Below are 112,036 nucleotides of genomic sequence, written 5' to 3' on the forward strand. Positions count from 1 at the left end.
AAACATAATTTAATGACCTACCTTTTGGTAATGTGTACTACTGCCAGCGTTGAGTGGTGCATGCAACAGTATCATGCTACCCTTATAAAGGTTTACCATGGTAAAAGTGAAGTAGAGCACAGTGAAAGTGCAGTAAAGCACAAAGAGGTAAATGTATAGGATAAGTATGGGACAAAAATAGGACAGCTGCAAAATTACATTGTAAACTTTAATAGGAGTAGCCTGCTTAATATACATTTGCAATTTGAAATACATGTAGAGCTTGAATGAAAAGAACATGCATCTTACAAAAGCGTGGTCTGTTGTAAAGGTATGGTTTGCACATAGAAAAGACTTGCTTCAGTTATCTTTTTGATTATAGGCAGAGCCTGATAGTGTAATTAAAACGTATTGAATGCAGGTGCTGTGCTAATTAATTGTACATCATATAACCTGTGTGCTGTTGTAATTGGTTGTTTTATAAGCGTTTCCTGGACTTTATATTTATATGAATGTTTTCACTCTACTTGTACTTCTTAGATGAATTTTTATCTCATGATGTATATCCCACAGCAGCACCTCCTTGTTTACTTGTAAGACACTGTTCAACACTGCATCAATTTAAGTGTTGGCAGTGAACGTCATGGACACAACTGGGTTCTGTTTACTTAGCAGTTAATGTATTACCTTAAAAGTACATTTGCACTTTGTCTTGGCAAATAATGTGTTTGTTTTTTTGGTTTTTTTGGTTTTGCTGGTAGGACAGTGCATTGATGAAGGCAAAGGGGAAAGAGAAGCAGCACCAAAATGTAAGTCCAGTGTTTTTATTTATTTAGCGATTCATTTTGATTTAATGTCATTTAAGCTTTTTCAAATTTCATTCAATTTCCAAGTGGTGTTCTTTATTTAAGTGTGTGTAACAAGAACTTGCTCTTGTATTATCCTTTTTTTATTTATACCTTCTCTGTTCTTGGTAATGTATTCTCTATTCATACTACTGTAATAAATGCAGAGTCATCATTATTTATAATGCATTCTTTTGGCAGTGTGACTAGGGTATAAAAAAGTTATTCCACGCTATATCATTCAAGTTATATAAAACACTCCATATTACACTAAACTGAATTCACTTCAAGAGGTAAGCCATTCCAAAGGTTTAATTAAATAATTGCTTTTAGAACTAGCTAGGTTGAGTTGGTTCAACAATTTATAACATGCCTGGGGAAAAAAAAAATCTGTGCTGTAAGGTCAACTTTACTCTGTGCTGATAAGAAAATGTGCTTATTGCCAGAAAACAACCTTGGAATTGAGGAGGTACATAGTATAGAAATTCCTGTGTTCGTATTAAGGGATTTCTCCAATTCTGTGTGCAATCTTTCTGGTATACATGATTTGAAACTTGAAGTTGATTAAACTTGTATAATTTGAAGTTGCTAAAATCCATGCAAAAGAATAAGTAATTTGACTCCAAACTGTACTATCTTTTGTTAATGGTCCCATTATTTAATCATGTCAAAACCATTATTATCCAGCTCTTTGTCTTGACAGAAGAAAACGAGTCAGAATGAAGAGGACACTTGTGTTTTTGGTATGGGTGGCATTGTTTTCCACAGCCTGCAAAACCCAAGACCTGTCCAGTGAAGACAAGCCGACTGTCAATGACCTGGCCAGTAAAAACATAGACTTTGCAATGAACCTCTACAGAAAGATTGCCAGCCAAAATGATGACAATATCTTTTTCTCCCCTTTGTGCATTTCTTCAGCATTCGCCATGCTTTCCCTTGGTGCTAAAGGGAACACTTATGACCAGATCATCAAAGGTCTAAATCTTGATCTCCTTCAAAGCAAAGATAATCCTAATATTATTCCAGCGCTGTTTCGTCAACAGCAGGAGAACATCACCAGCAGCCAGGATCTGGATTTGACTCAGGGAGGTGCCATGTTTGTTCCCCAAGATTTTAATGTCCTGGAAACCTTTCTCAGTCAGACCAAAGAGTATTTCAACACTGACGTCATCCAATTAAACCCTATTTTGACAACCAGCATTAATGAATATGTGGAAAAGAAGACTAACGGCAAAATTAAGGAACTTTTAAAGACCGTTGATCCAAACACCAAACTGATGCTTATAAATTATGTTCTTTTTAAAGGTAAGGACCTGTACTCTTATCCCACACAAGGAAATGCTGTTTGTGCTCCTCTGTATGTAAAATAACAAATTGTCCACTTATTAGTCGTTAGTGTTTTCTGGTGTTTTTTTTTTTTTTTTTTTAACCTTTAGTGAAAGCTACTGCACAGCCTATGGGGAAATATTTGTTCAGTGTTTGTTTAAATCTTTATTTTGACCTTGTGCCCTGTTATTTGTTCCTGTTTTGTTTTTGTGTAGACTTGCATATATGCTCTTTTAACTGCGGTTTCTAGCCTCAGTCTCCTTTTTGACGCTGTCCTGCTACATATGGTGTAGATGTGGTATAGCACCCCCTAGAGATGGAGCAGGAATGCAGCACTCATTTACATAATTGGGGAAAGGCCACACCTGTGATTGTTGGCGGGCAGATTTAACCCCATCCATGACGCGTTTATTGAACACAAGGATTTGCTGCTTGTATCACCTACTTTAATTGCTGACAGATTATTTTTGGAATGGAGCAATTTGAATTAAATGTAGAACGGCTTTTTACTAACTAGTTGTAAACCTTATTCTATATTGTTATTTGTATTGCCTTTCTTTCAGAATATTGATCTAAAAATCCTTTCAGCTGTATTGCTCTCTAGTGGTTGGGTGTTTTTAGAATGGTAACACAGTGCACTGTAAGTATGTAAATAAACAAATGTTGTTTTTCCTAGGCAAATGGGAGGTGCCGTTTGACACTAATTACACCGAGCAAGCCCGCTTCTACGTGAACAATTATAGAATTGTTTCAGTCCCCACGATGTTCAGAAGTGACAAATTTAAATTGGGTTATGATGACAAACTCAAGTTATCCATTCTAAAGCTTCCGTACAGAGGAGATGCCTCCATGATTGTATTGCTTCCAGACAAAGATGCTGACTACAATTCCATTGATGAGGAGATCTCTGCAGAACGCTTCCATCAGTGGCTACGAATGCTGAAGAAAATGTCAGTCCCCACCCCCCACCCCACTATTTTTTTATTTATTTATTTATTTTTTTTTTGAGGAACTTTTTATAGTGTTTAGAGGAGGGGTTACCATGGGCAGCAGGCTTATTTACAAACCAAATGCTGGACATCCACTACAGTGTGTGTGTGTGTGTGTATATATATATATATATATATATATATATATATATATATAATATATATATATATATATAATTTTTTTTTTTCTTAACTAGATGAAGTTCCTGTTCACTCTAAACTACCATTTTATTTTGTTACCAAGTCTTTAGCATGTTTGTAGCATCTGCGTCATTTAACTGTACATGGAACTTTGTCCATTTCAAAGTGATGACTGCGTTTTATATATTTAAATGTGGCTAATTTGAAGTTGCAGTAAATCTGTAGATTCGGGTCCATGTGTGATTTTAAGGATCATAGTTTTAAGATTTGTTTTGACTAGATATGCGGGATACCAGTAATTGTACACCTGTGCCAAACATTAAAGTGGTTATGCAGGTGTGGCATGGAATGGCACTCTAGTGTATGAACATAGAAAATAGTTTTGCTGTTTAATTTATCAATCCTAATTTCAGTTAATACACAAATGATCTCTCTCTCTCTCTCTCTCTCTCTCTCTCTCTCTCTCTCTCTTATTTATATATATATATATATATATATATATATATATATATATATGAATGAATCTCAAATAATTTGTATTTCTCTCATTTTTGACAGCAAAATGGAAGTTTATTTTCCCAAATTTAAATTGGAGCAGTTGTATGAAATGAAGAAAATTCTTCCAGCTCTAGGGATTACAGACCTGTTCAACTACCAGGCAGATCTTTCAGGAATCAACATGGAAACTGGGTTGAAAGTGTCTCAGGTTGGTTTACAGTTGTTTAACCTACTAGCCTATTTGCAGAGCGACTTTGAAGAGCATTTACCTCTTCTAGTGTACAGCCCTGGTTGCAGACACTTTTAGTTATTCATAATGTTTTAGAATACGCATATCTAATTAGGAGCACAAGTTGCTGTTGGTAGTGGATACAGATGTTACAAATCAGTTTAATCACGAACTTAAAGGTCTGCTAATTGCACTGCACAGTATATTATACTGCTGAAGGTCTTTCAGCCAAGAACCTGCCGCACCGCATCACAACAGCAATACTGACATTACTGAAATGTATGGTGTGTTTTTGAGTTTGAGGAAGTGCAGTATACATATGTGGATGTGCATATTCTTTTCATAAACTCTGCTTGTGGACTGAAGCCTTCATGACTTGTTTTTCAGGTTATTCACAAGGCAGTAATTGAAGTAGATGAGAAGGGAACAGAAGCATCGAGTGCCACTGTAGTAGGAATAACCGGATACTCCTTGCCACCCTCCCTCAAAATTAATCGCCCCTTTCTCTTCCTTATTTACCATGAAACAACCAACAGCTTATTGTTCATGGGCAGGGTAGTGGACCCTACCATGTAGATTTAAACTTGTTGGCATACCTAAAGATATAATCCTCATTGTGATATTTACATTTTTATTTCCTATTTCTACTTGTACTGGGGCAACTGGTAGCTAAAGCTGACATTTATTTTAACAGGCAACTAAAAGGTTTTTGCTTCATCAATGGCAGTAGTTTTGACATGAGTATTTAAAATATATTTTATGAATGCCATTCACTTTACTTTTGTTGAAGCAATTTTTTCCCCCCAATAAAAACAGGCTTTGAAAAAACTGTCCTAACTCATGCATTAAAGCTTTGTGAATATGGGACCATATTTACGATGAAACTAACCTATGTCTGTATCGTGGATTACACAATCTTCAAATTCATTAGACCTTTGTGAAAGGCCATTTTGTAAAACTTTACTAACTATACAGTAAATGTCTAATTTGTTTGTGTTGTTGTTGGGGTTTTTTTTTTTTTTTTTAAATCATCTCAAACACCTGCAATGTGGCCAAACAAAACAGATGCATGTACTGTGACTTTTTTCCCAATAAAATGAACAATGATACTAGGAACTTGTTAATCTGATGTCTTATCTCAGTGATGTTTTTTTTTTTTTTTGAGGACTGACAGTCCCCACAAGTGAACATCTGCTACAGTACATAATCAGGTTGCTATTATACCAGAAGTTTTAGGTATACTTCAGGTATAATGATTGGTTTGGCATCCTTTTCTTTTGTTTTGCACAAGATACAAATGAAATTGGAGAAGCTGAAGACCCTTGTATGGTGAAAACAACATCATATTGAATTCAATAAGTAATTCAGAAACATTTTAAACCATTCAATCACACCAGTTCTAAAAAATAAGATATATTTAATGTCTTCTTTTAAAGCACATGACAAAACATTAAATGTATCCAAGTGATCAAAAGCTATGTTGGCTTGGTTCACTGTATAACAACAGGCACAGTTTTATTTGCGTAAGAGTATATAGCAGGCTACATATGGATTTTAAATAACTCAAAATACAATTTAAATATATGCATGAAGACATCCATAGAATATCCCTGGCTTGCAATGTAAATAAAAAGTATGTGCCAAAGAAGACAGTTGCAAAGCATGCTATTTTCTGAAATAAAAAAACAAACATGTATGACAATTCTGACATACACAATTCTTGCGACCTTAGGCAGAAATGTCTTTTTTAAGTGAGAAATGGATAACGTCAATAATATTGACAAAACAGGATCCTGACATTTTGAAGCCAGGATAGAGGAACGCTATTGTTTGTCAAAAGCACACTGACTGACTGAATGAAGAAGAATGTAGATATCAATCTCATTATTCCTTAGCTGGAAAATAAATATTTATAACAAATATATTTCTTCCTTGACAACTTCATATTAAAGATCCATAGTGTTTTTTTTTCCTTTTGTTTCAATAAAACCTTGTGTCAAGCAATCAAGTCTTTGAGAGCTTCAGCATTTGTTGTACAATTCTCTTGATTGTTAAGGTCTGTAGGAAGTTGTGCTAGCTTGTCCTGGGGTCCTGGCCCTTCCCTTGCCATTAAATCTCTAAGGGTTAGACCTTTTTGATCTTCTTCCATTAGAAAAAAAGAAATTACAGATTAGTATTTGTCAGAAATAATGTGTTATAAAATACAGCATGTAAATATTTTCATTGTGTTTAAATATCAAATTGATTTAAAAAACGATAGAATCGGATCAATATACTGTAAGATGTTGTGAAACAACTGGCTGCCTCACCTACTCTCTGTCTATGGCAGTGTTGCCAGGTCACATTTTCACATGATTTGAATAGAATGAAAAAGGCAGTTCAGTGACAGCACTTAGGATTCTTTAGCTTAAAGCAGCTCAAGCCAGGTAAAGGCAGATTGAGGGACACATGGTAAATGCCTTAAAATAATAAAATAAATGAAAAATAACTCTTGAAGTTTCTAATACATTGCAAACTACTGTAATATGCTTTTGTAAGACTTACATGTTTATCTTCCTCGTGTCTTTGTTCCCATTGCTCCCATTGCTGGTTGTGTTGCTGCGGATTAACACTGGCACTGAGGCTGAAGGTGCAGTCGATGTGGATGCCACACTGAAATGATGGCTTCTGAGCAAGTCATCTGAAAGAGAGAGAACGCATGGTTATGATGTAATGCACCAGCGACAACAAAACAAAGCATGACATTTGTAATATTAAAACCTGACACTGCAATAGAAAGAGGTAAGCCATGTGACCGAAATAATAATGCTCATCAGACAAGTCAAAAGTGTTTGGAACACTTGTACTGTATGTTTTCAACTTCCTTTCATTCAGATCTCAAAAAAGGATTCAGAAAAAAAACAAAGTAACATCATTTTCTCCAGTCAAGGATATAAACTAGGCCTCAATATCAAGATAAATAATCTGACATTTACAAAATATACAAATATTGAAAATGAACATGACATTCAATTCAACTTAAATACGGTGCCCTTTTTTTCACAAATCTTTAAGTCAAAAGTCATTTAAAGAATTAGTTTATTAGTTTATTAGTTTATGGAAAAAATAAAGTTTGATATTAATGAGAGCTTTGACAAAGAAGCCAACAGCAATCTAGAATAGGATCATAAATATTAATGTTTTCTGTTGTCCTTCTACATATTTGCAACAGAATCTAAAATTGTTAAAAAGGAAAAAAGAGGTAAAACGATGGTGCGTTCATCATTTTACCATTAATGTGCTGCAGAGAGCTCTTTGTTGTTACCGGGCTGCTGCTAGATGTTGATTTCCTTAAAAGAAAAATATAATTGGATTAGTTGCTTGTAGTTATGTAGTAAAGTGACCTATTGGCTGTAGGTTAAAAACACTTACAGGATCCTTTGGCAGAATCAGGGTTTTCTTTTAGTACCTACATTCCAATTCCCCCCATCCATTTTCTCTCATCTTTATTAACTCCCAGTTTCTCAGATGATTAACTACAAGATTACTTTGTTAACATACAAATAAATGATTGTGTAGGGCTATCACCCTTTAACCCAACCTTGCTCCCAAATCACTATCTATGCTCCCTAGGACCCTCCCTGCATTATACATATGCTTCACTGACACTAAAGAGACTCACTTGCACTGTGAGAATAGATGTTTGATTATCATGATCTTGGGTTATCTAAACCATGCCGCTGTTAAAATCTACTTCCTAAATAGACAGCGCATTTCTTTATATGTAAGGGAGTAGGTCGCTGCTAAATCTTACAAAGATTTTTCTGCTGCACTCAGCTTAGGAGGGGAAGGATTGCAGCTGAGGGATCTGCTGCGACTCAGTTTAGACTTCTTTACTTCTTTACCTAGAAGTGAAAGAACAGCTTCTTTGATTAATGTACACAGGCTTGCATAAACAGTATTAACACACATAATGCTCTATAGTGCTGGTGACAAAGAAGTTGAGGCAGTGCAGTAGCGATAATGTGTATTGGGATGAATTGAGCTTTGTATTTCAGTAACGTTGTTCATTATTAATATTGTCCAGTAGAGATTTGTAATTTTTTGTAATTACCATTACATTTTATATCATCTTTTGACACTCCCCAGAAACAAATACAAATTCCTGAATGGGTTAATTGTTTCTGTAATGGTTTAAACCTCACGCACAATTATAGAATGAGTTGGGCATCCCAGAATCATTATGGAATGGGTCACGGGTGGCGATTCCAGATAGTTACAAAACAATAAGGCGGTACTAAATTATTTTCGTGCCCTTTAGCTGATCTGTGCACATCATTCTGGCTACATGTTTCAATCGCAATAAAATGTAAGGTTTAATCCCTCCTAAATGTTCTTTACAGAAAATTAAAGTATGTGTCCCTTACCAGACGAAGAAGACACAGTACTAGTAGAACCGGAGAAATAATCCAGTTTTTCTGTCTCTACCTCAGATTAAAACATATATCTATATATATATTTTTATTACAACACAATTAATATAAAGCATTTATCGCAACAAAAGTTGTCTTTTAGAGTAAAATGGTTGGGCGACTGCCTTTCTTATATAGTTATGCAATGTTAGGTTTCTAAAAAATATTTTTTTCATAAATCATCACATAAGTCCACTCACGTTTCCTCTCTCCAAGTTTTTCACTGCTTGACTTTCCTTCAGTTTGTTGCTTTTCCAGCTGCTCCTGTTAATGAAAGTTAAGCTAAATAAACTGCATACAAGATAGTCTGCATTCATACTTCAAATATAATTGAAATGAACCAATCTATTTTAGCGCTCTAGTGTTCAAAAGCACATTTCAAATCCAACCCCAATTACATATGGAGGGGCCAAAATTAGAGAATGGTTTTTAGACAGTTTTATTTGCAAGTTCTGACTAAAGAAAACTTTCAAGGTCTGTGTTATCAGGATGATTCAGCAAGCCACAAGAATGCAGCACTTATTGTAACAATAGGAGGTCAATCAATTTCAATTAGCTACCAATTTTGTTGAATTGTGGAATATAATGTACCCTGAGAGCTATGATGAGACACCCAAACTGCAGCTTCAACACATTCAGACGTTTCCATAAGGTTTTTTTTTCTGTTGTTCTAAGAACAAGATACTGAAGAGCAGCACTTTAACAGACAGACAAAGATGCAGGTTAAGGTGTTAAATCCTCAATCTTACCATCTCTAACAGAAGATTCTCCTCTTTCTCTTTCTTCTGATCTAGCAGGTCTTTTTCATGTCTTTTTTGATACTAAACAACGAGAAGACCATGTGTAAAAAATATATATTTTGAAATAAGCTGAAAAACTAAAGTCATACAGCATAAATAAAGATCAGATCATGAACTTACTGGTTCTGTGATATCCATTTTGTCCAACTCCAACACGGTCTAAAAACAATGGAAAGCAAATGAGAATTTATTAAATGTGTGTTTTTATCATGTAAGTTGTACAACTTGATAACTTAAGGAGTTACTTGTTATGGTCGTAAAATATCTGAGTTATCACAAATATTGTATTATTTGTTTTTTAGATTAACTTTATATAATGTTCTGTTTCTTTTTAAAACAGTAGTTTAAAGACCCCGTGGCCTCAATATAGCTCTCAGAATCATGTCTAACCTTAAAGTATAAATGGTACACTAGTGTGCAACCATTAATCTGAGTTCTTCAGTGTATTCATGTGTGTGATGTTTGCCCTTGCAAAGAAGGACAATGGGAAGTGTATCTGGGAATATTATGTAATCAACCCATGGAAATAGTGTAAAGAGAAATACAAAACTAAAACAAGAAGAAAATAAGAGTTGCAGGAGTGCAATTCATTTAAGTACTGTACTACACAATAAACGTGGCATCATCATTTTATATGTATGTATGTAAGTGGGGAGGGGGTGTTGCTAGGGAGATAAACCTACTTTTCTGACTATAGCCATCACGTCCTTGTCTTTCTCACGACAGAGCAGTTTCCTCACACAGAACTCCAACTGCTGAAGCAGGTGTTTATCTGTAGGCAGTTTGATGGCCGACTTCAATTTTGGCAGCATGTTGCACAGCTTAAACCTAAAGAATTACAGAGTAAGTACTGTTTTATTAGATGAAAATAGCATCCCCTGATTAATTATAGGTTTTCACTTTATCATTGTCTATTGTGCCCCCAGCAGCCTACAGTTTCCCTGTTGCTATTTGACAGTAATGGGGGGTATGATGTTTGCTTTTTTTGTGTTATTGCCTATGTGTGTACTAGTGACTTGCTTATATTATGTCACATGTTGGTTTCCTGGTTGTTTGAATAAACTTTGCTTTATTGTACTTGAACCAATAGAGTTATAAGGAATCAGGTCATGAAATGATATTAGAATTATTCTTACCTTACATTTGCAACAGGATCATTTACCAGCTCCAGAGCAGGAACAAGGAAGTATTTACAGAAGTATGACTTTGAAAAAAGCTCTATTACAATTTCACAAATATCGAGGAATCGTAGTCTGTTCCAGTAACTTCTACCCTGCCCTAGTTCTAAAAGGGAAGGAAAGTAATAAACTTGTCAACTGAATTGCATCTTACAAAACACACAAAAGGTAATAGTATAGTAGCTGTATTCTATAATAAACCTATATTATTATATGATACACAAGGGATGTGGAACATAGCATATGAACTAAAGGAGTGTAGTGAAGGAAGACATTAGCTAATGTTTATATAACATAACACTCGCCATCCTATAACTGTACACAACAAAGTCCAAATGTTCCTCATCATAATAAACCATTTTTAAGTCCATCAGCATGCAAATAGACATATTTACCTTTGCTTATGTTTTGAAGGGAATGCCATTGTACTATAGTGATTTCAATCTTTTGAATTTACTACGAAGGGAATTCCAAGAGGTGCCTAAGCTATGATTTTTCAAACAGGTGATGTATGATATTTAGAATAAGATACAGTTTAAACTCAATATGCTCCAGTTGATGTCATGAATTGGGTTTGTTACTGATACATCACGGCAGCACACAAACTTGTGCTCTGGTTGTCTATAATAGGGCTTAAAAACCATGTGGAGTCTTTGGGGAATGATATTAGAAAGAATAGATAGAAATTACTGTGTACTCACGGTCAACCAGTTTATTGATTACCTCCTGTCTCTGCTCCTGTTTACGATTGTAGCGCAGGAAGACACACAGCGTTCTGGCGGACTGTCTTTGCACAGGGAGAACATTCTAAATAACAGAGGAGTGCAAACAGTTGTGATACAAGTTCACAGCCATTTCAGTATTCAACACCATTAACCGCTTCACCCCTATATTATAACAGTTTATTTTCAGTTTCTATTGATTTTTTTTTACATTAAAATTCACTGATTTCAAAGTGATTTTCATTTGTTTTCATCCCAAATTTGGCCACAGAAAATACTGATTTATACTAGTGGTGACCAGCAACTGTGATTGAACATAAAATGACAGGATTACCAGCTAGTATATAAAGCCCCAGCACAAGATGACAGCAGGTGTGCACACAGAATCTCATTGAATTTTACAGTAAAGGTATTTCAAATTAACTTTTGTATTCTTAAACCTGAATAAATAGTTATTTGAACAAGCATGACCAATTGTAAGCCAGCAAACTACCAGCTCTGACCAGGATAGACCAGTGCTGGTCGCTGCTGATATTTTCAGCAGTGAATATTAACTCTTTCATTTATTATGTTCTTTTTGCAATGTTGATAACATGATATTGTAATGTAAGTAACGTTGACTGTAAAACTCACTCTGTCACTGATAAGAATACAAATAATGCAATGTTGCTTACGTTGGTGGTAATTATTGTAAACATCCTTTGCAAGAACCTGAAGTAGATCTGGTCACTCGATATGACTCGAGGCAGACAGGAATACTTCTGTAGCAGCTTCTCATGGATTCTCCATTTCAGAGAGGTGGCAGCTTTCTGCTCAGCTGAATTTAGTGCAGGGATGAGATCTGGGACATTGACTTGCTGAAAAAAATATCTTTGTAAATATTCAAATTATTACACTATACAGTGTAAGCTGATAAAACAAGATTAAAACTTAATCTAATCATTTTTATAAATAATATAAGTGAAAAAAAACAGAATGTAATGCTTTTTTAAAAGGCTACAAAACATTCAGGAAACACCTTTAATATGTAGCAAACACTTGAAAATGGGCTGTCCCTCGCAGTCATGTCCATTGTTATAGCTAGACCTCCGCTAAGAAAACTAATTGTGTGCGTGCTTTCATTAATACCTGGAACAGCTGGTGCAAGTCAGTCATGATGGGCAAGACAGCCAATCTAACATTCTTTAATAGAAAGCACTTGTTGGCAAATGCTTCTGTATACAAGACTGTCAAAACTACTGATGCTTCATAGTGATCATCAAAGGTAACTGACACTCTGGGCCACCCTGGAGACTTACAGTGCATTTCCAAACCAACCTTCATGAAACCAACCCTGTACAGAATTGTTTTGTGGTTGATCTCTCCAGATATTATGCTGAAATGGGGGTGGTTTGGGTGATGTCTGAACAACACATGCTTTGAAAAATGATAAAAAGAGCCAGTAGGAGAGAAAACGTCCTGTCTTTAATGTAAGAATCACCTGGATAATGGAAACACAGCTAACATGACAAGCACTTCTCCTTTAAGAAATGTGTATTACCCTTGAAGTGCAGATTAATGTTTTTTTTAATGTTCATAATATGATTACCTTACTTTCAGATCCAGCACCCTCTCCTTTTGATGTTACAAGTTCTAGGATTTCCTGGAGATTATCCATTAGTGCATCTAATACCTACAAAAAAGGATATTATAATCTGGGAATATTATCATAACCCTCCACTTCTACAACTCAAATGAAAGAAGTCAGTTTTGATTAATAAAACAAAGTGATATTCCTAAAATAGTTTTTGGTTGTTAAAGAAGCCAACACCAGCCTAGAACATACATAACTGTGTGTGTGTGTGTGTATATATATATATATATATAGCTGAATGTTTGAATAAATAAATAAATAAATATATTCAAATGAATACAGAACATACAATTTATAAAATAAATGTTTCTTACCTCTAATGAATCGTCTTGTAACAGTGCTATCAGTTCTTTCTGTATTAGATGAACACTGGAGCCTAACAATTTAACAACCTGCAAAAAAAAAAAAAAAAAAAGACATAGTAAGAGTATGTTTAAGGCAAGACATGTTGTTACTCTTTGGCATGTTCATGTCACGACCTGTTTTATATGCCCTTGCAAAACTACAATTCAGAATGCATGTGACTTGATTAATGTAATATCCCTCGTTTAAAATTGATCTTGAAGATCTAACAGAGATACCAGCAAGTGTAGAGTTTATATGGAGATAGCAGGAGAGCCACACCTTGGGCCCCCCAGAGCAGCTTATGGCCCCCAGACCATAAAAACAAGTCTGCAATTATGACTATTATTCTTTACTACATTTTTTTTTTTTACAGTAAATTATATTTTGTATCAGGGCTTTTACTCTAGATATAATTATAAAGGTGTATTGTTAGCCACATTTAACATGGCCTCTGCTTTGTACAACACTGTCTCTGGTTGTTAATAATACTTACTTCATGGAAGCCATTAGCTGTAGTGCGCCTGACTGAAATCTCAGGGTCATGACACAAGCTTGAAAAGGTAGGATAAAGCTCTGAAAGGAAGTTTTTGGGTTCAGCAAACAATATCATGGCCTGTGTGAAAATAGAGAAAAAGAAAAATAATTGAGCACCACCATACTTCTTAACCTGCCCTAACCATATGCAGGGCAATGACATTGAAAATGTAGAGTAAAAACATGTTAACAATCAAAGCCTGTCAGAGAGGTCAAATGTGCTCATTTATAATGAACATTTGCCATCTATGGTTTTTATTATTATGTCTCAGTAAGATAAAAACTTCATATACTCTTATCACAATGTGTATTTAATGACTAGCTATTCCAGGCGATTGCCACCAGCATCTACTGTGAATGATGGATTAGTCAGCTGGAGAGCTGGGAATGAATAACATTTAAGAAGACAAATGGACACTGTAAATAAAAGCACTTGGACAAGCAGTCTCAAATATTGTTTCACCGAGGGGTAAAAGGCTTTGAAAATCAGGACTACTGGCTGACCGCATGAAAACCTTTCAGTGCTGCTGCTGATTGAGGCCTTTGCCAGGTTTGACAAGTAGTGATAGTCCTTGATCAATGAAACATGGATCTGTAGGCTTGGGTGTTACACATGGTGTAAAAGTGTCAAGTTGGGCTTGCCAGTTTGTTAGTGAGACTTAAGCTTAAGCAAATACAGTAGTGAGCTGCAATGTTTGCTGTTACACTTTTAATATATTTATATCCTAGCAACCAGACTTGAATGGACCTTTAGAACTAGGGTGAAATCTAAACAACAGAGTGAAGTGTAACAGTTAGGAAAGTTATGTTATTGTTTTGAACACCAGTAGTTACTACAACCTATCTATTTACATAGTTCTAATGTAAAGGTTTTCAGCAGTGGATCTTATGGTAAAACGCATATTCAGGCACACCGTAGATGTAACAAACAGACACACATATATACAAATAAATGTGCCTATTTCAAGGAAGATATTATATTGCATCAGAAACTAATATATTGCATCAGAAGTCATGTGCATATCACTGATTATGACTGGTAGTAAAAAAAAGGCACATTTTCTAACAAATTAGTCAACTGATGTTACAGGTGCATGCAGAAACAGTCTGGTAACAGTGGTGCAAGTATATGGTACTTTACAGTATGTTATTGTAATTCGTCTTATTAGTGGTTGTGACTAGCTTGCGTCTGTTAACAGTTATGCACAAGCAGATTCATAATTAATAAATACTCACCGGAAAGTTATAGGCACAGTTTTTTCTAACCGATTCATATTTCCTTTCCAGTTCAAGGGGATAGGTCTCACTGTGACCATTCTCATGCTGAAGGCCCAATACACACAGTTTCTTGTAGAATTCCAAAAACCATACATGTTGATCCTCAGTAAAACTCCCTTTTGGGAGAAGAAAGGGTGCTGTCACTAACATGATATATATATATATATATATATATATATATATATATATATATATATATATATATACAGTGCCTTGCAAAAGTATTCAGACCCCTGACCAATTCTCTCATATTACTGAATTACAAATGGTACATTGAAATTTCGTTCTATTTGATATTTTATTTTAAAACACTGAAACTCAAAATCAATTATTGTAAGGTGACATTGGTTTTATGTTGGGAAATATTTTTAAGAAAAATAAAAAACTGACATATCTTGCTTGCATAAGTATTCTACCCCCACACATTAATATTTGGTAGAACCACCTTTCGCTGCAATAACAGCTTTAAGTCTTTTGGGGTAAGTATGTACCAGCTTTGCACAAAGTGTCGGAGTGATTTTGGCCCATTCTTCTTGGCAGATTTGCTCCAGGTTGTTCAGGTTGGTTCGACGACGCTTGTGGACTGCAATTTTCAAATAGTGCCACAGATTCTCAATGGGATTGAGATCAGGACTTTGACTGGGCACTGTAGGACATTCACCTTTTTGTTCTTGAGCCACTCCAATGTTGCTTTGGCCTTGTGCTTGGGATCATTGTCCTGCTGAAAGGTAAATTTCCTCCCAAGCTTCAGTTTTTTAGCGGACTGAAGCAGGTTCTCTTGCAGTATTTCCCTGTATTTTGCTCCATCCATTCTTCCTTCAATTTTAACAAGATGCCCAGTCCCTGCTGATGAGAAGCATCCCCACAGCATGATGCTGCCACCACCATACTTCACTGTAGGGATGGTGTGTCTTGAGGCATGGGCAGTGTTAGGTTTGCGCCACACATAGCGCTTTGAGTTTTGGCCAAAAAGCTCTATCTTGGTCTCATCTGACCACAAAACCTTTTCCCACATCGCAGCTGGATCACTCTCATGCTTTCTGGCAAACTCCAGACGTGCTTTCAGATGGTACTTTTTGAGTAACGGCTTCTTTCTTGCCACCCTCCCATACAGACCAGTGTTATGCAGAGCTCTTGATATGGTTGACTGGTGCACCATTTCTCCACTCCTAGCCACTGAACTCTGTAGCTCCTTCAAAGTGATTGTTGGCCTCTCTGTGGCTTCTCTCACAAGCCTCCTTCTTGTTTGAGCGCTGAGTTTTGAGGGACGGCCTTTTCTTGGCAGTGCCTGGGTGGTGTGATGCAGCTTCCACTTCCTGATTATTGATCCAACTGTGCTCACTGGGATATCCAAACACTTGGATATTATTTTGTACCCTTTCCCTAATCTATGCATTTGTATTACTTTATCTCTAACTTCTATAGAATGCTCTTTGGTCTTCATTTTCCTTCAGATTCACAGCCTGACCAATGATCCTTCAACAGTGGGGTTTTTATGCAGAAAATGTGACAGCAACTTTAATGGTTCACAGGTGGAGGCCAATGGTAAGGTAATTGTGTCCTCGTTTAGGCAATTTCTTTCATCGGTGTAAACTGGGAGCTTCCACAGCACAGGGGTTGAATACTTATGCAAGCAAGATATTTCAGTTTTTTATTTTTCTTAAAAATATTTCCCAACATAAAACCAATGTCACCTTACAATAATTGATTTTGAGTTTCAGTGTTTTAAAATAAAATATCAAACAGAACAAAATTTCAATGTACCATTTGAAATTCAGTAATATGAGAGAATTGGTCAGGGGTCTGAATACTTTTGCAAGGCACTGTATATATATATATATATATATATATATATATATATATATATATATATATATATATATATATATACATACACACACACACACTTTTTAATACAATTAGTTTTCAAGTGAGATACCAAAAATACCCTTATTATCAGGACATCTCATTGTAACAAATAACCACAGAATGTGCTGCAGCTCTATTGCTTTCACTGCACTGACATTGATTTGTAACCTCTCAGTATATGCATTAACAATATGGATGTAGTACAGAAGAACTTCACTTAATGGACTGAGATATATAGTTGCATCGGAAAATAATGACAAATATCCATGTAACTGTTTAGATTGTTAATTACTTTTTAACAACAGTCTAGAAATGTTTCATGCACTTTTTTTTTTTTTTTTAAATAACATTCTTTAATACTTTCAACAGGAAACCCCTCTAAAGCCAACACAGCAGACCAGTTAAATGGCATGTTTTGGGTATGCATCTACTGTATATACTGTAATTAATGAGAGTCTATTTAAAGGTTAAGGTTATGTTTTAAGGTTATGTAGTGCTGAAATAATTGGCTTTGCTTGGCATATCTGTGTTTACGTTGAGGAGATTACTGCAATGAATTATTAAACACTCCATTCAGTCACCCAGTACATACAAGGAGCATCTTACCTGAGAGGCCATGACAGAGCTTTCCATACTGAAAGGTTAGAGAAGCCAGCACAGCTTCATCTGCTTTGAAACATTTTTCACAGAACGTCTTCACTAATGGAAATACAATGCAAGTCCTGTCATCTACAAGTGAGGGAAAAAAAAGATCCTTTCAAAGAGCTATCATCATGTATTTGGCACTGTCGTGCAAGCAGTAAAATGTGATTCGAAATGTCATGTAAGCCAGATGTTTAAAAAAACAAACAGTATATTGTTCCCCAGGTTTTAATTTCCATTAAACTCTGTGACTCGGGTGAACAATGTAGGTGTTGAAATAAATGTAAACTTTATACTTGTAATGTAATTTAATACATGTCCCTTCACTGCAGCTATTTTTTCCCATATCACATGAATAAGTCATAAACTGGAGTATATCTGTTGAGGAACTGCCTCAGTGTCACTACATTTTGCAGTTTGAAGAACAAGCCAGTCTATTTCTCTTCAGCCTTAGATGTTAGATGTAAACAAAAAAAAAGGTAATTTAAGGCGGTATTGATAGGTTACAATTTAATGTATTAACGATTACTTATTTAAGTTAAACAGAATATGCACAAACATTTGCTTTACATTTGCACTGAAACTGGCATATTGTTCAACATTGATAATGATAGGGTTGGTTAATATTCCTTTAGGTTTTTGGAATTTGAATTGTACATAACAATTTGTTGTACACGCTTAAGTTTATTTATTTATTTATTTATTTTTTATTGTACTGTATACTGTGGATTTTTTTCAGTTTGAACAAACATTGTTCAAAGACAGACACAAAGGCCCCCAGAGGAAGCTCCATTGTTTCTAGAAGTATATGTTTTGCCTGCTAAACATTTTCTGAACAATCCATTCAGTAGGCTTCACAACAGCCTGAGGTGTGCAGTAATACTCACCATTGTCAAACATTTCCAGAAGATTAACTATTGTGTCAAATGCAGCTAGTCGCACACTGCTGCCTTCATCTCTAGCTAACTCTACTAACTCAGGTAGGATCACTCCCTTAGTGTGTTCAGCCCTACAGAGAAGAAAACATGTAAGTTTATAGGGTGCTCTGAAGCTGGTTGGTTAGAGCTTAGAACTTCTGAAGATCCAAGCTTCCATTCTCAATGCATGGTAGATTACTCAGTTGGAGCAAAATGCATGTGCTTCAATTCTTTACTACAGCCAGGCAATCCACTACACAAAGTAATCACATCTTTGCCAGCATCTCTGAAAACTTGGTGGACAAATTAACCAATAATAGCAGCTCATTTAGATTACAACACAATTTCCTTACTTTACTTATCATTAAATAAAAGGTCAGCAGTCAGTAGGCACACATATAATGGCTTCAACTGTTTCAACTGATTAAATTCTGGAAGAACAGCTGAGTGGAACCCCTGAGGAAATGGATAAATAATGTTTCTTTTTTTCTCTCAGTATGTCCTCAAGGTGCAGAATTTAATCTGAAAAATGATTTAAGCAGACTTTGAATGCAGATATTCTGTCTGCATTCAAAGTCTTTTTCATATGGAGTTTTTACTAGAAGAGATGTTTTTGGGGTGCATAGGAAGTTCTGTTTATCATATATTTGTAAACTAATTCTTAACCCATGACAGATATTTTCAGGAATCTCATATTCGGTAGGATTTTTTTTTCTTCTGCTTAAGTTGAGAGGAACTGCAGCAAAAAGAGGTCAAGTAACTATCCCAAGGATCTTCTGCAGTATCTGCATGACTTACTTATTCTGACTTTCATTTAGAATTCTTGATATACTTCCCGTATGGACTCACTAACTTTGTTAATGAGAAACATTACCCAACATATTAAAAGGTGAAAATGAGATAATAAGTATAGATAAATATAGTAAATATTGATACATAGATCAATATAGTGTGGTATAAACAGACCAGGTGATAAAAGGGTATAATGTTTTATACCCACTCATTCATATTTGTTTGTTTTCAATTTGTTTTTCACATCCAAGTTGGGTTTTTTTCTAAACAATTTAAAATGTCCAATTTGAAACCTCACTGCTGTAACCCATTTACCGATCAAGAGGACTGAAGATCAACTCTTTATACCCACTGATCCTAAACAACAGATGTCACCAAGCTACTTCATACTGAATTTGTTTAATAAATCAATAAAAAGAGCTAATATTTACCCTATTCCCTTTGCTATGTACTCCAGCTGCCGACACATGCAGGAACGGACTTCATATTCTACATCTTGACAAAGGGACCTGACTAGGGGAAGTACATCTTTTTTCACTCTGTAAGGGAAGAACATTTAGATCTGGTTTAATCCTGAAAACACATAATACTAAAGAGTGCATATTCAGATTTATTTATGTCATTTTATAAGAAAAACACTGATTCAGGTGTTACAGAATACCTAGAATACAAATACAGAGTTGACTCATTTACAGTGCATTAAATTGATTACTTTTATATTATCACCAGTAAATGTTTTTTTTTAAAAGGTAATACCTGAAACATCTCATTCCTAATAAGATAACAGACCAGGGGGTCGATTTGATCCGCCTATACCTGGCTGGGATAAGCCACAGCTCGATTCTTGTACAACATTTTAAAATACAACCTGTTCAGAGCAAAGATATTTATCCATATCCAATCAATACAGTGCTGCTGACCAAAAATAGGAAATGTTATGAATATAAAATTACAATTTAGATGCTGTAAATAATTTGCAATTCTGTCATTCAGATTCCAACTCCAAGGTCCAAAATACATATTATGGTTATCTTCTTTCTACTTTTTGTTACTCACATATGAGATTCAAATTTCCCAGCAACTTTTCCAAGTACTCTGCAGCTGGCCAAACGAGACTGAAGTGACTGAGAAAGCTGTGCTTTTGGTACCAGCGGGTTCAAGATCTATACAAACAGAAGAATCAATGACCAATATCAATAACCTTCTCCAAACACTGAGCTAATGTAATACCTACAATTATATTTCCAAGGCCTTCAATGTTATATATAAAGAAAAACAATTGAAGACAACTGTATATTTTATCCGTTTGTTGTGAACATCAAATACAGAAATACAAATAAGTACAGAATGTTAGCACTGTACAAGACTATCAGTGTCATTCAAAATGTAGATACCCTACATTCACCATATGCGCAGGGCATGTAACAATGAAAGTGTGAAACGTGGACAGGCAGAATCCACCTTATATTTTCATAACCAAGTTTCATCACCATTGGATAAGCACTTCCTTTTTTGAAAGACAAAGAGGATGTAACAGCAAATAGTTTACATTACCTCTTGCCTAATGGTTTCCTTTGGCAAGACATCAATTGCTGATAATAGTGTTTCTAGCCATGCAGTGCTGACCACTGCTGAGAGGGAAACAGAGATTTAAAAAAAAAAATACATATTCATTTGGCAGCATATTAAAAAGAAGTTCCTAACTTTAACTAGACCTTGTCTGGTCAGGTTAATTCCAATGGCTTGTGTCCAGTCTAGTTTATTGTAAATAGCTTGTAACAGCTGGAAATCACCAGCAGGTGATGCTGTTTCCAACAGAACTGTTGGTTTTCCTCCCTGTGAATTAAACTGCTTTTTTCCCTTTAAATTGTCTTTGGCAGGGTCACCAATTCACATGCTTATAATTTAAAGAACAGAGAATGTGATGCTCTGGAGGGACCTCTTTTTTGGAAATCATACAGTATCCTCTGGGTTTCTTTAGTATTGGAAACCTATTTTTTAGTAGTGAAAACAAATTTTAACAAACTCTGCATCAGAAATGAAAGGACAGAAAGATGACAAGTCTGGCACAATTGGCTGTTTAGTAGTTAAAAGTTAATGGTGTACTGCTGGTTTTGCTTATACTTATTCTGGTGCTTCACCATGTACAATTGAAATGTTCTTTATTTGTCATAAACAGCTACAATCACAGACTGAATGTAGGCAGTACCACATAATACAATCAGCTGGCATGACTCATCAATTTTCTCTTTAGACTGACCTGCATCCCTGTGATATAGGTTTAGCAGTATAATCTGCAAAATTGAGTGGGTGTGAGTTTGGATCAATATAAGCTCATCTTGTAGGATGGTTAGAAAGGAGGCAGCAGCCGCTAATTGCATCTCCACCCCTGCAACATGTAAAACCTCCTGTGGGGAAAACAACATTTCTGTCAGGATTAAGTGGAACTACCTGTGTGGAAAAACAACTGTCGTGAAAATGCATTCAAACCAGGGTATTGGACCATCATTCAACATGATTTACAGCAGATTCCACAATTATCAGGACTTCAGTGATTTCTGGACACTGGTAAAGTGGTAAATGCCTGGAAGTTGGAATGGGTTGGTCTAAATTGATATTGAAACAGGCAAATAGAGGGAATCTAAATAAAGCAATGGCTAATCCCAGATATATTTTATGCTCATTATGAGGAATGGTTTTCATCTATCATCAAGATAAAATAGGTGCCACTGGAAGCATAGAAATATACAATCTGTTTACTTACTCTGACTTTTGGCACCACCCTTCGAAATGTCTCTGCTGGGTTCTGTCGAACCAGGTTTGGCAGATTCACAACCACACTCGCTCTCTGTACATCTTGACCTGAGCTGCAAAATAATTAAAATAAATCACATAAAAGGGTTTGGAACCAGGTTCATTAGATTCCCACAATGCACATCTTGTTTCTAACATGACAGCCATTATTATGGAATACAGAGATAAGTACATACTTAGTGGTAGTATGTATACACCTACCTACTGGTATCTGGCAATTAATACATAGTAGAAGCCAAAATCAGATGACAACATCTGACAGCCCATGAAAAAACACACCAGTTTCACTTTTTCAAATTCACAGCAGCACCCAACGAGCACTGCTGGCAGCTGATTGCTGTTATGTAACTAATTGCAGTAGTTATTTCAAAGGGGAGTCTTCTTCTGATTTCAGCAGTTTCTAATACTTGTTTGTACAAGTGATTCAGCTCTAGTTCACATTTTCCATCTGCTGGGATGGTATTATATTGCAGTGCAGCAGCTGGTAAGCACAGATGTAGTATATTATAACAAGTTGAGGTTGTTTTCTGATTTCTCAAAACTTGTGTTGAGTTGTCAGTTTGCTTATATCCCATATGTAACTAACAATTAAACCAATATGGATCATGAAAAGACTACAGTACTTCAACAATATGTCAGTAATATACATATTCTCTACCTGACAGACAGACATGCTGTTCCATGAATCAACACATTCTGATGTCAATCTGCTGCTAAATCCTGCCCTTACCCAGTTATGTATATTATAAATCATCAGGAACAACGAGTTTGACAGTCAGGCTCCTGTTAAATAAATGTTTGCTAGGCCTATCTTTATTTGCATAGTCCTAGTAAATCTATAGACCATGGGGTCCAATTACTCAAATTCCTAGCAACTGGTCATTTCAATAGACTGAATCAATCAGAGTATTGTTACCTCGGTTTTGATGCAATGGTGCCAGATAGGGTTGCCAACTGGCCCCATAATTCCAGGACACTAAGATAGGTCAGGTTTTTTAGCTCCCCTCTAAACCACAAATGAACAATTTTAAATCAACAAGTAAAGTGAGGTTTAGAGAGTTGAATTGAAAAACCTGACCTGTCTTAAAGTGTCCAGGACTTAAGGGCCAGCTGGCAACCCTAATGCCAGAGTTTCGAACCTTGTCAATCTGTATGTTCATTCAGTGTCTGGTTTTTGAAGAGACTGCTAGAATCAATATGGCAGTTCTACACACTGCAATAACTCCTCTTATTCAGTTGGATATTAATTTCAAAGGTGAAGGCTCAGATTAGAATCACGGGGGACAGGGTGGGGAGGGCTGCCATACACATCAGATTGCAATTACAATCATCTATTTATTTGACTTGATTAATCTGTTAACTTTTGTATACTATTCCAGTGTTTCATTGTCCTGTCAAACACTAATTACTTTTCAGGGGTAGGTTTTCCTACTTGAGTCATTGTTGCTTAGGGTTAGTTAATAACTAAGAAGAAATTTGGGTCAACTCCAAGTTTGTCTGGCAAAGAGCCCAAGGAAATGAGGTCAAGGCTGTTGAGAACGATACCTTACCATGTTGCTGAAAATAACCCAAACAATTTAAAGTCTGAATGAACAATCATATTAACTGAACCAGATTGAACCAGAGGTGAAGTTTGACTAAACAGAATTCAAAAAAGGTACCTGTATAGAAAGATTCGGATCCAATCTAATGGAAATCCTTGGCATTGTAAAGCAAGCTGTAATGGCCTTATAATCAAGGAGAACCATTTGATAGTCTATGAAAACGCAATGAGATGTCAGTGCACAGGTTTTAATCACGTTAATTGCACTGTTGGCCTAGTGTGTAGAACTTGCACTGTCAATTGGTTCAAATACTTCTTTGGGATAGCTTGGTAGTATAAAACAACCCATTGGAAAATATTAGCTTGGGCTACAGATTTAGAGTTATTCCATCCAGACCATAACAAAAGTGAACAGGGCACTGTAATCAAATTCTAATCTACAACTGATACAAACACTTGTCCATAAAGAAAAATTAATTATGTCTTGTTTCTTATTTCAAATCCAGTAGAATACACAAATCATCTACACACACAAGCGCAACATATTTGAAATATTTCATTAAAAAAGAAGCATAGTATTTAAAATAAGTTAACGTATTGCAAAGAAGTAGTTCTTACAAATATATTACACTTGATGTTGAACAGCCTTTTCAGAATCTCAATCATGCAAATTCCTATCTCCTGAAATGAGAATTGATAGCTTTGTTCATGTTTTTAAGCACGCTAAAGGACCTTGTCAATGCACTTATATTTAATTGTCGTTACTATGGTATGTTATCGCCATTGGTCTCATTTTAGTGCAAAACACAATAAGGAGGCTGTAATAAGTATCATAACAATGCTGTATAGTAGCTAGGGACACTCCCACAAAACGTGGTGTACATTAGATTTTACACATATGTGTTTACTTCTTGTTTGCCCTCAAGAGTTTTAAGTTAATGATTTGTCAGTGGGATTAGTTCCATTTAGATAAAGCTAGACTGCTTTTCAGGAACAAACTGCCCTGGTTACCTAGGAGAATTAAAAACGCTGATAAGGCATGTCAACAATAGCTAGTGTAAGCAACAGCCACTGTTTATAAGGCTACTGCATAAACAGGCACAGCAAACAGACAACATGCTACTTTTAAATATTTCTCTTCTCAGGCAATGGTTCTGCAGCTTTAAGGGTCCTGCAGAACTTCAGTGATTTTTTTTTTTTTTGCACAGGCTTAAGCACACTATCGGGAGGTCAGTGTGAGACCAGCATGAATTGCACACTGTTCTAATGCACATCCAATTCATTTAATTCTAGAGAAAGTTCCACACCAATGCAGCTGAAACCTTACCCCAATTCATACAAAGTGACTATTTTTTGTCCAGTTTAATACAATAATACAATACTAATTATTACATTTTAGATAACCAATGTCTTGGAGTTCAGGGACGTCACCAATACACCAAAAATGGATGACGTGTTCTTATTAATATGAATTAATATTTTTAAATACAGTTGCTGTGGGATGCTCTGAATTGAAAGCTTGGCAAAGCAGTTATTGAGAAGTAACTGCTACAAGCTGGCAATTAAAATATGAAAAACACAGCACCCAAATGTGTACACAATTAAAACGGGGTACACGCTGGTTTAATTTGCCAACCATGTTCTTAATGGTTTCATTGAACCTATTAAGCCACCAAACAGGTCCAAAAGCAATTCTTATTTCATTAAACTTGCTAGAACCTGGTGTAGACTGGCTCTCCAGCACTACAGTATATTATACACCTCAATGGCCAATCTGCTTGCCAATAGTATTGCTGTTACCTGGCATGATAAAGCTTGATTTATTGAAAACACGAGATCGCAAACAAATGCATTGGTTTCTTATGACATGGCCATTGCAACAAGCGCACAAGGCTTGACTGCCTAGCAACCATGTAAACACACTATAGAAGAAACCTGGATCTCATGCAATGAGATGGTGAGGGATATTTATGATACAACCTAATATATGTTTAATCTACATTAGAATAATAAATGAATGAAATGTTAATATTATTTTGTACCATGCTTGCCTTTATTCTGAATTCATCTGAGGGGTTGACTCTGAGATGAGAACTGGCACTAAAATAAAAAAAGGCAATATATCTGCATCTATTTATGACTGAATCATGTACTGTGGCATTGCTGTTGGAATGTGCATAAGATTGTTGTTTGCTTAGCCATGCACCTTGCCTTGTAATTCACTGTAAATCCTTTGATTGGGGATGTTGCATTGAAAAGCAATTGTGTAAATAATGCCTTTGTTCATGTGCAATAGAAATGAACAGATATAAAGCACACTCAGAGGCACTGAGACAAAGAGAAGTTGCCTACTTTAACAACCACACACAGCAATCAACTCCTTTTAATACGGTAGTACTGCATAGCATACAGTAGTAGAGTAAAACCTAAACAAAAGCATTGCAGCAAAAGTATATCAAGGCATACAGCTCCTATTTATCAAATGGTGCAACTGAATCCCAGATAGGGGTATAGTGGAGGCATATGCATTCTGTACATATGTATTCTACAGTTTTCATCTTCTGCATCTAAAGAAAAACAGGTTCACAGACACAGGCACCTACATATACTGTACTGGGGCCCTAATGCAAGTCTGGCCTGCAGCAAATAATACAAAATTAAGCATACCAATGATTTATCAGCACTTTCTAGTATTAAAATAGAGTAATATTTTTCAATCAAATTTTACTAAAACTCCCACACCTCTTTTAATATTTTCCTCAACCCACAGTACTATACATCTGTCATTTTTACAGGTTTATTGTGACAGACGTTTCTGTATGGTCACATATTCTAGACTTAGTTCAGTCATCTTCCTGTTTTCATTTTATTATGGCATCTCTCTATTAACATTCTCCTCTGTTGATCTTTTTTTTTTAACACAGGAATATTCCACAACATATTTTCAATATACAAAAATGAATATTAAAAATCAAACAAAACAAACAACCACTGTTGTTTTGTAACACAATATTATTAATAAATAATAGCACATTACCATAGCCACTAAGTTAAATAACCATTTACTTAATGACAATTACCAGCAGAGCTGCCCAAATCTATTATCCGATTATTCGGATAAGCTCACCTCATGTGAGGCTCATTTACAGAACCATTCCAATTGAAACAAGTGAAGAAACAGCTGCTTGAAGTTGTGATGAATGCTGTTCTCCACAGAGTCTAAGAAAGCAACAATCATCAACAATTGCAGTTTTGTGCAGCACTAATTACAGGTATTAAATAATAACTCAATCAACCAAGGTATTGAAATAAGTTCATTTTGAATATTTATGCAGAACTTTGTAGCTGCAAAGTCAAAGCAACTCCATCCTTAATTTGCCTGGGGAACTAAAAGTATAGGAACCCATCAAAAATAAAGAAGAAACTATTTGTTTGTAAGGAAACAAATACAGTTTCAATGTTGAAAGTCCCTACATTGTGAAAAGAGCTTTGAAACAGACTTTAAAGTTATAAATGTAAAAAGTTGTCAGGATGTCTTACCATACGTTATTTAAACAGTTGTAGCAACATGTGGGGATGTATAACGCTAGATTTTTCAGAACCCCGCTACTTACTCTTTAAGTCATTACTGTTTCTGCTATGAATTCAAATTCAAGATGCCTGTTTTCAATAAGCACCCTTTCCCAGTATGTTTTAATGCCTGTTTTTCTCATTTTACCACCTGTACCAGCTCCCTGACTAGGAAACCTTACTTTACAACCTTCTACCAGACTGACTATTGTATACAGTTGTCCTGAGCATGTTCCAGGAAAATCTGTTGTCCTGAGAAAATGATCGGTGAATAAAACAATACCTCCTGAAGCAAAACCTGTCTTTTAAAATACATTATGATTCTAAAATCCGAAGTGCAATCTTTGAGATTCTGAAGCAGCTCACACTGTGGGTTCCTCATTTCTATCAAACAGTTAAACTGTAAGTGACTAATAAATATTTTTGATTTGGGTCAGAAGGCAAGAAAAAAAACTAACAATTACTTAGCTGGGTTTGGCTATAATATGAACGCTGGACTTACCTGATATATGGAAATAACTGATCAAAACTTATTTAGAATCAAAGAATATATCAAACCAATCATGATTATGTTGAAAATAATATTTTGGAAATATATACTTTACAACACAGAATGCAAAGTGCCAATATTACACGTGCATTATACTGTCATATACCTCTGCTGTACTATGACATTTCTGTTTCAGACTCACATGGTACTGCATTATCTAAGAGCTATCATTAGTCAAAGTCAGTGATAAACAACACCGGTTAATCTTGAACACACAGTTTCAAGTATCAGTATCTTAAGCAATCATAAGATACTGCTTTATTTACGAATTGAGCAGTCAACCACATTGAAGACCTTGTTAGTACTGTAGATATACTTGTATTTTCTCAGGATTTATTATCCAGCTACAGGGAAATACAGTAGCGGAGGCATCTAGAGAACTGCATGTCCAATTACGATGAAATTTGCTAGACATCCTTTAGCACAGACAACTGATCATACCAGATACTGTAAACAGCAGTGGACCCTACTCGCTAAGCCACCCAGCAGAATGATTAATGGCCACAAGGCAAGCCTCGGTTTGGGTGAATATGTTCACTAAATCGGAGATTGAGTAAAGGTTAATCTGGCTTTCCTTTTACATCTACTAATAGATTCATACAGCAGAGCTTTCATTATCTTAATGGAGATCAAGCATCATGGGGTTCAGTTCATAGGCAAATGTAAATCGTAAATTTAAAATCCCATCTTGCATAGCACTGCCACTTTTAACAAATATATGCTGTACGAATAAAACAAAGTGAAATTGTTTGTTTTTGAGGCAAACAACCTTTCATAATCAGGTTAATGCACATGTCCTTTTTAGAATTAATGATAAGTGATAGTTTAGAAGAAACTAGCTTCATTCATTTTCAGGTGTCAACAGCTTAATAATGAAGGATTTGTTTCATTAAATAGCTTCACAAAAGTGTTTTATAAGATTTAAAAAGCAGGTAATCGTGACCTGAATTACAACTCATGAGGAGTGATGGGCAAACTGTTAACCCAATACCATCTGCTCCCCATGACAAGATGTCTGCTTATATCCCCAGATATTCAAGACAGGTTTAAGGCACAAAAAATGACTGTGTATACTGACAAGTTACAGTATTTGCTTGTTTGGAGCTTTTAAAGGTGTATTGTCTCTTCTAACGCACTTAAAAGCCAATAAAATAATTAAAGGGCCCTCCCTGTTGATTTCCATACTTTAAGAAACAAAAATACACCAGTGGCACATGCCTTTGACACTGTTGATCACTCTATTCTACTATCATCTCTCGCTGACCTGGGGATCTCTGGCACTGCTCTGGCCTGGTTCTCCTCCTACCTCTCCAACCGCACTTACCAGGTAACCTGGCGTGGAGCAACCTCCACACCTCACCCTCTCTTAACTGGAGTCCCCCAAGGGTCAGTCTTGGGTCCTCTCCTATTCTCTCTCTACACCCGCTCCCTGGGCCCCCTCATCGCATCCTATGGTTTCTCATACCATTTCTATGCTGATGATGCTCAGATTTTCCTCTCCTTCCCCACCTCTGACTCCACCATCTCCTCCCGTATCTCTACCTGTCTGTCTGCTATTTCCTCCTGGATGCACTTGCATCACCTCAAACTCAACCTCTCTAAATCTGACCTCCTTTTCTTTCCCTCCTCCTCCCCCTCCTCTGATCTCTCTATCTCTGTTCCTCTGGAATCTACCACACTCTCTCCCTCTTCCTCCGCTAAGAACCTTGGAGTCACCCTGGACCCCTGCCTCTCTTATTCCCAGCACATCTCCACTCTGGCACGCACTTGCTGATTCTTCCTGAGCAACATCCGAAGAATCCAACCCTTCCTCACCAACTACGCTACCCAGCTCCTGGTCCAGGCCCTGGTACTCTCCCGCCTAGACTACTGCAACTCCCTCCTGGCTGGCCTCCCTGCGTCCGCCACCCGTCCGCTCCAGCTCATCCAGAACTCTGCTGCCCGCCTGGTGTTCTCTCTGCCTCGCTTCGCCCACACTACTCCACTACTCCGCTCACTCCACTGGCTCCCGATCACCGCACGCATCCAGTTCAAGACTCTTGTACTAGCCTACAGATGCCTTGACCAGACTGCACCCAGCTACCTCCAGACCCTCATCTCTCCCTACACCCCCACTCGACCTCTCCGCTCCGCCTGCACTAGAAGACTGGCTCTACCTCCGCTACGCTCCCCTGCCTCCAGAGCCCGCTCCTTCTCCACCCTTGCTCCGCAGTGGTGGAATGACCTTCCTACAGATGTCAGGACTGCCCAGTCCCTGACCACATTCCGGTGCCTCCTTAAGACTCACCTCTTCAATCAGCACCTGTAGAACTCCTCTGTTTGTATCCTGGGACACTATCACCCTTCATTTAAATGTGCATTATTTTGCTCTTATCTGCCCCCTATTTTACTGCATTTAATCCTGTACTTCAGAATACTGTAATCTGCCAAGTGTTTAACCTGTAGTATTTTGTATTTAATCATATCCTGATGTAACTATCACTATTATCTGCTGTATTATTGAATTGTGGTTTGTCACACTTGTACTTTGCTTGAACAAAAGTTATTGTATTTTTTGCTCTTATTGTATTACTTGTATTGTAACACTTAATGTATTTGCTTACGATTGTAAGTCGTCCTGGATAAGGGCGTCTGCTAAGAAATAAATAATAATAATGCTCACGTGCTTTTAACTTTGGCATTGGTCCCATTTGATCGACTACATAGATACCTATATTCGGTAATATAAAGATTGTTGGAAGGCTTATTTTAAGCCTAATCAGTGACAGCATTGGTAGCAGGTTCACGGAGCACACAGACTGAAACTCTACACCTGCATCCTACAGTATAGTCAGTAATAATGACTGACAGCAAACAAATCATGCCACAATGAAATACTATTTTTTCCACTAGATCAACTGCCAAAAAAAAGAAAGCATGAAAGAATAATCATTCTGTGAAATGCCTAGGGTCAAGCACACACATTTCTAAATGCAGGTAAAGCTGAAATTGGCCTACACTGATGCCTGATGTTGAAACTAGGATCTAGTCACAACCTTTATAGCTATCTTGTTCTTTTCCACTTGATTGTAACAGTACAGTATAAGGTTATACAATGGATATACAACTGAGTTTTAAAATGGAAGTATGAAGTACTTATCATTAACGGTTCTGAGATAAGGCAGGAGGTAACCACAAATGTGCCCACAAAATGGTTAGCTATGGAACAAATGTCAGCCTATGTACTCCAGTCAAGACTTGATAAAATGATGTGGCTCTAATATCCATGCAGCTCTTCTAGGCCATTGTTCAAGAAACCTGCTTAAATATGCAACTTTCTTTTCTAATTCATCAAAATGATTTTTAAAAAGTCATTAAATAATTCATGAGTTAAAGTTGAATTGTTTCCCACAATCTTTCTTTCCCCTTCTCTCTAAAGCGTTCAAGCATCTGTTAGTAAATGTCAGGATACCTGAGAAGATAAACAGCTCTTTCAATATCATTAAGGCCTTCATCCACAGTCAGTTTTTCTATCTCTTCTGCAGTCTGTAAAATAAGAAATAATAATATAATAAAACATTTGTAATTATTGATCTCAGTTACTAAAAGAATAAGATTTATTAGCAACTATATGGTTTACATTATTGATAACCAAGGCTATTAGCTCAGATGAGGCATTACCATTTCCCCCCTTTCCTTTGTTTGTTTTTTACATTAATGCAGATTAATTCAAATACAAACACATTGGTACCTAATAACTTCCTGTGCTATAGTACTGTCTTAATACAATGGTCATGCTGAAATCAGATCATGTGACCTACAGCACAAGAACTGATAAGGTACCAGGAAGATTTAAATAAAATGCAAATGATGTACCTAAATCAGAAAACCTTGGATATTTTCCAAATAGAACATCAAGATCTTAAATGGCTGAATTACATTTATGTTAGGAATGAAATGTGTCATTAAACTATTCATGCATATTTTAAAATGATCCGTTCAACGCGTCTTTAAAAACGACCTTTAACGAAAAATAAAGAGACATTACTGTATGTGGGTGGTGTGGGCTGGGGAGCGGGGGTAGTGTGTGGATGGAGGAAGAGTGGGAGGGCTATAGCTATAGTCTGCGGTCACAAAATAATACAGCACTGGATAACACTGTAACCCGCCCCCTCTTCAATCTTTTCAATTGATTCAATATATTACCCAGGTATTTCCTGGCATTTAAGACATCACTTCAGTTGTACAATACAAGTATTAAAAAAAAAAAAAAAAAAATCACACTGGAAATATTCTGTGGTATATTTTTCAGTGTCGTTGCTTTGGCCATGTTTTGAATAAAACAGTGCTGACCGCTTACTATACATGTAATTGGCGTCTCTTAAGTTTACAATGCATTGGCCTCCTGTACTCTTCAATGACGCAGTATTTGACCCAAATCAAAGGTTGTGAAACCTACAAATTAAATAAAACGTCAGGCTTTGAAAATGTCAGTTATTAGGAAATGAGCAGTGCTTAGGTTATATTTAATAACATGACACCAAGTGCGTTCTGTGCACCGTTTTCAACTAGTTTCTCCTACATTCATTTCTTGCTTGAAGTAATGAATTACCGACATGATATAACGCTCCTTTACAAAATATTATTTTATATAGATTAAACTGATTACTCATGTATTTGTTTATTTATGTTGATTTACTGAATTGCGTTTTTTTTTTTTTTTTTTTTTTTTTTGTAACATTTGTTGCTGGAAAACCGTGAAAAACTCTGAATAGATTTAATTAGAATACATGAAATTATAAATGCACCTGCTTTGCCCTACACAGTGGCCAGTACTACAATATTTGAATTTTCAGCACAAAAGGAAAACTGACTACTGAACACAATGTTGATCTAAGGAAAGGGAAACCCATAGTCCATATACAGTACATAGAAATAACCGCGCAATAAATCAGACACTAGTAAAATACATAATAAAAAAATAAATACCGTAAGACTTCGTCGTACAGGCCTTTCAATGAGTGCGAGGTCGTGCAGATCGTCTATCTGCCCGAACAAACAGGTCTGATTGAAAGTCATTTTGTTCCAACTTATTATTTTTTAATTTTTTATCTGCTGTTATTCCTCCACCATGACCCAATCACTAAAGTATAAAGTAATACTCTGAGTAATGAGATAACTTGGGACTGATAATATCCACCCACGAGCAAGTCTCTCAGATTTAAAAGGCTCTTATTAAAATGTCTGCAATGATGCCAGGCTAAATCTAGAACCAGGTTTAGTCTTTTGTTTTCATTACATGATTGACATATTGCAAATATTAATGTCTGAGACCCAATGATTTTTTTTTTGTCCTGAAAGTTTTTTTTTTTTTAATTCTTCAGCTCATAAATGAAGTCCCGGTGATTTTAAATCAGTTAGTTATGCTGTGGTTCTTACAAAAAAAAAAAAAAAAAAAATCTCCCAAATAATATTTACGACGTCGCCACTGAACAGTTTGAAAAAGCCTCTCCTGGTCTTGATACATCCAGAAATCTGGTTTGAGGGCTTGTTTCTTCCAATATAAACGTCCACAAATGGAAATTGGCTTGTGTTGGTCTATGCATAAAATTAAACACCTTGTTGAGACTGATGCGTTCTTTCCGTTGTAACTTTAGCCAGCTCGGGTGCCTGTTCTTTCCTGTCCGTTTTTGTTATTATTCCATTTTTTGGCCAGGCCGATGTTTCATCTCAAATTTTGTTTAAGTTCCTTCAACAGCAGATTTGAACCCAGCCATTTAAACACATTTAAACGTCGATTCACTTTGCTGAGAAAATGGTCCAACAGTCAAATTGTAGAGCTGTTAGGGGGGGAAAAATCTACATTATGAATGTAGAAATCTATCGTAACACTGTCACTTGTAGTATCACTAACGAAAGCAAGAAAAGGGAGCTCTCTCTGGACTGACTTCCACACACAGCACACTGCAGCTAAACTGGTCTCCATGGAGACGCGGCGCTACAGAAATATCTCACCAGACAAATTTACTGCACTGTAAATCAACACTGCACAGCAGAATGAGGCAAGGGATTACGACAATCCCACACGATTGCGTTCTTAAATGGATACTCAGGAGACGAAATTATATTTTGTTTGTACATTGCGTCTGTCGTGGACGCACTTATGAAGTAACAGTCAGTGTCCACTTATCCATTTTTAATATTATGATGTCAATTTCCCAACCCACCCAGCAGAGCAAACTGCTCAGATTGTATTGCCAAATAGAACAATTCACATGTACATTAGTAATTACAAATATTTACAAAAATATTTCTGTTTTAAGCCTCGATATAGTTAAATTACATTTGTTTTACTTGACAACTGGTAATCCCTATGGAGGAAGATAAACATAAAATCGTGTTTTTGTTTTACTGGTAGTATTTTGCAGGACACATGAACAAGCTGATATTTTTTTAACATAGTATAAATGTTTTCAGCTATAGCATGTAAAAAAAAGAAATAAAAAAGAAATAATAAGGTAAATTGACTTTCTGCGCCCCCTGCTGGACACTGTCCAACAAAGCCATGTAATAATAGTGCAGGCTATTTTCCAGTTAACACTGTACAAGCTGATACGTTCAATCATAGAGCTTGGTAAATATAATGTAAAGCGTTGTAAATTCATGTAGTGTAGTGGACCTGACCCCTATGTTAATTGTAGTATATATTTTAACAGAGATATCTCTTAGCAGTGACATTTGATTTTAAATATCAGGGTCCACATTTTCTTGTTTATTTCTACATGTATTGAGGAGATTGAGTTGGGAATCTTATATAAAGGCATCGGACAAGTAATCAATATATATAGTATGGGAAGTTGGCTCTTTGAGCAAAAACTATTCCACATAAAAACAACTACAAACTCCTCGAGGTTTTAAAAATCTGCATCCTTCCTGTACTGTCAGAATGCACTGCTGGACTTTGCTTGTTGTTTTCATTATTGTCAATAAAGTTATTGACGCTCGCTCCCCTCTGATTGGTTATTTATGAGTGACGTAAGACTGTCATGGCGGCGCCCTCGTGTCATGCGTCAGTTCTGCTCAATTTGCGCATGCGGATATTGGTACAGTCGGGAAAATAACGACGTGAGCGAAGTTGGAGTTAATACTTTATTAGGTAACTGTAATGTATATTTGTGTTTTAAAGATCAATTCGTATTACATTTATTAGACACTATTGGTAAACATTATCAGAATGTAACGTGTTTACAAGTTCAACAGACAGCGTGGCTCACATACTATAGGAATGATCTGTTTATATATTTATGATCGAAAATAAAACCAAAAGATTACTTAATTCAAACCTCTGTATGTCATTAACATGTTGTTGGTACTAGTCGTAGGCATTACCCCACATTGACTTTTGGCATAATTAAGAAATGAAGGTTGTAGAAAGACCATGCCTGTTAAGCAAAGTTACCAGTGGTTCAAGGAGGGTGAACTTTATCGTGTATAAAACTGAAACAATACGCGTCTTTATACGTGTAAACAAAGTCGAATGTTAGCTTAGTCTGTGACATTAATTGATCATGTTTCTGCAGATGTCCTAAAACAAAATATGAATTACATTATTGCTAACTGATCTCTGTACGTAATCAAAGTATACACGTTTGTGCACATTAACTGAATATTTGAGTGGAATATTTGGATTAAAAGAATTAGAAACTAAAATGCTCTAGCTACATGATTTCTGCAATCTTTCATTAATCGAATTCTTGTGTTTATGTATACAGACATACCCCAAGTTATCTTTTTATCTTGGATACCCTTGCTGCTGGAGCTGATCTTATATCTAAAATAAAGATCAGTTTAATCACAGATGCACCAACTGGCCAATACTGAAGTGGTATCCAGGGTAAAACAGTGGATAAGAAGCTGAGGACAGCAATACTGACTTTACTGTCTCTTATTTTTTTTTTTAATTATAGGTAAAATGAAGATAAAGAAATCAAAGCAAAAAACCTTTCGGTCCCCTGCCAAATCCAAGCGGGGGATCCAGGTGAAGGGAACCTGGACGCCAGTGGAGATGGACCCCAGTCTTTTCTCGGAGGAGGACATGGGAGGATTAGTTTGCTTTGAAGAGCTCACAGACTACAGCCTGGTCAGTTCTAACGCTATGGAGAAGGTGACAAAGAAAAGAAAAGCTGACGATGGAGAGGATTCAGAAAATCAAGTGAGTGAAGACGACAACAGGGAATCACAGCAGACGGCTAAGAAGAAAAAAAAGAAGAACGTGAAAAAGAAAAAGCAACTGGCAGAGTCTACAGATGATACCACTTTTGATAGCAATGATGGTGAGCAAGACAGCAAGGTCCTCAATGACACTCAAGAAGAGTCCCTAGGTGAACCAGTGGACAGTGGAGAAGAGGATATTGTGGAACCCGAAAAGGTGACCAAAAAGAAAAAGAAAAGGAATAAAAAGCTGAAGAAAGCAACAACCAATCCCCAGGTTGCTCAGCAGCCAAAAACCAAGAAGAAGGTGGAAAACTGGACGAATGCAGGTCCCTTTAGGTCATCTGGTCAGGACTGTGATGTCTCGGCATGGAAGGATCTGTTTGTTCCAGAGCCTGTCCTTAAGGCGTTGGGCTCTCTAGGTTTTAACGCACCTACACCTATTCAAGCCCTGGCCTTGCCCCCTGCAATCAGAGACAAGATGGACATTTTAGGGGCTGCTGAAACAGGTAAGTGACTCCTAATCTCCTTTGTGAAACTAAACCTCAGTAACCTTGGGGATATCACAGAAGGCAACGGCTGCAACAATATCCATTTTGAATATCTATCCATGTGTTTTTTTGTATAAAATAAGTCTAAATCATGAACTGCAGCTTTCAGAGTATTGAAAGCACTGTGTTTCCTTGGCAACAGCCTGAGTGCCAGCAGGCAGTTTAATATTTATTTGAATGCAAATTACACAATGTTCCTAAGGAATTCATTTTATATTGTAAATTTTCTTTTAGCTCATACAGTAAAATCTGCAACACTTTCTACAGAACCTGCTGTTCCTTGTAAATCTCTTATCCAAGTCTTAACCAGGACTCCTTGACTGCCGCAATTGGATCATAAGCTGCAGGCATGGTCCTGACAACGTATGCAAATGCACCCAGATTTAGAGCGAGTATAGAAAAAAAAATGGAATTAACGCATTGAGACTGGCCTGATATAGAAAGGGGTCATGGCATGATGAGCTGTTTAAAAATAAGAAAACAATGATTGAAACCCCTATCTTCTCTTGTCTCTTTCCCAATCCAGGAAGCGGAAAGACTCTGTCTTTTGGCATTCCGATGATCCACATGATTCTGGAGTGGCGGAAAGCTCGGGATGCTCGGAGCAAAGAGGCACTTGACAGCCAGGATAATCCCACCGAAGAGACTGGTGAAGATGGCCAAGTCATACCATCAGGGCTGAAGGAACCCTCTGATCAGCCTGACGTTGCAGTTTTGACAGAGGAAGAGGATGTGCAGGGGGAGGAAGACAGTGAGGTGGACGAGGACTCCCAGCAGACCGGATGTGTCAAAGTGATCGAAAACGTGGAGTTTGATTTTGAAACAACTGAAACTACTGACAAGAGTGCCAAGACCAAAGATTTGTTTGAAAAGAACCCATTACTGGGGCTTGTCCTGACCCCAACCAGAGAACTGGCTGTCCAGGTTAAACATCACATAGATGCTGTTGCAAAGTTTACAGGTCAGTAAAAGGGTATAAAGAATTCTGTGTGTGCAAGTGTACCCACCAGCATATTGTCATGACAATTCAAATAGAATTTTATACTGTATTTCTGTGTAGAGCTAATCAATACAAAATAGCCAGTTTTATGTATTCTAGTTTTAGAGAAAAATATAGTTATTGTTCTTTTTAATGAAAAAAAGAGGATTATCAAGTTGCAACTCATTTGTACTTTTCAAATAAAAACGGGGCCTTTTTTTCCCTATAATGTATGACTTGTAATGTGTAACAGGAGGTGTCAGGTGTGAATAACCAATGAAAATCACCAGTAAAATGTCTTTAGGTATCAAGACTGCCATTGTGGTGGGGGGAATGGCTCTTCAGAAGCAAGGGAGAGTGTTAAATCGCAGGCCAGAGATAGTGATCGCAACACCCGGACGCCTCTGGGAGCTAATTCGGGAAAGACATCCGCACCTGTCAAATCTCAAACGGCTCAGGTATGTTATCTATGGTTACAAGCACTCTGACCTTATCAAGGAAGCAGCTGGTATCAAATGACCCACAGCGTATAGCTTGTTAATCTTGAGATGGATTCTGTATTGCCCACTGTTCCTTAATTACAATGTCTTGTGTCTCATAACTGATCACTGCATACATGACTCAGTATTTTAAACATTGTTTTACATAAAATATATTACTCCTACTGCCACCCTATGGCCGAAATGTAATTATTCCTCCAGTTTGTTTATGAAAGTTGTAGTGTGAAAAGTTTAGTAGTTTAAATATATTAAACTAGACTAGACCACCTACCTATAAAGACAACGTTTAAAAAGTATAGTGCTAAACAGAAATCTGGACCAATGTGCCTCTTATATCAACCACTTGTCTGTTCGATAACATTTGTTGTAAAGCCCTAGAAACATGCTTTAAAATGAAAATGATAACTTCCCCTAGACAGAACAATATTAGGTCACAGATTCATGAAACTGGGCATTTTTACGACCTTCAGACACTTTCTCACCATGTGGGGCATGAGTTACATAGCTCTTCTTTTACACCGGGCACCATTTTCTCAATCTCATGTGGTTTATAAATAGGAAAAGGAAAAAATTGTCATCAGAAATTGAGCTGGAATGTACCCTTTTCTGTGTATCTTATAATTTAGTGTTAAATGTTATGGATGTATTTTTAGAAGTTTTTCACCCATATTATAAAAAAAAAGTAACTGAAATGGTTATTAAAAATTCATAATTTTTATCAAGCTTGGTTACTGGACCCCCAGGTTGCATTAAAGAATATTTTTCAGGCTGTATGCTTGGTGTGTGTAATCCTATTCTAATCCCCTATTTACCCCTCTAATCCCTAGATGTCTTGTGATCGATGAAGCGGACCGGATGGTTGAGAAGGGACACTTTGCAGAACTGTCCCAGCTCTTGGAGATGTTAAATGACACCGAATTCAACCCCAAGAGGCAGAACTTTGTGTTCTCTGCCACGCTGACCATGATTCACGAGGCCCCGACGAGGATATTGCAGAAAAAGAAGGGGAAGAAGATAGACAAGGAGAGCAAACTGGAGACACTGATGGAGAAAGTGGGCATCAAATCCAAGCCCAAGATTATCGACCTGACCAGGAAGGAAGCCACCGTGGAGAGCCTAACAGAGACACGCATCCACTGCGACACGGACGAGAAGGACTTCTACCTCTACTACTTCCTGCTGCAGTATCCTGGGCGAACTATGGTCTTCGCCAACAGCATTGACTGCATCAAGCGCCTCAACGCGCTGCTCACCATTCTGGACTGCACCCCGCTCCCACTACACGCTAACATGCACCAGAAGCAAAGACTGAAGAACCTGGAGAGATTTGCCGAAAGGGAGACGTTAGTCTTCGCATTCTTGATTTTGATCTAGGTGTAGGGGTGTTAGATGCAGTTACTTTTTCTTAAATATTTAAACTTTAGGATTAAACGTTGACATTTTATTATACTTGGAATATGTGTAACCAATCAGTAAAACCCCAAGAAGCCGTCCAATGCTACATTTGTATAAATCACAGTTCTATAAGTGTACAAGACTCCATGTGCACAGCATTTGGGTACTGTATATATGGAAAGGACTGAATACATACTGAAATAAATTAGCCTACCCTCTACAGTTACTATTATATACACACTAAGATTACCAGATCAACTATGCCTTCTTGAAAACAGCATTAACGTTACTTTTATATTTCCCCCTGCAGTTGTGTTCTGCTCACAACAGATGTGGCTGCTCGTGGACTTGACATTCCAGATGTGCAACATGTTATCCATTACCAGGTATTAAGTCCGATATTATAACTAATCATTTGTAAAATGTATTAAGTGCTGTTTTGACTAAAAGCAAACTTTATGTAGTCTCAAGTTTATCGACAGTTATTTGACATCACTTAGTCATTATATTTGAACAGTTTACTTACAATACAGTACTAATATATAGTATACATAATAACTCAATGTAAAGGATACCTTTAACCTGGGATCAGGCTGTTCCAACACGTTTCCACATTTTAGAGATTGCAATCAAAAATGTTTCTCCCCTCCGTTTCTCTAGGTCCCTAGGACATCCGAGACTTACGTGCACAGAAGTGGCAGAACAGCCCGGGCCACAAAGGAAGGTCTCAGTTTGCTCTTGATTGGACCCGATGATGTGATGAATTTTAGGAAAATATACAGGACATTGGGAAAAGATGAAGAGCTGCCTCTCTTTCCAATACAGACAAAATGTATGGCAGCGATAAAGGTATGTGGTCTATCACTATAGTTAACTGAAAAGTACTATGTGCTCTGCTTCTGCTAGACTATATAACAAATTACTTCCATCAGCCACATTTAAAATAGGGTTGTTGGGAAAACAACAAGTGGACCTTTCTGACATGCATTCTTGTATGAACCCTGCAAACTTACAGCCTACAGATCCCAAAACGCTCTTTCCAAAACTCTTGTGTTTCCTTACAGGAACGTGTGAAGGTGGCAAGAAAAATTGAGAAAATTGAGTATCACAGCGGCCGAGCAAAGCAACACAATTCCTGGTTTCAGAAAGCTGCCGAAGCACTAGAAATAGACCTGGATGATGATGTTTTAATAGGTAAGTGTGTGCTCCACTATAAAAGAGCAGAACAATGCCTAGTATAATGTACCTCCCACCTTTTTATATAGTATTCTGCTTGGTATGAAAGCTTGTAGAATATTTTGTACAGATGTTATGAGTGTATTGCGGTTTCAGTTCAAGCAGAGGAGGTTAATTGGAAATAACAAACCTTTACAGAAAAGTGACATTTAAAGGTTAGCCTAGTGATGCCTCTCAATGTATGTATATATTTTTTGAAAATGGTGACCACCAATTTGTATTCCTCATGTAGGACTGTACTTTCGAACGGCAGATCTCAAATGCGCTTCCTGTCTTTTCAGGGGGAGGCCAGGATGAATACGAGGACAGGCAAAAGCAGATGATGATGAAAGGCATGAAGATGCATTTGAAACACTTGCTTTCACAGCCCGTTTTCAAAAACACCATGAAAACCAAATACCCGACGCAAATGGGCAAGCTGATCCTGCCTGAGCAGCCAGCAAGGGAAGAAACTGCACTGATTACTGTTACCAACCAGAAAAAGAAGGAAAAGAAGCAGCACAAATAACTACTACACAATATTATCAGTTTCTTGTATACATCTGTAATCTCTTGGGGAGAGAATACTGTATGGATTACTACTTCAGTATAAAACTGAAGAGAAACACAAACTTTCTTTTTAATTGATGTACAAAAACAAAAGAAATCAGATACTTGTGGTATGTTTAACAATATAATGTCCAGTTTTTCACTTGTATTAAGATTGATCAGTTGTAATTTAGGATTATTTAACTTACTATGAGTGATTGAGACTGGGGAAAAATGTGATCACTGTGGAAACAAGTCTGTTCAAGAGGAGTTTAAATGAGATTTTTTGTTCTGTTGCAATTTAGTGTAACATAACAGTGCCATACAGAACAATGGGTTAAATACAACAGTGTGTGTAAAAAATAAATCTCTTCAAGAGACTTTACATGAACATCTATAAAATGGATATTGCTACACACAAAACAAGACAATAATTAGATTCATGCAGTTTAACAATGGAATAAGTGTGGTAGACAAGTATAAAAATATATATTTCATGAATATTACTGGGACAAGAAACTTCTGTAATGTACATGGACTGTACATACATAAATAAACACTTTCATTAGCACACAGGTCAGTGTTCAGTCAAATGTCTAATTTACTATTTTCTTCATGGACACCCATTATAAAAAAAGATTAATAGTGTAGAGACACCCATATTACCAGAAGATGGGGTATATATCCAGTTAATCAAAACAGCTGTGGTTCTAAATACCACTGTTACTAAAATGATTAGGATGCTGCCTAGCATTTAACACAGAAATAACACTAAAGAGGCTCATGTTAGATGTTTTAATTTAACAGCCTTTAATTATATAAACATTTTGGATCAGTATAACAGATCACCACATGTTGTTCATGTATTAATGCGAGTCGAGTGCATGCAGTTTTTTTAAGACTAATGATGATTTTTATATTGTATTTCAAAGTGCAATTTACCCATGTTATTCTTGTGGGTTACAGTATCTTTCTGTTGTAACCTTTTTGTCCTAAGGGAGTTTGCACAGAAGTCCATTATGATCTTGGTAACTATTTTGCAGTTTAATAACTACATCCCTACAATAAAGATTTTGCTGTTCTGTATCACCACCCTCCATGAAAATAATGGCTAAAATGCTACTATGAAAACAGAAAAACCATGTCTTAAAATATAAGCAATTTATTCCCTTGTTCATAATTTGTTTATCAAGTTTCTTGAAAATATGCAAAGTAGTTCCTAGAAATTGCACAGCAGTACACGCTAAACGATAGAGGTTGAACAGTTTTTGGTCTACGGTATACAGACATATACACGTATCTAACTGCGTTCGCAGATAGGTCTAAACATGTTCACTTTGGAATGTGCTGATTTAGAGGTATCACTTGAATCTAGTTCAGTTACCTATAAGCTCCTTCTTGGGACTGTCGACAAACTGAACCCTTGTAAAGTATATCATAGTGTGCTGTTTTGTACAGTAGGTGAAGGGAGGGTGTTGATCCGTCAGGTATAATGTGATGGTTAAGACTGCAGTCTGCTCCTTCCATGCATTCAATTTGAATATTTATACCAAGGGCCTGAGAAAGAGCAAGAATCTGAACATGATCGCATTCCAGTCCCATAGTCTCCACATCCTGCGGATTGAAATATAGAACATAAGAAAGTTTACAAACGAGAGGAGGCCATTCAGCCCATCTTGCTCGTTTGGTTGTTAGTAGCTTATTGAAAAACATATTTCTTTTCCGTATGGGGGGATTTGAACCGGGGACCTCAAGGTTAGAAGCTCTTTTCTTTAGCAGTGTGGAGTAGTGGTTAGGGCTCTGGACTCTTGACTGGAAGGTCGTGGGCTCAATTCCTGTTAGGGGACACTGCTGTTGTACCCTTGAGCAAGGTACTTTACCTAGATTGCTCCAGTAAAAACCCAACTGTATAAATGGGTGATTGTATGTAAAAATAATGTGATATCGTGTAACAATTGTAAGTCGCCCTGGATAAGGGCGTCTGCTAAGAAATAAATAATAATAAAAATAATAATAACCACTGGACCACACAGCCTCCTCTTTTTTTGCAATTACATTCTGCTGTGTTTATAGACATAAACACAGCAGAATGTAAATGTAATTTGAATACAGTACATGTTATTTCAATCTTGAAAAAAGTTTACAAACCTTGTTATTTTTGTCTGTTTATGAATTGAGATACTACCAACCCAGATTGATAATATTATCAAGGAGCAGAAGGGCTTGTATGTACAATATTGTATATTAGGTGGTTCTATAGGCTGCTGCTGTGGAATAAGTATATAACTGCATATATGGATGCAATTGCCCATGTATTTCTGCTGTTTTAGGGTCCTGAGATGCACTGAAAGTGTCAGTCTACACAACCTCCTATACACAATATCAGTATTGCAGTTGTTGATATTATACACATTTTAACTTAGATTCTGAAGACCCTATGTATGTGTGTGCACTGGTTTAATGTTATCCAGCATGTAAATCAAGTGAAACTGAAATAACAGTAACTATAAAATTGACTAAAAGAGCAATACTAGAATAAACATAAACACCCTTTTAATGCTTATCTGTAAAAAAAATCTGTGACCACTAGAGGGCAATATTTATCATTAAAACAATGTATTCATGCAAGTGAATGGTAGCTTTTTTGTTTACAGTAGATGAATGTATACGCGTTTAACGTGGGTATCTTCAAAGCTTATTACATTGCCTTATAAACAACCTTACTGACCTGAACACAGAAATCTCTCAGATTAGGTGCTTCAACAAAGTGCTGGAAGAATTCTGCTCGGTTCTGTAGATATGATGAGACTAGAAGTCGAAGATAGTGCACAATGATGTCAGAGGTAGTTGGATCATTGAAGTTTGAAAGCAGGCTGGATGCCTGGTCTTCTGTCTGCTCAATCACACTGACAAACTGAAAGAAAAATGGGTGTAAACAATAGAGACAGCAACAAGCCATGACAGCAGCTACATACAGCAGGAGTTCAGTACCTTTTGTCTATGAATATGGACTTAGTACGTACTCAACAGGAAAATCCATTTAAAACAGAAAAAGGAATAGACTTTAAACAAATTGCTAAATATGAATAAATCAAGAACGTTTTACACATTTCAGTATTATATCATTAAACAACTACCTGTATTTATTTTCTAATTAAAAAATAGAAATTGATTTACACTCACAGTGCTCAACAGATTTCTGAATATGTCCTCATCAAACCCTGCAGACAAGAGCTCTGCCTTGCTCTGTATCACAGCTTCTTTGAACCTTAGATGAAAGAAAATATAATTTGATGGGAATGATCGTCCCTCAATAATTACTCTTAATTCCTTCAGGGTGTAAATCTACAGCAAAGTCTAGTCACCAGCATGGCCCATAGAGGTATCACTCACTTTTCAGTAACTTGTGCCGTCTTGGATATGGAAGCAGTCCAGGGACGACCCTTACAATCAAAGATATTGCAGGTGTGTATATTACTTAAAACTGACTTTTTTTTTCTGCAGGGTATTTTAAGACTAGCCCTAGTTAATAAAACAACCTGCCCTCAGATTGACACATCAGCTGTAGTTGAATACTCACTTCTCCATCTCTCTTTTGTTTCCAAGTAGAGATTCCAGATGTCCATAGCTGATGGCCCGATAAAAACAGTTCCCATCTCCTCGGATCCTTCGTATGAAGGCGTATCTTTTACTAATATCCTTCCGAAAACAGACACATTGAACCGATTTCATGATAGATCTCCACATATATGCAGACTCCTCAGGTTTCCTGCATTTAGCTTTCCAACCCCTTCCGACCCAGACCTTCATGCTGTATATTCTGGTACTGTCAATAACGCACGCAGCAAAGTATGTAGCAAACACCCTTTCTTAGCTTCTTCTGTGCTACAAAAAGTTGAGGTTATTTCGCAAAGCTTGTCAACAAATTTAAAGTAACATCCCATGGTTGAGTACAGGTTTTAATTATAAAATGGTAATGTATGTAGAACAAATGTCAACCTGATTAATTTTGCAGGCAATTATTATTCAAAAGGGATACAGTTTAACCTGGGGAGAACTGCTTTAGGTGACAGTAATGTTATGTACATAAAATAATAATAATAATAATAATAATAATAATAATAATAATTTTGCCATTCACTGATTGATTAGAAATGTAAAGTTTACTCTGCCCATAACATCTACTTGATACATAGTTAGTAATAACAAAGCTACAATGTGGTTTACATGATGTGTATACTGTAAGCGACCTGTTCAGAGAATATACACTACGTCTACTTTGTATTCTACTTGTCCTGCAGCCAGCCCTAGTTTTAAGAACTACCTTGTGTTAACTAAAATGATCATGTGCAAGCGATCTGGGCCATTCTAAACCCCTCCATAGTTGTCTGGATCTTTTCCTGCTTCGATTAATTAATTTTACATGACAATTCCTCATACTTAACACCTCAGTAATGACGATGCACATTTAACTATTGAGGGAAATATCTCAATAATATTTTAGACACTGTATAGAAAAAGTAATGCAATTATTGCTCATCAAATGCAGTACACCACTTTGTAGCTAGCTGGTTACTAAACCCCAGTTTTATTTTAGAATCAGTAGATCTGTATATATATATATTTTCTACCTGGTATTTGGCATCTTCTGGTTGTTCCTGCAATAATGTCAAGATATCCAATTTATCTGAGACCAAACACGCTGTACCAGTCTAAAAAATACAATAAAAACAGACTTTATTAATTAAATACACAATTATATACAGTACGGATATCATAAAGTTGTACTACACTCACTTAAGCAGCAGATACTTGAATCCTGTACAATGATTGATTGCTGCTACATTTTAACTTTTTACTGAAGCAATGGTTCGTCCCACTGGCACAGAACAATATCAAGAGCATACACCCTGGGTTTCTGCTTTGCTTCGTTAATGTTTTGCAAAGTAACAATGCAGCACAGACGAGTAGTGTTTGTGCAGACGAGATGATCAAAATAAATACAATAAGGAATGGATTTACATTTTTAAAGGTTTTAATAAACTGTTCACTGTAAATATTACTACGCCAAACTAGGCCCTGTGTTAATTTTATAAGAACGCTTGAAACTGAAACTAACCATGCTGGAAATTAAATGTTTCTGCACAAAAAAAAAAAGATATCGCGTCTTTCACATTTTAGGACTGTAACTTATTCCAATTCAAATTAAAAAATAAACAAATTATAAACGTCAAGGGTTTTCATGTCTGAAACCGCAGTCTAATAACAAGAAATGCAAGACAACATTCCAACTACTGCAGCGTCCAATCGGAATAAAGCTAGTTGTTACATGCCCCAATCAGAATAGTCTGAACTAACATTTGATTTTTTTTTTTGAATTTTTTTGAGTTTTTTTTTTTTTTAAAGGGACAGTACATGTTAGAGTAAGAAATGGTTGCAGTTGAGGTTTAAAATAGGCAAGTATAATGGATTTAGAATGAACACATATTATTCTTCAGAAATATTTGGTCGATATAACATGATTTTGTGTACTGATGTTGACGGCTGGGTTATACTCAGAATACTTACTACACAAATTAGTTTTAGCCTGATGAACCGATGAATTATTCCTTGTTGACTAAAGCATATATTTTCTTTTCATTACTATTTTAATTGGTTATGTAAAAAATAGAAACACATTCAAAAACAAACATATCAAATACCGATTATTTCTATATTCGTTATAAAATCCAATGCAAACAAAAAGAAAAGGGCAATTATGTACAATTTGACTTTCCATTTAAATAATCTAACTACAATGGCTCTCAAAATGACAATAAATGGTTTTACTCTTAATACAATCTTTTATAAATGGTTAATTGTAATCCAACTGAGTCCTGCTTTTAGACTTGTATTTGTATCTAACAAATGGTTAGGCAATGTCCAAGTGCCATCTGAATAATTCAGGTAGAATGTTGACAAGGCCAAACAATACAGAAACAAACAAAAAATATGTGCTGGCTAAAAATTGCTTTGGGAAAAAAAAAAACTGAAAAACACATTTGACAATACCTTGCTTTAAAATGTAAATACAAGACTAATCATAGGACTGCATTTGCAAAGTTGTAATTAAACACTTCAAAATGACTGTATTAGAAATAAATACTTCAAAATAACCCATATGTCTTTAAAATCATGTTAAAAAGCATATTTAAAACTTTAATTATAAAGAAATATTTAAATGTACTGCATGTGGCTTTCCCAAAGGAAAGACAAGCATTTTGACGTTTTAGGGCATTTTCAGTAATTTTCCTAAACGCAGTGACATTACATACTGTTTTAAAGAATGTTTTGTAAAGCCCATTTTGCACTTTGTGAAACCTTTTAAGAGGGTTTATTAATTTATGTTTTCAGTTTTTTCAAAGCACTGTTTAATCTAGGGAAAAAGTTTTGTGAAAGAGCCCACTTTATTGTATTTCAGGATGACTGGTCCTGCATCATCTGCGTTGTGACTTGATTGCTGCTTCCTTTAAGACTAACGCTTTGCATGCAGTCTTTAAGTTTTCAGGTCTGACACATTTCATTTGCAGCTCCTCAGGTGTGTTTTGCTCTTAGTCCTCTGCAGTCTGGCTCCTCTTTCCTTATTTCCAGGCAGGTCTGTAGTGCTGGCTATTGCTGAGGTAGACTCGGTCTGACAGGTTGCCTTTCTCTGAACATCTGCCTTTTCTAAAATGAATTCCTAAAATACACAATTTAAAACAAGTTTATACACCCTCAAATCGTAGACCGCTAGAAGTGCAAAAACAATTTAAATAACAGTGAAATAAAGCAAGTGTAATAATTCAGTGGGCAACAAAAACATGAATTACTTGATATGTTTCATTGGATGAACATGAATATGTCAGAAAATTGTTGCGATCTGTCTGGTGCCCAGAACTGACTATTTTTCAGCAAAGAGTGACTTTAAAAAACATGCTCAATTAAAGATGATTTCAAATATTATATATGTATTCTCTTATGGAATACGCCAGTACTCTCACTTGTTTTTATGGTTTCATCCAAACTGTAACACCACTGAAACAGAATGTGATCTTACCTTGATCATGTCTAGTTTTGTCAATATGTTAATCTCCTCCAGTGGCCCATAGTGTCGTAAGTAGCACTGATCTGCCAGGTTAGTAATAGCCATGAGCAGGCTGCCAAATTTTTCGCTCTGGGGGGAGAAACGGAAACTATAAAGAACTTATAATAAAGTGATGAACATTCTGTTTCTTTGTGCTTTGCCTTGACCATTATATGGTCCAGTGGTCCTGGTGCGGTAGAACATTGGTCCTTACAAGGTACAACAGGCCTAATGTGTAGTGGTCCATGCATTGCCATACGTTTGGTGTGTCAAAATTAGAAAATGCTATCATTGTGGTACCAAAGGTTCATACCACTGCAGCTGGCATTTCTGCTACTGTTTCCCATTGCATTGTAATGTGCAGAATCAATGAATTTCACTATCAGGAAACAGGCTTGGAGGCTAGTGTGTTGTACAGACTGTATAATACTGACCTGGTTTCTGACAAGTCCTTGGTTCAGGTTCAGCTTCATTTCCAGCTGTTTGGATCTCTCCTTTGCCCTGTCCCATTCCATTTGAAGTTCAGAAAGCTCACCGTTAGCCATCTGTATAAAACAGAACATCATTTTCAATGTCTGCTTTCTAAGGAAGAGTCTCAGTCCCTGGGGTGGGATTGTGCAGAGTAAAATGGATACAGTAAAAAATGGATTCACCTAAAATACAAAACCTCCAGTTTAATGAGATCAAATGAAATGTATACAAACATGATTACATTATGAACTTACTTTTTTTTTTTCTGCACAAAGAGTTATTTCACACAATTTCCTGAGCAAATAATATTTGGCTCTGGGTGGTGATATGTATATGGAAGTCAAATACTGGGATTAATAAATACTTGAAGCGGAGGTCTTTCCCATTTTACCACAATCTTAGTGAATATACATATACACATATACATAGTATCCCTAAATACATAATGATAAAGCCTTCTCACAAGTGCAGAGACACTGCAAATATTGATCAATTTTGCAGGAATTCAGGTCTTATGTTAATCACACCCCCTGTCATGTCTTAATGTCGATTTTGCTACCATTGCAAACCAGCAGGGTGGGGCACTTCTTCTTTTTACTACCTAAAATGAGTAATGACCAAAGCTGGTACAGCATTCATATAGCAGGCCCCACTACGGAGACCCCAGAGCTCTTACCAGATTGGCAGTATCATGCTCCTGTTGCAGAGTCTCAAGCCGGTGCTGGCTGCTCTCCAGCTCATCCGACAGGCTGCTGATCCGGTGAATCAGAGACTCATTGGTGATAGAGAGGGTCTCGTGCCTCCTGATTATAGGCATAACCAGGGAGTCTGCCCCATACTCCAGGTAGTCTGCAAATAGTAAACATGGGATGAAACTTGGCATCCGTTAGCACAAGTTCTTGAGCAGATTCAAATCTATTTATCTTATAGATTTTATAAAAAAAAAAAATTAAAAAGTGTCTGACTGTGATTCCTGGTGTTTTATCATCCTCCCTTAGCTAGTGGGACGCTCCCTATACAAGGTACTTAGGTGTCCGTAATAATTATTTCTCTGCACCTTGTTTCCATCTGTAACTGGGACAGCAACTCTTACAAAATGGTTTGGAAATGTGCAGAATTTGTTCCTGCCCTGTCACTCTGATGGAGGAAGTTACCCAATAATAAGAATCCAAAGCTAAGGATGTGACAGGCAGGTTTTTACACTGCGGATTGCAGATAAAAAAACATTTCAACAGAATGGAAGGCTGCGAATTAATTTATCAGGAACATATTGGAAGTAGATGAAGGAAATTGCACAAAACATGATGCTATTACATATGGTACATTGTCTGGTTTTCTTTTAAATATATTTAACAAGCAATTTAAAAAGTGCAATCAAGTGAGTTTGAGCGACAAAGAAAGTGGCCATTAATACGTACTCTCAGGCAGCTGGTCAATAATCTTCAGTAAGTAATCCTCATAAATTTTGTTATTCGACACCCTCTTCTGTAAACTGTGCTTCCTGAGATACAAAACAAAGACAATGTATTACATTACATTGCATAGTTAATAGTGGCTATAACTGCTTGTGCAAATAAGAACAGTGGTTAAAGGGTTACAGAACAACCTACAGTGTTTACAAGAAACACATGGCTTTACCATTGCTGTATCCCGCGTTGTCTGTTTTGCATCAGTGTTATCCAATGGAAAATTCATCTCAACGTTTTTTTCAAGAACGTTTCCCAGGAGGAAGAGCATTTCTTCTCTTCTGAGTGCATAGTGTATCCAGATCGGGTCTCTAACCTACAGCAATGCTGGCGCTTTGATTAAATTGGATGGTTGTGAGAACAGAAACAGAGCATTGTTACAGGAGGGAGACTGATCTGCACACACTAGGAGGCTCCTGAGACAAATTCTCCCCCACGTACGTTGAGAAATGTCATGGTAATGTAATGCTTTTCTTGTAAACACTGCAGTGTGTTCTGTGGCACTTTAAGACGATTGCTTGGGGAGTGTGTTGTCTCAAACCCAGCATCCTCCAGTTGCTCTTTTAATTTACATCTCATATACACCAGTGCATGTAACTGAACAGTATGAACTCCTGTCTAAACGTTTACAGCCTATACTATATACCTGGCTAGGAGCTTCTCCAGCTGCTGCATCAGGCCCTGTATCTCCTTCTCCTTCTGTTGGTTCTCCTTCACTTCTAACTGGCATTTCTTGAGGGCTCTCCTGCGCTTGGCATCATTGTCTCTGAGGAACTTGTCAAACTTTTGAGCCCTTACTTTGCTCTGGAGAGGAGAAAGACAGATAAGCACACACACACACACACACACACATTAAAACAGGTAATAACCGAGCATTAAAAAAAATCCAAAAAAAACAAAAAACATTAACTTTCAAACTGATCATTGATCACTCCGCTGTAGATATTTCTGCTTTCCATAATTTATTTTTACTTGACTTTTTAAGTCTTAGTTATTATGTTGTTAAGTGCTAAAATGGGTCCCTGGTTCATGAATTGGATCATGCAATTGATCTATAAAAATTAGATTGGGGGAAACCTCACCATATGAAAACTGTACAATAAACCAAATACACATTATATCATGTATTTGTTATTTATTCTTTACATGTTTTATCAGCAGAAAAGTGATTAGTATACCTAAACTTACAGCTTGCTGTTTCTGCTCAAACTCTGCTCTCCTCTGTTCCAGTGCCTTCATGCGATCGCTGAACTCCTGCCGCTTAGCTTCAAGCTGTTTGTTAACCTCGTCCACTTCCACCTCCTTTCTGACCACCAGCGTTCTCTGAAGGGTGTTCACCCCAGTCTCTAAGATCCTGCTGGCAGCCTGCAATATGGACAGGACGGTGTCATCATACTTTCTCTTATAATAATTCACTTGAATAGTTCTTCCATTTTTTATTTTTTATTGATTGTTTGTTAACATTACTCTTTTAACATGTATACACTGTACTGTAGTGGTAGGACTGTGTAGTATTTTGCTGTACATCTTCTGTAGCAACATTTTGAATCCCATAGGAATAGTATGGGACATTTTTTTTTAATACATGCAAATTCACTATATACTATAATTTCTTGTTACAATTACTATCTGCCAATGGGGTAGGAAATGTTCAATACTATAATTAAAAAGTAAGTAGCTAAAGCTGTTATTTTCATTTCTATGTTGCTCTAATGCAGTTATTCTTATTAAGGCACTGCAGGTTAGTGGAATCAAACTGCATCCTATACATTTACCTCTTTGATGACTGGGATATGGTTGATATTTTCCTCATCTGCATCTCTGTATTGGGAAAGAAAATGAAAAAATAAATTTAAATACTAAACATGTCAGTGCTGTTAGAAGGTGGGTGAAGAGCAAAAAGTACAGAAGTAAACAGTTTGATGGCTTGTAAAACAGCCAACTCGCCTTTTTGTCAGGTTATATGTTACATTGAGCCACAAAATGCTCCTCAAAATGTTTTATTATAGTCTTTTTAATGATTAAAAAAATAAGCCAATGATGCTTTCTTTATCTTCAATTTAAACAAACCTATTTCTAACACTCCTTCCTCCAATATAATGCCCAGTTATTGAGGAAATAGATTTGATTTACACTAGAGGTGTAACATCACCTTCCTGTCTCAAAAACAAGCATGTGTAAAACTTTAAAAGACAGAAACAATTGTTATAATGTATAAAAAGCATAACAGAATCATTGATTTATTGAATTAACCACATATTATAATCAGAAATTGCATTCTTCTTGCAGATCACCCAGTACAAACCCTACAACTGTACTGAACTTCATGTAATCAAAATGTATATGAGCATGCCCAAAGGTGCTTTGTTTGTGGCGTCTATATGCTGTAAATATGAATAGGGGTGCAGCGTGTTTGATCTAGTCTTTCTAGTAGCTAAAACTGCAGCTGCACGGCTTTGATTAAACTGCAGGCGTTTTCATATTGGTTACCGTACAATACAAAAACAATATTGCAACAAAGTGGTACTGTACCTGGGTTCTTCTAACTGAGTTACAAAAATGTTTTTGCGTCTATTTTCCAAGTTCAGCATGTACCGGGTGTCCGTTTTTATATGGGGCAAAGTCAGGGTTTCCATATTGTTGACAGTTTGCAATACCGATTTTAGATAACAAACGTGTGTGCTACTTCACATAAAATATGCCTAAATGAATCTTAAGAAGACACTGGAATTATTTCGAAGCTGCTGCTTTTGTTCTTCCAACACCCACTGGAAAGTAGCAGACCGTGTGTATTCATACACAAGCGTTTTGTGTTGCCGGGAAACTACGGGTGTCACGAGGGGTATGCCTGTGGCTCATTGCTCCGTCGTTATAGCAACTGTCAGGGAGCGTTTTATTTCAGGGGCGGGGCGAGAGAACTCACAGCTTGGCTATACTATAATGAAATGCAAAATGTACCTCTTGAAATATTTATAAATATTTAAATCTGTTTAATTCAACATATAAATAACATACAATACGTAAAAAAAGTAATATAACCAGTGACATATTTAAAACGTAATAATATTGCATTTAAAGTGAAAATTTAAAGTCTTAAATTAGATTAAAAATACCAACTGGTCTTCTTTACAAGGTATCATATTATGACCTAGTGCGGTTGCATAATTTTTGTTGCATTTTGACTGTTCTTGCTTCTGCTGCAGACTTCTTTTCAAAATCATTAAAAGACTTTAAATAGACTTCTGGAGACATCTGCTGGACAGCCGTGGTTAAATAATTGTAACAAACACTTTTTGTTAAGGAGCTGAAAGTGTTTTTATGAAAGCAATACACTTTGAGCCATCTATTGTACTCAGCAGCAAAATAATTAATTTATTAAAAACTCGTGTAAAACAGTCACTTGTGTAAAACAGAACGACATATGACCTTGATACACTTGTCCCCTCTAGTGCTACAACCACACATACAGTGCTGCATACATTCACATGGTTTCAAATATGTGAAAATGAAATATCCCTAAACATTAGACCTGCCTAATTGTGAAATGTTGTGGTTAAAAGATATGAAATATATGTGAAGGATGTGCTGGCTTGACCTCACTTGTTTCCTGGCTCGAATCCCAGTTTAGTCTTAGCAGCCTGCATTCTTAGAAAGTCTTAGAAGCTAAGCAAGGTTGAAAATAATCAGATCTTGGATGGAAGTCCATGAAGGAACATGTGCAAGAACCTGTGTTGATGGCTTCGAAGCAGAGCACATGCATACATCCTGGTATCCTCGCTAAACGGACCTGGTCAAATTCTCCTTTCCCTGGAAATTGAATTACACAATTCCAAAGTTACCCAATCCCACAAAAAGCAGGGGAAGGAACTGCAAAACCACCACCGTCTTCAAAGAAACCGCTGTGTGTATTGGGAAAGTCAGCTGCTATCCATCTGCCTGGGGGTCTCCCAGTTTGAAATCTGGTAGAAGACAGACACCCAGTGTAAACAGCCCAAGCTTGGTTGGCCTGGGGAATTCATTTTCTTCATTCTGAATAAGAACGTTTTGCAAACAAGCAGATTAAAATGAGTTTATTGATCCTGGTGAGTTGCCATCCTAAACCTCACTTATGTTTTGCCAACTTTGCCTTTGCTTTACCGTCATTGCACTAGGCTTTACCATACTTTGCTGTTGATTTCTTTTTCTACTGCTGTTTCTGCTAAGGTAATTATTTCTATCCCCACTAACTAATCCAGCAAAACTGTCCAATTTTTTTCAACCGCTTCTAAAAGCTGGATTTGTGCATTGAAGCAATTTTAGAAATGAACACTAGGGGTTTGGGATTATAATTTTATACACTCCTCTTCAACTATGACAGCTGTGAGTTAATCAATGGAAAATCTGTACAGAGAATCAGTTTCACACACCCAGGAGTAGTTTCTCAAACTTCTTCAGTTTCTGAAATAGTAAGAACTGTAAATAATGATCTAAGTAGAAACAACAGAGAAAGAGATATCAAACACCCAAAACAGGTACGACTTAAGAAAATACAGATGATTTAAGATATTCCTTTAAACCGTGCAATGCCAATGTAAATTTTGACTGCTAAAAGGATCCTGCTGTAGGTTTCTTGAATGCCTTAGCCTTATAGTCATACTCATGTATCTGCAATAGGAGATTTCACAGGGTATTTATAAGTAGCTTTATGAGTGTTAAAGGGCCTTGTCCTCACACTGAGGTCTCACAGTTCTATATCGATAATCAACCAAAGTCACAATGTGAAACTTCTCTCTCTCTTGGTCGGGCTCCATGGTACCTTTAAAGCCCTAGAGAAAACACATATAAAGCTGGTATTTTTCATATGCACTTTACAACCTTTATAAATAGTGCATATATATATTTTAAAGAGTGACATTTGCTCACATTTGCAATCATTCTGAGGTCTTATTGCAATTATTCAAATACTGTTTACATTTGTTCTTTTTAAATAATGTATCCTCCACTTAAGAGTGTTCTGAAAACAAACTCCTGTGACCTAAGAGCATTTTGAAACAGGACCTAGAACCAAATCATGCGCTTTGCTTTGCAGACAGTTTTAAAATTAGAATGACATTACGCATGCTGAAACTTATTTTGAGATGAGACTCATGAGAATTTAGGTCAGATAGGCGAGCTGAAAGCATGAAAACATGTTTGTCTGAGATCTTTTCACCAGCTATTAAACACGCTGAATGTGAAATGTATATCTGCAAGCACACTGTTGATAACAAATATTATTTTTGCATATTTTTGCCTAGAATAATATATTTAGTAACAGTACTGAAAGAAAATAAACCAGTCATTTGTATATTATTTTAATAATTTTTTTATAATTACTTTTCATAAGTATGGGTCAACATCCACTTGGATCATCCTCTGCTTATTATCTCAATAATGAAATTTCACACCCAGAAAATAGTCAACTGGCCATGGTTGCCCCACACTATTGATAGCATTTTGCCATGTGTTTTTTGTCCAAATCCTCTAACATGCTGCCATGTTCGGACCAAATGGGTGCAAACATTTTGATGAACCAGATGTTCATAGTGTGAACTGAATCTAGACTCCAAACTCTTCAAGCCTGTGCCTTTGCTTGTAAAAAAAAAAAAAAAAAAAAAAAAAAAAAGACTATTTGCTAGCTCATTACTTTGGTATGTAAAATAATAAGCTTGTGTGCCTGCCAATGTCTTGCATCATCCTTAAAACCTTCGGAAAATTATTTTAACTTGTACACATAACTTCAGGTCTCTTAACTCAATAGACAGCATTTTATTGCATTTCAGGACAAGAAGCGCCTGATAGAGATATCAAATGTGACTGTTGGGCCTCAACTAGTTGTACCTGTATAGACAAAATAGATCATAATGTAATCAGACAGACTAAAACTACTAGGCCGCAAAACTTGAGAACAAATATTCTTCCACCAGCCTTTGGCCTTTTGAGATTCTAGAAGCAGAAGCCTGTATGTCTATATAAACATTATTGATTGATACCAGAATGCCTATACTGTATTGGTCTGAATCAATATTTGGAAAAACTATGTCACATAAAATATAATTAATCACATAGTCATTATTGATTAATTTGTGTATTTATTTTAAACAGTTCTTTGGTCCAGAATGGAACATTTACTATAGTACACCTACTCACATGGAACCACAGACAGGTTACAATTTACATTAATTCAATCCTGCAATAAACATGGTTTGCTAATGAGGTAAAACAAAAATGCTTTTTGTTTTTTGTTGCCTATTTCCCTGGAAATGAGTATACAAAATAGGTAGTGATTTTAACAATGTCAACCCACATTGACTTGATAAGGAAGTGAAGTACAGTATGGAGCAGAACATTCAGAACAGTCTTTTTAGGGTAAGTTACTCAAACCTTTGAGTCAATCAAGATGCAGTTAGCTGCCACCCAGGTATTTATATATGAACCAATACGCACTGGAGTTCTATTTCAATACCATGGTACCTTATCACTACCAGTGTGCTACTGATTTAGGGCCAATGTGCTATATTTGTTCCAGACATCATGTTGCGTATGGCTCTGCTTGGGTGTCTGCCAATCAGACTTCCTAAACTTTTCTGTATAGACTACTGCACACAATTGTAAGTGACTCTGCAGCTGATGCATAGTTCACACACCCTAGTCTCTGTAAGTCGCCTTGGATAAAGGTGTCTGCTAAATAAACAAATAATAATAATAATAATTCTTAAGGGTAATATTATAAAAGTTACTTATGTTAAGACATATTTCACCCATGTTAAATCTCTGAACAACATCTATTGTTTGTCAGTTCATAATGGTACAAGAGCTTCAATTATGTATTTTTTTGTGTGTATGTATCATAAAGAAATGATGTATTACCCCAGTTTCAGAAGTACCAGATGTCTGGAGTTTGAACAATGGGTTCCCTGGTAAATCTGCTCTGAACTGATCATGTCAGTAGGTTTACTGTTAGGAGTTGTTCATGCAGCTACACGACTGGCTCCTGATCATTTAAATAATATACTTAATTGAAAGTAGTTCTGAAAGCCAGGACTGGGTGCAGGGCTAGTACGAGTTTCAAGCCATGCATACAGTATCTGACGTAAATAAAAGGAAGCAAGACAGCATTTGTTTGGTTGTAAAATGTCAAAGGACCTCAGGAATCAATTAATGAAATTAAATGAATGGTTCTTTAAATCAAGAATATCTTTCTCATGCACTGACATGCAGAATAAAATGTGCACAGGCATATTCAATTAACTTTATGACAAAGGGTAGCTCAAAGTTCCCTCATTTTACGGTATCTGTTGATGTTACTCACAGAACACCCCAGAAATGTAAAGTTTTTGGGTCTTTTCTTGGTAAAATAACAATAAATAGAAACATTGACCTTGTGCACAGTTAATGAGGAGGCCTTTGATTTATTAAAAGTGAAGCTGGGGCCTGTGATATATGTTTCAGTAAGTTGGGTGGAATATGTTTGTCCACGGATGTGATACTTGACCTTCCTGCATAGCTTGGAACAAGCAGATTTACAATTAGCATTACGTTTTTCAGATACTAGCCTGTCATAAAAAAAACAAAGTGCACTTTCAAAGGTATTGGACATCTGCTTTCGTAAAGATACACGATTGTAGTTCTTGTTCTGACTTGATATTTTGAATGTGTTTACAACCAGCTGATCTTTTAATCAGACATCTTGAAAAAACGAAGAACCCATTTACAAAGGGGTCCTGACAAGATTTAAGAACTTTATTATATTAATGGTAGCAAACAGGACATCCATCACATTCTATTTTATAATAGCCCTGTGGAAATTTCCAGTAATGACCTTCATGACTTTATAGTGGTCAGAAGTGGTAGCTTTCTATTTTTTTAAATGTCTTGCATGGTTAAAATCTTTACTATAAAATTCAGTGCTGGGATTTTATATATCATATCCAATAAGAAGCCTGTTGACGTGTGATGCAATTCCCAACTCGTGTTGGTCAGCCACTCACCAGTTGTTTGAACTGGGTTCTGTATGAGAGCCAGCTAAGGAGACTGAATCTGTAACACAAAATACACCTACGTTTTCTACTGTCATGCCTGAAGAAATATATTCCATAAGGAGCAGTTGATAATAATTATTTAATCACTGCAGCTTTTTAACACTACGTACTGCAATGCCTGTCTGGTGTAATGAAATAAATGATTATGTTCTTAATTATTAATTAGAAACAATTAACTGTAACTGCTAAGGCACTATGGGCCAGGTTTGGGCATCATTCTAAGTTGCTTGTTATTAGTTTTGTAATTTCATTAATATTTTTCTTTAACAAAAAGAAAAATATACTAATAAAGTAATTACATCAACAAACTCATCCCTTTATTAAGAACTAAATAATAATAATAATAATAATAATAATAATAATAATAATAATAATAATAATAATAATAATAATAACTTACAGTAACCTCCTGTAATTGAAACAAGCCCCCTGTCTGGACAACAGCAAGGAACCCGGGCACGCGTACTTGACAAGTTGAAAGTTGGCTTGTCACCACATACTGTAAATATATGAAGCTCCAGGAATGTACCGAGAGGAGTTTTTTTATTGCTGCAGAGCTAAAACACACTCAGAACCAAGAAAGAGAGTGAATGTGAAGGACAAGTGATACAAAGAAACCACCAAGCAAGAGTACATTCAGGAGCCGTGAGTTCTTGGAACAGGTGAAGAAACAAGGTACTTTCACCCTGTTTGCATGACAAATGTCTGCACACAAAACTGCTTTTGTTATTTGAGCTCAGCTGCTTTTTGCACCTGTGTTACTTTGCACTTTCACCACTGAATTAAAGCGACATTGATGCAGGACTGTACATGTAACAACGACACATAGACAAAACGTCTTCTATGTCTGACATATTACATTCTGTGAGCACCAGGATCAGGCGAAATGTTGGTTAACCTAAAGGGTCAGTCACCACTTATTGCAACACTTATTACAACTATTTTTCACACACCCTTGTGAGACAACAAAGACACTGGTACATATGTACATGGCAACCAGAAAAGGTATAAGTAATATACAGTACAGATCTCTGTGAATAGGAGCTACTGATGCCTCATTGTTCTTGTTTGAGAGTTTAAGATAAGTTATTGAACACCTGTTGTATAATGTAACATACTGTATATAATTAAATACCAGGGGCTAATTAGGTGAATTCAAGTTTCATTAAAATAGGACTAGCAAGAAAGCTGCCAATATGTCAGTTAATGAGTTCGCAAAACTGTGAAAAAGTATTGTTAACTTCCAATCAAAGCAATTTTTTTTTGTAATAATTGGTCAAATTAGGATATAGTTTAAAATAATGCATTTCACCAGCACCTATATTTTTAAAACTTCAAGACAGTGCCATCATTTACTTTCACAGTATGTTGAATAATTTCTTGTATAACGCCTACTAAAGTAGTCACCAAGAAGTTGCTTCTGATTTATCCACCAATAGAAGTGTGATATAGTGTATATACATAGGTACAGTAATCAGGGCACTCCACTCTCTGTGTCACTATAGGTGGCTCACAGTACCTGGCTGTGCATTTCCAGTCAGCTATGTAGGCATTATTTATGTGCAAGCATCTGTATTGTGTCCAAGCAAAAAAGGTTTTATCTAAACAGTTTTTTTTTTTTTTTTTTTTTTTTTAATGGAGCACACTATTTCAATCAGGTGATTGAGAGTTTGAATTTGTTAGTGTGTGTATCCTATTTATAAACAGTGAAAACCTCTGCACCAGCACCTGTAACTGGATCATTGCTCCTTGGGACTGTTTACTTGGAGAGAGAAACACAATCCAAGAGTCATACGGTTCTTTTTGACACAACAAGCTTCTGTCGGTGTATATTTCACTTTCCAAGCTGGAGTTTTCGAAGAATGTACACAAGCTGGCATGATCAAATATCTTCGAAACAGCAGGTGTATAATACAGTTTAAATGCATTTCATTTCTATCACCCACTGAAATGTATCCGACGTCATGCTTACATTTTTAAATGTATCTAGATTATTAACACCCAATTGTGATGACAGTTGGTATGGACATTCTAACGGAGGAAGTGACAAAACATAGGACATTAATAAACCCAGCTATCCTAATGCACGACCACGCTGCCAAAAATGAGGATAATCTACAATCTTTACTGTCACTGCATTCTGTATAATGCAATTACACTTCAATCCGCTACAATACCTTAATAAAAAAAACCTGCCCTTGAACATGAACCCAACAACCAGATAGTTGTCAATGAAAGTTGCAGGCTTTGTCACATGTTGCTGAAGCTAAGCAGCATGTATTGCTATATCTGTGTTATGGTAACTAATTACGTAACTGTTAGTGTATATCAAAGATACTTATAGTGGGTTTTAAAAAGTAGCAACTAAAACAAGTGTGATAAAGATACCTAATTCAAATTTAATCCTAGAGTAGGTAGTATAAAGGCTCTGAGGCATTTGATGCTTTTCTTATCTGCCCCCTATTTTACTGCATTTAATCCTGTACTTTAGAGTTCTGTAATCTGTCAAGTGTTATTTAATCTGTAGTATTTTGTATTTAATTATAACCTGATGTAACTATCACTGACACTGTTATCTGCTCCGTTACTGAATCGTATTTTGTCATACTTGCTAGAACCAAAGTCATTGTATTTATCTTGCTCTTAATTGTATTATTACTTGTACTGTGATTCTTGAAATGTATTTTTGTTTACTACTGTAAGTCGCCCTGGACAAGGGCGTCTGCTAATAAATAAATAATAATAATAATAATGATGATCTAGTATTAAGCCTACAATTAAGGACTTTATTACAAGACAAACTGACTCAAGGTAACATGTATTTGCACCAGTGGTTTTATGTTGTGTGATTAATCAGTCTAATTGCTTTACAACTTGCAAGGGTTTAACTCACAGCAGGAGGCTAAGTATAATAAAACTACCCAGTTTTATTTGTTTAAAAAAATACTGTAAGTCACAGAGGCTCAGATCCAGTCCTCATTCCAGAGTGCAGGTTTTATAGGTAGCATTGAGTAATTAACTGATTAAGAACTGGTTCAGACAGTATTGGTGAAACAAAGACCATGGGAACGGTACTGCTGCACCCCTGTGATACGTCTTATATACACACAGAAGCACACACTAACTTGTACAGTCTGTTTTTTCTTTCTGTACCTGGGTGTCATGCTTCACGAGAATTGTTTGTGAAGTTTGATATAAAAAAAAAAAAAACCCAGCAGCTATTAGAACATGACCATAAAAGGTAACTCTACTACAAATCCTGCTTGAGTGCTTCTGCTTGGATGGACAGTGCTGTGTTCACAGTATATCTAAACCACTTGTGTCACAAAGTTCTGTATTTTTGGGTTACCACTTTGGGGGAGGAGAGGTAATTATAGAAGTCTTTTAGAAATCTTAGACAAACATTGATAAAGACTTCTTGATGAAATGCTTGTCAAAGATTTTCAAAGGATTACCTCTAAAAATAAGTGCTTCACACAATCCAGTTGGATTCCCTGGTACAAAATGTAAATATGTATTATACACATTATTTTTGTATAATATAATGAACTAATGAATTTACTTTTTGTATAAAGATTCATTTTCATAAACAATAAAATATTTTATTCACACAAAAAAAATTGGAATGAGGTGTACAGTAGGTATTACTGGTTGGCATTGTTATTCTTCTGTTTCAAGGTCAAGCAAACATGGCGTCGGGGGTCACTGCCCAACGTGCCCCAGGGACCCTGGCCTATGAAGATTACAGTCTGTACAGCAGCCTCAGCGACGATGAACTCATGCAGATGGCCATAGAGCAGAGCCTGATGGACATGCCTAGACCAGCAGCTGCCCAGAGCCTTCAGAAGCCAACAACAACAAGAAGGAGCCAGCCAGCAGCAACTGGAGAGGCAGCTGAACACAGAAGACCTAACAGAGCCAACCTACAAGCCCCCACTGCTTACCCTCCCAGGTGAGAAAACAGCCGTCCACACTCTGCACTGCCACTCATGCATGTGTGCGTATGCGTCCTCCTTGTGTAATTTGTAGGTCATTCCAGTTCCACTAAAACATAGTCCTCTGTTTTCTTAGTACCCCCCTCATTTAAGCACTGCAGAATACTTTATATGGGAAAAAAGGCACATCAGAGTTGTTTTGTGCTTTACTCAGATTGAAGTGTGATACTTTTCAGAAAGAAATTTACAGACATTCTATGAAGCAGAACTTAATGTCCAAAAGTCAGGTCAAAGCCTAACTTCCACTATGTCGCTAATATCTAGGTGAAATACAATTTCAAAGAGCTAATGAGCCTATTAAAAACAAACTGAACAATCATGCACACATTTGGTCTACATTTATTATTTTTTAATTTAATCTACTATTTTCTGAATTATCTTCAATTTTGTGATGTATATTGTTTATTTCTTAGCCGACACCCTTATCCAGGGCGACTTGCAATTGTTACAAGATATTACTATTTATTTCTTAGCATATGCCCTTTTCCAGGGAGACTTACAATTGTTACAAGATATCACATTATTTTTACATACAATTACCCATTTGTACAGTTGGGTTTTTACTGGAGCAATCTAGGTAAAGTACCTTGCTCAAGGGTACAGCAGCAGTGTCCCCCACCTGGGACTGAACCCACAACCCACGGGTCAAGAGCCCAGAGCCCTAACCACTACTCCACACTGCTGCATATGATGATCGGTCAAACAATTATTGCTTTCAAATTTGGAAACAAGGCAACCAGGCAACATACCTGTTCTATTTGAGAGAAAGACCCACAGTATGTAACCTGACCAAGCAATAATAGCAAAAGGATCAAATGTACATTTATGTTAACAAAAAAACTAAAATAGTTCAACAATAATACTGACATCATGGAATGTTGATGAGTAGGGTGTTTTGATTGGCTGAAGCATAACTAGAGAGACTGTATGATTTTTAAGTGTGAGTTCACTAAGAATTTTTACATACTTGTGTGGCTGAAATATCCTTGACTCACTCTGTGGCCTCCAGGTTATCTCAGCTTAGCTCTGGGTGAAACCTGCAAGTACCCTCTGTCTGTGCTTCTCTATGCATGTGAGATAAATAAGGCCTGTCCTTTTATACACAATTCCCACTGATCCTGTGATAGAACCACAACCTTACTATACATCTGCACTGCACAGCCATTATCCATTATTATCTTTGTTCACCTAAAGCCTAGTTCGCACAGTAAGTCCTGTAAGTATAAACTTTCTGTATGACTGTCCACAACTAATGGCTTGACCACAACCTTATGGGAATCTCAGAGAAAAACAGTACAGTACCGTGACACAGCTGAAATAATTTGACTAATGGGGTTGAGCAGTTCTCTATATCATAATTCAGTTTAGATATGGTATGCCTCCAGATCATTCATCACATGACAACATTTCAATTGGATAAAATCCTTTTAGAAAATGACCAAAAAGACAGGGAGGGCATTTGCAAAAATGAAAATTGTTGCTAGTTACTAGTGAATTAGTGAGATACTACTTAACATTCCAATGAGAAGTTGTTATCAATGTCTTTGTGTTATGAGGAGGCATACAGTGCTGTATAAGGCAGGCCAGCTGTAATCAGTCACATTCCAAACTAAGAATAGCTTTCACTTTGTGTTTTAGTTCGAGTGAATTATCATCTTTTTTCTATTGTAAATATTACTGGCACACTATCAAAGCAGCTGCAATGGAAACAGATTGTTGTTTTAGGAAAATGACAGTCCATGGGAACAGAACTTCCGTAAGTGTACACTGCATGTGAGGACGCCCTCTTTCACAACAGTGAACATGATATTATAATGAATTCTCTTACGCATGTTTGACTTTATACTGTACATATTCTATATGTATATGACAGTTACTGAGCTTTAAACACAGAGTCCAGAAACTTGTGATTTCAACTGCAAACCATAAATCAATGCTTACAGGTCATAACCCATAGGTAAGATATACAAAAGAAGCTAGATTAAGCTGCCATGTTTTAAATCTGAAAAACATGTTTGGAAATTTGACTCCCTCTGTGCTGTGGGTTAAATCAGCCCTGCAGTCATACAAAAACAAAACATATTGGAAATTAAACATGTTCAGCTATATTAAGCTACTAATTCTATCTATCTATCTATCTATCTATCTATCTATCTATCTATCTATCTATCTATCTATCTATCTATCTATCTATATATATATATATATATATATATATATCTATATCTATATATATATATATATATATATATATATATATATATATATATATACTGTCTGGCGTAACACCTGTCACTCACAAGGTACCATGCTCCTCTACCCTCTAAACATTCTGCATTGCATCATGTGAAAGACAAGGATATTCTGGACAGGGACATACTTTCCTTTTGCTTTACTAAGTAATAATTCACACTCATCTCTGTGAGTGTGAATTATCTAATCCTGTATGACATGCTGCCAAAAGAGGAAGCAGGCAAACAACCTTCTAGTATTACCACAGAGTACAATACAGCCAGGAATGGTACTGTGGGTGACTTGCTAGAAAATATATCAAGCATCCATGTCAAGAGACAACTGTTTTAAAAATGTGAAACTCTATATATTTTTTTTCTTTTTCTAGTAGTTCTGTGTGAAAGAGGTGTTTTTTGATGGGCTAGTTTACACAATAATGTTGGTTTCATTTGATCAGGCAAGATGGGTGCTGGAGCCAGTTTCACTGCATTGAGTTGAATGTTGGTTAACTCTTAAGTGTGTATACTGCCATACAACTGTACAATATTGCAACAACAACCACAACAACAAAAAAAACTTTATTTGCATTCAATACTGACCTAACGAAATCTGCTAAAGATAAATTTGCTAACATGTGTATACAGGGAAACATATTTAGCTTTGGTTAGGTCAATACAAAAAAAGTACTGTAATATTAACACGGCACTACTGTATTTTGCATTCCAGTACTACAGTAAGCTAGATAACCAATATATATGTTGCGTTTCCATACTGAAGTACTACTAAACTGAAAAGTTAGTGTCCAAAATTATTTAGTATACTGTAATAGTATTGCAGTACTAATGCCGTACCTCTTTAGTAAGGGAGGAATTATTTGGAAAAAAAATCAGAAAGTACAGTAATATTGTGATGACGAATTCAAGTTGGTATGATGAAACAACGCTGATCAGGTATCATAACAAATACAATGCTATGTGACCGGGTCTTGCACAAACCGCGACGAACTCCATTGAGGCTGAAATCCATTTGTATTATCTCTCTTTCAGCTGCCTTTAATGCATGTTCTTAATCTACAGTCCCAAGACATGTCACTGAGCTCTGAAAATACAGCACAGCTGAGCCCCCTGCACCGCTTCCATCTGCTCTCGTTCGCAGTGTCAGACTTTGCTCATCAGAACAGGATCAGCAATCTATAGAGCCCGATGCAAATAATGACAGGCTTCAGTTACGACGAGTATTTCTCACTCTTTCATTCTTGTCGTTTTAAAAAATCTAGTGCACATCTTCAACCCACTGGGACAGATACTGCACTCAGTGCATTTATCACTGGAAACGGAAAGCAATGTGTCTCCTGGAGAAGATACGACGGGAGCATTTTCGTAACCGAACAAGTCTAGTAAGTGCCTTACTGACTATACAGCCTACTATATAGAAAGAGAATGAATGAATTGGGTGACTGGTAGAATGGGTCGATATCGCGTAAACGAATGCCATTGTTTGTATTGCATTTTGTGTTATTTTATTTAGACTAATTTAAAATACATCAGCAAAATTGTGTACAATGCCTGTAAACAAAAAGGCTTGAAAACAAAAGAGGTGATCCTATTATAGAAAATGTACCTGGCGAAAGACTGGCTTTTTTAAATTTAGCATGCAGATATACTGTATTGTATGTGTGCATTTATATATATATATATATATATATATATATATATATATATATATATATATATATATATATGCATACAACATCACTGTTCACTGTATTTTAATAAATCTATTGTTTGAAAAATGCATCTGTATAATATAACCATACAGCCATACTAGTATAGGCTGAGAGCTTGTAGTTGTACACCTGATATTTAAGTACGAACTCTCCTTTTTTAATACAGACACAATGCATTGGCTTTCATTAAAAAAAAAAAAAAAAAAAAAAAAAAAACTTTGATATTATATGTAATCTAATGGTCCATAAAATTAAAAACAGCTTTTATAGCAGAAAATCATAATATTTTGAATATTGATTAAAGTCCTTAGCAACGGACAACTAAACCTTTTCTTCATTATATGGAGCGAGATTATTATAATTTTTTTTTAATTTTATTTATTAAACATTTTCTTAATTGAAACAACAAGGAGTGCTTTGATCGATTTGCACGAAAAAGTAAACCAGATTATAAAAAAGTACAGATGTGTTTTATCATATGACTTCAGGGAAATCAGTGCTGACAAGGCTAATTATTGCTGGTCTCAGATTAATCAAATATACTGCTAACAAGGTTTTGAACCCAGTCGCTTGGATGGCTGCAGCGTGTTCTGGAACAGGAATTTTAAATGTAGGAATCCAGCGCTAGGTTTGAATAAGGTTTGAATAAGAGCTGACGATTAAAGAGACAGTTCCTCACTTTGTGCAGGAAGCTTTGCAAAGGGCCAGTGACAATTTCAAAACCATGTGATATTTATTAAAGGGTTTCTGACGATTTGGCCCAGGAATGAACCGTATATTACGTGCTAATTACATTACTTCCTATTTTAGCGAACCAAATCCTGTTGCCTCAGCGATCATGCTTGGAGATGTAGACACACTGACCAAGATCATGAAATCTGGAAAAAATATGGCTGAAGCAGACAAGGATGGCTGGCTACCTCTCCACGAGGCTGCATATTATGGCAAACTTGACATTTTAAGAATGTTGCTGAGAGGTTAGTATAGGTCATAAAGGGAAACGATGCCAACAGTGTTGCATTTTTATCATACTTTTTCCTGCAGTGAAAAATCAAAAAGATCAAACTCCAATCTCCAGCCATTATAATCAGCTATCAGAGAGAATTAATTAAACTATACATTCTAATACTGCACATCATGATTTAGATACATTTAACCAGCTTTTGTTTGGGTGAGGGGTTTAAAAATGATGCACTCTGACTTCATCTGCCAATCAGCTTGCCAATAGCAAACATTAATTATAACACCAAACAAGTGCTTTATTTTGGGGGGAAAAAGTCTGATAAACATTCATTTATTGAAAACATGTGATCGCATAGGTTCATTATAGCTGTGGCCATTGCTAAGATGCAGGGCTTGGATACCTAGCAACCAGGTAAACACACTATAAAAGAAAGCTGGACCTCCTGCAAGGAGAGAGAGAGGATTTATGAAACAACTTAAAACATGTTTAATCTTTACAGATAAAAATTGCCATTGCAATTAATAAAAGTGAAATATTATTTAAAATGAGCTTACCTTTTTCATTATTTATATCGTATTACTGTAATGTAATTTCAAGTCATTTACCTAAACTTTAATATGAAACAGTCTAGGACATTTATCCATTTACATCTGCATCACAGGAGGGCATTTTATTAAGATGAAACTCATTTATTAAAACATCTTATCTAAGATTTGTTTTAATATCTGCTTATATTGGTTTATATGTAAATAAATTATTGCACAAAGAATTTCCCCTCCGCTTGTTTACTGTTTAAAATGTAAACTTTAAATCATCATGCTTTAAAATAACCAGCAGAAAATAATGATCTATATTTATAATTACTGTATGACTCACATCCCCATTGGAACCTAGCAGCAGAAACTACACTTAATATAGCAGAGAGTGTAGCGGTCAACGACAAAGCATTCTAAACTTTTATACCACAACACGGTTCTATAAAAACAGATTAAGTACGTTATTATCTGCTTTTCATTTGTTTTTATTTTGATTTAATTGCTTATAATATGTTTAATATGTGTACTTTCTCTTATATACTTTGTATGACTGACACAGCAAAGCGTGTGTGAGTAATACAGTCTCAACTTGATTAGAGGTAGCCACTGAACACTTATAAACATACACTAAATGACATTTCACACTGTAATTTTACATTATTTTATTACTATAACCCAACCATAAGCCTCACATTCATTAACAGATTTTACCAGAGAGCAGAGAAATGTACAGGTTATTAGTTATTATTTAAAACTAATAATGACAACTACACTGTATTTCCTGTTGGTTATTAGCCAGGTTAAAGAAAGTGTGGCCCATTAATTGCAACCAAACAAAAAGTAATAATAGATAAACGTCTCTGATAGGTATCCCTTGTGAAATGTCCGTGGTGACAGCATAAAATTAACTGAGCAGAAGAGAAGACATAGTTTATCAAAGCTTTGGTGCTCTCAACAGACACTTCCTGAGGAAGTGCAGATCTATGTATAGTTTCTCTTTTCTTTCCTCTTTTTAGCTGCAGTTTTATCACCTCTTGTGGATTAAAACCTCTTTGAGAAGTGAAGTTAGAACAACAAAGATATCCTGTAGTCAAGGGTTTATAATTGTTATGAGAAGACTGCTAGTCACCTCCTATGTTAGTTGGTTTGTTCATTGGTTTGATGTTTGATGATAAAATGCTGATACTGTACCTTTACAGGGATTTGGTGATTTAACAATACAGTTGATATCACTGCATTAGGAAGAACAGAGGCTGTTATCTGTGCATCAACTTGAAGAGATGTACTTTATATCCACAGCTTACCCAGGGACAGTTGATAAACGCACACTGCTTGAGGAAACACCTCTGTACTTAGCGACCATCAGAGAGAACACTGACTGTGTACAGTTCCTGTTAGAGTCTGGAGCAGAACCCGATATCGCAAACAAGTCCAAGGAAACACCTCTCTACAAAGGTAAAACACACGTGGACAAGGGTAAATGATAGTGTGTGCAGCTGTGCTTACAATATGCAAGTTAAATAAAGCTAAAGGTAAAGCAACAACAGGTCTAAATACTTTGTATCAGCCGACAATTCTTCTTGTTATTTTGGTGGCTAAGCAAAACCCCTGAAAAACAAAGTACTTTATATAGCTAAAAATGGGAAATAACTAAAGAGGATTGTAATGCCTAATAACAAATTTACACCCACTGTATACATTGCTATACCTTTTGAATGGACCTGATCAAGACCTCATGAATCTTTCCAGCTGGAATCTGTTGGTGAAATGAACTATAAAAATAATCCAAGAAAAGTGCCAGACAAATTTCCAGATCACACCAGTATCCCCTCAACTAGAAGAAAATCCACATTAAATCTAAAAAAGAAGAAAAATACTACTTACTCTAAAATAGGAGCAGTGAAATAAACATTTGAGGTGTTTTTTGCTTGTTTGTTTACCTTTGTGTTTACTCCTTGCAGAAAAGATGGTTTAAACTTTGGTATCCTAGTCAATTTCCTCTCATCCTGTTTCCTCTAGCTTGCGAACACAAGAATGCAGAAATTGTGAGACTGCTGGTGAGGTTCAATGCTGACATTAACCATCGCTGTATCCAGGGCTGGGCAGCCCTCCATGAATCTGCCACTAAGGATAGCATAGAGATCGCTGAAATCCTGGTGCAAGGTGGAGCCAAGATCGAAGCCACCAACATCTATGGGGTTACACCTCTTTTTGTTGCAGCACAGAGTGGAAACGTTGGGCCTTTGCGATACCTTATATCATTGGGTGAGTCTAACAAACGTGATGCCTAAGAGATGACTGTCAGTCTTGGGTGAACCAGGAAGTTTTTTCAAAGATAAAGCCAGAACCTCGAGCAGTTGGTCTCTGCATACATTCAGTGCATCAAGGGGTAAGTGTGCAGGCATTTGGGTTTCTCTTAATGCACTGGTCTCGTTATAGGTGCGGACGTCAACACCCAGGCCAGTGACAGTGCCACTGCTCTGTATGAAGCCAGTAAAAACGGACATGATGAGGTTGTGAAGGTTCTCCTTTCTCAAAACGCTGATGCCAACAAACCCAGCAAGCATGGGTGGCTGCCACTTCACATAGCGGCCCAGTGTGGAACTTATGGGTAAGTATCCCATTATTATTATTATTATTATTATTATTATTATTATTATTATTATTATTATTATTATTATTGTGATGATGATGAAACTTAAGAGCATTTCAAGCTTTGTTAGCTGGACCATCATTACTGCTGTGTAAATTCTGTGATTATACAGGGGTCTATTCAATTTATCTAACCATGTGGCTCTAAACACCAAAGCTTTTCAGATAATTAAAATAGGATCCATTGTCTACCAAGGTTAATTCAAATTCAGAATGCCATGATGGAGCCTATTTTAATAGAATTGTATAGAACCCTGTTGTAGTTGATTTATTTTTCAGTCTTACAAAAGATTACACAATGATATACAATAAGGATAAGGACATTTGAAGACTTTGAGTAATACTTCTAGTCCAAATATTTGTCAGAGAACTTATTTTAGTATTCTTACAAATCAACAATAGAATGTGGGGTTCAGTCCTTGTTAGTAAGAGGTTTATTATTATTATTATTATTATTATTATTATTATTATTATTATTATTATTATTATTATTATTATCTTACATGTGATGGACTAGCTTGTGTGATGTCATTTTGGTTATGTGTCACTATGTACACTCTGTCCTTTGCATTATGATGTGTATCATGGAAGCAGGTACTGTATTACATTGAAATGCATTTAAGTCACCACTACTAGAAGCTAAACAAAAGTAATGATGCAGAGCTCCTTCATTGAGTGAAACAAGGACAAGTTTGTTAAAAAGTTTTGGTTAGAGTAAAACCTTAGAGGAGTCTGTTTAATTCTGATTTAACTGACATGGCAACACCAGTGGTACCCAATGGCCAAATGTTGTAACATTGTGTCTTTTGAATGTTTAATTATGTCACATGTTATCCACTGGTGAAATAAGAATTTTCTGCACAATTGATTTAAATACATGTATACTTTATATGTATTTAGACTGTATATGGCAGGTACAGTAATATGCCACAGTATAGTATAAGCTTTTGAAATTGTAAAACTTTACTGTATTTCATGTGATCCCCTTGAAGGAAGTACAACATTCAAAATGCTTCCTGTCTTCTGTTTGTATTCACAGTAGAACCTAATTTATCTGAGCTCCCTTTATTTAAACTGTCCTCTTGTCCAAACAGGAGTGTCCTACAAACCCAACTGTTGTATAGAACCCTTTCCCATGTTCCCGGGTTATACTGTAATATACCCCTTTCTCTATGGCTATTAAATTCCAATGATATGAAACATTAACCTCTGGTTTGAATACGATGTTAAGTGGCATGTTCTTTATTGTCTCACACTGTTTACAGAAAAAAGCTGTATTACAATGAGGTGGGCAGAACTGATGAACAGGTTAAGTAAGTTACTTTAGCCAAGTAAAGAAAAAAGCAGCTACTATGGGAAACAGCGCTTCTGTTTGAACTAGCTTTGTGCGGGGAGGGGGGGGCTGTTTGAACAAGCTATGCTTTTAATATTTTAAGTATTTTGAGCTATTTTGTCTTAAGTAATTTTAATCTCCCAAACGTACATTTTAGAGGGGGAAATAGGGACCTAAATTCACCTTGGCTCTGAACAGAGAAACATGTTGTTTTTTTTTTATCTCATTAATCAAATATGTATTCTCTCTGTTTATTTTTAAGGGTGCAGCTTTTGTATTGTAAGGATTGCATGGTGACGTTTATTGAAAATCCTCACTCTTAACAGCTAATAGCTTTCCAATGTATTATGCGTGAACAGTCCCATTTTTAAAAAGCTTTTCACTGTTATACAATATGCTAATATTGTTTTTTTGGCCCTTCACTGCTTTATACTGCCATATATCGCAATGGGTGACTTAAATATGTATATATGTACAGTTGCATTGCAAGCAGCGGTCAAAAAGCGAATGCAAATGTTTACAAAAATGTTTTTTACTCACTTCCTGATAGCATTTCTTTATTATGACATTTGGCTACTTTGACAAGGGGCAGTGTAGTTTGAAAATGGAAAAATGTCACATCATTAAAGTAAAACCCATTCTCTTTATGATAATTTGCGTTTTGTTTTTGTTTTGTTTATATTCACAAGAAACTGGTGAACATACAGGGACTCTACATTCAACCACACCTGCTGATTTACAATTCTTGGTGGCAGGGCATTCATTCACCTTTTTACCCCATTCAGACCACTTGCTTATGAAAAAAGATTGTCATCTAATATAAGCAGTGGTACCCTAAATTGCTATCCATTTTATATGCGTAAAGAACTGCCAGAGGTGGGACATGTATTACCAATTAACAGCACTCAGATCCTTTGTTTACTAGATATGTTGGTATCCCTAAATAGATAAACAAGTGCATTTGCACCCGAAATTATATCCACTTACTACCAATGCAGAATGACTGAGTGAGATATTTGTTCTTCATTTTACCCCCCTTCTTCCAAGACAGTTATCACAGTGAATGTCCTGTCATTCACCATCTAATTTAAGGAGTGGCATTGAAGAACAGATATCTCTCACAGCAGTTTGAGAAAGGGGGATTTGGAGGATGATTAGGAGAAGAAAGACAGGCAACAAGCCAGTGTTACTGAGCCATATGAAAGATCTGCTCATGGATGGTGAATGAATCACACTGAGTCCTGAAAGGACTTGGTATGAAGTGGGCCAGATTCGTACCCAGAATGATGACACCAGAGCAGAAGGGAAACCTGATTCATGTTCTGATCAGTCTGGAATCCAATCCAACAGTTAAAACAGCAACAAGGCTATAATGTGATATTCAACAAGAATATTGCCAGATCATCTAGGTTCAGCTGGTGTAAAGAGGCACGTTGAAGTTTGATTTGACATGATGGCATCCTACGCCATGACAGCCCCACACCACACACCAAGGTTATTCTATTATGCAAGAACAGAAGATCATCTCCGGACAGATGTAAAGGAAAAGTTCACTTGAACTGTGAAGAATCCCTTGCTACAACAGATACTAGCACATGCAACAAGATTGTGTTCAGGGCTTTGCAATACCAGCACATACAACACGATTGTGTTCAAGGCTTTGCAAATACTACCAGGAAGAGTTGTCTGAGTATTGGAAACAAATAAATAAATCATGTAAGAAAGAAGGTTGCTTAAAAAAAGAGAGAAGTTAGATTTCTCTTCCACTTTTGAAAAATACACACTCGGGCATGAACATTTTGACCCACGCTCGCACTGCTATACTCATGTTTTGCATGTGACTTTTAAATCCACACTTAATTAACCACCTTATTAGTTTCCCTTATTTAATGTATCTCCCATGTGTGCTCTAAGAAATGAGTATGCTTTTTAAGCGCATATATTTTGCATACAACAGTGAACAGTGTTGAGCGGAATTTGTGGATCTATCTCACAAATCATTCAAGTCCAAAAAAAGGTATTGAGAGGGATTAATCTAAACATCACTTCAAAACTGTTATATGTTTGTCAAATCTGTTTTTGTTTAGCTTTTTTAATGGTTTGTTATTTAGTCATAGAGCGGTGTAGGACTAAGTTAGCCAGGCTTTTTTTCACATCTGTCCTGTAATAATTCTCTTTTGGAAGGGGAGGTGTTAGATGTTGATTGAAGTAAAATTGTGCTCATTCTAGATCAGTAAATCGAGGGATAAAGACCTCCATTTTGGGAGTGGCAAAATGTGATTCGAGGGTTCTACGGAGAAGGCCCATCTCCTGAGGTATTTCTAATGAAGGGCTGGAAGTTTTTAATTCTCTGCATAACCCTAATTCAGGGTAATACAGTGTAAAGTCGGTTTTGATTGTTTTGGACTGTTTTACACAGTATTATTTTTAAATGCAAGAAGCCTATTTCAGATGTGTTTTTGGGTGCTGAAAATGTGTTGCATAACTGGGTGACCCTTCAGTAAAAAACGTTCCTATGCTGTGTGAAAGCAGTACTGAACCAAAGATTTGTTTCAGTTGTGTAACTTAGGAAGATAGTGAGATGCAGTAAATGGTTTAACATTGTGGCTTGCGCATCCCCATGAGTGTGGTGTGTGTATAAACATATTAGTAAAACGGCAGACATACGAAAGCCAGCCTCAGCATTCAGTAACCTCAAGCTTGTGTCCCTTTAGGATCATCTCAATGCTGATTCCCGTTACCAGTCGTGCACGAATCAGGCGTAGTGGAATCAGCCCACTGCACCTGGCTGCTGAGCGGGACCGAGACGATGCCCTGGAGCTGCTGATCAATGCTGGATTTGATGTCAATGCCATGCTGTCTCATGATCGCTCCCTGCTATACGAAGATCAGCGTAGCACCCCACTCTATTTTGCTGTCAGCAACCAAAACATAAATGCCATAGAGATGCTTTTGGAGGCTGGAGCCAACCCCAACATTGACATGATCAACCCTCTGCTGGTGGCCATCCGTCAGGGATGCATCACCTCCATGAAGCTTCTTGTGGAACACGGGGCCAACATTGACTGCTACATCCCCACTCATCCCACCTCCTTCCCAGCTACCATCATGTTCTCCATGAAGTACCTCAGCCTGCTGAAGTTTATGCTGGACCTTGGCTGTGATGCAGACTCTTGTTTTAACTGCCAATATGGAAGTGCACCCCACCCTGTGCTTCCAACCACCAGGAGCTATGATGAACCTAGACAGGCCTCTGCACCCAGGATAGTGCAGGTAAGGAGTTTTGAATATTCAATATTAATGCTAAGGTGTGAATTGAATCCATGTTAAATGAGTTGCCACATCGGCACACAATGGGAGAATTGGCAAACCCAATTCAGGATTAGGGAAAAGTTCATCAGGAGTCCTTTGTAGCAGAAGTGAAACAGAGGCAGCAGTCAACCCAAATAGCCCACACAGGGAATAATAAAGCTTTTGTTATTAAGGGCTAATACAGTGTGCGGTAGGAATGGCCCTAACTTTCCCTTCTCTAGATGCTAGAGCGAGGTGCACATCTGTCAGCAGCTGTTGGAACCTATCTGGCAATCCCTGGCCCATCTGCTGGTATTAATAAATGATCCCACGCACCGCTAATCGTCAATGACAAACATGACACCAACCCAATCAATGCCCACAGTCCTCACACTTGCTCAGCCTAGTGACATGAAAACAACCCAATAACAAAACATAAATGGGGAAACAGTGACAATTATTAACATGACAGTGCATCACACCAGCCTGACAACCTAGTCCCCTTTTGAGAACTAACTACAGCCACGCTGCTCATACACACGACTACCCCCCAAATTAAAAATGTGACTGTAATGTTTGTGTTGTCAGTTCTGTGAGATGGTTTCCACACCAGACATAAGTCGATGGGCTGGGCCAATTATTGATGTCCTTCTTGACTACGTGGGCAACGTGACACTGTGCTCCAAGCTGATAGAACACTTGGATAGCTATGAAGACTGGGCTGTGATCAAAGAAAAATCCCGTAAGTACTGCTTTAACCCTCATCAGGCACTAATAGTGTGTAACATATTGTATTTCAAGTGAAAATAATTGTGTGCAGCTGAAGGCCTCTACTCAAGTACAGTCTTCAAGAGACATGAAGGGTGAAGGCCGTCATCTGGCTGGGTGCTAAATATCAGTTGAGCAAAAGTTATATAGACAAAACACTAATAGTGCCGCATTTGAAACGGAATTAACAAAAACAAGCCAACTCACAAAGATTTTAAGACATGGCAATAAAAACTGCAAGAACCCCCAAAAAAACAAAAAAACACAGACAACCCGTTCAGATACAACCATTGCTTTTTAATGTTTGTAACTAGGGTCCCATGTTGCTCACTTATTAAAGGCACTACTGTGTTTAGTGGTAAGATGAAATTCAAAAGGGAGAAAACAAAATATATTGTTGGTATACATGTATATATATAAAATAAAAAGTAAATGCATGTAACAAACAAGACTGCACAAAGGGAATTACCTCATAAGTGAGGAAACAACATAGTAATTATTGTGATATTGAACACCTAGAGCCACAGACAAATGTTTTTACAAGGAGTCTCTTTCAATGTCTTCAGTCTTCATCAAAAACATTGAAAAAGAAAAAGACCTCTAGTCAAAACGTTTTTCACTGAATTTATTAAGCTGATTTAGTCCAAGTCCAAATTTAAGACTGTTGTTCTGGCTGCTAATATGTATTGCACTTAAACAGCAATTAAAGGGCCTTCAATCTTGTGTCGTTTTAGAGCTCCCGAGAAGTCTTTTACACCTCTCCAGACTAAAGGTCCGTCAGATATTAGGGAAGGGACGACTGAAGCACCTCAACACTTTGCCAATTCCTGAAAGAATGATTCGATACCTGGATTACAACAACCCCATGGAAATCTAAAGAAGATCTCTTATGACGGGAAGCTGTGCTGCTAACCAGCAGATACTGAAAACAACGGTGTCATAAACACTGTGAACAGGAAAACACCCCATAAACAAGCAGTGATCTGTTTGGCCCTGTTACACATGGCACAGGATAAGAGACTATGATCAGCTACAGCTACAGTGTTGCCCATGTATGACATTTGCAGTAACATATCTAACTGTTCTACTCGTGCTAAGCCGCTGTACCAAACTTTACCACGAAGGTGGGTTTTTTAGAGAGTGCTCTGAAAGTTTTTTTGTGGTTTTTTGGTTCTGTCAGTTTTGCTGTTCGTTTTTTCTAACACAATTAATTGCACTTGTGGAATGCAAAGGGGTATATACGTTATTTAATAATTAATGTAATATCTGGGGGGTAATAGCTAGATCCTTAACAAAACCAGGTGCATTACAACTATTGATGATTTTAAACTTTAATAATGTGATTATTGTCCTAATTTAGGATTATAATGTAGTTGTAGCGAAGTTAAACTATGGATAGCTTGTCCTAATTTAATATATCAGTGAACCACAGCAAAAAGTCTAATTATGTTAACAATCAAAATATTTGAGTTAAACACCAGACCGCTATACAGTAATACAAAATAATGTGAAACAAAATAAGAAGAGCTTAATATTGGATTTTACCAATATTAAGCAATATTAAGATCTTTGGCCAGGTTTTTGAGTAGTATTTTTTAGGTTATCACTTTCATGATTTCCAATGTATTGGCCTTTACTTAGTCACATACCCTTACAGTAGCTTCCAGAATATTCTTTTGCCAGTGTGATAAGAAAATATATTTTTAGCCGACATTCGAGACAGTATCTGGCTAACTATGAAGGCTTTGCAAGCAAAGCGCTGTTACTTTAAATCGTTATATTGAGTGTTATGTTAATGTACCACTGAAATTGTGAGTTTGTATGAATATGGTTTTAAATGAGCATGGAACATATTTTGCCAGCCAAATAATCACCTGTGTATGAACTTTACAAGAATTAAACATTTATTTTTAAAAATACTAAAAATGCTAATGAGGAATTGGCATGGGCTTTAGGCTTGTCAGTGTGCTAATTTATTTGAAATGTCTATGAGGAGACAACATGGTACTTTAGGAAGCTGTGTGTTTAGTTAAGGTATTGCAATATTAGGGGGTTGTGCAAATTCATAGTAAGCAGTGTAATGTTATAAAAGGCGAGTAATATTTTTTAGTATTAATAGTATTAATATTTAATAGTATTTTGGAAGGCAGTATAATAGGAGGCTGTGTGGTCCAGTGGTTAAAGAAAAGGGCTTGTAACCAGGAGGTCCCCGGTTCAAATCCCACCTCACCCACTGACTCATTGTGTGACCCTGAGCAAGTCACTTAACCTCCTTGTGCTCCGTCTTTCGGGTGAGACGTAGTTGTAAGTGACTCCGCAGCTGGTGCATAGTTTACACACCCTAGTCTCTGTAAGTCGCCTTGGATAAAGGCATCTGCTAAATAAACTAATAATAATAATAATCTTATAGGAATGGTGAGAAAATATAGAAAGCAGAGGATAAGTGGAGGACCGTGAGGAGGTTGGTATGAGCTTAGTCCCAGTCACTTGGACCTCACTTTGTGATTGGTGGGATGTTTGTTTGATGAGGACGGAAGTTACAGTAAATGTTTAAATTGATATAAATGATCCTGGGTTGATTATTTCAGAAAAAGGCCCACTGCTTGAGTGCCATTTGTTGGATTTTAGTTTATACATAGACTTTGGCCTCAAACCTGCTCGACCAGGAGTCTATTGCCTGGTCCTACGTTTGGTAGAGATACAGGTAGACTTAGGTAGCTACAAGGGTGTAAGTAAAAAGTAAGACACTTAGTTACCTTTCACTGTTCTGGTTCATTAGGAAGGTTGGTGGCTGTCCCTCATTCTGAACTTTAAAACATATTTTGCACAAATTCAACAAGTTTTAAACACAGACACATGACGTGAGACACTGCAGCTCTACGCTTCTAATGTTGTTTACATGTAAATAACATCATAGGTGATTATTTTAAGCCCAAGGTAATAGATGTACTGAATTCTTGGATTGTTCATTTTAAAGTCACACATATTGTAATAGCTTGGTGAAATGGTACTGTTATTTTAGTATCGACACAATTAAAGGGCTAAAGTATTGCATGCAAACATTACAAGAACTGTGCCAAAAAGGGCAAAATAACATTTAAAAAGATATATTTTTAATGTTGTATTTCATACTTTTATAATCCTGCATTGATTTGAGAAAATATTATTTTGAATTGTAAGGTGTTGCGCACAGTGGTTCCAAAGACGTATGTACCGTATGTATATTGTAAAAATATAGTGGCTGAAATGGTTGTATTTATTAAGGTGGAACTACTGAAAGCTGTTTTTATGTGCAATCCAATATTGTGCATTACATTACATAATTTGTTGAGAGTGTGAAAAGTAAAGATACGAATATACTGTGATATAAATGAATATCTGAAGTAATGTGAAATATATGTGTTTTATTACAGAAAGAAAGTCTTACAGATGTCACTTTTTTGTTAAATAATGAATCAGTGAACTATTTAACTGAAGAAAAATGAATGAATAAAGGAATAGCACAGCAAACCCTACTGGCCAGGCACTCCAAATGAATTAAATAAATAAATACATTGGTCTCTCCAGCAGTGTCAAATCTCATACTGATGAAAAAAGAACAGAGGGCTGTCAATAAAAGAGTAAGTAGCTTCAAATGGTGTTTTCTTACTGTTCTCTTACTGTACCTTCATATGAGTACTTCTTGCAATTACTCACCTAGTGTGCAGCAGTGTACTGGCATCAAAACCAAAAGAAAACTTCACCCAAACTAGCAGGTCCCTAGATGGATTCTTTTAAGACACTTGGTGATCTAGCTAGCCTATGTTACATATATCTATGGCAGACAGTTACAACCATAGAGCAGCTTCTGAAGTCTAGTGAAAGACAGAGCAGAAATCTCCCCTCTGAACCAGAACTCAACTAACACTACAGATCCCACGGCTGGTATAAGTTACAATAGTAGAAAAACAAACAAACTCCTGGCGAGTTAATGCTCTAATTCCTCCTTCCTCTTTGAAATGTGAAGAGGGTGAGCTTGAAACAAAATACTACTTATTAGCAGATATACACAGTGTACACAGTAAATATTTATACTTGACGTAAACAGAAATGGATGGGAAATGTCAGGACGTATTTCACAGACACCAGGCTATCACTGTCTGTTAGCGTGGGAAGGGATCAGACATGACCTAGGGTGAGCTCCGTGTCTCATTTCAGAATGTTATTCTGATGTGCCTCCAAAATAAACATTACTCTTTAAATCCCTTACCTGCTTATAATTCAACAGTGTATGTTCTGTATAATTATCTTTTTTGTTTCTGCTTAGATCGTTATTTGCTGTGCTTACAAACTATTCCAGCAAAAATTGCTTTTAAAAAGACACAAGGCTGAAGGTTGATTTTCTGAAGTGAGATTTTTCTGCTTGTGTTTTTTGTATCACATTCTCTCTTTGATTTGTGGTTGGACATGCAAGCAGACTCCCCCTAGTGGCCACACTATGGTAACTGTAATTTCTTTGGAATGCAGGTTTATTTTAATGATCCTTTAGTTGCTTTGATTACTGAAGAAAATGTGTGTTAGATTTGAACTAAAACAGCGTGGTAACTGTTTCAACTCAATGATCGTTGTTTCGTTATCTACAGTTCAAAACCAGTTATTCTCATATGGATCTCAAGTGTTATATATTGTAAACAACTATTTATCATGGTAGCACCTTTAATTCTGCTTGTTTCTTGCTAATACTTTCAAATGGGTTGATATACTGTGATTATCACTTTAAAACAATGGCAGTAAATGCACATGGCTTCCTACTGAGTTTCATAAGCTGACTGTTTTATGTTTTGTAGTTATTAAGCATTTCTCCAAGAGTTATATGTATAACATAACAGGAATAATAGCTATTCCACTGGAATTTTATAAGAATATGTGATCATTATTCTAAAGTGTAAGCACATTTTCCACAGCAACATAACCTGCACTGCATGACATATTTTAGAGACACATTTCGTTTCTTGGTAATGCCTGTCACTTAATAATAAGCTACTGTTTTCTTTTTCCTATTGAGGTCACTTAAGTTTAACCAATTGCAGGATCACATTCTATTACATTTGGAAAGCAATTCAAGACCTTTACCTTTGAAAATGAGATCAACATTGCTTCGAAAAGATCATACAAAATGAAAATAAATGACTTCTGTCCATTTCATTTAGAAAGCATATCTAATTTATTGAAATTGCTTTAGGAATTTACATTACAAGACCAATTAGGACATTTAAAAAAATGTTGCTGTATAACTTGAGTGAATGCAGTATTGTTTTATAGATACTCAATGACGTTTTCTTCCAAGCAATCCCTCCATTGCGAATTAATTAGTTTAATTCAAATGTCCTATTACTTCAATGATATATGCACATATTTAACATTCTACAAGGGATGCATGTGTCAGTACCAACATAAGCATAGAGTCACACATAACTACACATCTGAGATATGGTATTCACTAACATAGCTGAATTTGAAGTGTCTATATAGCCCTCTGCTGTGCAATTTATAGCATGGGTTGAGACAAAGACAGAAGGAACCATGTGGTTCTAGAATACTCAGGAAATATATATTTATATCAGTGTATTTGGTAAGTTTAATTCTAAATCAGAACTTCCCTGCCCTTATTTTTATAACTGAAATCTAATGCAATACAGTTCCTCAGTTGTTTTCCTTCATGCTGCCACAAAGGCCACACTATGAATTGAAATACCGGTTGTTTGGTAGTGAATGTATATATGCTTTATGGGTTTGATGGGATTCAGAGGGCATTATTGAAAAAGTTATCAGTAACTCATGCATCTGATCAGAGAATATTAATACAGTCAGTACTTGTCACACTGGTGATGAGGTTTAGAAAGTATTAGTAAAATGCATTAAAAAAATAAAAGTTCACATGCTTCTCACCCGTAAATGCAAAGTATGCACAGTCAGTGAATACACTTTGGGCTTATTTTTTGTCTCTTTCCTTAACATGTACAAATGTTAAAAGTGCTTATTCTTGTAACCATTCATTGTATTTAAGCCTTTTTAGAACTAGTGTTTTCAATTATTTTTACTTGTGCTTTTTTGAAAAAAATATTAACATTACTAAGTGATACTACACATTATTCACAAGACGCTTTACTCCAATGACCATTTACAACATGTGTTTCTGAGCCCACCGTATGTTCTCCTGTTTTTAATTTAAACAAATCCAAAAACACTGAAAATTGGCGAAGGAACACTCGGTTTTGTTGGGATTGGCTTCAAAACGACATGTGCGTGGCCCTTTTGTCCAATTATTGGGTCTTTTGAGAAGATGTGTGCCTCTGTCGGCGACGTCGAAGCTTTTCCCCAAAGTCCGACGTCAGAAAACCCTGACTGTGGCAAGACTATATGGCTTTGGTAAACGTGTTGTCCGTGGTACTGAAATGGACAGCAGCCACACAGGTTCATCCTACTGGTTAAGGAAGCCATCTCCAAAGTCACTGGCTCCTTCTCAGCTACGCTCTGTTGGATAGCAAGTGCTGAATGTGGCTTTAGCACCTCGGACCGCTTCTTTCTCTTCTGATCCTCGGATCTGTGGGCGGAGAGTCCACCGTCGCTGATAACCTGTTTTTTCTTCCAGACAGAATGGAAAGGCTCGTGCTTCTCCAAGCTATTGGCCGATCTCGGTTCTTCCCAGAAGGACGCAGGTAGTTGTCGTTTCCTCATAGGCACCTGATCTTGCCTAGCGTGGTCCCTTTCGTTTTTTAAGTTTTGTTCTGTGTTGATTGGCTCTTCACGTCCCAGATCCGACCCAAACGTTTCACTCAAGTGTCCCAAATTGATGTTCCGATTTGCATTCTCCAAGGCGTACACACCAGACTTGTCCTCCTGAGCCCTGGCAGTGTTTGATTCCGCTGACCTGGACGTGTGGCATCTGGGGATCCTGGAGTACTTTTGAGAAAAGCGTTTCAGTTGTTTCTGCAAATATTTCCTGTGGTCCACCGATCGCCTACACGGGGCCGATTTGTCCAATGCCGCCTTGATATCACTCGATGCCAGGTTCACAAAATTTAATAAAGTTTTCACCTCGCTGTCGCCGCATGCCATTTTCACATCGTAAGTATGACAAAATCAAATCATCCAAACACAATATATCACCAGCAGATTAAAATCTCAGCTTCGCTGTCCATTTTTTTCAGATACGCACCTGCAGTAAAATAATACAATGTTAGAAAAGTACAGGCAAGTGTGCTAACGATAACAAATACGTACAACTGCACAGATCCGCTTGGGCATATGACTAGAACCACCATTTTAATTTCTAAAAAAAAAAATGAAGGAAAGAAAAGAAAAAAAACATAGAACAGCTATAAATCCAGCAAAATCGTTATATTGTTTTTACCAGTATGTTAATAACTACTGCATTGGCCCAATATTGGCATTGTTGCCAACCATACATTGACAACTGCTTGCATGGTATAATAATAATAATAATAATAATAATAATAATAATAATAATAATAATCGTTTGGATTCAATAAAATCTATAGTTATTTATCAATGGATTACCCTGTGACTCTTCTGACGGCGTCCCAGTAGAGCGACTGAAGGAAAAAAAATAGTTTTACCACTTGAGCACTGTGAATGAATATAAACTGCTTGTAGTTATGGTGCTTTCTTCAGACCAATCAGCAAGCTCTTCCCGTACACAATACACCCCAATCAAGCACTAGCCTCACTCTGTCCCACATTCTTTGCCATCACAAATTGTTGTCATAGAAACTCTAAGAGAAAAGCAGCAAATGCGCTCCATTCTGCAACCCCCTCCCTACAAGGTATTTCTTTTTTTTTTTGGGGGGGGGGGGGGGGGGGGGGGGGGGGGGGGTAAAACGTCTTATACTGACGTTGTGCAAAGACTACTTAAATCTTTTATTCTTGAATATAACTTAAGTCTGTCTACGGGCTGGCAGTGGGCATGCTTCAGTGCAGCTAAACAATACTAGCTTTTACAGATCAGACTAGGCTACTTTTAACTGTTCTGATCTGGGCTTTTTTTTTCTCCAGGACTGATGTCTGAAGAAGCAGGATTGCAAAAGAACTGTAAAGAGATGTGCACATATCCATGGAAAGGGGGCTTGAGCGCTCAAGAATCTTGTCTTTATATTTGCCCCCTCAATCGAGCCACACAAAAGCTGAATTACTCATTCAAACCCCGTGGGACAAAGGGAAAGGAGTTGGATAGCACTCTTGCATTTGTAGTCAAACAGTTAGAGACTTAAATCGAGTCGTCATGATGGAGAAAGAGAGTTGGACAAAGCCCATAGAATTGCCATCAGCAAACATTTTCCTGTGTCATATTAGTGGGGTCTCCATGGCTCCCTCTGGCCCGGGGACAATAGCACAAGTTTGCACACTCGACTACTGTCACCCTGCCAACGCTGGCAATGGCCAGAAACAGGACAATCCCCTGGGAGAAAGCATGGGCACTGCGGGGAAGGGAGCAATAGAAAGGGGGAAAAAGACTTGTGAAATGCTAATTGAGCTCCATCCCCTTATTGAGGGAAAAACTATGCAAGCTCCCAGTCCCCCCTCCCAAACAACCTCTTCCACTTGGCAAGATGGCATTTAGATATGCCACAGACATACATTGAGAAGTCACCCTTAAGCCATCATCTTTACAGGGATGTCCACAATTTGAGTGTATAGTAAACAAAAAAGAAGTGTTTTTAGACCGTAAAATGAGCAAAATAGACATGCCTTTTATGACGTGCCAGGCGGTCTCTATGAAACACACCCAAAACTGCGTAAAGAACATGTGTGAACACGCATTTTTTGTGTTTTACGAACACACAACAAACCTCGTCTACTTTTATAACACATTTTCATACAAGTACCGGTGTGTTTGTCTATGAATTATTTCACCTGCTACATTTCCACTTGTATTCCAAATACCACACAAATTCCAATGATACTCCTCCAACTGGCAATCTGCGAAGTATTGCATATTCTCGCACACCATTGTATTTCCACAAAATACTGCCTGGGACGTCAAGGGTTTTTTTTTTATTTTGTTTTGTTTTGTTTTGTTGTTCGCAGGTGCACGATTTGTTTTCCGTGTTAAATGCCTGGGACGGTCATTTGAGGGTTACGGTAATGAATACCGCGGAGAGCACCTGCCATCTATGACCCCAGTCCCCCTCCCCTTCTCAGCTCTTTTGTGTCTACGTGGGAATTTCTTGGCTGCCGAAGGTAATGTTGCTGTTCTTTTCCAAATATTTCACAACTTGTGTGGGGAGGAATAAATATACATGAACATATTCTCGTTGTTTTTACAGTGTTACTGATCTACACGTATGAGTTTGTGTATTTTGCCAGCTGCAATATATAGATCTAGATGATTTATTATCGAGACAAAAGCATTTAATCTAGACAGTGTATAATCTTTAATCAATAGGGAGAAACACATTTGGAAATTGGTTGGAACGCCATTGTGATTTTTATATGTGTTTTGGTTGATACATTTGACGGGGATTATTTATGTAAATTACACACATTTTATACAGTACATTGCACTGCACGAAATTGAGATGCCTTACGTTCTGCAACTATGGACAATTTACAAGTTACTTACATTGTAAAGCAAATCATATATTCCCTTGCATGGGTTCAGTGAAAACTCCGTATCCCCAAAAATCTGATTTGGGAGATTGCATGGAACACCTGGAAAATCTGCTGTGCAATGGGAGTGCTGGTTCAGTCCCTTTAGTTTTATAGTTTCTTTTCATAATAATCAAATTTCTTGTGTCACACTTATGACGCTAACAGTACTTTTGCTTGTTAAACGCGCAAGCCCAAGTAGAAAAATAGCAATGTTGTAGATGGAAATAATTATCATATAGCAAAAACATCATTGTAAAAATGATTTTTAAACCTCCTCTCCTGCTGCAGAATTCCTGTTCAGTTCACAGAGTGACAGGTGGAGATTTGAAACCAAAAATATAGCAAAAATACCTTTTACCTGCGTTCTACATTTTTGAATTCTAAACTATTTTTCTAATGGTGTGTTTAGGAGCTGTCCCTGGAGATTTGAATACCAAATGACATACAGGTCATGAAGCAGTGCTATATTTTTTTTATTGAATCTATCCTAGAGTACAAGAAAGTATCAATGAGAGGGGAATGTAAATAAACTGGACAGCCAGCAAAGTCTGGTTTGATATCAATCCAGGTGAAGTATGGCATTGCTCGTCATGGTGAAACTAACCAAACATAAGTGTTAACTAACTAACGTTATTGTCACATTTTGTATTTTTTACATCTATTTTTTACTTAAACACCCCAAAATATGTACTAAATAATGTGCTTATTATTTTCAATTAATTTTGTTAAATTCCATGAAAAATAATTCAAACTCACCCTTTGGCTCACTCAGTAAAAAGCACTGTCACTGAGCATGCACGGTGAGTCATGTGAGTGTGGCTCGAATCACTTCCGCGCCATGGTGACGATGACCGGGGTCCCACAGGGAGTTCTGCATTGGCCTTTGCTCTCCCGCAGGGTAAGGGAGGAAAATCTCAGTTCATGCTTCCATTGACATATTCGAATGGAGAGTTCCCAGACTGGGCCCTCATCCTCAGGGTTTAGTAGCTTGAGTAGCTACTGTTGCTTAGATTCATTCGGTGGGTGAAAAGAGACTATTACTATTGATTGGACTATAGAGACACAGGTTGTCTGTTGATCAGCAGTCCTCATGAATGGGTTGCAGCAGAATTACATTGGTGTTACATTTTAAAAATAAAATCTAATAAGCCCAGAACCTCATGCAGGTGATTTGACTGGTTGTACAAATATTACTTTCCATTTGAATTTGACATGCAAAATGCAGTCTTTTTAGAAACCATAGTATGTTTATACAAATGGAAAGCCATTGAAGCCATTAGGGCAGGCACATGCGATTTCCAGTTATCAATGTTTGCAGAGTAAGCCACTAATTTTTCTCAGTATACAGAAAGTTGCTTAATAAGTGCTTGCACTACTGGATTCAATTTTAATATGCAGTTACAATATTACAATATTAAGCAGGGGGATTCCATTAAAGAATCGAAGAGTAGAATTAGCAGTGGAGATAGCTATGCTATTACTCAAGAGGCAGTGTGGTCCACTGGTTAAAGTCCAGGACTTGTAACCACAAGGTTAGCGGTTCAAATCCCACCTCTTCCACTGACTGACTCACTGTGTGACCCTGAGCAAGTCACTTAACCTCCTTCTGCTCCATCCTGCTGATGAGATGTTAAATCAATGTCCTATTGTAAGTGACTCTGCATATAATGCACAGTTCACAGCCTACCTCTGTATTGCACTTTGTGATGGTGATCCACTATGAAAGGCGTTATATAAAGATATTACTATTATTGTTATTTATGTTTACTCTAAGCTGCTACCTGGGGATGTTCTGGTTCAGGGTCACTTACTGCTTGTGACGCCACTTTAAGAGGCCGCCAGATCCTTTTGTTCCCCTCTGCTCTTTCTTGTTCAGCACAATGTACATCTTAAAAGAGTAATTAACAATAGGGCACTTCTCCCAGTGCTTCTTACTGGAGGCCTGTGCTTTGAAGTGTCTTCAGGGAGGCAAGAGGGGAATGTAGGCTGATAAATCATTTACACCAGAACAGCCACTGCACACATTATAATAATGACACCACATGCCACCACAGCAGACAGACACAGACCAGCTGTGGGATTTTTTTTTTCATTTTTTTTTAAAATTTTTATTTGACATTTCAAAATCTGACATCTTTTTTTACTCCTGGAATTTTTTCTGGCATTTAGATTCAGTTAGAGAGGAAAAAAATCCCAAGGAAATTTCAGAGGATTCCCATGGAAGTGGCTGTATTTGTTGCTTTCTGTTGCTAAAGAGGCTTCCATTATTAAGACACTAATTATGCCTTTCAATAGGTTTTTTAAAAGTAGGTGATTTTGGAGAACAAATGGCCACTGACAGTTTAGTTGTTTGAAAATATTCCAAATGTTTCAAATATTTGTAAGCAGCAATGTCATTCCAGCATCTCTTCCCATTGGTGTATCCCTTTATGTAATCAGTGGGCTGAAAGCTCATTTTATTTTAAATGTTACCTCTGACCATTTTCAACAAGTAGCCTAAAGAATGAATGGCATTGTTTCAGGAGATGTCATCTTGTCATCTTACAGGAGGTTCTGCCTGCTAATACTGTAAGAAATTATTTTTTTTAAGGGACATACTGCACATGATCTATTTATTATAAATCACAAAAATGAAGAGTATACTTACAAAGTATAAAGTATAATTAATAGAAACAGATGGTTTTTATTTTCCCACTTTGTTGATGAATCATCTCTGTCCATGCTAGCTGACCATAAGTATTTTTATTGACAGAAGTAAGCAACACACCTCTGTTAAAAAGCATGCGCATGTACTATTCACAAAACAAAACAGATGTTAGTTTACAGTAAGCTAAAGCTAACTGTTTATTCAGAATGTTTTACCAAAATTCACTTTTAAAAAGATTTGTCATTCAATATGTCCCAGGGACAGAGGCTGGTAAAAATATTTTATATTTTTCTACTTGGACATGGAATTCCGTGCATATTAAATCTGGTTGGAAATGGAGATTTGAATTAATTAATTTGATTTTAGCAATGTCATTCTAATTTGTATTGTGGTTGAGCGTGTTTGTAATTATGTTTGAAACGTGAATGTTTATGTACTGTAACAATCTTCTGTCTTGGCCATGACGCTCTCTCTAGTTAAAAAAATGAACTAAAATAAAAGACAAATAAGTTCTAAGGTGGATTTGTGCCCAGGGCTCTGGAGTTGAAAAACTAATGCATTAATCAACTGTGCTGCTGGTGGTAGTCCCCTTTAAAAATAACATTGTTAACTGATTACATTGATTCACTCTGTGGCCTGGTAGATAGTCATTGGACCTTGTGCCATCCAGCTGTGAAATTAGATCACAGCAGGGAATCCAGATATGTTGATCCTCATTTTTTTTCCTTCAAATTTCCAATCATCAAACCAGCCAGAATTCATTTCCTAATGTGAAGCCACAGTGTGACATTGTGCTCCCTTGCAACATAAACCCTGTTCACAACAGACCCTTTAACATGGTGGTCAGATATGTTATACAATAGCTTATTCCTTTCCACTGGACGAGAATGAATGACTGTGAACCCACATAGAGTTCTACACTAATACAGTGTGGGTGGAGGATAAATGGACTTAATCTAAAACAATGTCTTGGTAATTAATTTAACACACAATCCCTTTTAAATGTTTTGAAAATATTTTTTCTATCTTTCATAACATCTGTAGCATTTTCACATAGCAGTTTTTTAATCCACATTCATTTTATCCCTTACAAAAGTTACAAAACTATAAAGCAGCTGCCATTCTGAATAATACTGAGCTCTGTTGCTGAAATTAAGATTGTTTTAATCATTTAACTGGCTGCCATGCTCTTCCTTTGTGGTCTTGAGAAATCGTGTGACATTGTGACCTTTGAACTCTGTTCACATGGTATAGGTGAACAGAGCTGACACTGAGGGATGCTATTCAACACAGCATTGGGAGATGCCAATATCTGTACACCGAGAGAGAGAGAGAGAGAGAGAGAGAGAGAGAGAGAGAGAGAGAGAGAGAGAGAGAGAGAGAGAGAGAGAGAGAGAGAGAGGTTCTACTGATGAATGTGTGATTTTAATTCAACCTATTTACTCTAAAGTGGTTTTCCTGCCAAGCAGTCTAGACAAAATGGATTTTGTTAAATGTACTACAGCTCAATGCAATAAAACGATTTATTAACAGCCGGAAGGGAAGACATTGTAACTCCAAAGTGCATTATTAATGCAACCCCACTGTACTATTTTAGTGTGTGTTACATCCATGTAGCATTATAGGTTGTAAGTGTACATTATTTATATCCATTTTTTTTCTGCTGTGTATACATTCTAATACATTCTATATCAATTTAACCAGATATAACTTATTTATCATTTATTTAACCCTAGAACCAATTTAACCAGATATAACTTATTTATCATTTATTTAACCCTTATTGGGTGGAGAAAATATATTTCATTGATGTAACTAGTTGCCTTTCCTTTTGTCCAAACACAAGATTGTAGATTGTACAAATATGTTGCTATATTTTGTGTTTTTGTTGTTAATTCATTCATAGCCCCAGGACCTGAAGGTGATATAGTTTATCTAATTCAGTCCATAAAATCTTTTCTGCTGTCTTTAGTAGACATTTCACTGTATAATATACAGTATGTATTCAGCTCTGCACTCAATCAATCTTGCCATCTCTTCTCCTAGATGTTTTGTTCATTCATACAAATCCCATTATTTTTAATCCATTCTACTATGTACTCTCCATAATGTGTTAATCCGTTTGGCTGCTGGTTTTGACTCATTCTCTCTACGTTTCTGACACACACTTCTCAAGTCTCGTCATGAGCCTTGTAGCTGGGGGAGTCGGCTTTGAGTTTGGGGTGTTTACTTTGGACTTTCCTTTTGTGAATGATTGAACCTGAGCTGTGAAAACTGCATTCTGTTATTGTTTCGGGCTGCTAAGTAGCTTGATGGCAGATGGCAGCGAGTGTGTCTGCAAATAGATGCTATGTGACCCCCAGCATGATCTCAACAATAGTGCAGTGTGTGTGTGTGTGTGTTTGTGTGTGTGTGTGCGTGCGTGCGTGCGTGCGTGCGCGTGCGTGTGTGTGTGCGTGCATGGGTGCGTGTGTGTTTGTGTGCGTGCATGTGTGTGTGTTTGTTTGCGTGCGTGTGTGTGTTTGTGTGCGTGCGTGCGTGCGTGTGTGTGTGTTTGTGTGTGTGTGTGTTTGTGTGCGTGCGTGCGTGTGTGTTTGTGTGCGTGTGTGTGTGTGTGTGTTTGTGTGCGTGTGTGCATGTGTGTTTGCGTGTGTGCATGCGTGCGTGCGTGTTTGCGTGCGTGCGTGTGTGTTTGTGCGCGTGCGTGATTATGTGTGTGCGTGCGTGTGTACGTGCGTGCGTGTGTGTTTGCGTGCGTGCGTGATTGTGTGCTTGCGTGCGTGTTTGTGTGTGTGTGTTTGTGTGCGTGCGTGCGTACGTGCGTGTGTGTGTGCGTGCATGTATGAGACTGCACATGCTCCTTGACATTCACCTCTCTGTGGATTATGCAGCTGTTTCCACAAGGTATCCCGAGGTAATACAACACCAGTGTGTCAAATATGAAACACATGCATATGTATCGGAGGTTACTACAATGTTAAATGCTTACCAAATTCCCAACATACATTCTAAGGGGTAAGAAATGTAATAGATTAGCATATTTCATTATATTTTCTCAGAGGAAATAATTATCACAATTGGCATGGATAATAAATATAAGAAAAAGAAGAAGAAGGAGAAGAAGAAATCATTCTAAGGGGTTCTGTTGCCCCCATATTGAGTGATTATCTTTCTCTAAATCTAAATGCCTTTGAGCTTCCCTTGAGTATCCTAATTGTTGGATTGAACAGCCTTCCTCATTCCATTCAAATCATGTGACAATGTGACTTTTCAACCTACTCTGCGTATTTATATAGGCAGAGAAAGTATGTAGGGCTGACAGAGTTGAAAGGTCACATTGTCACATGATTTCAATGGAACGAGGAAGGCTGAGTCCCAGCACTTAGGATTCTCCAGACAAGCTCAAAGCCAGGTAAAGGTAAAACAAGGTCAAAACTCAATATTGAGGCAACAAAACCTAGAACCACACAGCATGATTATTAACTCCTTTTTTCAGTAAAGCTGATTTTTTTGTTGCATGATTTACCTTGCTTGACTGCGCTTTACCATGCTTCCCTTTCCTTTCCAGTTCTTTCCAACAAGCTTCCCAGCATTCAGTCTCACATCTCTGAGCTGATCAGATTTCAGGATCCAACCAACCACGTTTGTCAGATGGCCCTGTAAATTGGAATTAATTACCAGATGCTGCCAGAAACCAGCTACAGTTCCTTTGATGATATCAATCTCCTGGCACCTGATCATAATGCATTTCAATTAGAAGCACATTCCAAATGGAGCACTCACCTTGTGTCAATGGGCTGGCCCTCACAAGACTGATCTTAATGTGTTATGTCAATTGAATCCCTGTTGAATCCCTGTTGCACTTTCAATCACAATCTGGAAGACAGCATATTGGACCTCCATGGATAGAGGGCCCTTGTCTTTCAGGATCCTCTGTATCCAATATCCCTCCAGGAATAGAGGCAGTAATCATTGATGCATGGTCACTACACTAGTGATAGTGCTACAGCAGGTGTTCCACTTTTTTCAACTGTATTCTGCTGACACCTAGTAGTGAATAAGAAGTACTGAGGTATTATTGAAAGCTGCGCATCATACAGTGTTGTCCCAGGTGATCTAGACTATCCTCTACATTGCGTTTTTTTCATCCCTAATCTTGAAACTGGTACCTGTTGAATTAACTAGTTGTATAAGACTTGTCAAGCAGTTTGTTAGAAGTGTTTATTGTTGCTTGAGCTTTGCACGTTGTGAAAATCGTTTGAAAATGTCCCTTACAATGAGGTACTGCAAAAAGTACCATTAGAGTTGCCATAAACTGCCATTAGAGTTGCCTGATGTTACTGTGATTTATAACATTCTAAATTCTGCTGTTCAGCCACCAGATGGAGCACAATACCCAAGAATGACATTTTCACCAAGCAAACCTCCAGTTTCTGAGAAAATGTCCCATCATGGTCCTGGAGGGTTATTCCACTCCAGGTTTAACAGGAAAAATTAGATAATTAACTACTTCAGGGTCTGAATGGAGGTATAATTTGTTCAATTAAACAATTTAGAACAGAGTTGGAACAAAGACTAGGACTGGAAGAGCCAACTTTGGCCACCCCTAATTTAGCATATATGTTACAATGAAGATGGTTTGGTGTTACAGCAAAGGGGACATGGACCATATCACTGGGTTGATTCAAGACCAGGTCAGCTGTATTCCACAGTCTTCTGGTGCCTGTGTGAGACTGGGACCTTGCCCTTTGTGTGTGTGTGTGTGTGTGTGTGTGTGTGTGTGTGTGTGTGTGTGTGTGTTTTTAAAAACAATGTAGGTGGTTTGCTTTTCATTTGTTGTCAGATTTGTAAGATGGCCCCTTAAAGGCAACTCTCTCACCACCAGAGGGTGCCCCATATTGAATTAGAATAGATATTTAATATACAATTAGCTAGCCAGTGCATATGATTGAAGCGTGGCAGTGTATATATATATATATATATATATATATATATATATATATATATATATATATATATAGCTGTTGCAAATAGCAGCATTTACAGTTTGAACTCTGGCAGTGCTTGGCTTGTGCAGCTTCATTAGAAATGGCACATTTGACAACTCATTTAGTATTAAGTGTGCTTCTCCTGACAGGCTTTCTAGTAATCTGATTGATTAAGAGGGGGAAAAAATGCGTCGTTTTAAAGTAACTGACAGGCTCTTGACAAATTAACCACGTGATAAAATCTGAGAAATCGTGCCTCTCATAACAAAATTCCTGGCACTTGGCGATGCTGCATTGTATCCAAACATCTCCTCTGTGTGTTATGCCTTCTATTAGTATAATATCATTACTGATGTAGTTAAGGTGCTGCTTACTGGAACCGTATCACTTATCTATGCTGCAGTTTCAATCCCTCAATCCCATCATTCCAGTTTTTTGCAAACACAGCCATTGGCTTTCCAATCCCAAGGCTTTTCTCCTAATCATAGCGATTTGCATTTGTACCTCTTAATTTACTACAGGAAAGAGCCTTTGAGCCAGATGACTAATTTGCAACAAGAGTCTGGGAGGCTACATCTGTCAATGCAGAAAAACGCAGTGTTTATTAGTAACCAGCTAATGAGATAGAAATAAATGAAGGTGTATTGCAAGCAGGACAATGCTGGAGCCCAGTTCATAGACAGGTATTACTTCAAACTAGCTATAAATCCTTCTTTAGGATATTCAAACTGATTTATTTCTCCCGTTCCAGAGCAAACCTGATAAGAGATCAATACTTTCCTTGTGATACTCTAGTCACTCTCAAATGTATTTTTAGAAGAAACCGTTTGAACAACCGCTCAACTCCTTGTGTACCTTAAGAGGTTAATCAATTCTAAAATTCTCAGTGATGCAAAACTTTTGGCCACAGCTGTAGGCTGCTGGTTGACAATAATAAAAAACAGCATTTTCTGCAAAATTACACAGCATTCAACACTTTGGCCTTGACTTATGTGGCCTTGGTGCCCTCTGCAAATGTATTGAACTGAAGGGCATTTTGGCATTGCCCTTTTTGTTGCCTATTTAGAGCCCTGTATATATATATATATATATATATATATATATATATATATATATATATATATATATATATATATATATATATATATACTAAGACATATGAATACCAAAGCAAATCTAGCTGTAATACAGTACTGGAACATATCAACCTGGGTAAATGAACACTCAATTACATTTTGCAGCTAAAATGATGTTTTCCTTGCCAAATGTTCCAGATGGGGTCAGCATCAATACCATGTAAATCAGATTGACAGAGCTCAGGGTCTTAGATACAGAATGTGCACATTTACTGTATAATCAGCATTGAGACTACTGCCAGCACAGAACCAGAAAGTTACATATTTATACTACAAAGTATTCAAGTACTGATCTAGTTAAAAAAAAGAAATGCATTTCCATTATCACCCTGTAATGGACCTATTTGATCAACATATTTGTTGACTAATATATATGTTTATATCTATATTATTCATGCCCACGAGTTGTATAGTGAACCCCAGTAAGTACTGTACATGTAACATGGTTAGAAGAGTGACAAGACCCGTGGAGTAACTAGGTGTAATCTATAAACTCTTCAAACTTTATAGGTGCTTAAAAGATCATGTCAAATATAATATTTATATATATATATATATTATTTATTTATTAGCTGACGCCCTTATCCAGGGCGACTTACAATTGTTACAAGATATCACATTATTTTTGCATACAATTACCCATTTATACAGTTGGGTTTTTACTGGAGCAATCTAGGTAAAGTACCTTGCTCAAGGGTACAGCAGCAGTGTCCCCCATCTGGGATTGAACCCACGACCCTCCAGTCGAGAGTCCAGAGCCCCAACCACTGCTCCACACTGCTGCCCCTGCAGTAGCAACGACCTTGAATAAAACCATGTTGAGGGTTATAAACCATACAAAGCACTCAGTAGCACCACACATTTTAAAAGCCTTTATCGATGCCTGCCGACCTCACAGACAGAGTAATTCCCCTGTACCTCACTCTCTCAAGTCTTTGTACCTATCAATAAGCAGTATATGTGTCCAGCCACAGCCAGCGTTGACAAGAAGATTGAACCCTTTACTTCTACATTCTAGGATTTAGTGGTCTTACAAGGTGAAGGCCTGGACTTAGGAAACATTTATGCACCAGAGTTAATTTCATATAATCAATGTGTCAGGAGAATATTGATTTTTTTTTTTATCTGCTCTTTCTCAATGATCATGAAACCTGACGTACATTTTATGTTCCCTTCAATTTAGTTATTCTTTGCCTCTTTTTGGCTCACATATGCAGCCTGCTTGCTTGGTTAAACCTTTTGTAAGGAGGTAAACAGCACGTGGTTTTGACTCCAGTTCTGGAAGAGCAGGCCAAAAAAAATATTTCAGTCTGAATGGCAGCATTTGAAATCTGCTGCATCTGCTTCAGGGCATAACTAATGGAGATACCTCAGGCCTCTTACTGGAAAGCATGATGGGACTGAGTATCTTGTTAACTACATTTACCTGAAATAAAAGAGGGAGGGTGAGCGAGAGCGAAGTCATTTTCTGTAATTGCTAAATGGAGTGGCAAAGACTATGAGACAATTGCCCATGCTAATCTCTCCCTTAATTTGGAAAGTCTGTTGATCCTTAGATTGTTTGTCTTTGTTTTGTTTTGTCGTCCGTTAATGAGCTTTTGACTATGTTAATCTATGCATATGGGTAAACAATTCAGCTATCAATGACCAAACCCAGAGACAGAAGTCTCTGGAAATAAATAATCTGAAATAATTAATACATTTGCATATATCTATATTAATATCTCTAATGAAGTACTTTCAGTCATACCAGTGATAACACAAAATAGATTATTCTTCATTTTACATTTGCATAGCAGGAAATCAAATCTTATCTGCCATGCACTTTAATTAGCTATGTAGGTTAATGTGTGAGATACATGCACTTCCAATAATAATTATTAGTTAAGTTTAGTTGATTCACTTTGTGCTCGCAGGACCAGCACAGGTAAACTAATACAAAGAGAGACCTGGATAGTTTTCTTTATGCTAGTGGTACCATATGTCATTAAAAAAAAAAAAGAATGATGTTTTAAATAATTATTTCAACCTTTTGGGATATTTATTAATTTATTTGTATTTTATTTACCAGACTTTTAGTTTAAAACTTAGTAATTACATGGAACTGATATGAACATGTACTTTCTTTATTATTGTATAATCAGAGGATGAAACCCCTGAAGCAAGCCTCTGTATGATGTTCTGTGCATTGTTTGGGTTGGGATGGTGGTGTATGTTTCATAGCTGCTCTCTGCAATTTACTAATTACTTTAGAGCTAATTAAAATTAGATGTGATTAACTGGCACATCTGAAAATTGCACCAGACTGCAAGTCGCTTTTTATCTCATTAAGTTTTGTGTGGGTGTGTTTATGTGACCTACTCATGCTTGGTTACATTTACTGAAACGTTTCATTCCTCTCATTTGGGATGCCATAGAATTGGAGGGGGGGGGGGTCGCCACCTTTCCCCCCCATAAGTCTGACGACATATAGACCTGTTAGCAGAGCCATGTCTTATAAAATACACTGTTATCCTAGTTTTGCTGGTTGCAATCAGGTACCCACTATCATATCTATCTTTGCTGCTTCCCATTTTATGGCCAACAACTTAACAGCTATTGAAGAGCGACTTGGTATTCTTGTGTGTTTTTAGAATCGCTTTGTAGATCATTTTCTGTTTCAGTCATCACTTTCTGGTCACTTTTTATAAGTTTTTTTCCCCCTTGTCTCCAAGGACAGCTGGTACACTACAGTGTAACCGTTCTCCTGCCCCCCTGAAATACATCAGTGAGACGTGCCACATAAAATAAATGCATTTTTTCTTGTAAACTTGTTGCATGGGGACAGGTCAATGGCTAGACCACATATCAAAGTGATTCTAAACAACAAGAATACATTCATTAAGATAGTCATTAAAGTGTGATAGTCAGACCTATACTAAGTTGCTAACTCATGATATACCTACTGTACTTTGTTTCAAATAGTTCCTAAAAACCAAGTAAGGGAAAATGAATGTGGCACAAGAAATGTTCTCTGTTTCTGCGAGTTGCTTTTCCTGCTGAGAGAATAACCTCACTTTCTGGTCTTTGTTTCTTTATAAGCAGCACATTTAGACAACTGTAAGATAAACCAGAAAGCGACTAAAAGGCATGCCGGAACTATTATCCACTTCAACAGGCCAAAAACCTATCAAGAGTATCCCCATGATATCACAAAGCATGGACCGCTCTTGAGAAACATTACAAAAGCTATTACTGATTCATTCTCGATCTGTAAATGCCAACAGCCAAATAAGAGATAAAATAAAATAAGTGAATGAACAGAAAGAGGAAAGTGAAAAGGGCCGTTATAAATAATGGATTGAGGATTGAAGGCTGTGGTTAAAGCCAGTTAGCAAAAAGAGAAAAAAAAAAAAACAGGAGAAGAATGTGTCTGTCAGTTAAGAAGGGGAACCTGTGGGAAATTTTATTATTCCTCAGCAAAAGTGCTGCCCCAGCCGTTCAAAAAGATGAAACGCATAATTGTCTCAGGGATTCGTCAGCTCCACAGCGTCCAAAGCAAAGGGCAAGTGTTGTGACATCTTGCTGTTTATGTTTCCCTCTCACTCCTCTGAGCCTGGAACAGAAAACAATGTTTCTTTTTTTTAAATGCATATCTATTTATTTGTTTATTTATTTATTTTTAAATGGCACATTTGATGAACCACTATTGTACATTAAGAAGCAAACTTATTGTATTCAAGTCCCAGATGGAATACAGGTAATACACACTTCGTTGCCAGTAGAATCAATCATTTAAATAATAGAACAGAGTAGAATTGAATTCTCAGTGTCTGTAGAGGAAAGTCATTGGACTATTTATTCCTAACATGCTTTGCATGTTGTGTGGTTTCCGATAAGTTGCTAAATCATTAAATGTAAAAGATCAAAGTGCTACAATGAAAAATAAATGTGCCATAATAGGGTAACCTGATGGATTTTGCTCAGTTTCGGTGAAATTAAGTTACAAACTGCAGCTTGTGCAAATCAGCTTCTCTTTGTTTGGGGAGCATGTGTATGTCAGTTTGCACCCAGCCTCTGCTTATTACACATATTAAGGAGCGCATTTTCAAATTAATAAAAAAAAATAGCTTATTTATTTGTATTTATGTTGATGGCTGTGCATGACATTAGTTGACACATCAATTTGCCCACTGTATTCTGGAACTGATGGTGGTGATACTGTTATAGTCCATACAAAATGCATTAAAACAACAATAAAATCTTTCCTATACTGAGTATTTGTGCTTCTAACCCCATCACAGTCTATAAGAACTACCGCTAAACTGTTTAAATCCAATTTTATGCACATAATCACACTATGTAAAAAATAAAAACAAAAAACAACTTGCACAGCAGACTAGATTGGCAACAATGCTCAACTTGTGCAGTTTGTGCTTGTGACTGTGACATGCCCAGTCACACCGCTATTAATTGAGAGAGATCATTTATGTTTGCTGTTATAACATGAGAAGTTTACATTTATAACCCCAAAATTTGTTTCAACATTAATGGGAATTTAAAATAAGCAATGCCCTATCTTTGCCATGCTGATAAATTACATGATCTGATCGTGTGAAATCTGCCACCAGTGGTTTTCTGTGTTTTCTACTTCAATGCTTGTTCAGAAAAAAAAAAACCCACAGACAGCAGTTTGCTCATTCCATTTACCAGTCTGTCAATGTAAAGTTTTTGCACTGTCAGTACTGCCTGAGTCAGGACCTCTCTTGAAATTGACAGACTAGCAGATTAATTCCCGACTGGCTTTCCACAGCCAGTAGATCCAAATGACTTTCACTGCTGGTCTGGGCTAGTGTAACATGCAGTGTTGGGTGGTGCAGTGATTCTCCGCAGGTTGGAACAGGTTTAAAACCTATTTTGTATCTTGCTCAATTGGGGAGTATGTGGTTCGCACCCAGTAACAGTAGTTTCAACTCAAATGTTTCTCCTTATTAAGATATTTTCAACTAAACACTATTATTTATCCACAACTTCAAAATGCTCAATCAAAAGCTAGTCGTAAAGATGGGTGCTGTTTACACCTAGATGTCATAAGGAGATGCCACCTTTTCCTAAATGATGTAATATTATCACATACATGGGCCGATGTAAGGATATGTGCAAAGTAATTTGCAGCTGCAATACACCCATATTGCTGCCAAAAAACGTATTTAGCTGGCGTAAAGTGGGGCTTTAGCAGTCACTAAAAATGCAACGTGTGTAAAGAATGCCAGGAAAGCAAATTTACTGTGATGTCTGTTATCAAGATACACCCTTTGGTAAAATGTGTTTATACAGACTTAAAAGTGAATTAATAATACAAGCCTGTAAGGTCCTGAATGGATTTTAATTTGCATGTTTGTTTTTGACAGATCTTCTTACAATGGTTTTAATTAACAAATTGATTTTTACAGGGTTCCTCTATAAGAAATGCAATTTTGTTAGCTGGCTTCTGTAGGGCTAGTTCTTGACATTTAAGAAGCCTGCAGCCTATGAACAAATGTCCCCCACATCTTACCTTTCCTATTCCTTGTCTGTCTATTTGAATTACCTTAATTTAATTTGTCGGGAGCAAATCAATTGCAAAAGCTGCCATATGCACTCAGGAACAGAGACTTTCCTTGCATGGCAGGTGATGGCTGGCTCTGAAGAAAATGAAAGCGTACCGCTCCTGCATCCATTTATTTTTCAAAATGGGGAGCTGGTGTGTGTCAGAGGTTCCCAAAAGCCCCAAAAAAGACAACAACGAAATGATCTTGCCACACTAATAGCTGACTCCTCTTCCCAAATGAAGTTAGAAGTCACAATTAAATCAGCAATACTTGGAAGAGGATCTGCTTTGTTTCTTGAAAAACAATGCCTGCTGTTTTCAAGGCGTAAAGTCTCCAGAGAAATGTAGATATAATAGTGGACATAATTTGACCTGACTTTAAGCTAATTATTTCCAGTAGTATAGTCAGCAGATTTTAATAATGTGTTGTGTGATGCATTGCTGTTAAGGATTCGGACCCCTGTCAATGAGATCAGGTTAAAACTGCTTGTCCAGGTAAAGACTTGTGATGTTGTGACAGGTGCAGTCTGCGCCAGCATCTGTGTGCTAACATACAAAACTGGTCTCATTGGTATGGGTTTGAAATATCAGATTTATCTTAACTAATCATCTTAACTGTATTCTTGAGTTTTAGATTAACTTTCTGTGTAGTTTTCTGTTTCAGTCATCTTTTTAATGGATCCCTGTGTCCCTGAATCAGGTAAACCAGACTGTAGCCATTAAACTGCCCCTGTGTGTGTCAGAGCAAACCTGATGTTTCTTATTACTCCTTGGCCAAATTGCTCGTCAGCATGTTAAGGTAAACGCTTATTTTGGATTATTTTCATGAGTTTACTAGGAGATGCCCTTTATAACCCCCCTTTACTATAAATAGTAGTGGGAGCATACAGATTGACATTGGGATGAGCTGGATTCAAGGATGGCAGCTTAATGTAACAAGCAAGACATTGTACAGAGAGTCATTATAATCATGTAAACAGCAGTGAATTATATCCAAATACAATCCGTAAGGTCTGTAAAAGGCTAAAAGTATGGAGAAGATTTCATTTTAGCAGTTATCGCATTCACCATGTAGAGTGTGTGCAAGTGTCCATATTTTTTAATATACTAGATTATGGGACACCCTGGGAATGAAAATATGTGAAATTAGTAGAGAAACAATAAAGCAGTGACAATATTAGGAGATGAACCATGTGACAATATTGTTATTCTTGTGAAGTAATAAATAATGTGTCTCTTTTAAACATCACAAGTAAAATCCAATCCCAAAGCTACACCTAAAGATTTATATTGATACAATTATAGCAGGCTGCAGATTCTAAACCTGGTATGTGTTTCTCATCCAGACTAACTGTTGACGTTTAAGGAGAAAAAAAGCATTTGTGGCTAGTGAGTCCTATAAAGAACACAAGACAGATAGCGTTCAGACTGAATGTGCAATCCAGCGTTGAATTTGAGCAAACTCAGCACAAGGCTACCAGTGATTTAGGATCTCAGTCATCTCTAGAAATCGATCCAATAATGCATGGCTAGGCATATCATATAATTGCATGGCTAGGCATATCATATAATTGCTCCCATAGGATAGTTCTTCATGCCCAGGACTTGACCAGGAAAGAGATTGACTAACACTCTGCTTATATGCATAGCTACAGTGGTTTTTGGTCATTTCATTTGACACCTGTGTAGCAGATATAGGGGTTAAACTGCTGTATAGTGGTTGCCAAATAATTCCTTATTGCATCTTCTTCACTCAGATAATCACAACCATCTTTATTAAGCACACATCACTGACAACCCTTTAATGACTTTCTGTAATTATGAAATTCTGAGTTGAAAATGTAAGAACTATCTAAAGGCATCAGCTGAAACGTGTGTCTACCTCACTTACTTTCTTATGGTCGTACCTCAGCATTTATTAATGATTGTGAAGTTTTGGATGATTTAACTATGCAATTAATTAGTTAACTTTCTAAAAGGTACATAGGAGCTTCTGCAGTTGGTTTATTTGTAATGTACTGTTCAGTTCACTTGTAAACTTATTTAAATTCTGCAGCAGAGCAGGGAAGGTGAATGGTACAATGACATGACGACAGAATAGAAAAGGTGTTGCACAAAAAACAAGGCAAAAGTTACAATTGACATAACATTACGTGACATTGACACTGGTGGGCAAAAAACAAGCGTTAATGTGAATGTTAATCCTGATCGTACCAGTAAAATAAATGCCAACAAGATTATCTAAATCGCTAACTTTATCTTTATCTTGATTCCTCAAGCAAACAGCTATTGTAACTTGTATCTGAAAATAAATGAAACCGAAATGCAAGCTGTAGATATTTAGCAGTTAGAAAAAAAATTGGATTTTTAAATGTTTTCTTTACTTACAGCGTTTTTTGTGCTTTTTTTGTGTGTGTTTTTTATAGCAACATGATATCCCTTATGAAAGCTGACCATATTAAATGTATAACAACGTGTAATAAAACATAGGTTAAGTATGTTAAAGCATAGTTAAGCATTGTTAAGCCCAGAGAGGTTTGGTGAAGCACATTAAACAAGCATGGCAAACCTAATAAACTATGTTAAATACTGTGCATAGTATAACCATAGGAAAAGCATGGAAAAGCTTCAAAATGATGTGCAATTTTAACTTTCATAAGGGTTTATATGTGTTGCACGACTGCCTGTTGTCTTTTTAAGAGTTCTGTTCCTTGCCTTCTGTGTCACAGGTTTTAAGTACAAAGACTGTAAAGACAGCACTCTTGAAACACTTAGAGGGAGCCCACGACACATATAAAGATATATAATATGCAGACTTGGTAACACTGCTGAAAGACAATACAGTATCTTTCAGTTTTCGTTAGTGGAGGAGCACCATCTCTTTTTAAAAACACCAATGTGTTGAAGCAGTGCTGGGAGCCATTCCGTACACCACAGGGATGTGTTGAAAATGGAAACGGGGCCTCTCTCAAACATTCTGCTAATTTTCCTTGCTGGAGTTCTTGAAACAGTTGGCTCTACACTTAAGGATTTATGGAGATAAAACAACTATACTTGTCTCTCAGATGCAATGAAGTGTCAGACTAATCTCCTTTGAGTTATGCTCCTGGGAAGCCAGTATGTTTTTTAATTTGACTTAGTTTAGAAACGATATAAAGGACCAACTATAAGTATGCCGCATGAATGCCCATTTCAGCTGCGTAACTTAGGTGATAGCAAAAGCCATTGGCAGTTAGTATTTTTTCTCAAAGGGAGAATGTTAAAGCCTTCTAGGGCAATTTCATTCAAAAGAATATGAGAACATTTTTTCCCCCATACCTTTCTTTTATCCTTTTAATTTTTTTTTTCACTTTCCTTAGTTTTCTTAGAAATGCGTCACCTCTGCAGTGAATTGTGGTATTGTAGTCCTGGACAAGGTGTTAAAATACTTCCTAAAGGCAAAATTGTCCCAGTATGCATCTTAGTCATAGTCCTGACTACTATAATCTATGTATCGTTATAATCCATATTTAAAAAGAATACTACAGTAATTTAAGCACAATCACTGTACAGTACATTCATTTTGAATGGTATTTGATTTATGAATGTATTGTTCAAAATAATGACAAGACAATGTATGAACCTTTGTGTCATTTTACAACAAATTGTTCTTTGATTTTAATATAAAAAAGAATAATTTACTGATAGTCATTATTAATGAGATAATGCCTGTATTTAACATCAGTGTGCGACCTGTTCAATGGATAATTTTCTCAATTACCTGCTACACCTTGAGGTAATGACCACTTAGGAAAATGTAAATACTGTTATAATCCAGAAATTTTTTTTTTTGTAATTTAGACTGGACTGCTGAAATGTATGTTATCGGTTCAAACTAAAGTCTGATTAGCTTAGACTAGAGCCTCTACTTGGAACCTGGTTGGCTATGATGATTCCTGAGGCTTATCATAGTGGTTTCTTTCAATAAATCAGTATATAACACACCAAGTCAGCAGGTAAGGGTAAAATGGGTTTGGGGGGATGGGGGCCAGTTTGCAATAACTCATTTTTATGGGGTATGGAATTGCTCTGATACAATTCATGTAGCCCCCCCTCCACCCCCCCCAACCTCCACCCCCCCTCTCGTAGATGTGTAGCCCACCATCATTCTCTCTGAGTACATTACCTTTTGAATTATGTTTTATGACTTCAATTCTAGTGCCTGGTCTCAAGGGAGCTGTTAAATCTCAATGGAAAAGTACTGAACTTCCACTGCCCTAATACTGAGATTTGAAGACATCGCTTTATAGAAGCTTCCTCCACTTAGCATTGAAACTCACATCCCTATTTGATATGAAATGGAGACAAAAACACATAGATGTGTTATTAGTTACTATACATACCATTTAATACACTGATCAGGCTTACTGGTTCTTATTTCTGTCATCCATAACTTCGGTTTTATGGTACTGTTTTTATACATTGGCTAGGAAAATTAGTCTCTCACTGTGAATGATAGCAAAATCCCCAGCCCACAAACTTGCAGTTGTACAGAACAGATCCAGATTGTTCAAGACAAACCCTGCACAGCTCTTGTCTTTTTCTTTTCTTTTATTGATACATTTCATTTAAAAGCTAGACTTTTACTGTTGCAAACCATTTCCTCAGGGTCCACTGCCAATGTTTCAAGTCATTTTCCAGCCAAGGATTTGATTTCTCACAACTAAATCCAACTTTTCTACTCAACAAACATTTGTCTACTTGACTTAATTAGGGACTGAGTGTATGACCCTAGCCCTACCTCTAATTCCTCTTACTGCAAACAAACTGTAGTTATGCATTGCAGACCAGCCAAAATACCACATTAATAACTGTAAATATCCATATGGTATATGCCTGTTGTTTTCAATTGATGACGACTTATATTATGGACTGATAACATCTGTGAGATCCTGCATTGCCATGGCAAGTTTGTAAAATATCTGTAAAGAAATTATGCTGAAGAGCAATTGACCTGGAGACATGTTCTTCAGAAGCAGATTTGAGTGCACATTGTATATTCAAAAAGTCTGGACACAACTGAGAACATAAATAATCTTAGCCAGTTCAGACGCTTATGTTTGCAGCACAAAAATATGTTTTTGAGTTTAACATGTGTGTGTTTATTTAATCAACCAATGTACAAATCGAATCATGCCGTTACATTCTGCTAAACTCCTGCTGGTATATGCTCCTGTCCCAGTAGGCTTCTTAGTCATACTATTATTGATGGTGCATTTATAATCCATACAGGGCATGTCAAACTTTGTCCATTTAAAGACATCCTTAAGAAATTCTCCATCCACTGCCACTCTGTTTACATTGACGATTTTTACTTACAGGAGCTGAAAGGTTTCTAAATCCATCTGATTTCGCCGGACCAGTAATGAAAATAAAGGAGTCAGTGGTTCAATGTTTTTGGCTCCAATTAATTCCTGACCTTTCTAGATGAAACGGAAAATGGGATGAGTGAAAATGATACTGCATTTCATTATTGCAGGGGCGGGGGTGGGGGGCAAGGAGATTGATCATCGTGACAGACAGGATTAGTGGCTAGTTAGTCACAAACACTTGTGAGACCTTGGTCGTTATCAGACCTTTGCGTGCGTTAAGGTCAAACTGCTGCAGCTGACAACTAAATAAAGCTCATTGATTGGTTTGTTTGTTTGGTTACATGTACGGTTGCCCTATGAAGTTTAAGTGCCAAATCAGGTAAAAGATGATTCTGTGGCCCACCCAATGTAGGTAAATCCTGCTTGCGTGATGTGTAGTGGGCCTCTAGAGGTTCTTCAAAGCTTCGTTACTGGACTTAGATTAGCCACTTCCTGTAAATAAGTCTTTCACAATGGCAGAGCCAAACATGTTTTTTTCGTATAACTTCACAACAAGATGGGATAACACTATGGAACCAATGTTAAGCTATTCTACTGACATTGTCACATAGGGAAATGTGTCATTTACCCCTGTACAATGGACAGAATGGTTTTAATACATCTAGAGATCATGTCTGCTGACTTTTAAGCAGCACCATGGAAAAAGTCAGAGGTTGACAAGAGTTCACCATTTATACCAGCTACAAGTGTTCATTTTGTTATATACTGTAGAACGGCAGACTTTAGGAGTATGAAAATGAGCAATACATCCAAATAAACAGGAAAATAAATGGAAGATTTTGATGAAAGTTATGAATAACAATCTCTTTTACTTTTTCCATGGTACTGCATAAAAGTAAGCAGATATCGTCTCAGAAGGGCTTAATTCCTTTTTTTTTTTGATATATTAACACCATTCAATCAGCTGGTACGGGGGTCATTTGTGGCAATGTCTGCAGAATAAATAACACTGATACCATGATTTGTTGTGAAATTATTCACAGGAAGTGGGAATCTGGCAACATGGCTTTCCAAGAACCTTTTCAGGCCCCTTAACATAGAACACAAGAAGAATGTATCTACATGGGACGGGTCACAAAATCCCTTACCATTTGACACTTAGACTACTGAGCAGTTAGACTATTTCCAACAAGGTATCAAATTGTAGAGCTGTAGCCAGTTGGAGAGGCCACAGCATTATCATCAATTAAGAGTAATCACAATCCAAACAGACTTTACGATAGAACAGTGGCCAATCAGAATCTCACCTGTGGTTGTGGAAAATCCAGTATGACACATCCAAAATAGAAGACGTTCTCTTTATTATTTTGCAGATGCTGGGAATACCTGGGATTTATTCATCCATAATTATATTTAAATGTAATTATAATTAAATTCACGGGTAAGACAAACAATTCAGCTCTTGTATTAAATTGTATTGTGTTTAATTCTAGTATGCAGATACTTCAAAGACAAAACATGACAAAGGTGAAATATTTTGTATTTTAAAATTCCCAAAGTGAGTCAAAACATAGAACCTTGTAGGCAAAAACATCGTGTACCAAGAAAAATATTTACAGCAGGTTGTATAAAAATAACACGTGAGCTGAGGATCTTCTCTTATGCAATCATCTGAGGTGAAGGCTGTATGCTGTGCACTAGGATTGACCTGGCTTGTAAAGTGCTCTTATGGCATGAAGAGGCAGCATACGGTTTGGTAATTGAAGGGCATACATGTAGACCACTTGTTTTATGTCATATATATTTTATCTTCACTCTGTTGCTCGCTGTAATAAATAATCCATAGTAAAATATACAGATTTGATTTATTTTAGCTTAGTTTTGATCATTTCATTAGTTGTAGCTGTAAACACTGATTCCATATCTTATGTGACAGAAATAAAATGTAGATGTAGTCAAGGGTTTACTGCAAGTGCAAGAGCCTGAAATTAATAGTTGCTTCACAGTTCTTAAAGTATACTTTCCCCTAAACAACTCATGTGGATGTTCTCGCATAGAATAGCCACCTATGATTCTGTGGAGAAACGATGTGCAGTAGCAAGAACTGAGAAGCTAAGAAAGTTTAGGCTTGGTCAGTATTTTCATGTGAGGCCTCGCAAAAACAATGGGAGGCACCATAGAGAATGTGTTTTTCAGGTCTTAATTGGGAGGACCCTTGCCAGCTACATAATGTTTTATGGGAGTAACAGCTTTTTTGGTTGACAGTTGGTTGATAGTTTTTTGTTTTGTTTATTGCCTTGTAATGGACTAATTCATTTTTTGTATTCATTGACATATACAGTACCTAAGGATAAATGTTCATTTCTTTCAAATACATGCTCCAGGAGGTGAGGTGGCAGCATCCCATTCATCCTATTGTTCCATATGTGGATGGGACATACTTTAACAGCTTGTTTTATCAAATGTGAGCAGGGTTTCATTACATCGTTTCTCCACAGAATCATAGGTGGCTATTCTATGCGAGGACATCCACATGAGTTGTTTAGGGGAAAGTATACTTTAAGAACTGTGAAGCAACTATTAATTTCAGGCTCTCCATTTTGAGCTGGATGAGAGATCTAACATAGCTGGCCTCTTTGAGGTCTGAGGGCACCTGCTGGCTAGTAATCACAAGCTCTCTTCAGACAGATATACAGCAGTGGCCTTGAAATGGAGTATTTGTGATTGGCAGCACCTCCCATATCAATTCTGTAAAGCAGCCCTGATGCCCCTTGGAGAATAGGCATCCATAGCAGATGGGAAATGGATCATGAAACTGCTTGAAGCAACATATTGTCATTGGCAAGATCCAAGCTGACTGTACTTGTTTACGGAGAATGTTGCACAACATGTATATGCATGTCAGGATACCAAACACTAAAAATAGATTTGAGGTCCATATTTGCGATCCTCATTTACTCATGTTTTATATGTTATCTTCTTATGCTTTTTTGTTTTTACAGTATAGGATACTCCTATACAATTAAGATGCATTCTTGCCAACCTAGCTCAAAGCAAGTTCCAAGCCAGATAAAGGGAGATTTAAAGAAAAATTACTATTGGCTATTTCTTTAATTCTTTAAATTGAGATGCTTTTAAAAGTTAAATGAGTTGATGCTGACCTGAGTTTGCAGAACTGCTCCTATAGGCATTTCCTATGGAAACAGTAACAGATTCCAGCCAAAAGGCAGCAGAAGAAGATTCCAAATCCATCTTTCTGTGGAACTTTATATTGTATTCGAGAGCAGAAGCTTTAATATTGAAAAGTGACCCATTTCCCAGTTCTCAGTTAGTTTTTCAAACTACATTCATCTTTTTGTCATTATACAAGGAACTTAAATGAAAGTGATATGTTTGATATGCTGACTGTTGATATCAGACTTCTGTCGTCTAACCCAATACATTGAAGTTTGATTATTAATAAGTCTTGGGCTTGTAATCAGTTAGATATTGATGACTTATCCAATGTTACACATTGAAATTATTTCTGTAACTTATGGGTAACCAAGCTACAGTATAGCTATGTATATAACGATTTGGCTAAGACAGCATTTCTAAATCAGTTACAAATAAGGCATGGGTAGTATCCACTGTTTAGATCAAAAAAACTAATCTGACTTGAATCCTACATTAGTATAAAAATAAACATGCTGGTCCTTTTAGATATAATATAAATATATTTATATTTTTATTCAAAACATACTTGTTTTTGGAAATATATATTCATTTTGATGTGATTAAATGATCCAGATGGCTTTGTTAAAAGTCTGAATGTAGCTTTGTTTTTTATAGTTTTGTGTCACATGTCTCCAGTTTGACAGGCTCCTCTTGGACGATTTACTGTCTAAACATCGCTTTTCATCTGAAAGACAATTACAGAGAAGACCTATTTTTATTTTCTGTTCTATTAAAGGGTTTGGACTGCTCTTTAAATTACTCTCACAAGTAGTTTATTATAGAGAGAGGGATTTAATCTATTTAATTTATAAAAGAATTACGAGCGGGTCCTAAAATGGAGTCACTGAAGGGGCATTTTTGAAGCCAGGAGTTAACAATTCTGTCAGCTATATATCAAGGTGGGTTATGGTCTCCCTGGGTCTAATTAAGTTTATATGCACTTGCATATTGTGTCTTATAGCCTTGGATCAAGGGCCAAAATAAGCTGATCTCTATTGAGCTCTCTGCTAATGGCCAGGGCTCACTGTCAAACCTGCCTTAATGTACACCGACTCATACATCATTATTTAATTAGATTACGTCAGTTTTAAGTCTCAGCCTCAATCCAGGGAGAAATGGTATTAGATGCAGATCAGCTGTGTCTTATTTCTGGCAGTATGCACTGTAGTCATTTTTAGGTCATTGTTTTTTTTTTTTTTTATCCTACTTATTTAACACAGTAAACAGAAAATAAATGGAATGAGCCACATGCGCGTATTTATAATAAAAGCACTTTCAGAAGATCAGCACTAATATTTGACCAGTGCAGCTGAATGAAAGTGTATTCCCTGAATTCCTCATTTCCTAATTATTTCATTAAAAGGGTATACGCTCATTGATCCTGATTATGGAGAGACACAGTCCCCATTGTGTTGATAATGCAGGTTAGCCAGGTGAAGAACGATTTTATTGAATCATTTTTCCCTTTCTAGGTATGCATACATCCCCGCCAGGGACAACAGTGTATGTGGACGTACATGTTAGTACGTATGTAAGTATGTCATACTTTATAGTTTTGCATATATCTAGATATATGTGCACATGAACTAATTGTGCGCTCCTTGTGCCCATATACAAATACCCACTTTAATCTGCATGTGAAGTGATTGTGCAATCCTCGTGCCTAAATACAAATATACATTTTAAATCACCCGTGCTACCTACCCCACATGTGCACCACTACATACATACATATAACATATAATACACACAGGGGCGGGGGTACCCCACCACATAGCCAAGTCTAATATTTTTGTTTCCAGTGGAGGATTTTCACAATGTAAGAGAGGAGCTCCTGGCTTTCAAACCTCAACTTTGTAGCCTCAGCTAAGTGATATGGGCTTCTGAGTTTATTTTGTAAATGAGCTGTTTTGACTTAGTGAAACATTATTCATTACCAGCCAGTTTTAACCAAACTGAATTATTGCAGCTGTTTGCAAAGACAGGTGAACAAACACAAGCACATTCTCTGCATTGTGCAAATATAAGAACTCTAAACCTTTTAAAAGTGGCCTCATTTATAATGGTATAGGCACTGCGTTTGAATTTGCTTTTTTCAACTTATAAGCCAACATCGCTGTCAAAACAGAGACAGCCTCAAGAGGAGTAAATAATTATAAATAATTCATAGCTGCAAAGAATGGGAACTTAAATACGGGTTTGTATTGCTGCATTTGATTTCAAATCTTTTATAAAGTTATAATAAAGTTATAAAAAAAAATTAAGCTGGGCAAACATTACAATTACTATTCGTAATTCAAAGACTAGTCACTTATTAAAATGTTGCACCCTCGTTTTGTCGTTCTTTCTTCTTTTAAATCCGAAAGTAAGGTGGATTTAATAGTAAAATCAGTTTAATTTACGGGGTTTGGCTATGAAGCAATTAAATGGGCTTTTAAATCCTCCACGTCCTTACTTTCTCATTTAAATGTGGAATGAAGAACGAGAATAAGTGACTATGTATTGATGTTAATACAATTCCGAATAGTAATTGTAATAAAGTGTATCCATCTTAAAAATATATATTTCAACCTTATTAAAGATTTGTCGCTTATTTAAATATTGCACCTTTGCCGCTGTCCCAGCTGCACTGCATCCTGGTAGAACCGACAGCACGCTCAACACTAAAATATTGTAACGAGCCACCGATTTCCATCGTTGCAGGACTCATTGACTGTCCCATTTGTTTGTCTTTTATGTTTCTGTATTACATAATGTTTTGCTGTGCCACACCACTAGCTAGCAAGGGGTGGGGTGGGGGGGGGGTGGGTTGACAGTCTGTCCGTGTTCAACGGGAGATTGGAGTCCGAAAGGCATGCGCAGGATTGGTGAATGCAGATGGAGGGCGTGGTTTAATGTGAAGAGATAAATAGGAGAGCATGCCTGAGCGCAGTTCTGTGCGTGACAGAGGCTGTCTCAGTGAGAGCGAGGTGTAGACTGGAATTTAGCAGAGAGATAGGTTTTTATTATTTTTGTTTTTCTTTGGTGTGGTTCTTAATTGTTTATTTGACTTGTGCTAATACACTGCTGAATTAGAGCACAAAGCTACTGCCTGTTTGGATCCTGCTTTCATTTTAGATGTGACGTTACAATATGTTGTTTTAGGAAAATCTTTTTTTCTAAATGTAGTACTGTTTAGTAGAAGGGGGGAGGCGCAGCAAAAAAAAAAATCTCTGAAGTTAGGGAACCCCTGATTTAAGGGTTGGAGGCAAGGCAAGTCATTGCCAGGGTTCTGCAGAGGTTTCCTCCTTCGTATGTATTTCAGTACTGAGATGCTGAGTTCGGTGAATGGACATTGTGAACCCAGAGTAGGGGTATCTGAGAATATTTAGTTAGGCTGTGCCTCTAAAGCTGTGTATGAACAAGAACAGCTCTGGGCGGCTGACTCTAATAAAGGATGATCTAATAAAATTGCCTAAGGTGATTGAAATATGCCTCCTAGCGGTTTATTGCTCGACAGACTCGCTACAATGCATCTCGTTAATAACTGTACCTTTGATTACTGGAGAGGCACATCTGCTCTTGGCAGGAATCAGAGGCACAGCTCTGGCACTTCCCTCTGAAATGTGTGGTCCCATCCGGAGTGCTTCTGGGCTTGTTGGAATCTCCTGGAGTGATGTGCATGGCTCAGTGATTTGCAGAGCTGCTGTGAGCCTGGAATCACAGGGAGAAGGCATTACTGTGTAAACTGAGAGGTCCTCAGTTGTGGTCATCCTGGCACCTGAGCTGAATGAATGAGGAGCTAGATGTATCTTTATTCTGCGCACAATGTACAGAACAAGCAAAAGAAATATTATAAAAACAACACCTAGCATCTAA

General features: G+C 36.9%; 7 protein-coding genes across 18 annotated transcripts; 3 read left to right on the top strand and 4 right to left on the bottom strand.

Annotated features, from left to right (window-relative positions):
- The first annotated feature begins 519 nt into the window (after positions 1–519).
- LOC117418049 (protein Z-dependent protease inhibitor-like) lies at positions 520–5,129 on the top strand. 3 transcript variants are annotated; one of them, XM_034905202.2, is made up of 5 exons: positions 520–788; positions 1,512–2,129; positions 2,827–3,100; positions 3,839–3,986; positions 4,395–5,129. In XM_034905202.2, the coding sequence occupies exons 2-5, from the start codon at positions 1,544–1,546 to the stop codon at positions 4,581–4,583; spliced, it is 1,197 nt and encodes a 398-aa protein (XP_034761093.2). In that variant the 5' UTR covers positions 520–788; positions 1,512–1,543; the 3' UTR covers positions 4,584–5,129. The 3 variants fall into 3 exon arrangements, with proteins under 3 accessions (XP_034761093.2, XP_034761094.2, XP_034761095.2); XM_034905203.2 differs by having other exon boundaries at positions 1,528–2,129; XM_034905204.2 differs by having other exon boundaries at positions 1,531–2,129.
- A 281-nt stretch (positions 5,130–5,410) lies between these two features.
- On the bottom strand, positions 5,411–33,572 carry ppp4r4 (protein phosphatase 4, regulatory subunit 4). 3 transcript variants are annotated; one of them, XM_034027978.3, is made up of 24 exons: positions 32,614–33,572; positions 31,097–31,170; positions 21,933–22,035; positions 21,429–21,576; positions 20,723–20,796; positions 20,225–20,331; positions 19,600–19,707; positions 18,347–18,468; positions 17,424–17,546; positions 14,907–15,064; positions 13,630–13,749; positions 13,106–13,183; positions 12,747–12,830; positions 11,833–12,015; positions 11,138–11,243; positions 10,395–10,542; positions 9,942–10,086; positions 9,379–9,417; positions 9,208–9,279; positions 8,659–8,722; positions 7,801–7,891; positions 7,278–7,336; positions 6,552–6,687; positions 5,411–6,149 (listed from the first exon to the last, which is right to left on the bottom strand). In XM_034027978.3, exons 1-24 carry the CDS (start codon positions 32,701–32,703, stop codon positions 6,125–6,127), a joined length of 2,457 nt encoding a protein of 818 aa, XP_033883869.2. In that variant the 5' UTR covers positions 32,704–33,572; the 3' UTR covers positions 5,411–6,124. The 3 variants fall into 3 exon arrangements, with proteins under 3 accessions (XP_033883869.2, XP_033883879.2, XP_033883861.2); XM_034027988.3 differs by having other exon boundaries at positions 5,411–6,146; positions 20,723–20,799; XM_034027970.3 differs by having other exon boundaries at positions 20,723–20,799.
- Positions 33,573–34,658: 1,086 nt separating this feature from the next.
- LOC117973973 (ATP-dependent RNA helicase DDX24-like) lies at positions 34,659–41,188 on the top strand. Its single transcript, XM_034927944.2, has 9 exons — positions 34,659–34,780; positions 35,592–36,344; positions 36,913–37,347; positions 37,670–37,823; positions 38,693–39,208; positions 39,571–39,646; positions 39,921–40,109; positions 40,325–40,454; positions 40,778–41,188. Exons 1-9 carry the CDS (start codon positions 34,690–34,692, stop codon positions 41,002–41,004), a joined length of 2,571 nt encoding a protein of 856 aa, XP_034783835.1. The 5' UTR covers positions 34,659–34,689; the 3' UTR covers positions 41,005–41,188.
- Positions 41,189–42,170: 982 nt separating this feature from the next.
- LOC117422528 (ubiquitin thioesterase OTUB2-like) lies at positions 42,171–46,282 on the bottom strand. Of its 6 annotated transcripts, none has more exons than XM_034927948.2 (6): positions 46,144–46,282; positions 45,656–45,736; positions 44,418–44,467; positions 44,208–44,292; positions 43,753–43,938; positions 42,171–42,638 (listed from the first exon to the last, which is right to left on the bottom strand). In XM_034927948.2, exons 1-6 carry the CDS (start codon positions 46,144–46,146, stop codon positions 42,405–42,407), a joined length of 639 nt encoding a protein of 212 aa, XP_034783839.2. In that variant the 5' UTR covers positions 46,147–46,282; the 3' UTR covers positions 42,171–42,404. The 6 variants fall into 6 exon arrangements, with proteins under 6 accessions (XP_034783839.2, XP_034783838.2, XP_058847504.1 ...); XM_034927947.2 differs by lacking the exon at positions 44,418–44,467 and adding an exon at positions 44,605–44,723; XM_058991521.1 differs by lacking the exon at positions 44,418–44,467 and adding an exon at positions 44,605–44,850.
- Positions 46,283–47,565: 1,283 nt separating this feature from the next.
- LOC117422839 (coiled-coil domain-containing protein 42 homolog) lies at positions 47,566–52,897 on the bottom strand. The gene is made up of 9 exons (XM_034038041.3): positions 52,596–52,897; positions 51,839–51,884; positions 51,252–51,428; positions 50,710–50,867; positions 50,016–50,098; positions 49,274–49,446; positions 48,561–48,671; positions 48,100–48,216; positions 47,566–47,742 (listed from the first exon to the last, which is right to left on the bottom strand). The coding sequence occupies exons 1-9, from the start codon at positions 52,697–52,699 to the stop codon at positions 47,584–47,586; spliced, it is 1,128 nt and encodes a 375-aa protein (XP_033893932.2). The 5' UTR covers positions 52,700–52,897; the 3' UTR covers positions 47,566–47,583.
- An 867-nt stretch (positions 52,898–53,764) lies between these two features.
- On the top strand, positions 53,765–79,007 carry asb2a.1 (ankyrin repeat and SOCS box containing 2a, tandem duplicate 1). Of its 3 annotated transcripts, none has more exons than XM_034041984.3 (11): positions 53,765–54,145; positions 61,802–62,075; positions 65,627–65,746; positions 66,887–67,053; positions 68,876–69,031; positions 69,596–69,841; positions 70,016–70,187; positions 71,494–71,541; positions 74,276–74,834; positions 75,441–75,594; positions 76,355–79,007. In XM_034041984.3, exons 2-11 carry the CDS (start codon positions 61,813–61,815, stop codon positions 76,495–76,497), a joined length of 2,028 nt encoding a protein of 675 aa, XP_033897875.3. In that variant the 5' UTR covers positions 53,765–54,145; positions 61,802–61,812; the 3' UTR covers positions 76,498–79,007. The 3 variants fall into 3 exon arrangements, with proteins under 3 accessions (XP_033897875.3, XP_033897866.3, XP_033897883.3); XM_034041975.3 differs by lacking the exon at positions 53,765–54,145 and adding an exon at positions 58,650–58,798; XM_034041992.3 differs by lacking the exons at positions 53,765–54,145; positions 71,494–71,541 and adding an exon at positions 58,651–58,798.
- Positions 79,008–79,061: 54 nt separating this feature from the next.
- Positions 79,062–83,303, bottom strand: LOC117407127 (protein FAM181A-like). The gene is made up of 2 exons (XM_034011835.3): positions 83,181–83,303; positions 79,062–82,818 (listed from the first exon to the last, which is right to left on the bottom strand). Exon 2 carries the CDS (start codon positions 82,716–82,718, stop codon positions 81,828–81,830), a length of 891 nt encoding a protein of 296 aa, XP_033867726.1. The 5' UTR covers positions 82,719–82,818; positions 83,181–83,303; the 3' UTR covers positions 79,062–81,827.
- Between the last annotated feature and the right edge of the window lie 28,733 nt (positions 83,304–112,036).

This window comes from Acipenser ruthenus, chromosome 18 (genome assembly GCF_902713425.1).
Source record: "Acipenser ruthenus chromosome 18, fAciRut3.2 maternal haplotype, whole genome shotgun sequence".
In the NCBI taxonomy this organism is placed as follows: domain Eukaryota; kingdom Metazoa; phylum Chordata; class Actinopteri; order Acipenseriformes; family Acipenseridae; genus Acipenser; species Acipenser ruthenus.

Bases quoted from the DNA above. Each gene is read 5' to 3' on its own strand.
- LOC117418049 (XM_034905202.2), top strand. From the start codon at position 1,544: ATGAAGAGGACACTTGTGTTTTTGGTATGGGTGGCATTGTTTTCCACA. The intron at 2,130-2,826 runs GTAAGGACCTGT...TGTTTTTCCTAG, and splicing joins AAATTATGTTCTTTTTAAAG to GCAAATGGGAGGTGCCGTTT. The intron at 3,987-4,394 runs GTTGGTTTACAG...CTTGTTTTTCAG, and splicing joins CTGGGTTGAAAGTGTCTCAG to GTTATTCACAAGGCAGTAAT.
- LOC117422528 (XM_058991521.1), bottom strand. The intron at 44,293-44,604 runs GTGAGTATTCAA...CTTTCATCTAAG, and splicing joins AACAAAAGAGAGATGGAGAA to GTTCAAAGAAGCTGTGATAC. The intron at 43,939-44,207 runs GTGAGTGTAAAT...TTTTTCTTTCAG, and splicing joins TCAGAAATCTGTTGAGCACT to TTTGTCAGTGTGATTGAGCA.
- asb2a.1 (XM_034041984.3), top strand. From the start codon at position 61,813: ATGGCGTCGGGGGTCACTGCCCAACGTGCCCCAGGGACCCTGGCCTAT. The intron at 69,032-69,595 runs GTAAAACACACG...TGTTTCCTCTAG, and splicing joins GGAAACACCTCTCTACAAAG to CTTGCGAACACAAGAATGCA. The intron at 71,542-74,275 runs GTAAGTTACTTT...GTGTCCCTTTAG, and splicing joins AGAACTGATGAACAGGTTAA to GATCATCTCAATGCTGATTC.
- ppp4r4 (XM_034027970.3), bottom strand. From the start codon at position 32,703: ATGACTTTCAATCAGACCTGTTTGTTCGGGCAGATAGACGATCTGCAC. The intron at 12,831-13,105 runs GTAAGAAACATT...CCTTTTTTGTAG, and splicing joins TACAAGACGATTCATTAGAG to GTATTAGATGCACTAATGGA. The intron at 6,688-7,277 runs GTAAAATGATGA...TCTCTCTTTCAG, and splicing joins CTCTCTGCAGCACATTAATG to ATGACTTGCTCAGAAGCCAT.
- LOC117973973 (XM_034927944.2), top strand. From the start codon at position 34,690: ATGCGTCAGTTCTGCTCAATTTGCGCATGCGGATATTGGTACAGTCGG. The intron at 34,781-35,591 runs GTAACTGTAATG...TTTTAATTATAG, and splicing joins TGGAGTTAATACTTTATTAG to GTAAAATGAAGATAAAGAAA. The intron at 40,110-40,324 runs GTATGTGGTCTA...GTTTCCTTACAG, and splicing joins AATGTATGGCAGCGATAAAG to GAACGTGTGAAGGTGGCAAG.
- LOC117407127 (XM_034011835.3), bottom strand. From the start codon at position 82,718: ATGGCATGCGGCGACAGCGAGGTGAAAACTTTATTAAATTTTGTGAAC.
- LOC117422839 (XM_034038041.3), bottom strand. From the start codon at position 52,699: ATGGAAACCCTGACTTTGCCCCATATAAAAACGGACACCCGGTACATG. The intron at 51,885-52,595 runs GTACAGTACCAC...TTCCCAATACAG, and splicing joins ACTCAGTTAGAAGAACCCAG to AGATGCAGATGAGGAAAATA. The intron at 50,099-50,709 runs GTATATAGTATA...TTTGTATCTCAG, and splicing joins CTGGAGAAGCTCCTAGCCAG to GAAGCACAGTTTACAGAAGA.